General features: G+C 52.8%; 3 protein-coding genes across 4 annotated transcripts in view; 2 read left to right on the top strand and 1 right to left on the bottom strand.

Moving 5' to 3' along the window:
- CFAP77 (cilia and flagella associated protein 77) overlaps positions 1 to 47,942 on the bottom strand; it is a 93,147-nt gene extending 45,205 nt beyond the window's left edge. The window contains exon 1 of the mRNA XM_008152499.3: positions 47,678 to 47,942. Coding sequence (XP_008150721.1) covers positions 47,678 to 47,866 — 189 coding nt within the window. The 5' untranslated portion in view covers positions 47,867 to 47,942. The remainder of the gene's footprint in view (positions 1 to 47,677) is intronic.
- A 2,773-nt stretch (positions 47,943 to 50,715) lies between these two features.
- On the top strand, positions 50,716 to 69,136 carry TTF1 (transcription termination factor 1). The gene is made up of 11 exons (XM_028127234.2): positions 50,716 to 50,745; positions 52,722 to 53,665; positions 55,484 to 55,707; positions 57,557 to 57,742; positions 58,620 to 58,698; positions 59,347 to 59,477; positions 59,599 to 59,833; positions 61,551 to 61,640; positions 61,732 to 61,797; positions 65,643 to 65,728; positions 66,584 to 69,136. Exons 2-11 carry the CDS (start codon positions 52,740 to 52,742, stop codon positions 66,760 to 66,762), a joined length of 2,202 nt encoding a protein of 733 aa, XP_027983035.2. The 5' UTR covers positions 50,716 to 50,745; positions 52,722 to 52,739; the 3' UTR covers positions 66,763 to 69,136.
- Positions 69,137 to 76,551: 7,415 nt separating this feature from the next.
- Positions 76,552 to 134,928, top strand: SETX (senataxin). 2 transcript variants are annotated; one of them, XM_054726912.1, is made up of 29 exons: positions 76,552 to 76,622; positions 76,903 to 77,011; positions 78,295 to 78,394; positions 86,328 to 86,407; positions 86,519 to 86,708; positions 88,550 to 88,763; positions 91,043 to 91,152; positions 92,387 to 92,606; positions 93,379 to 93,498; positions 96,043 to 96,214; positions 96,336 to 96,423; positions 98,871 to 103,010; positions 106,167 to 106,266; positions 111,291 to 111,464; positions 115,053 to 115,285; positions 116,098 to 116,265; positions 116,807 to 116,957; positions 121,327 to 121,428; positions 121,628 to 121,743; positions 123,650 to 123,721; positions 124,844 to 124,993; positions 125,785 to 125,892; positions 126,097 to 126,186; positions 128,180 to 128,367; positions 128,877 to 128,969; positions 130,459 to 130,620; positions 131,498 to 131,596; positions 132,543 to 132,630; positions 133,922 to 134,928. In XM_054726912.1, the coding sequence occupies exons 4-29, from the start codon at positions 86,397 to 86,399 to the stop codon at positions 134,600 to 134,602; spliced, it is 8,040 nt and encodes a 2,679-aa protein (XP_054582887.1). In that variant the 5' UTR covers positions 76,552 to 76,622; positions 76,903 to 77,011; positions 78,295 to 78,394; positions 86,328 to 86,396; the 3' UTR covers positions 134,603 to 134,928. The 2 variants fall into 2 exon arrangements, with proteins under 2 accessions (XP_054582887.1, XP_054582888.1); XM_054726913.1 differs by lacking the exon at positions 126,097 to 126,186.
- The last annotated feature ends 5,625 nt before the right edge of the window (positions 134,929 to 140,553 follow it).

Here is a 140,553-nt window from a genome sequence, read left to right as displayed (position 1 = left end):
GCAGAAACCAGTGCCCCTGTCTGCGAATGCGCACAGCACCGTGATACGTGACGGTCACGCCCCGGAAACAGCCCTAAACGCCGTCCCAGGCGGGGAAACCGTTGTGACGTATTTATCCCATAGAGTGCCCCATAGCAGTGGTTCCCAATTGGGGTGATTGCACCCCCTCCCCCCGAGGACATCCAATCGTGTCCGGACACATTTGGGGCTGGGAGGGACTACTCCCCTCCAGCTGGGGCGGGGCCAGGGCGGCTGCTAAACCCCTCACGGCCCACGAGACAGCCCCACCCAGTGCGTGCTCTGGCCCTGATGCCCAGAGAGCCGCGGCTGAGCAACACACACCACGGAGAGAGAGGGCACAGCTGTACACAACCCCGGGCCCGCACACGCAGTGCCAGGGAGAGAAGCCCTCGCGCGAGGCGGCGCTGCTCCGTGCCCCCTGAGGTTCAAGTGCAGCATGGCTCTCTGGGAGGAGCCGGGGGGAGGGGGGGGACAGGGACAGTGGGTCCCCTGGGGCGGGGACAGTGGCTGAAGCCGCTCCAGGAGGCTGAGGGGCGCTGGCCTGTGGCTTCCTGACCCCTGGTGGGTGCCCTTCGCACCCGTTCACCCGGGACGGCGGTCACACGTCCGACGGGCAATGGCCGAACCGGAGACCCAGCTTCAGACAAGGGCTGCCTGCGCACAATGACAGACAAACGAGCTCGGCTCCCAGAGGGTTCTCCGGGCTGTGGTTCTGAGCCGGGGGGCGGGGCCCCCCCTGGAAGTCCCTGAGAATGGAAGGATTTCCTCTCCTCTGACCTTTCTGACCTTTCCAGACCGGGGTGTCGCCGGGTAGACAGAAGAGATGCCCCGAGAAATTGGCAAGAAGCAGGCTCAGCCGCTGGCGAGGTCTGCTCCTTGGTGGGTGGGCGGGGGGTTAAGGAGATCGCTGCGGCTTCAGAAAACATCGTGGGGTTCCACTGGGCGCTCGGACACCACAGCTCAGTGCTCCCCCACCGCAGCCCCTCACAACAGCTCTCGGAGGGAGCACGCTGCCCCCCAGGACGGATGGGGACACAGAGGCTCCGAGAGGTCGCAGACCAATGCACTTCAACCCCCGCTTCTCCTGTTGGTGGCACCTCAGGCAGACCCTCCAGGCCTTTGGAGAGGCACAGCTCAGCGCGGTGGGCTGTGAGATGTGGAGGCTACAAGCGCGGGGCCCACGGGCCGGCCCTTGTCATGGGGTGTGAGCCTCCAGAGCTGCATGTGGAGGGAAGTCCCGGCTTTGGGTCCGACCACCCGCCCTCCCCCGCAGCTTCCACACTGCCTCCCTCCGAGCTTCCTCTGTCATGGGCTTGGCTGGGATGCAGCCCTGGGTGACAGCTGTCCCCATCAGCAGACAGCTTCATTAAGCCTCATTAAGATGTCATCCCTCCGCCTGGCTTCCCGGCTCTCCGCTCTAATTAAAACCATCTCTGTCCGTGTCCCGGGGGGCCTGGGATTCTCTGGGCTCCTTCTGCACGGAAGCTGCCTCCGATCCCCGACGGGAAGGCCGGGCCCGGGAGGACCAGGCCCGGACATCCGCGCCGGGAACCAGGACCCGTCCCGGAAGTCCCCTCGGAGCAGCTGGTGGCCAGCGTGACCAGCGTGGGGACCACGGGGGCTGCCTCGTCTGCCGTCACCCGCGGCTCCGGAAGGCGGGCCCCTGGCCCTGGAGCCTCGCCAAGGCCCATTTTCCTGGGACAACTTCAAAGCAGGTGACCAGGCCTTGCGACTCGAGTCTAATTCTTTTCCACTCACTGTGCTGTAATAAATGCTAACCAGGCCCCGCGTGCCACCCAAGAGGCAGGAATGGGCCACGCCAGGCGGCTTTGTTCCTGATGCCTGGGCTGGGTCCCCGCTGGACGGACAGGCCGGGGCAGCTCCGAAGCCAGGGCTTTCTGGGGGGTGGGGGGCGCTCCATGCCTGCGTTCTGGACCCGCCTCCAGGCAGGAACCTCACTTCCTGGCAGCTCCTTAACCCCCAGCGCAGCGTCCAAAGGAAAGGAGTGCTGTTCCGCAGTGGAGAAGCTCCGCTCTCCCCCGCTTCCCATTCAGGGTGGTCACGTGGGGCCCAGTTACGCGGCAGTTATTAAATATCTGTGTGCCCCCCCCACCCCCCCGCACACGTACGCACACACTGCCGTGGCGCGGAGGGTAGTTCATTATTGCACAACAACGTAAGATCCTCGAATGAGAAGCACAATATAAATGCAAATTGTGGTCATGATTAGCATAGAGGGTATTTATTTATCTCCATAACGAGAGCCGCCGATAAACAACCCTGCGAGACAAGGTGCGGGATGCTCCACGGGGCGCCCGGCAGGGAACACACGGAATGCCACTAAAGCCACACGCGAGGAGACCGCACCCACGTGCGATCCAATAAAACAATGTCAAGTGAAAAAAGCCCGGCAGGATTTAGATTTGACAGAGACGACGGCGGCGGCCACGTGAGAAAATCCACCAAACACACCCTGGAAGGAAACACACAAGCTGCCTGTGAGGGCATGAGGTTGGAGATGGCGGCCTTTAGGGGGCGGGATTTCACTCATACTTTAAAAAGGCAAAAGGCAGTTAGGCCGTAGCTTCTGTGCCATGTATACACGCCAAGGGTCAGAGTTCAGGGTCTCCCTCCCTGTGGGTATAACTGCTGTGAATTTATAACAGGGCCGAGTGGGCGAACCCAGGCCGAGCGGGAGGATGGGGAGCCAGCATGTTACTGTCACACAGGACTGAGTCCCAGTTCTGCCACCTTCCATGTGACCGTGGGCAAGTCGCTTAATTTTTAAAAAAATATTTTTTTATTGACTTCAGAGAGGAAGGGAGAGGGAGAGAGAGATAGAAACATCAATGATGAGAGTCATGGATCGGCTGCCTCCTGCACGCCCCACCCTGGGGATCGAGCCCGCAACCCGGGCCTGTGCCCTGACCGGGAACCGAACCGTGACCTCCTGGTTCACAGGTCAGCGCCACACCCGCCTAGCAAGTCACTTCATTTGTCTCGTCCCGGTTCGGGCTGGAGACCTCCGTGGCCCCGCGGAGCATTCGTGGCACCGGCCCGGGTGCGTGTCGCTCGGTAGACGGGTTGCTGCTCTTGCGTCGCTGTTGGCGTGGCCTGGGCAGCCCTGCCACTCAGGCCGGGGGGAGCGGCGTGGGGACAGCCGGGCCACTCCACTGGGCCTCACCGGCCTCGGGGTGCTGGCCGCGGCGGCTCCTCTGTCCTCTGCGCAGCTCCCTCGCTGCCGCCTGCGGGGCTGTGGCTGATGTATGGCCTCGCCGCGGGAGGCGGTCACGGTGCCGGCCCGCGTTCCCTCCCCTCCCCCTCGACAGCTTGAAGCCAGGTCCTTCATTTGCATTTACATGATCTCGCTGTGCAGCTTATGAGATCGAGAGATTTATTTGCTACTTAGCTTGATGTTTGATTACACCCGGCGAAGGCGGCGGCCCGGAGCGCGGACGCATCGCTCTGAGCCGGGGCCTCTGGGGGCCGGTAACTCAGCCGCGGGTTTAGGGGGATGAGGGGGACGCGCTGCGTTTTGAAAAAGGCAAACGTGAGAGGCTGGAGGGAACAGTCACCAAGATTTGGATTGAAGCAAAACAAAAGCAATAAACCCGCCGGGGGGTCATCCCCGACTGTGAGCCGCCCGGCCACTCGGGAGGAAACCCACTGGCCGGGGACCGAGCGCCCAGACACCCCGGCCCAATCACAAGCCCCTAAGGAGGGGGCTCCTCCAGCACAGGGAGGAGGTGAGGCTCGAACCCCGAATTACCAGCGTGGCTCTCGGGACAACGCTGTGTCTCCAGGTCTAGCTGGGTGGCCTCGACCCAGTTACTCGGCACCCCAAGTTCCTGAGTGATAAAATGTGAAAGCAGCCTCCTCTTAAGTTCCTGGCTGAGATAGTAAAGGAGGAGACTGTGGGAGCAGGGGGAGGGGTACAGGGCGTGGGGGGGTCAGGGGGCCCCAGGCTGGGACTGCATATTTGAGGTCGGGCCCCCTCCCATCTCGTTGCTCTGATGGTCCCTGTGGCGGAGCTGGTGCAGGTGTCCTGTTGGCGGCACCTGGGGTCTCCTGACCTTTTGTGTCGAGGGAAGCCCAAGGGCCAGCGGACCTGATGGCCCCACTCCCATCATGGCCCTCGGCCCCAAGGCCTCACGTCGGGAGGCTGCTGGGAAGGGAGGGAGGGGAGCCCCGGCCTGGGAGTCCGGAGCCTGGGAGCTGGTGTTCAGCCTGGTCTGCCCCGGGGACACCCGTCTGCCTCTGAGCGCCACAATCTCTCGAGGCTCCAGGGCTCGGAGAGGAGCGGGCACCTCCGTGGACGGACAGGAGAGGCTCCGGGGGAGAAGTCCCATCCCGACCGGCCGGCGAGCCTAGGACACTCTTATGCCCACACCTGCGTGGGGTCCACGGCTTTAAGGGAAAAGAGAACCACTCGACCAGGCCTCTCGGAGGGCTGTGAACCCCGTCTGACCCTCCTCCCCGGGTGACCTCTGAGTCTCAGCTCCTCGCTGTGTGAAACGGACAGCCATCCCCGCGTCCCCACTCAGGATGAAAAGACGAGGTTTCAAGGCGACATGAGGCCAGGCGCCGGGGGTGCGGGGCACGCAGCGGGCGGGTGTGCGGCTGGGGCGGCTCTTCCTTTCCCGTCCTCTCCGGGCCGCTCGCGTGGGGAGAGGGAGGAACTCCTTTGAGCCCACCCTGGTGTGGGGTCCACCGGAAAGGAGGAAGTTTCTGGACCGCCGAGAAACAAACAGGATGCGGGGTCTCCTCCACCGCGTGGGGCTGACCGGTGAGAAGGGAGCGTTGGGTCAGTTCAGCTGCCCGGGTCCGTGCCGGTGGGCAGAGAGGCAGCAGGGGGAAGGCCAGAAGAATAAAATGAAACCAAGAGGGAAGAGAGGAGGAAGAGGAAAGCTCAGGATGATCTGTGTACGTCTCCGAGCGCGCCGAGATCAGAGGCGCGCGCGCGTTTCAAGTTCTGACAGCGGCGGCCCGGGCGGCGGGCCCTCTGTTTACGCATCCGTGTTCCTCACGGGCTCATTGAAAACCGGCGCGTGTAACGGGGAAGGAAATGTTCGGCGCTTTTCCCCCTGATAAACCCTTGTTCCTTCCGAGAACAGATGAAAACGCCAGCCCCAGCGACTCCGGGTTTGATGTATATTTCATGACATCTCATTGATTGTAAGTTTTATTTCCATGTCAGTAAGAGCGGCATTGTAATAAACGAGGAGGAGTTTAACACGAAACGGCAGCTGACCTATTAGCGCCGGGCAGCGGAGCCGGGACGCGGCCACGCAGGGAAGCCTGCTAATAAGGACGCCGTGGATTTCAGCACGGGGCCGGGCGACGGGCGGCGGCGGTGGGCAGTGGTGGGCGGCCGGCGGCGGCCCTCTCTGCGGCCTGCAGGGTTGTTTCCGGTTGCTTCTGTGCTGCTGCGTTATAGGGAAGGGTGTGAGGGCCTCTGCTTGGTGCCCTGGGGCAGAAGAGATGCATATAACCAAGTCGCGGCTGGAGGAGTGTAGGGAGCGAGTTTGAGGATTTGGGGATCGAGCCCACAACCCAGGCCTGTGCCCCGACTGGGAGTTGAACTGTGACCTCCTGGTTCGTAGGTCGATGCTCAACCACTGAGCCACACCGGCCCAGCGTGCCAGTATAGTCTGAGGGGTATGCAAAGCAGACAGGCCCTGAATGGCTGAAAGCCTGCTTCCTCGGGCTGTGTTTGAGAGCAATTGCATGTGTGACGATCTGAGTCTGGTCTGGTGGACTTTTGAGCTAACAGGTCTCAGCCAGATCCAGCCTGTCCACCAGGGCCTCCCTGGACACTGGGCACTGCCCACTGGGTCTGTGTCCACGACTGAGCCCTGGACCGGCCCGGGCCCGTGGCTGGGAGGAGGGAGAGAGCGATGAAAGAGAAGGTCTCAGCGCCCCAGAGGATGGTCCAGCACGAGGCAGCTGAGCGATGCGCGGAGGAGGAGGAGGAGGAGGAGGGGGGGGAGGGGAAGGGAGAGAGGGAGGAGGAGGAGGAGGAGGAGGGTGGGGGAGGGGAAGGGAGAGAGGGAGAGGGAGGAGGAGGGGGGAAGAGGAGGAGGAGGAGGAGGAGGAAGAGGAGGAGGAGGAGGAAGAGAAGGAGAAGGAGGAAGAGGAGGAGGAGGAGGAGGGGGGGAGAGGGGGGGGAGAGGAAGGGAGAGAGGGAGGAGAAGGAGGGGGGAAGAGGGGAAGGGAGAAAGGGAGGAGGAGGAGGAAGAGGGGGGAGGAGGAGGAGGAGGAGGAGGAGGAGGAGGAGAGCTGAGCTATAAATGATTTGAGGGGCGGCTTCTCAGATGCAGTCGGCTGCCTGACTCAGGTACAGATTTCAAACAGGCGGCGTAATTGCTACACGTGAGATCTGTTTGTACTGAGCTTTGAGCCTGGGAAATTACCAAGCTCCGTGCCGCTCCTACAATTAATCATTGAAGGCTTCGGAGTGAGCATGCCCATTACCGCGACGGACCCGGCGATGGGCAGGAGCCGGCGTGTAAAGCGGCAGCTTTTATGAAAGTGTTCCTCTCCCCTGCCCCGCATCAGGAATGCGCGTCACCCTCGCCCGCTCGCACACTGGTGCGGACCAGCCGGTAATTACCAAACTGGAAACGGGCAGCGTCTCCTAATGAGTGACAAGCTGCCGCGCGGAAATCTAATTTGGTCTAATTAAGCAGCCTTTTGTGAGGATTTGTCTTCAGATGGAGAGGGAGCCGAGGAGATCTAAATGCAAATGAACGCCTGGTTCTGGTTTAAAGGGCGAGGCTGAGCCGGGCGTCTTCGGGCCCAGCCCTCTCTCTATCCACAGGAGTCTCTCCTGGTCACCTCAGGCCACCGCCCCGGGCCCCACCCGCCCCCAGGCCCCACCCACCTCTGAGCAGCCCCACCTTTTGGTCCCTGACCTCTCAGACCGTGGCAGATAGGACCCCCGGGTCTGCACAGCTGTCCGTGAAAAAGCCGGTGGGTCTTGCTTATGGAAGGGACCTGCTCCAGGTCTCTGAGGTGCACTCTGAAGTCTGAGAGGGGAGAGCACCCCGATGCCATCGGTGCTGACGGCAGGTGGGGGATCGCCCTACCCCTCGACCTGTGCGGTACGCCAGGTGCCCAGCTGAGGTCCCCTGGGTGCTGTCTGCCCTTTTGTGTCTGTGTCTGTTTGTTTTTTAAATATGTTTTTCTTGAGGAAGGGAGAGGGAAAGAGAGAGAAACATCAATGATGAGAGATAAACACCAATCAGCTGCCGCCCGCACGCCCCCTACTGGGGATCGAACCCGACACCTGAGTATGTGCCCTGACCGGGAATTGAACCCTGACCTCCTGGTTCATAGGTCGAGGCTCAACCACAGAGCCAAGCTGTTAGGAGCTGGATGTTTGTGTCTCCCAAACATCAGGACCCTCAGTGCTATGGAGTTAGGAGGCGGAGCCTTCGCGAGGCGATGAGGCCGGGAGGGGGGGGGCCCTCATGAGTGGGGTCAGTGCCCTTATGAGAAGCAGCCAGGGAATTCGCTTGTCCTTTTCGTGGTGAGGAGAAGCCAGCCCTCTGTAAGCCAGGAAGAGGGCACCCGCCCCCCAAACCCCCGAGAAATGAGAGGGCGGCTGTCAGCACCCTCCTGACGCGGTGGCAACACAAGACCCGTGAGCTTTTCAGCTCAAAGGTGATTCGATGCAAAGAAAGCTGCCAGCGGCCGTTCCTCTGCTCCTGGACGACCCCCTTGCCCGCCAGCTCCCCGGGGTTCTCCCTGGCCCCGGCCCTAGAGCCTGCCACGCACTGAGGAAGCTCAGCCCACAGAGGCCTCCTCCCGCCCCGCGCCCCCTGGGCGGGGAGACTGGAACCAGCCTGGGGTCCCGGACGCCCCCACGGCAGACCAGCCTTCGGAGGGAGCCCCGTGGTGGCTGGGGCATAAGCACGGGATCTGAACACGTGCTCTGACCCGACTGGCGGCGCCCCTCCGTGCACGCTCTCGGGGTGGGCTCTCCCAGGCTCCTTTCCAGAAAACCAGAAAAGTCCGGTTCCAGGGGGTCGGGAGCCAACTGCAGGGTTGGCGGGGGTGGGGGGGGGGGGGGGTCTAACATTTGCTTGAAAGCTCGGGATGCAGCCCTTCCCTCAGAGACCCAGGCCCCGTCCACGCGACGGCAGCTGGCACGGGGCTTCTTGCGGGAGTCTTACGGGGTCTCGTCCCAAATGATGCGCCTCCTTAATGTAAAACCGTCTCAGCAGGACACAGCGTCTCTGCTCTCCTCCACCCAGAGCTCCCCCGAGAAATCAAATGTAATCCTCTCTAAGAAGCTTTAAATAATTTTGAGCTTTCTTATCGACTTATTAAAATGCAGCTTAAAAGGCGCCTTCAATGCAATCCTTTTACAAGGGTCAGGGATATAAAAATGGAAGAAATATGATTAGTAGATCAGTTGGAAAGACAAGCAGTCAGACCCCATGTTGACTATTGCGGAGAGAACTTCCGGTGGCATCTCCGATGCCCCCAGCCGCCTGCCCCGGGGCAGCGGCCATCCTCCCCGCCTTCGCCCGTCTCCCTGCAGCCCTCTCATCAGCAACGCCTGGTCCCTGCCGGTTCTCTCGCCACAGCCCTCCCGTGTCCCCCGGCGGCCTCGTCGCCAGCCTCCCTCTGGTCCTGAGGACCCGCTTTCTTAGAAACCCCTTCGCTAAGAGCTTCCGAGGGCTTCGAGATCCGGAGTGGCCTTTGACCCATGGCGGCGTGAGCGGCAGCGTCCTGATGCCCGGGAAGACACGTTTATCCCAATCATGGGGGTCCTGCTTTTTCCTGGGGGAGGGGGCCAGCCACAGCCAGACCTGCTCGTGTTTGTGCTCACGAGGGAGTGAAGTGAATGAGTGAAGTGAATGAGTGAAGTGAATGAGGGAATGCCCAGCTGCCCTAAGCAGGGCCTGCGCTCTGCCTGCCTCCGGGGCCTCTGCCTCCTGCTGCAGGGCTGCCCACGCTGGGCACGGGCTCCAAGGGGCCTGCGGAGATCGTGTTTATGTTTTATTTCTCGGTCCATCCTCACCCGAGGATACTTCCCATGGATTGTTAGAGAGAGTGGGAGGGAGAGAGAGAGACGGAGGAACGTCCATGTAAGGGGGACACATGGATTGGTTGACTCCTGCACACACACCCGGACCAGGGCCGGGGAACCTGCAACCGAGGTGCACGCCCTTGACCAGAATCGAACCCGGGACCCTTCAGTCCGTGAGCCGGTACTCTAACCACTGAGCCAAACCAGCGAGGGCCCCGCAGTGATGTTTTCATTCTTTTTCCCGAGAAGAAAAATACAAACACATCCACTGGCAAGACAGCGTGGTAACGGCAAACGGAGGCGTGAGTTCTGTGCCGTGTGGCCCTGTGTCCACAGTCACCGTTCCCCGTGTGGCCCTGTGTCCACCCGTCACCATTCCCCGTGTGGCCCTGTGTCCACCCGTCACCATTCCCCGTGTGGCCCTGTGTCCCCCCGTCACCATTCACCCGTGTGGCCGTTTGTCCACCGTCACCATTCACCCGTGTGGCCCTGTGTCCCCCCGTCACCGTTCCCCGTGTGGCCGTTTGTCCACTCGTCACCATTCACCCGGCACTCGAGGCCTGGGGCTCGCTTGGGCAATGGCCCGAATTCCTTTCTCAAGAAGGAATAAGCGTCCAGGTTTGGGGGCCCTGCTGCCCAGGAGGCAGCCCACACGCTGGCAGAAAGATGCTGAGATGGAAGGAAACGGGGCTCCACCCCCTCCCGCCACCAGCGCCACCGCCAGCTGCAGAGAAAGGCTCACTCACACGCTGCCGGCACGTCCCCCGCCTCCCCCCGCCCCCCCCGGGCTCCAGTCCCAGCTGCCCCCTCGCAGCTGAGGGACCTGGGCAGGGCGCATCCTTGCTGAGCCCTCGCCCTGCTCTGTAGCGTGGGGGTGACAAGAGCCCCCGGCCTCCCAGCGCTGTGGTAATACGGGGCGAGATGCTGGCGAAGGCCCTGGGGGCAGGCCTGGCCCTCTGTGAGCGCTCACCGAAGAGCAGCTGTTACCACTGTCATCGCTGCACGGGAGAGGCCTTTGCAATGCCCACTTTTATGCCCTGGCTGGTGTGGCTCAGTGGATAGAGCGTCGGCCTGTGGCTGAAGGGTCCCCGGTTCAATTCCGGTCAAGGGCACATGCCCGGGTTGCGGCTTGCTCCCAGCAGGAGGCGTGCAGGAGGCAGCCGATCCATGATTCTCGTCACTGATGTTTCTGTCTCTCCCTCCATCTCCCTCCCTGACATCAACAAATCATATATTTATGTATGTGTATGTATGTATGTAAAAGAAATGCCCGCTTTTGCCGAAACCGGTTTGGCTCAGTGGATAGAGCATCGGCCTGCGGACTAAAGAGTCCCAGGTTCAATTCCGGTCAAGGGCATGTACCTTGGTTGCGGGCACATCCCCAGTAGGGGGTGTGCAAGAGGCAGCTGATCGATGTTTCTAACTCTCTATCCCTCTCTCTTTCTCTCTGTAAAAAATCAATGAAATATACTTTTAAAAAAAGAAAGAAAGAAATGCCCGCTTTTAAAACACGATGGAGGAACCAGTGTGTGGAGCAGCCAGAACCAGTGTCAGCTCCCTGGCCTCCATATTTCCTTGTGATTTCAGGGGTCACCATTGGGGGACACGGGTCCCGGATACCAGGAACTGTGCTATTTTGGCAACTTCTTTCGAGTCTATGATTATTTCAAAATTAAAAGTTAAAAAAAACACACACAAAAAACAGAGCCTGCAAAACACACCTCATAGAGAGAATGCCGCCGCCAGTGAAGGGCCGTGGACCTGGCAGATGCGTCTCATTTTCTGGGAAGCGCGGAGGAGCCGGCGTGTCCCCCCAGACACCCCCCCCCCCCGCCCGTTCAGCTGCGTGGTATTTTCCTTCATTATGCTGGCGCCTCCGAAGTAAACCTCTCTAATTTCCTACACCACCGCTATTTATTTAAATGCTAACTCGCATTATGAAGTGATAATCCACACGCGCAGGAGATGATTTATGAAGCATTTAAATTAAGAGGAGCAGCTAATTGGGAGCATGTGTCTTGTAAGCCTTGCTAACACCAGAAAACTACAGATTAGGGGAACGGGAAGGTGTTTTTATCTTGCTTTCATCTTCTTTGGGGAGGCACTTGGGGAACGGTCCCTGTGATCCCACATGCCGGCCCCTCGGCCCCTCTCGGGCTGGGGTCTGTGCCGCTTACAGAGCCCTCCTATCCGGCAAGCTGTCCGTCCCCCTCCCCTTTTTCTGACAAGGGAGCATCTTTTTGTTTTCTTAGAAAGCTGCTCGGCTTGATTACAAAGACGCAAGTGGTAAAGATTGTTACTATTCAGATATTTACGCCTTATTGGAGAAAGAGAGGAAATTCGGGGCAGAGGAAATAAAAAAGGTTGCCTCTAATAATTACTTTGGACCTGCCCTTTTGAAAAGATGGCCTGGGTTTTTATAGGTAGGTTGAGGATTGGCTTGAACACATGGGTGCTGTGTGTATGTGCAGGCTTGTCACAAGTATGCATGTGTGTTTGCTCACCCATTCTTTCTCTTTTTTTAAAAAAATATCTTTATTGATTTCAGAGAGAAGAGAGAGGGAGAGATAGAAACATCACTGATGAGAGAGAAGCATTGATTGGCTGCCTCCTACACACCCCACACTGGGGATCGAGCCCACAACGCAGGCATGGCCCCCTGACCAGAATCGAACCCAGACCCTTCGGTCCGCAGGCCGACGCTCTACCCACTGAGCCAAACTGGCTAGGGCGGGTCACCTGTTCTTGTGGAGGATTTCAGTGAGCACCTGCTACGCGAAAGGCACTGGGATGGAGCAGTGAGCAAGAGACACCACAGCGTCTGGTCATGTGACACGTTCTAATCAGAAAGGCCAACATGACAGGACGATACATTGATTATTTCGGTGTCAGTCAGAGAGAGCAGGCCGCTCCTGGGGAGTGGGTCAGGGGGCTGTAGCCTGGTCTCTCCCAGAGGGGGAGAGGGATTGAGTTGAAAGCTACAGGGTGAGGAATTGCTGGGTGAGAATGAGCTGGGCAAGGGGCAGAGGCTGGAGTGAGAGGCCTGGGCCCCTGTGTGCCACGCCCCGGGGAGGGACCACGCAGGGCTGTGGCCGCGGAAGGGCCCCCCTCAGCGGGCCTGAGGCAGCAGGGAGCCTGCAGGCGTGGCAGCAGGAGGGGAAGGGTGACCGCACCGCGTGCGCCTTGGCTGAGTGACCCTCCGCCCAAGCTCTTGACCCACAGAGCTTCCAAACCGGTGTCCCGGTTGGGGGACACGTGGCTGTGACAAGTGTCAGCGGTTCGTTTGGATCAAAGAATTGAGGTTGTCGCTCCCGGGCCCTTCGCTGGGCACGTCCGCGGGTGTGGCGAGGGAGAGGCCCCGGGGCCGGGGAGCCGATACGCTGCTCTTTTCTTATTGAGCTGATTGGGGTGACACTGGTCACCACGATCACACAGGTTCCGTGGGTGGGTTCCGGGTATAGATCTACGGCACCGTGTGCCCACCACGCACGGTCAGGTCTTCTGTCCCCTCCTATCAGGACCCTTCTCCCCCGACTCCCCTCCCTCTGGCGGCCACCACGCTGCTGTTTGTGTTCGTGAGGTTCAGTTTTATGTCCCCCACGGGTGACCTCAGACGGTTCAGTTTTATGTCCCCCACGAGTGACCTCAGACGGTTCAGTTTTATATCCCCCACCAGTGACCTCAGACGGTTCAGTTTTATATCCCACACGGGTGACCTCAGACGGTTCAGTTTTATGTCCCCCACGGGTGACCTCAGACGGTTCAGTTTTATATCCCCCACCAGTGACCTCAGACGGTTCAGTTTTATGTCCCACACCGGTGACCTCAGACGGTTCCTGGCTTTGCCGTCGGACGTGTCACTGAGCACCATGTGCCCATGGTCCGTCCACGTTGCTGCCGATGGACGACATAGTGCCACTACGTTTCCTAAAAGGGAACAGCAGCGGGTCGGGCTGTGGGCCCGGCGTCCCCGTGCCTCCCCAGCCGCCTCTCGCCAGGACCTCATGTCGGCACGTGGCGCGTGCAGCCAGGGGGCAGCGCGACGTCCGGGACCCGCGTGGGGCTTGCCGTGGTCCTGGCCCCGCCTACGAGTTCCAGGACCTGCTTTCCTCCAGGGGCCAGGTCCCTGCACAAGTCACGCAATCAGACCTGCGTCAAGACAAAGCAGACGGCCTCCTTCCCCGTCCGCCCACCGAGGCCACCCGTGCGGACACCTGGGTGTGTCCTTCTCTGCCTTCCCCGTTGGCATGTGCACGCATGTGCACGCATGTCAACATTTATACAAACATCAGGGTTTTCCCTACACAAGTGGGACCTGCAACCCTCCAGAGATCCAGGGCCTGTGTCTTGGCCTAACTTCTGCCTTTTCGTGGCTGAATAATATTCCACAGTGTGAATACAGCTCCCCCCACAAGACCCATGACCGGTCAGGATGTTTCTTTTGTTTAGTTTTTGGTGTTTCTCTTTATCAAAGAAGGCAGCAACAAGCATCCTTGAATGGATAGCCATGCCTAGTAGACTTCTGTGGGAGAGATCCCCCAAAGCGTGAACTTGATTTTTTTAAATGGAGGCAGCTTTCCACCAAAGCTCAGCTCCCACCCCGAGTCCAGGGGTGGCGTTTCCAGGTCAGTTACACGGCCCCCGTCCGTCCTTTCTCTCAAGCTGAGCTGTTCAGTCCCACAGCCACTCCCCCACATGTGGCCCCTTGAGACGTGGCCGGCCCCAACCAAGTGCGCTGTGAGTGTAAAACACACCCCGGGTGCCAGAGACATGGTCCACTACAGGACCGTAACATCGCTCGTGGATAGTTTTCATACTGGTTACGTGAAGAAGCGATGAGATTTTGAATCTATTGGGTTAAAGAACATATGATTAATATTAATTTCACCTGTTTCTTTTTATTTCTTTAATGCGGATCCCAGAACATTTTAAACCGCATCGGTGGGTGGTGCAGGTTCTCACGGGCCAGCGCTGCTCCAGACCCTCACGCTCCGCAGCCACGTGGCCTCCGGAGAGCGGCTTCGGAGACAGGTGCGTCCGAGCTGAAAGCCCAGCTCTGCCTTCCCCTGCTTATTAACTCTCCACGCCTCAGTTTCCTCATCTGTAAAATGGGCCATTGAGAAGGTTCATGGGTAAATGTCTGCAGAGGCTGAGCCTGGGGCGTGGCTGGGACGCACAATGAATGGCCCCTGCCCCATCCACAGTCCACCGCCCCTTCTTGCCGGGAGCAAGCTCCGCGGAGGCCGTAGGTGCCAGGCCTGGGTCTTTTCCGAGCTCCCGAGCCAGGCCTGGCACCTACGGGTGCCCAGGCGGCCCAGCAGAGGGCCAGATCGCCGATGGGGGGCGGTAAGAGAAGACCAAAGAGGCGTGTGGCTGCATATCCCCGGAGAAGACGGCTGAGTTTCCAGGCCGTGGGGTGGCGGACGGCGCTCTCGGGCCATTCGTGGCCACCCTCCTGGAGGGCGATGTTCAGCGCCTCTGACGCTGGAAAATGTGAGTGCCCTCTGGCCCAGCGACGCCCCGACAGGTTCATCCTCCGGAAGTACTAGTACATGTACGAACACGCTCCTGCCGTGCGGTGTGACGGCGTTGAAACCCTGGCGAGGAGCCGGTGGGGAGGGCCGGTGGGGGACGGGGTGGGGGGGGGAGGCTGCCTCTTTATGGCCCATCCACGGACAGAGTGAGCTGTGCCTCTGAAGCAGGAGGATGTGTTGTAATATCTGCTGCTTCGAAAACACGTCCCCATCAGAACAGTGAGGTCAGTGAGCGAAGGAAACCATCAGTGAGGAAGCGATGCAGACGGAAGGGGAGGAAGTGTGCGTGCACGTCAGTGTTTTCCGGGGTGACTTACAGGGGATGCCCACAGCGGTCGATTGCCCCAGGAACCCAGGAACCCGGCAGGGGCCCCTCCCTCTGTCCCAGGGGAGCCCCCTCCCCTGCTGCCTTTCTGCTGCTCCAAAAGGGAGCTTTGTAAACAAGGCCGCAGGCAAGCGGACGCCCCTGGGACGGGCGGCTGTGGGGGCAGTGACGGATCGCCCCCTCTGGGCTTCTCCTCTCCCCGCAAGCGGAGGGGAGGAGAGGAGACGTTCACTGAACGGGTGTCAGTGCGAGGACCGGAGCCCTCCCGGCTCTCCCCGATTTCTGCTCCTCGACATTTACACATTTACGGAGGAAGCTGGAGAGAGCCCGGGGGCGTTTAAAAATGCTTCCTGCTGCCTCAGGGACGCGGCTCCGGAGCAGGAGTGGGGACACGGCTCCGCGGCTCACGCAGGCCGGGCCGGCCCGCGCAGGGAGCCGCTCTTTAACAAAGCAGCGCCTGCACCCCGGTAATTGCCTTGTTACGGCCACAGGGCCATCGCTCACCGGCTCCCGGGAGAGCGGGGGGCAGTCTGCCTTTGCTAGACCGATATCCCCGTGACAGCCCCTGCCGTCTTCCCAGGGTGGGCCCCGCAGAAGGAACCCGCGTCGCTCTTCGCTGAGTGGTCGTGAAGACATGATTAAAGCTCTAGATTTATAGCTTCTTCGGCCTCCAGGCCACGCTGCTCCGGCTGCCGGGCCGAGGGAGGGAGCAGGGGACCGGGCCGCCCGGAGCCGGAGGGAAGGCTCCTGGGGCAGAGGCAGGTGCCCCTGGGAGGGGTCGTGGGGTGGACCCCGTCCTGCATTAGGGAGAGAGACGAGCAAAGGTGCCCCTGGGACCCGGGCACACCCGCGGGCACACAGCTCCTCCAACGTGTGGGTGGTCTCACCCGGAGCAGCTGGCCCTCTGCTGGCGCCCGATGGCGGGAGCCGTCTGCAAACACCCGCCGTGTGCAGTCACGTTAGAAGTGCGCGTGGCCTGGGCACCCGAGAGACGCCTACGGTCCGATGAAGGTCCCGCGGAGACAGAGCGTGTGTCGGCCATCGCTGCCGCTGGGGGGGGGGGGGTGTTACTGCTAATCCTCACCGAGGGTATGTTCCCCAGTGATCTTTAGAGGGAGAGGAAGGCAGGGAGGGGGCAGGGAGAGAAACATGGATGTGGATTGGTGGCCTCCCTCACATGCCCGGGGATCGAGCCTGCAACCGAGGTCCGTGCTCCTGACCGGCATCGAACCCGAGGGCCGATGCTCTAACCACTGAGGGAAACTGGCTAGGCCCACACTCCTGTTTAAAGGCCGGACCTTCAGTCAGCACTCGTTATGTGCCAGGCACTGGCTGAGAGCCCTATGTCAGCAATGTTCATGCTTTTTTTAAAGTGAATTTTTAGTGAGGTAAAAATTACATAAAACGGACAGTTTTCGAGTGTAAAGTTCAGTGGCATTTATTACAGACTTGATGTTGCACAACCACTACCTCTGTCTGGTTCCAACACATTTTCATGCCCCCCAACCACCCCCCAAGAAAACGGATGCCAATTAGCAGCCCCTCACCTCCCAGCCCTAGGTCGCCACAATCTATTTTCAGTTCCTGTGGGTTTACCTATTCCAGCCATGCCATACAACCCTATATAATCCCATACAATCCTATACAATCCTATACAACCCTATACAATCCTATACAATCCCATACAATCCTACATAATAGAAGCGTAATGTGCTAAGCGTCCAACCCATTGGTCCACTGTTCGGTCCACCACTTGACCAGTTGCTATGATGCACACTAACCACCAGGGGGCAGATGCTCCAACCAGTACATTACCTTGCTGCTGGGGTCTGGCCGATTGGGACTGGGCGAGGTGGCCTTGATCAGCCCCAATCGCTGGCCAGGCCAAGGGACCCCACCCGTACACGAATTCGTGCACCGGGCCTCTAGTTTTATACAAATGGAATCATACAACACAGGGCCTTTGGTGTCTGGCTCCTTTCACTCAGCATATGTTTTGAAGTCCATCCACAATGTAGGATCTATAAAGACCTCATTATGTTTATGGCTGTATAATATTCCCTTCACCTGGAGATGCCACATTTTGTGTCTCCATTCACCTGCTGATGGATGTTCATACATTTTTGAGGTGAGGTGGACGCTATTGTCATGTCTACTCTACAGAGGAGGTGGTGGGGGCTTTGGGAAGGCAAGGCCCTTACCCGAGTCCCCCCCAACTCATAAAGTGGGGAGCCAGGGTGTGGCCACTGCCCAGTCACTGCCCCCGTCACTCCGGCCTGTGACCTGACCTGTGAACAGGAACAAGCATTTTCTTCTGCTGAGTAAAGATCATTGTTGGAATCGACACTTTGCCGTCACAGGCCTGACCAGTGGACAGGCACGCCGTGACAGGAAGACCAGCCTGATTGGAGGGAGGTCCCGGTGAGGCGCCTGGGCTGAGCCGTCCACGCCCCTGCCAGGGAGACCCGGGGGTGGGGGGTGGGGGGGAGGCCTGCTGTTGAGGAAGAAGTCCAAGTCCCTGGGGATGTCCCTGCAGCTGCAAACAGGGCTTGTGGGGGATGCAGGCCCCAAGGCCCCGGCCGGTGCCCACACAGCCCGGCCTGGGTCACATCCTCTTCATGTCCTGACTTGAGGCCTGGCAGGACTCCCCTGCTGCCGCCTGGACCTCACGCAGGGCGGGCGAGGCCGCTCGGAGGGGAGGAAACCCACACCTGGAGCCCAGCGCTTCGCGGCTCTGAGCTACCGAGAAAATGGGCCATGGACGCAGGAGGGCGGGGGGCCATGGACGCAGGAGGGCGGGGGGCCATGGACGCAGGAGGGCGGGGGGCCATGGACGCAGGAGGGTGGGGGGCCATGGACGCAGGAGGGCGGGGGGCCATGGACGCAGGAGGGCGGGGGGCCGTGGACGCAGGAGGGCGGGGGGCCTTGCACAGCGGCCTCGGCCTCGGGCTGCGAGACTCCTCACTTGCTGGGGATGGGGCCCAGGACCGGGCTGATGCGCAGAGAGGGCTGTGCAGGGGCCAGTGTTATCGGCGGTGGGATCCTGGGAACCCGCTCTTCTTTCCGCCCTGTGCGTTTCCTGCCTTTGCGTTTCGCTTGCCTCCCTCTCGCTTCCCTGCGAGCCAGCAGGAGCCTGTGCGACTGTGGGGGAGGCTTGAAATATGGCGAGGACGCGTGCGGAGGCTCCCCGCGGCCCTGCCCGACGGCGCGGCGCAGACATAAAAAGCAAACACCATCACTAACGGCCCGAGCCCAGCCACACGCCGGCCTCTCCCTGCCGGGCCGTTAGCGCGACGCGTGTCTCCGGGCCCTAAGCACCATCCTTCCCGCGCCGCATTACGGTGATTTATCAACCCCGCGTGCGGGAGACGAACAGATCAAGGCGAGAGAGGGAGGCGCAGCTGGGGGAGGCACTGAAGCAGGAAACAAAAACCGCGAGTGAGGAACTGCGCGGTGACAGGACGGAGCCATTCCTCGCCGCACGGGTATCAGAGGAAAATAATAGCCAAGCCTCGATCTTCATCCTTCCCTTTCCTTTATCAGCGCGGCCTCCTGCCGGCCGCCGGGGCTGGGAGCCGAGTGCGGGCATGCCTGGGGAGGGGCCGCCCGGGATGGCGCCAGGCAGAGGGCTCGGCCCGGGGGTGCTTGACCCTCAACCCCTCCTCGCCCCCCCACCTTCACAGCGGGGCCTCCTGGGGTGGCGTGGTCTCCGCAGGACCTTTCACCGCCTCAGCCAGCTCGCGGCCTCTCCCATCACCTGCCAGGTGGCTGTTGCCCAACCTGAATGGGCGTTTGACCTGCTGTTTTCAGTGACGAGCAGAGGAAGACGACCCAGGCTCGAGGCCCGGGGTGCCTGGCGGGGCCACGGTGAAGGAGGGAGGCCGGGCCCCTGCGACCAGTCCATCGACGTGAATGCGGACACCGCTCAGGGGCCAGGGCTCCGTGCGCCTGGAGGGTCCACGCCACAGTCGCTGGCTCACCGTTTAGAGTTGGGGGAACACATTTCCTGGCGCTCAGGAACGGAACCGAGGTGCCCTAGGGCGTGTCAGGATCGGGGAGCTGGCCACGGATGGGGGTCCGGCCAGGCTGCCTAGAGGAGGCGCCCTTTGAAATGGGTCTTGCAGGAACTACTGTGGATGGGGTCCCTCCTCTGCCATCCGCTCCGAGCAGCCTTCCCTGCCCCCACCCAGCTTTTTGTCACAAAAAGAAGCAAGCAGTGCTATTTTTTAGTTTCTCATTTGTTGTCTGTATTTCCCGCTTTAGGATGTAACAAGGGAGGGACACTTTCTCTGTCTCACCCACCAGTTTCCCCAGAGCCCAGGACGGTGCCTGACACCTAGCAGGCGCTTCATAAGAAGGCAGTGAATGAATGAATGAATGAATGAATGAACGCCAGGCACAGCCCTCACACTTTCTCACGCAAGCCCCACAGCTATGCTGCCGGGTACGTGTGGTTACCCCCATTTCACAGGTGGCAAACCAAGAGCAGTTAGGGAACTTGCTCACGATCCCACGGCTAGGAGGCCACCACACTCCCGGGCCTCCCCAAACCCTAAAGTTAGGAGTGACCGCTTTTGGTCGGCAGCTGTGTCCTGGTGGGGGCTGAGTGGAGAGAGATCGGGGGTGTTTGTTTTTGAGGGTGAGAGCCCCACGCACAGCAAAGCGCTCATGGGCTCTGCGGCAGGGACAGACATCGCCGGCAACACCCACGGCTAACGGGCCTGAGGGGAGTGGGGTCCCGTCGCAGGAGGCTGCCGAGGCCTGCTCCCGCCGCGGCCCGGAGCTGTGCCTCGCTGGGGTGCCACCAGCTGACCGACGGGCTCACAAGCCAGCCCAGCAGCACAGCATCTGTAGGGGCTGTTGCAACCAGGGGGAGGGCGGGGAGGTGGCATTCGTGTGGAGTGTCATGACATCCCGTGTCCTTGCACCGGGAGGTCCTGGGATGCGAGTGATCAAACATCCCGACTTAAGGGGCTTTTAAAGAAGGGCCTTGGCGTGCGGCGTAGGTGGGGGAGTTGGCTCCAGTCCGGGGACTGAGGTCAGCAGGCGTCCCTGGGTGCCTGGGGTACGCGGCCCGTCCACCCCAGGGAGGCCCGCCAGACGGCTGCCCGGCCGCGCCCTCCGATGGCAAACGCCGATTGGCTCTCCCGAGAAGCCTTCGCTCTCGAACAGGGTCCCTCGCGGTTCTAGTCAGTGGCCGTGGTATCAGACTCACGCCGTTGGTGACAGGGGGGTGGGGGGCTCCCCAGAACACACCTCCACCGCGCATGAGTGAAGACACGCTTCCAGCCCCGGGGACACCCCAACGCTTCCCGTGGGAAAAGAAGCGTCGTCCCACCTTGTTCGCGTCGGGGGCGGGGGCGGGGGGGGGGGGAGGAAAACCGAAGTTTCCCCCGAAAAGCTGCAGGGAGCCGGCCGACTGGCCGGGTGCTGAGTGTGTCGGGAAGCCGGCAGGCTCCTGGGACCCAAAGCCGCGCTGCGTCTGCCGCCCGATCTGCTCGTTAAACAGACGCCTTCCCAGCCTCCTGAAAACGGGAGGTTATCACTGCAGCACGGAGGGACTCCTGCCCCGGAGAGGCGACTAGAGGCTGCAGTGATAACTGGGAAACAGGCAAAAAAACCCAGAATGCTTTCTCTGCACAATGGGAGTTTACTGCTTACAAAACAGTGCCGCCGCTCCTCAAATTGGATAGGAAAAAATGAACCCCGATAAATTACGATGCCCCTAAATTCCAAAGAACGTGCATCAATTACTGGGGGTGCCAGCACCATCCTCGGGGCAGCTACTGATTAGGACCGTAATTTATGGTTCTGATGCTTCGGTGCAAATACGCAGGCTGATCAAACTCAAATCTGTTACAACTGACGTCCTTTCTCGGGTCAGGACGGGACAGCGTCCGGTGGGAAAAGCCGGTGTCCTCCCAGGCGAGAGGCCGCGGGGACGGCCGGGGAAGCACCCCATGGGCCAGGCTGACTTCGAGCCCGGGACCCAGGCGGTGCTGCCAACACGGGCCACGAGAGGGAGGAGGGGACGTCCGGTGCTCCTGGCTCCCACCCCCACCTGAAGCCCTTTCGATGCAGATGTTTCTGTTATTTCTCAACATCAATTTTTCTAAATGTGTTTTTATTGATTTTCAGAGAGAGAGAGAAACATTAATGATGAGAGGGAATCATTGATCGGCTGCCTCCTGCACGCCCCCTACTGGGGATCAAGCCCACAACCTGGGCGTGTGCCCTGACCGGGAATCAAACCGGTGACCTCCTGGTTCATGGGTTGTCACTCAACCACTGAGCCTCGACGGTCGGGCTGATATTAACCAACATTGAGATGCATTCCTTCTTCAAGAGATACCGATTGTACTGGCTTTTTTTAAAAAAAAAAAAAAAAAAACAAAAAAACAAAACAAAGCTCGAATGGTCGATCTGTAAGGACTTAGGAGTCGCTGGGGGACTCCCTTCGCTCACAGGAGGGAGCTGGGAGTCCCCGGGCGCACAGGAGAGCGCCCAGCTCAGGGTCGTGACCCGGGCCCACATTCATCCTGCCTGGTCGCGGCGAGACTTGGCAAAAGAAAAGCCACTAGTCTGACATGGCGCCACGAAGTGCCGCTCAGACATTTTCTCATGAGGAAAGGAACTGCCTTTAAGGATCAGAGAATTTGAGTCAGAAAGGGCCACAGGGCTACCGGCCGGCCCGGCCCCTCAGGCTCACCAGTGCTCCCTGTGCGGCCGCTGGCTCTCCGGCGCGTTTACTTCCGCACGGGGGCGCCCCTGTGCCCGAGGCGGCCACCCACTGGCAGACGGTCACGGTCCCGGCCACCCACTGGCAGACGGTGGCGGTCTCGGCCACCCACTGGCAGACGGTCGCGGTCTCGGGCACCCACTGGCGGACGGTGGCGGTCCCGGGCACCCACTGGTGGACGGTGGCGGTCCCGGCCACCCCCTGGCAGACGGTGGCGGTCTCGGGCACCTCTTCGTTCCGTCCGGCTGCGTGGCCCCGGAGCTTCCAGCAGGTCGTGGTCCCGAGTCCTAGCCGCCTGGCAGGGACCTGATCGGGGACCCAGTCGGAGGCAGTTGAACAGCGCCTCCCGCTGGAGCAGAGCAGAAACGCCGTCGCTGTGAGCATCATCATCGGATTCGAGCTTGGTCCCTTCTTCTCTTTTGACGGGTCCCCCCATGGCGTCGGGGCTCGCACCGCCTTCCCCTCCTCCATGCCCACTGTGCCCCAGGCGACCGGACCCAGCTCAGGCGCTGTCTGCAGAGGAGGGTGGGACGGTATTTCCTCCACAATGCAGTGCCACTCGGCGGCTGCAGGGCTGCGCTGTGAACAAGCTCCATTTCCCCTGAGGCTCCCAAGAAGGCGGTGGCAACGCTGTTACCAGGTGTGACCTGCAGAAGAGCTCTCTGCCCTGTAGCTCACCCCACCCTGGGCTCTGCCCTGGCCCCTGCCCTGCAGCTCACCCCAACTGGAGGCGGGACACATGCATGGTGACCGCCCTGAAGACAGCAGAGGGAGCCCTGAAATGGGAGAGTGATGGGGACCGATCTGTTTTTGGAGGACCCCTGCAGCTCTCTGTGGGAACAGAGCGGAGGAGGCAGGGCAGGTGGGGAGATGCCAGGTCGGAGGCCATTGCAATTAGCCTGGAGCAAGCAATGATGGCTCTGAACTTGGGGGGCGGCAGGGAGGAAGCGAGAGAGATACGGGGTCTCCGTGAGTGCCGTGCAGTGAGGAGAGCTGCGACGCGGGCGGCACTGGGTGGATGCTGGGGCGACGAGGCCCCTCACTAGTTTGTGTGAGTCCTCGCACACACTCTGGCGCAGGGCAGGGCACAGATTCCATCTCCACGGAACGAGGGGTCACGAAGCGCCACAGGCCTGTGGGCCCCTCGCAGGGGTTAAAACCACCAGCTCCAACACCAGAGTGGGGCAGCCCCCTGTCTACATCCATGATCCCAACCCAACTCCTGACCGGCCGTGGTGGCCAGTGGCCGAGAATAGGAAGGGAGGTCGGGGCGAGGAACCCGCTCTGCGTGGCCGCGGCGGAGGCTACACGACCGCAGTTACCGGAAGTCACCAAACCGCAGGCCTGAAACGGGGGACCGTGTTGTATGCCGCGGCTCCTTCATACACAATGAGGGAGAAGACACGTCAAACCAGCCGCCGACGCCCCTCCGCTGCCCCGTCCTTGTCCTGTCCCCGGGGTCGCACTTTCCCGCGACCCTGGCGTGACGTTGGGTCAGGCGGTCTACCTCCCATTGGCCAGGAGCAGGCCCTGGGCTCCCTCCCTCAGCTCTGCTCCCTGCGCCTCGTCACCAGGAGACCCCGTTCCAAGACCTCTGCCAAGTGCTGACAGACACGTCCTCATGGGAGCCGCGCAGCAGCCCCCGGGGGGTTACCATCCGCCTTCTACAGAAAACGGAGGCTCCGGGAGGCTGAATAAATCCCTGCCAACGCCAGGCAGCTGGAGCGCTGGGGCTGGCTTCAAAGCCAGGTCTGTCTGTCTGTCTGTCTGTCTGTCTGAGTCTAGGCTGTGCCTTAAACACGCAACACCGCCCCGTGCCATGTGTGAGAGGGCGGGCACCGTGGGAGTGAGGTTCTATGGAATCTCATGGAACAAGAGTCATTCCATTTCTCTGCTCCATCTTCCCAGGGTCACGCAAGCAAGCTTTTGTGATGTTCACATAATATCCACCGTGTGTGTGTGTGTGTGTGTGTGTGTTCTTGATCCACGAAAACCTGAGCTCTGTTCCTTTCCTCATTTCCGAATTAAACCAAAGGCTAAACGAGCCCTCCGCCCAGGAGACCAGCGCTGCCTGCAGGCCGCCAGCACCTCGGGCCTGTCATCTAATTAAGCCGCAGCCCACGCAAAGCACGTAACAGTGTCACCGCTCGGCCGTGGCCCCTCCCCGCGGGTGGAAACCCGACCCGCTCCCGGGTCTCTCCCTCCGCAGCCGCCTTTGAACTTGGGTGGCTTCATTAAGAATATTCTAGGGCCGGGGCTGAAGGGAGGGAGCAGGTTGGCCCTTTAATCACCCCCGTTCTGGAGTGTTCCACCTTCGAGCGGCTGGAACCGGCCTTTCAGGGCGTGCGGGGGTTTGTGGTCCCCGAGTTCGCAGCAGCTCAGAGGGCGGTGAGGGTGGAGCCGCGAGGGAGGGCGCGCTGATCTGCGTGGGCCCGAGCCACGTCCGCACCTTGCTTTGCCGGGGGATGGCGGGAGAGGCCACGCTCCGGGTAGCGGGAGCGAGGACCACGTCCACGCGGGGAGCGGAGACAGAGCCCGCGTGCCGGTACTCAGGGGCCTGGTTTTTGTTGTTGTGTTGTTTTTTTTGGTTAATCCTCACCTGAGAGTAGCTTTCCCATTGATTTTTAGAGCGTGGACGAGAGGAAGGAGGGGGAGAGAGAGGAGAGAATCACATTGATTGGCTGTCTCCCATATGTGCCTGGACCAGGACCGGAGATCAAACCTGCAACTTAGGTCCGTGCCCTTGACCAGGAACCGAACCCTCAACCCTTACGCTCGCAGGCAGCCCCCCTAACCACTGAGCCAAACCGGCCAGGGCTCGCCGGGGCCTGTTCTCAATTGTTGGCTGGGCTTGAAATGGAACCGGAATTAGAATAATATGGCTTTTCCCCCTTGGGAGGCGTCCCCTGAAACAGAACATGACCACTGTCTGATCCCCCCAAAGAGGGGGAGCTAATGGACAGGGAGGCGTGCCCTCCGCCCTCCCGCGCCTGGTGTCACTCAGAAGCTGACTTTAAGGAGAAACACAAAGGCAGGAGCAGCCGAGTGTGGGCCCTGGAGTCAGGCTCCGGGTGGGTCTGGGACAGCCGCCCAGCCCTGAGCCTCCACGTCGATGCTCTGCTCAGCGCTCTCCGGGGCGGAGCCCTCCGCAAACCCCAGGTGACCTCGATTGCTGGTCCCGCCTCTAACTGCGAGATGAGAACGCGTTGGGCACGCAAACGCGGCCTCTGCGGACGCACGTGGACAGCCTCCGGCACGAGTTCACGGGGCCGAGCCCACGGTGGCGATGTGGGTGAGAGGAGGCCCAGCTCACACTGGGCTTTCCTGCCCGAGTCTCCTACTTAGAATCCAGCCTGCAGCGCAGAGGGCACGGGACGCGCATGAACCAGAGGCGGGGAGTGTGCGTTCATTCTGAAACCCAGGTGAGCACCTCCCGCCACCCCACCCTCTGCTGCTCCTCCCGAACGTTCAGGGAAGGCATTGACTGCTCTGACACATCCTCCTGTCCTCACCCCGTCTCTGGATGTCACCCCACAACAGCATTCAGTTCCGCCTCCTGCGCGATCAGCACGTCGGCACCACGTGGTGCTGTGGGTGTGGCCCAGGGCGGCCACCAAAGGGCAGGTCCCCAGCCCCCTCCCCAGCCCCCTTCCGTGTCACACTCTGCAGACAGCGCCCGGGATGGGACGGGGTAGGGGGAGGCGCACGGGAGGGTTCTGTCCCGCCGCCTTGGAGCCGGCGTTTCTAGGTGGAGCGGGAAGTAGGACCACCCAGGCCCAGCAGACTCGGAGGCCCAGGCAGAGGGCGGCACCTCGGCTCAAGGTCAGAGTGCAGTCCTCTCTGGGGCTGCTCGCGCTGCCTCTTTAATTCCTAGGTTTTAAGGAGGCTCGGCTCCACCTGTTCTCCACAGTGCGGGGCCTGCAGGTCAAGTTCACCTGCGCGCACGGGGCCTGGGAGCAACCTAGACCTTGAGGAAGCCCCCAGCACCGTCACGCAGAGGACAGGAAACCTGAACGGCCCTTCCTGGTCACAGGACTGTGCCGGCCGCAGACCTCCTCGCTGTGGGCTGCGATCAGGCGGTGGAGTGGCCCCAGGCCCCCACCCGGTCCCAAGGCCCTCCCCCAGAGGATGCGCAGGGAACACCGGAGCGAGAGGAACAAGACTAAACGGACGCTCTTCTCAGCTTTGTTGTTTAAGCGTCAGTACATGTTCTTAGCAGCAGCATCACAACAGCCAAAGGCAAGGCAGCCCACCTGCCCGTCGACGGACGGATAATCCAACGTGGCCCAGCCTCCCAATGGGGTGTTGTTCAGCCATAAGGAGGATGACCTTCCCACACGTGCTGCATCTCGAGGACATGGTGCTGAGTGAGCTGAGCCAGGCGCAAAGGCACGAGTCCTGCGGGTCCCACTTCCACGCGGTACTCGCACAACCAGGCCACAGGCGGGAGGCGGGAGGAACGGCGGTGCCGAGCAGGGGGTGGGACAGCCGCGGGGACAGAGTCTCGCTTCGGGAAGAGGAAACCGTCAGCAGCGTGAGGGTACTTCATGCCACTGACTGCGCTGGAAAATGGTTAGGCTCGGCGGCCTGGCTCAGGGGTTGAGCGTTGACCTATGAACCAGGAGGTCATAGTTCGATGCCCCGTCAGGGCACAGGCCCGAGTTGTGGGCTCGATCTCCAATGCGGGGCGTGTGGGAGGCAGCCGATCCATGATTCTCTCTCATCATTGATGTTTCTCTCTCTCCCTCCTCTCTGAAATCAATAAAATACTTTTTTAAATGGTGAGATGGCAAGTTTTCTTACATGTATTTCACCAAGATTTAAAATACTTTTTAAAAGACGAACAAAACGGCGACCTGCACGAGTCCGTGCTTTCCTAGCAGCAACAAATGATCGCAGCTCCCAGTGGATCCAGACACCTCAGCGTTTCAGCAGCCCCCGACCCAGAGGGCAGCCAGCCCGCAGGACTCGGACCCCCGCACCCCAAACCTGCGCCCGGGAGCCTCCATCCGGGAGGATGTGCGGAGCGCGTGCGGCTTCTTCATTTCGCCTCGTCCCTCCTCCCTGGCACATCTCCAGGCCACAGTCAGGCGGTTCTCAAAGGAGAGAGAGCACCTCCGGCCCACGCGACAGGCTGTGGATCGGCAGCTCCGGCCCGGCGTGGCGTTGGTCCCCCGGCAGCGCGGTCCCCCGACAGCGCGGTCCCCCGACAGCGAGGCTGCAGATGCTCCCGTCTCCTGGGCCGGGACGCTGCCCCAGCGCCTCCTCCTCACAGACGCCTCCTTCGCGTGTCTGCGTGGGCCCGGCCTGTCATTCTCAAGCTGACTCCCCCCGAGCTGCGAGGCCCCTCTCTGTGGGAAAGGGGAGGGGGTGCCTTCAGAAGCCAGGGAGGGGCGGGGGGGAGCCCTTCGCCTGGTGGCTGCTCAGCTCTCACTGGGGACTCCAGGCTTCCGACCGGCCGGCACTGTCGCCCACGCAGAGCCTGGCTCGCGGCTGCTGCACGAACTCGGGGGCCGATGGACTGAAATGGGGAAATGCCTAGAACTGCCGCTGACTTCATGCCAGGCTGCGGGGGCAAAACCCACGCTTTGCGGACCCTCGTGGGTGATTCTCCGGCGCTCACGGCTCCCACTCACGTGTGCCCAGGAGTCCCGTCGTCCAGGGGACGCTCCGGCGTGAAGCTCACAGACTAAGTGACGACGACGGACATCGTGATAATGTAATCGTCCCAAAGAGCACGTTCCCCAGGGCAGACAGGCCAGTTTCCAGGGAGGGAGCCCTTTCAAACGGGCATCAGCGTTCGGCGGCGAATGAAACGTGCTCAGCAGGAGAAGCCAGACACGGCAGATCCCGTCCTGTCGGTCCCCACAGACGCTGTGCGGAGCGGGCAGCGGGGCGGGGGGCGGGCAGCGGGCTGGCCAGAGGGTCTTCCGTGGCCCGGGGTTCTCCTGGCCGATGGAAGCGTTAGGAACCGGAGCGGTGGAGGCGGTGACTACTGGGGACACACCGAACGCCCCCGGACTGTACACTTGAACTGGTGCGTGGTATGTTACACGGGCTTCGCCTGCTGGCCATGGGGCGGTGCAGAGGGACGCAGCACGACCAGAACACGGGGGTGTTTCTCTCACTCGGACAGTGTTGCCAGTTACGGTCCCACTGAGATGCGAATGCCATTCTGTCCAGGTGAGGAAGGTTCTGGAATCTACCTGTAGAGGGCCGCCTGGGAGGCACCTGGGCGTTTCCTTAATTATCATCAGCCAAACTCAGGGCTTAAGCCGAGTCACGCCCTGGGAACATGCTTCCCCAATGAGGCTGGACATGTCAATCAGTTCTGACTTCATAGCAGCCCAGGTGTCAGCAGGGGCGGGTCTAGATATGTAAATCCAGTAATGCTGGGGCCTAGTTAAGAAGGCAAATAAGCTCCTTTGATCCTAAGTTTTGGTGTTACTTCCTGGATTTTGGGGATATAAAATAAACCTGCTGGGTGGCTCAGGGTCGACATCGTCATGCAGCCTCTCCATCAGAGAGGAAAGATGGCGTCCCACCCAGCCCCAGCTTCATGAATCTATTTTTGCGTCTTGTTTTCTTTATTTCTATTATTTCTCAATCCCTGGCCGCCTCCACTTAGAACCGGTTCGTTCATCTCTCTTTCCGTGCTGGACACGGAAAAGGGAGATCCCCGCCATGTTTGGCCCCCGCCGCTTCAGGCCCCCGCACTACCCACACCGGTGGTCCTTTGTTCCACACTGGCTTCCCTGCTGCCTTGCAAGCTCTCCGGAGAGAGCGGAGGCCTTTTCTGCCTTATTCCTGGGTTCCTGTCCCTAAGTTGGCTCCTGGCACAGAGCAAATGCCAGACCAACGTGTGCCGAATAAATGCATGACGGGCAGCCGAGTGCCCCTGGGCCTGGCGGAGTGTGGGGGGTGCTCTGGCCGTCTCTCCTCAACCTGGAGCGAGCACACAGGCGCCTGGGACCTCGTGGAAGATTCTGGGGGCAGGTCTGGGGGGGGCACTGGGTTCTGCATTCGCAGCCGGGGCTCAGGGACCGGGCGCTGTGGTCTGTCGCCCTCGCTGAGAGGAGCGCGTCCAGGCAGCCGGGCCCCAAGCCCCGCCACCGGCGTGGGTCTGGGTGTCAGACCCCAGGTCGTCTGTCTCCCCGGATCTCACCGCGTCGGGAGCCGGAGCACCCGCTGGTCCCCCTGGGGAGGAGGATGAAGGCGACCGGCAACGTTTTCCCATGATTCCCAGGGAAGCTGTCATTTCAAAGCAAACACGTCCACTCGGATGCGCAGCCCTCAGTGCCGGACGCGTTCTCCTGTGCGGTGGGGAGGCGGGGGCGGGGGGAGGGGGCGTCTGCGGCCCCCAAAGAAGCACGCGGCTCCCTCTGCCTTTGTGTTTCCGAGCATGTAAACTCGGTTCGAATCACAGCTAATGAACGGTCACCTTGTACTTCCAAAGTAAACACACGCCGCCTTTCCGAGGAATCGCAGCCGCGCATGAAAGGCTGTCAGCCTCGCTACCGTCTCCCTGCACCTCGCTCCGCGGATACACACCTTGTCACTCAGAGTGGCGTGCGGAGCTCCTGAAATACCTCCTGTCCGCGTAAATAATGAGCAGGTTGTCTGAGGAGAGCCGGCCCAGCCCTCCCTCCTCCCAAAGGAGCGATGCCAATGGCAGGGTCACGGGGTGAGTCTCCACGCGTCACTTTGAAAACAAAGGCCGGAGGTCCCACAAAGCCTGGTGCTCCGTGCTTAGGATGCAGAGGGGTCACGGGGGGGGAAGGTGGTGGTTAGGGGCAAGGAGAGAAGGGTGACAGTGATGAAAACAGGGGTCTGTGCCAGCTTCAAATCATGGCGGCTGGACTGTCACTCAGCAGTTATTTTGGGAGCACACGCAGGCGGCATCAGCAGCGCCACACGGGGAGAGATGTGCGGAGGGAGTGCGGCCCCGACGCAGACGGTGCGTAGACCAGGGAGCCCGCAGCCTGCGGGGCCCAAGCCCTCGTCAACAACCACCCCACCTCCCGCCACCTGTGGGATCTTAGTCCCATCGCCACGTGGGGTCTCAGGTTCCTTGACCCTCAAATGACAGTGATGACAGCCTGGCAGGGTGGTAGCAGATGAGACGATAAATGCGAAGGCACTGTGTACACCCTCGCATGTGCTCTCCATGCCAATCATGATTGTCGGTCGCGGGTCGATGGGAACCCAGGCGTGGCTCTGGCATCCGCCCGACTGAGGTTGGATCTTGGTTCCACCATCCACTAGCAGGGTGACTTCAGGCAAGTTGCTCTACCTCTCTGAGCCTCGCTTTCCTCATCTGTGAAATGAGGGTAACAATGGTACCAACGCTTGTGCTGTTGTGAGAATTTCATCTGAGAATCCATGTTTAAACTAGTGCTACACCATGGAGGGGACTCAGGGAATGTGAGCTGCCATTATTATTATTATTATTATTATTATTATTATTATTGCTGTTGTTGCTGACGATCATAGTGACATTTCTCATTGAATGATGTTGATGATGGTGATGATGTTGATAATGACGATATGAATAGTGATGACAGTGATGATGGTGATGATGATGATGGTGATGATGGTGATGGTGATTATCCTCATAACAGGAATTTGAAAAGAGGGGTGGGGGCCCTAGCCGGTTTGGCTCAGTGGATAGAGCATCGGCCTGTGGACTGAAGGGTCCCAGGTTCCATTCCAGTCAAGGGCATATGCCCGGGTTGCGGGCTCAATCCCAGTAGGAGGCGTGCAGGAGGCAGCCGATCAATGATTCTCTCTCATCATTGATGCTTCTATCTCTCCCTCTTTCTTCCTCTCTGAAATCAATAATGTGTGTGTGTGTGTGTGTGTGTGTGTGTGTGTGTGTGTAAAAACAGTTCTTAAAAAAAAAAAAGGAAAATAGGGGTGAGGGAAGTCACCTAGAATATCCACCACCCCCACCCCCCCATATATAACTATTACCAGTTTTCGCTTTTCAGAGTTCCCGCCAGGCCCTGTTCATGGACAAAAATACTTTTTGCAAAACTGTAACCAAACCAGAGCACTCCCCGCCGCCACATACACACACACACACACACACACACACACACACACACACACTGATCATTATTTTGTCATGAACATTTCCTCGTTGCTGGAACTCTTCATAATTCTCTCCTACAGCACTGAGGCCTCCCACTCGAAATGGTGGAGGCGACATGGTCGTGACCAAGGTCTTCTAAAAGCCGAATTCTCTTCTAAATGCTCTTTATCACGGTCACGCTGCATGTGTCTTCACGCCGTGAAGAAAGAGGCGGGGCACAAATCCTCTCTCGAAGCAAGAGTGGGACATGCTCGCTCCATCGACCTGGATCCACTGACCAATACAACGTTCTCTGACCCAACTTTAAGTAGGTGGAAGGGTGGCCCCCAAAAGATATGCCCCAAGGACCTGAGTGTGATCTCACTTGGACAACCAGTCTCTGCGGACGTAGTAAGTGAAAGGACCTTGAGATGAGAGCATCCTGGTTAAACGCATGCGCCCTACCTCCAAAGGGAAGTGTCCTTCTAGGGAAGAGAAGGAGAGTACAGAGGTAGAGGAGAAGGCCACGTGCCCACAGGCAGGATCGCAGCGACTCCGTCCCAAGCCGAGGAGCGCCTGGAGCGCCAGGAGCCGGACGACGCGGGGACGGTCCCAGGGCTCCCGCAGCATCTTGGTTTCGGCCTCCTGGTCTCCAGAGCTAATAGTCGTCTGCTGCTTCGAGCCGTCCAGTTGTGGTGGTTGTCATGGCAGCCACAGGAGACGAACGCACCTACCAAGTCCACAACCAGGCCGGCCGCTCTCCGCTGCCCGAGTCTCCCTGGGGGTGAGCATCTGCTGCTGACGGATGGTGAGCCCCAGACGCACCCTCTGGGTACCGTGACCTCAGGCTCGCCGGCATTAAAGGCCCACGCGGCAAAGTCCACGCCAGGCTGAACCCTCTCTCTCTCTCTCTCACTGGTCTGGTGGGCAGTGGTGCTGATGAAGTCGCTAGCTGACATCACCAAGCATGAAAGGGTTAGAAATGAAGCGGCCCTTGGGGTGCCCTCCTGGTCTTGAAGGGTCAGGTCACGCAGGCTCCATGAGGTGCCCTATTAACTGAATTCTCGTCATCTCGGCGGAACCAGACGCTGCCAGGATCGCCGTGAAGGCCGTTGGAGCGCAGTGACCTTGTCTGACTCAACACCCCTCGGGGACTGGCCACCGCCCCGGAGGCCGAGGCGTCCATAGCAACCTGGCCTCCTCCACTTTTATCTTTTGTTTGCTTCAAAGCGAACACAAGCCACCCCTCCTCCTAGACTCTTGTCATCACCCACAGCTGGGGAGAAGAGTTCGGGTCCGCGCGCCGTGCCGCGCAGCGAAGGATCGATCGGGGAAATGGGTTTCCGGCAAATTTCTGCAATCTCTCTCTCTCTCTCTCTCTCTCTCCCTCCCTCTCTCCCCCTCCCCCCTCTCTGAACCCGAGATGGAAGTGACCGCGTTAAGTAAATAAATAAGGAAGGGGGCGATCTCGCTGACGTTTTCATTAGCCCGCTCTTTCTGTCTCTGAGCCTCCGGGGAGAGGAGGGCTGTTTTGATCAGCAGGGTTGGAAGCCTGCCCGGTTGCCTGCACCCCGCTGTTCCCAGGATTACCCTGTCGGCGTGCAAACACAATACAAATCCCCACAGCCCACGGCACCACCTCAGGAGGCGGCCCAGAAGGGACCCACCGGCCCAGGGTACGCGTCCTGGACCAATGTCTTCCTCTCCGCAGGCAAGTATGACTCGCACGCTCTCCTGGGCTGCCAGGGGCTCAGCACCCCCCTCAGCAGAGCTCCTTCTAGCTCTTCTAGGGGCTCCCTCTTTCCCTGGGCGCCTGGCGCAATGGCTGCGCTCCGTGGGGGCGCACCTCCCAAGTCCCCCCTTTGATTTCCTTGTTAAATGCTCAAGCCAACAGGCCGACCGAACACCACCCGCGCCCCCAGCAGTGTCCTCCATGGGGCTCTGCGGCGCTTGGGGCCGGAGCATGTGCTGCTGATACAGACCTCTTCCCACTGGCACGGAGTTCCCTCAGACATAGCTCCCCAGGCCACAAGGCAGGGGCGTCGGTGCCGCCCACTGTGCACGCGGCGATGCCTTCGTCCTGGAGAACAGGCCGTCGATAACCTTAAAACGCAGTGTCTTGCCGAAACCGGTTTGGCTCAGTGGATAGAGCGTCGGCCTGCGGACTCAATGGTCCCAGGTTCGATTCCGGGTTGCGGGCACATCCCCAGTAGGGGGTGTGCAAGAGGCAGCTGATTGATGTTTCTCTCTCATCGATGTTTCTAACTCTCTATCCCTCTCTCTTCCTCTCTGTAAAAAATCAATAAAATATAATAATAAAAAAAAACAAACGCAGTGTCTTAACCTTGAACTGGAAGACAAATCGGGGCGTTCCTAGAAACGCCCGGCTGACTGTTCACGAGGAAGCTCGGTCAGCCGCTTCTTTGCTCACTCGATCAGCAAACTTTTACTGAGCACCTACTTTATGCCAAGAGCTATGGGCACTGGGGATAAGACGTGAAGGAGACCTGGTTCCTGCCCACACGGAACCCACACACAGACAGTGGAATGTGCGTGCTAACAGTGGGGACGGGCCTCCCGTGGCTCCCAGGACTCTCGGCTAAAGGTCAGACTCCACAACCGGCCTCCAACAGGCCCTGCATGATCCCGCCCAGTAGACACAGCCCTGCCTCTCCGCACTCTCTCCCCACCACATCCAACCACGCCAGCCCTCCTCAGTGCCAGGGGTCACCGCACTCTCTCCCGCCCAGGCTCTTCGCACATGCTCTGCCAGGAGCCCGAAGTGCCCTGTCCCTCTCCTCCACCCCACCTCCCATTCCTTTCCTGGTTAGTTCAAATCCCAGCTCAATGTTCATTTTCTCCAAGAAATCTCCCCTGACCCCCACTCCTAGCCACGTGAAATCTCCCAATTAACTGCACCATGAGCTGCTCTTTCTTCACTCTTACTACATCTGCAATCCTACGTTTACTTGGGATTCTTCCATTCCTGCTCATCTGCCCAATTAGACTGTAGGGTTCCACAAGGGCAGGGATCATGTCCGATTTTGCTCACCAACATCTAGTCCAGGGCCTGGCACATAAGTGGAAATTCAGTCAATACTAAAGCATTTGTTGACTAAAACAACAGATGGATGGAGGGAGGGAGGGAGGGATGGATGGATGGATGGATGGAGAGATGAGTAGATGGATGGATGGAGGGATGGCAGGAGGGAGGATAGATGGATAGATGGTGGGTGGATGGATGGGTGGAAGAACGGAAGGAAGGATGGATGGAGGGATAGATGGAGAGAGGATGGATGGATACATAGATGGTAGATGGATGGATGGATGGATGGATGGATAAATAACTCTGCAGGAAAGGAAAAGAAGTATGGTGTAAGATATGACCTCAAGGAGTATCTTACAGATGGCTATGCTTAAGGTTTAAAGATGAATGACAAGACGAAAGTACCATAGATAGCACATGGCTGTTTATTCATGAGTGGTCCACGAGCTCTAAATGCCATCTCCATGACCCCATCAAGGGAGTGGCCTCAAGTTCAAAATGACGAGTGCCACTCTAGGGGTCACCTTGTTATCCTTACCACAACTCATGGACCAGGGACCAGGACCCAAGCCCAAAGCAGTCCACATGTTGAAGTCCTAACCCCAGGGACCTCATAAGGTGACCTGATTTGGCCACAGGGTCATTGCAAAGGCAATTCGTTAAGATGAGGTCATAAAGGAGTAAAGTGGGCCCCTAATCCAATATGACCTATGTCCTTAGAAAAAGGGGGAATTCAGACATAGACACACATGTAGGGAGAAGGCCGTGTGAACATGAGACAGCCGTCTACAAGCCCAAGGCAGAGCCCATGACAGGTCCTGCCTCACGGCCTCAGAAGGAGCCGCCGGGCCGGCGCCTTGACCTCCGATTCTGGCCACGCAGGTTGCGGTCATTCCTCACGGCGGTCCTAGCCACAAAGCAGGGCAAATCGCCGGAGCTGAGAAGGAGCAGGGGAGTCGCAATGGGATTCAGGTGGGCCCCACAGGAATTGCTGGTGGGCAGAGGAGACGGTGGGCAGAGGGGACGGTGGGCAGAGGGGACGGTGGGCAGAGGGGACGGTGGGCAGAGGAGACGGTGGGCAGAGGGGACGGTGGGCAGAGGGGACGGTGGGCAGGGGAGACGGTGGGCAGAGGGGACGGTGGGCAGAGGGGACGGTGGGCAGAGGGGACGGTGGGCAGAGGGGACGGTGAGCAGAGGGGACGGTGGGCAGAGGGGACGGTGGGCAGAGGGGACGGTGGCAGAGGGGACGGTGGGCAGGGGAGACGGTGGGCAGAGGGGACGGTGGGCAGAGGGGACGGTGGGCAGAGGGGACGGTGGGCAGAGGGGACGGTGGCAGAGGGGACGGTGGCAGAGGGGACGGTGGGCAGAGGGGACGGTGGGCAGGAAGCCGGAGCGCTCACGTTGGAAAGGGAGCTGTGGCGGGCGGAGGGCATCTCGTCTCGTCTCAGGGAGGAAAAGTCTTCCCCCGCGGCAGAATCAGTGCCCGGGGAGGCCAGGCCTGAGTCGCCCACATCTGGGCCAGGCTGGCACCCGCGTCTTCAGGCGGATACCCCCAGCCTGGAAACAGCTCGCTGCGGGCTCTGGGTGCGGGCACATTTCATCATCGTATCAGGCAGCGCTTCTCTACATTTAGACGAATAGCCGTGTAATGATCACCGCGGCTGGTGGGGCGGTGTCACTGTGAGGAATTATAGTTTGAACCCATCTCCTCTCCTTCCCTCGGCCTCCCTACATCCTTCCCGAGGACGAGCCCAATTAATGGCAGCTCCGCGGCGGGCTGCAGCCGCTGTACTGGGGAGCGGCGCCTAATGGAGTTTTAATTTCCCCACGGTGAGTCAATATTTGCTATAAGGAAGAAAAATGTCACCGTAAACCGCTGCCCCCACATGAATTTGGTAGCACAGAGGGCGAGAGAGTCTCCTTTTTTAGGTAAACAGAGACGGGAAGTGGAGATGGGGGGGCTCACTCTTCACCAATAAGGCTGCTGGTGGTTTTTGCTGCTCCTTCAGACGAGGGTGGTTATTAAACACCTTGCGCTGCAAATGCAGAGAGCTGTCAGACTCGCCCACAGCTTAAAGGGCCTGAAACAGTCATTTCACTCTGGAGGAGGAGCAGTGTTCTCCAGCCCAAAACAACTTGGGCGGGGGGCGGGGAGGGAGGGGGGGCGGCATTAGGCACCCCTGCTGGAAGACCTTGGCTCTCATCCCCCCCAACTAGGGTTGCATGTGGAAACCGAACCCTGCTTTGTAACAAACGCGTTAGACCTCGCTGGACCGCGTGCGCAGGTCAGGTTCAGAGCCCCGCGCTCCCCTAAGAAGCCGTCCCGATGCTGCTGCTCGTTCCGTGGAAAGACGGTTTCTTCCTGCTCAAAACCGGGATGAAACATGTGCCTCGCAACGCGCATTGTACACGGAACTTGTCAACTCCGTTCTCCTGACACAAATAAAAGATAGCACTGGGTGGCGGCGTGTAAAACAGCCCTGACGAGCTAGCAGAGGGAGACAAAGAAATCTGCATATGTTGATTCTCTCTGTTCCAGAAGCGGGGCCGGGGGGGGGGGGGGGGCGGCGGGTACCAGCTCGCGCGTGCCACAGGTACCAGCCCAACAAGTCCCTTTCCTGTCGGTGTTCAATGGATGACGACCCTGTCTCCAATTAGCCGGAACATGACAAAATCTCAACTTTTACGGCCGCCAGAGCTGCCAGGAAGGAGTCCGCCTGAGTGACGAGGCTCTTTGTTCCAAAGTTTAGGGGCCACCGCGTGGCTGCAATTACTCGTTCCAACGCCGTGGGAAGTGATTCCTCGCGGGTTTAAAAATAAACAAGGGAAATGATCGCCCTTTCATTAGATCTGGACTCCGATCTCACAAGTGACTTTTTTTCCCCATTAAAATCGTTGATTGAAGGCCGTTCGCTGTTTATCAGTTCAAAATGACATCCCTGCTCTCCCAGGCGCTGCCGCCGTGCAGCATCACACCCGGTGCCTGGTTAGCAACAAGGAAACACCCTCAGCCGCAGCTTCAGGGGGAGACACACGCCAGCAGGCGCCCGGGCGGCCCCTTCCCGTCCCCGAGGCACCGCGCGCCTTTGTTCTGCGAAGAAAAATTAACCTCAGTCTCAGCTCCGGGTCCCCGGATTGATTATCATAGTCATTTAAATACTGTAATCTCATTTTCAGCATTGGGATAAGGAGGGGGGCCTGGTGGGGGCGCAGAGCGAGGCGGGCGAGAGAAAGCAGGGCGGGGGGAGGAAAGGAGAAAACAGAATAAATTACGGGACAAAGGGAAGCGGCCTTTCTGCTCACAGAGCCCATCTCGATCCTTCCACTTGATTGGAAAAGTTGATGAAGTTTAAATGAAGCAGAATTAGAACCTCAGGCCGCTGAGCATTGGCGGGCAGGGAGAATGTGCCACTCAACAGCCCGGCGCTCGGCGGAAAGCAGGGCCCGGCCTCAACGCCATAATCTTCAATCGCATCTCCCAGCCACACTGACGAGGCAGGGTAATGAGTTGGGCCAGATCAGGCCTGTTGGTTAAAGAAATTAATCCCGCAGCCGCCCGCAGCCGGCTTTGATGCCTGTTGTGTGGGCCCGGCCCAGGCCATCTAAATGCTAACTAACTGTGAGGGGGCCGGACTGTGCTTTTCAGGGCTGGCGCTAATCTGATAACAATTTGCTCTCACTGATTAGGGAGGTGGGGCGGCGTGGGGGCGGGGGGGGGGGGAGGGACCCCTTCCCTTTGAACGGCTGAGGCCACCCTGGTCAGCCTGGGTGGCAGTTTCGCCCCCGGCCATCCTGGCCCCGCCCGCAGACGCACACGTTTTGAAGAACCTAAACTCCGCGCCGTGGGAAACGCAGTGTCCACGCCCCTCTCTTTATGTCTTGTCTCTTCTTAAAACGTACGCGCGGACTCCGTAAGCCGCCCCATGATGCCTTCCCCCAATCAGGCTCCTCCAGTTCCCTCGGACACCCAAGCTCCGGGCACCCAGTGTCTCCCTCGTCTGGCGTTTCTGCATCTGAGAGGACCTCTCTCTCCGCAGGGCTGAGTCCTGCCTGGCCTCCCAGCAGCTCCCGGGGCTTTTCCGGACACTCCGGGCCACGGCCACGGCCACGGCCACGGCCACGGCCGTCCCTCACGCTCCTAACTCTCCGGCATGTCTGACCCCAGCCTGGTCCCATTGTTTCAGCCTTGTGCGGACCACATCTGCACGTGTGGGTGTGCATGGTGCATGTGCATGTGTGGTGCGCGTGGTACATGTGTGTGCATGGTACATGTGTTGTGCATGTGCGTGCATGGTGCCTGTGCATAGGCATATGTGGTTCATGTGCATGTGTGGCGCATGTGCATGTGTGGTGCGTGTGCGCCCAGGTAGGCCGTAGGCTCCGTGAGAACAGCACGTGCACCTCTGAGGAAGTGGGTGCTTTGGAGGGATGGAGATGACCTGGATTCCTCTCTCCCGTCAGGACCAGGGAGGCTCTGGGGCGACAGACAGTGTGGCCAACCCGTCAGGACCGTGACACGCCGCGGCTGCGCACAGGCCTTGTCCTCTGCCATCTCCCCGCTGTGTGACTTTTGAGCGTGTTGCTGAGCCTTTCTGAGCCCAGAACACGGCCCCTGCAGAGCTGAGAGCATGTCTGTGAGAGTCTGGCACTTGGCGGGACTCAGCAAACAGGGCCCTGGCGTCAGAGTTCTTCTGACTTGCACAGCATTTATGGCCTCCCTCGGGCCGTGGGGAGCGGGCCGGAAGCCTGGCTCCTCCCCGCGGCAGCCCGATGACTGAGGACGACTTGTGTAACCTCTCTAAGCCTCAGCTTCTCCATCTGTAAAATGGGAATGACGCTAACCCCGTCTCCCAGGATTGTTGCAAAGACTTCAGGGGGTGATGACCACGAAAGGCCAGGCACACAGGGGCTCCACGAAGGGCAGGCGTGTCAGCTGGCCACAGGGTCCTCAGCCAGCGCTCCCGGGAAGCCCAGCATCCCGGCCCCCCATCCCTGCGACGCTGGGGGAAGTCAGGCCCCCAAGCACCTGCCAGGCGGCCTGGGAGGATCTGCCTCGAGAAAGCAGGCTGCTGACCGAGAGATGGGCCCTCAGACGCCAGACAGATGCTCCCCTCCAGAAGGGGGGAGCCGGAAAGACCCGCTTACACCTCAGCACCTATGCCCACTGGCACCTGCGGAGAGAGCAGCCCCGACAGTTCAGAAAGGGTTGGTTGGGAGGCGGCAGGAAGCCCAGTGCGCCCCGGGGGCCCCGCTCCCCACAAGGAAGCACGCCAGCAGGCTCCCTCTAACGACCTGGTGACAATCAGAGCCTGACAGACTGGGGGCTGGTCTTACTTGCAAAAAGTAAGCAAATCGCAGACACCCTAACCATCACGCACGTCCTTCCATGGGCCCTGGAACATGCGGCCTGGTAGGAAGCCGGAGGCAGTGAGCGCACCCCGCCCAGCAGAGGCGGCCTTGGCGATGGCCAGGTCACACCGCGGTGTCCTGCCGTCGGGCGTGTCCTGTGGGCCCGCTGTCCCGTCAGGGCAGGGAGGGAGGCGCTGGCCCCGGGATCCGCTGTCCATGTCTCTGGTCTCTCAGCTTCAGGCCATCTGAAACCTGGCTCCACCTCTGCCCCACCTCGCCAGCCCCTGCACTCACTCACTCCTGGTCTGTGTCAGTTTTCGGCTCCAGCCACCTGGTCTGAGGCCTGCCGGTGAGCATGGTCCGGCAGACAGCGGTCACCTCATCTGTACTACTTTGCTGTCTGTTCTTATGCCAGTGTCTACAAGATTGTTAGTCCTTTTGACAGCAGAGCCTCCGTCCAGGCTGGCTTCCCCCGTAGCCTCGGTGCCTAGGTCTGTGCGCCCCACCCAGCAGAGGCGGCCTTGGCGATGGCCTGGTCACACCGCGGTGTCCTGCCGTCGGGCGTGTCCCTGTGGGCCTGGAGGTACGCCAAAGGGCCTGCTGACCCCGCAGCGCGTGCACGCATCTCCGCCACGCCCTCACCGCGCTCACAGAATCCTAGCCTCGTCGCTGCCCGCGGAAAACACCTCGCACCCAGGCCAGCGCCGCCCCGGGGGGCCCTCCCTCTCCTGTCCACCCACGGAGCCCACCGGTCCCACAGCCCAGCCGGGCGCTCCTCTCGCTGACGCTCGCCCCTCACGCCCTCTCCTTCCACCTGTGATCACGGTGATTGCTGGTTGACTGAGCCAGGCTGGCTCTGCCTTGACCAGCCCACAGCTCCATGGGGACAAATTCTTAACCCTCTTGCGTTCCCACCGGAACCTTGCACGTTGCGGCGCTCGCTGACCGATGGGCTCCCTCCGCATGCCGACATAAACAAACAAACAAACAGCCAGCCCTCTGCCTTCGTGATCTCTCGGGAGACAGGGGAGGGGGTGCGATCCCACACCCTGGGGACACCAGGACGGAGGTAACGCGGCAGCAGGGCCAGAGCACCGCGTTCGGTGGAAGCGGCCAGCAGTGACCTCTCTAGTTCTCTGCACCGCCGTGTCACGGCCACGAGCCCCCCGCTCCGCCTGGGTTTGGGGAGCCCGTCTCTGTGGGCTCTCTCCGCTGCGCCGATGCGGCTGGGACGCTGTGCTGGTGGCGACGCACGGCCGGCCCCTGGCAGCGAGCGGGCAGCCTGTCACGGACGCCCTCCCCTGGAATCAAAGCGCTCGGAGCCTCCTGCTCCCTCTTCTGGACAAACACAGACGATTCTGATCCGCACAAAGGCATCCGTCCTGCCGCTCTGGCTCATTGGTCTCCCAAATGTGTGTTGTTTGGTTCGCAGAAAAGCTCAGCAGCGCCTCTTGGGCTCATTACGTGCTTCCTCCGATGGTCCCAGGGGGCGGGGGGGCGTCCTCCCCGCGGGGCGCTGCTCATGTGGACCTTTCTGCTCTTGACCCACGTCGGTCAGTCTCTTGACCGAAGCGCCTTGAGATGCTTGTGCCTTTACCTGCGGGGGAATAGCTGTTTTCTTTATGAGGGCACTCATTCGCTTCCCTGGAAAGCTGCCCTTACTGCCACGGCGACTTGTCAGGCTGCGGCGGGGCCCTGGCCACCGGAGTGTAATTCCTGGTGTAACCAAATCGATTCCGTGTTACGTCTCAGATGAGTTCGTGCTGCGGTGAAAGAAGCCCGGCCCTTGGGGTGGTGGCCAGGGAACCCAGGCTTGGACCAGCCAGATCAGACCGCCCTGTGCTCCTTGGCTCCCCGGCGCCTTCCTGGGCCACCCTCCAGGGAGTGCTGGACACGCTCTTTATTTTTTTAAACTACAACGTGGCTGAGGCTGGAGACAGACAAGCCCTACACGAAAGCCAGCAGACTTAGGAAGCCATAACCGAGGGCGAGGAAATGGATTCAAAAGGAGGAGGGTGTAAAATAGCCGTTAAGTGTGTGTGTTGTGGGGGAGGAGGCACAGAAGCAAACAATGGAGAGAGGAGCGATGAAATGGACGTCTCATTTCTACAGTCTGTGCCTGAGCTTTTCAGAGCCCCTGGGCCACGTGAACTAACCGCGAATCCTCCCTGTGCTCGTTTCCGGTCCGGCTTCCTCAGCGTCGCACCACTGACACTGGGGTCGGATGACTCCCTATCTGAGGGGCGTCCTGGGCGTTGAGGACACTGAGCGGCATCCCCGGCTTTACCCACTAGATGCCAGTGGCATCGCCGCGCCCCCCACCCCACCCCCCATTGTGATAAAATCTTCAGATGTGGCAGGTGTTCCCTGGGGAGCAAAACTGCCCCTCAACCGAGGACCACTGGTCTCATTCTAGAAGGATCTATCATAACTCTATCTATAATAATTCCATCATAATCTCTTCCACGAGCTGGAGTCCGTTTCCTCCGTCTCCATCACCTTGGGAAGTAGGCACTCGTGCTTCACAAAGGAGGAAACTGAGGCTCAGAAGTCAGGCCACTTGCCCAGGAACTCTCGGGAGTGCTGGAGAGCGGGGTGTCCGTCTGCCTGTCGCCGGGCGCACCCATCTCCTCCAGGGCACACAGGCGCAGGACACGGGGATGGGGTGGGTGACCGCATTCTTCGAGAGAACACCATGGGGGAAGAGGGAGCACCGGGGTGGGTGGGTGTCATTACAATTTTATTTTGCAAGTGCAGATCGATAGCGTTTACTCAGCGTCAGCGGATGAGAATCAGAAGGCTGTCTGGGGGAACAGACGGGGAAGGAGCCATGGGATCCTGGCCCCGGGAAATACCCAAACTGCCCGCATAGGACGTGCCCTCCGGGGCCTGCGCCCGGGGCCGTCTCAGTCAGTCTCACAGCTCCGTGGCCAGGTGCCAGCTGCTGTCAGCCCGTTTACAGAGGAAACCGAGGCTCACGGTAAGTGACCTCCCGGCGGGCGGCACCGCCAGCAGGTGGCTGAGGCAGCCTCGCCCTCGGGCCCGCCCGCTCCACGCCGCCGCCCACCCTGCGCTGGCCTTTCTCTCTGGCGGGGCTGCGAGTTAGATCTGCCCGGCACCGACGTGCGGCTGTTTGTGGCTGAGGGAAGAAACAGGCGGCCAGGAGCTGGAGGGGAGAGGGGGGGGCGACGCCCTGAGAAGCCTTTGCCGTGGCCCAGGCGGCCAGCCCTGGGCGCGCCCGGAGGATGTGGCTGCGCCCGGAGGGGAGGCTTTGGTTCCGAAAGAAAGCCAGGACCGAGAGGGGAAGTGGCAAGGATAGATGAACCAAAACACAAACCTACCCGCTGGCCGGCCACCCAGGCGGGGCCATCAGGATGGACAGCCACTTTTAACCCCTTCCTCCCCGTTCATTTCTCCTGTTACATCGTAACCGGATGTAAAAGGCGCCAGGCAACCGGCAGTCTCGTCTCTTCAAGGGATGAAGCCGAGTGTAACGTTTTCACGCTTTACTGGAAAGGGCTGGTTCGCTGCCGCCTGCTTTGCGATGGGCTCCAGGCGTCCATGTTCACCAGCGTTGACATTTACGCAGACGTTAGGCTGTTCGTGGGCCTGACGAGGTTCCTAATTTGGGGGCGCATCCAATCCGAACCCACTGGCTCTAAGTAAGTGCTTCCTCGTGGCGATAGCGGTAACGGGCCCGGCGGCGGCACGGAGTCTCGTAAGCTCACTAGAGTTGGGGTGGAACCTGTGGGCTCGGGATCTACAGAAGGTGCACCCCAGGGGCTCAGTGTTCCCAGCACCGTGATCTGCACCCTGCAAGGTCCCCGCCAGGCCTGTCTTCACCAGGCCTCTGAGACCTGCTCAGGGCGTCCGCCCCTCCAATCAACCCTTCTGGCTCAGGCAGCGCCTCTGAAACTCGCAGGGGGTGCACACACACAGGAATAAGAGCTACCATTCCTGCGAGCTTTCTTTAAGGCAGGTGCTGTGTTAAGCACCTATATATGTGCATGCAGTTTACATGGCACAAACTCCATCTCCCCAGCTAAATAGTTAACTCCTTGTGGGCAGGGGCTCAGTTCTGGACTTGGTTCTATGCCCCCAAGGAAACCTGGGAAAGTGCTGGGCGCTCAGTACGCAGTCAGTAAGCATGTCTTAGCTGCCGCCAGGCCCCGAGAAACGAGTAGAAGGCATTTTGGAAGGGGCGCTGAGTGAAATGTGGGCGTCAGATTCGCGGGTCAACATCTGACCGCCTGCTGCACTGTGTACCCAGTCTGGGCTGCCCCGAATTAATTAGTGTGTTGTGGGCCGAAAAGCGCGCGGCTGGGAGTCCGGAGCCAGAATCTCATCCCACCTTGTGACCGGTCAGAGCGGCGCCCGCGAGTCTCTTCCCCTCCCCGGGCCTGCCTCTCCTCAAAAAAAGGAATCCACTAGCTGTCTGCAAGCCCCTCCCATGTGGTTAGATGACTCTATTTTACAAGTGCATGCACTTCCTGTTTGTGACACAAACCCCCACAGAAAACAAAAGCATCAATAAATTATGGAAAAAACCGGCAGCCGTGATCATTTGCACTTTCTGAGGGGGGCTCGATTCCGTCAGTTCCCCTGTACATGGCTGCCTCTCCAGGGCGACAGAAGATTCCAGGCTGTCAGGGAGCAAACCAAGCCGTCTCTCCCAGAACTGGATTGACAGGCGTCGCTGAGCTGCGGGGCGCATGCGCGCTGCCAGGCTCCGCGCGATTGAAGGCGGCGGGCGTCTGTTGAGTCGCAGAACTCTGGGGAGGGGAGAGGCAAGCTCGGTTCTTCTTCTATTTAATTTTATTCTTCCCGGAAAGTCGCCTCTGCAGGAGAACTGGCTAACAGCACGTCACTTTCGACACCAGAGCAGAAGCTCTAACGGGAAATAATTCCATGTTTTGGGGACCACATGAAACACCCGCTCGGTTAAGTCAGTTCTGCTAATCACCTGGCTGGCTTGGTTTTAAACGAGGCAGAGCCTTGTCGAGCGTTTGGAGATGCAATGCGGGTGTGGGCGTCTGAGTTTCTCACTTTTCGCCTGGTTACTGGGCATCTTGCAGGCCTGTTCTTTTTTTTTTTTAATCCTCACCTGAGAATATTTTCCCACTGATTTTTAGAGAGAGTGGAAAAGGGACGGAAAGACAGAGAGAAATATTGATGTGAGAGAGACACATTGATCGGCTGCCTCCTGCATGCGCCCTGACCAGGGCTCGGGATAGGGAGGGGGCTGCAACTGAGGTACGTGCCCTTGACCGGAATCAATCCCGTAGGCCCACGCTCTATCCACTGGGCAAACCCGGCCGAGGCCTGCAGGCCTGTTCTTGACAGACTGGCGTGCATCGTCCTGGTACACTCCGAGCCTGTGGAACAGCCCCGCTGGTTTGATCAGGTGGCGTGCGTGTGAGATGAAAAGCGAGCCTGGTCCTGTTCACCGGAGAACACAGCCCGAGCAGCGGCCCCGGAGGGTGGAGCGAGGGCCGATGCTAAGGGGCTATGTCCTTCCCTATAGACGCGGCCCTCAGTTCAGACTTAGAACCTAAATACGCTCACAACCTGCGTGCCACCCTGAGGAGCCACCAGCCAGGCCCCAAAAGAAACGTGAGCAACCGATTTTTAAAAAAAATATATTTTATTGTTGCCGAAACCGGTTTGTCTCAGTGGATAGAGCGTCGGCCTGCGGACTGAAAGGTCCCAGGTTCGATTCCCGTCAAGGGCATGTACCTTGGTTGCGGGCACATCCCCAGTGGGGGGTGTGCAGGAGGCAGCTGATCGATGTTTCTCTCTCATCGATGTTTCTAACTCTCTGTCCCTCTCTCTTTCTCTCTGTAAAAAATCAATAAAATATATTTAAAAATATATATATATATATATATATATATTTTATTGATTTTTTACAGAGAGGAAGGGAGAGGGATAGAGAGTTAGAAACACCGATGAGAGAGAAACGTCGATCAGCAGCCTCCTGCACACCCCCCACTGGGGATGTGCCCGCAACCAAGGTACATGCCCTTGACCGGAATCGAACCCGGGACCTTCCAGTCCTCAGGCCGACGCTCTATCCACTGAGCCAAACCGGGTAAGGCCTGATTTTTTTTTTTTTTTTTAAGATTTCTAAAAGGCTCCACAATCTTGAGTACCTTCAATCTTCTTTTCTTGAAAGTCAAAACCCCAAAGTTTGTTTGTAATTTAAATTTTTATATAGGAAGCTGTTTGGAGTGGTGATCCTGCTGAGCCGGAAGCCGGAGCGCCGCGGTGCCATCTGCAAGAGGGGCTGCAAAAGGCGGCGGCCAGGGCTCCTTCCCCCTCTCAGGCTCCCAGCGCACGTGGGCCCGGCTGGGGTGCAAAGGCCCGAGGCGGCGTTTAGCGCTGAAGCGTGGACATGTCAGAACTGCGGCAGGAAGTACCCACAGCCCATCAGGAACTGGGGGAGGAAGGAGAAGGGAAGGCCCGCTGGCCCCGGGGCCCTGGAGGGGAGGAGCCAGGTGCAGTGCGAGGGCACACAGCCCCCCTTCACAGGGACGCAGCCACCGCCCGCCAGGGCAGTCCTGCGCTCATCTCCTCATCTTACGCCCTGAAGACAAGCCCCTGGCCCTCAGTCAGACATCTGCAATCCCCAACCTAAACGCAGGTGCACAGAGCGAGGTGGAATCTGTCCTGGGAGCCGGGCGGCTAGCGCCACCCAGAGGCCAAATGCTGACCTCAAAGTGGAGTGAGGCAAGCACAAGGAGAAAAGGAAGGAAATGTGATTTCCATACCTATGCAGGGTGGGCAGAAGTAGGTTTACAGTTGTGAGTCCATGAAACAGTTTATCCTTGTGTGATTTATTAATTATTGTATTATTTTCCATAGGAACAGCTATAGTCCTAGTTTTGCCCACCCCTATATTATATTATGTATGTATTCTGTATATGTACACATGTATGTGTAGATGTGTACACAATGTATGTATATGTCTAATGTGTGTATGTATATACTAGAGGCCCAGTGCACAAATTCGTGCACGGGTGGGGTCCCTCGGTCTGGCCGGTGATCAGGGCCGATTGGGGCCATCTCACCCAGTCCCAACCCATCAGGGTCAATTGGGCCTGGCTGGCAGGGGGAGGGGTGAGAGGGGGAGAGAGGAACCGTGGGAGGTTGGCTGTGGGAGTGCACTGACCACCAGAGGACAGCTCCTGTGTTGAGCATCTGCCTCCTGGTGGTTAGTGCGTGTCATAGTGACTGTTGACCGGTCGTTCGGTTGACTGGTCTTAATGGTCGCTGAGGCTTTTACATATATAGATGTGTGTAAATGGGCATCACACATGACTGAGTCACCATGGAGAACAGTAACTCCAACATGCCAGTTCATATGCAGGTAAGAACACCCCAGAGTGATGCCCGGGTAAAAGCGATGACCTAACACTAAAGTGGCTGATCCGAGTTGGGGGACTTGATCCCAGAATGGTGAACCCCATCTGTCTGGCCCATCTGTCCGCTCAGAGTGGCCCTGTCACCCTGAAATAAGCGAGGGTCTTGTTCTACTTTGGCGTGTGAGGGAAGGGGCCCAGGGTGACAAGCTGCTTCCCGGGGTGGGGAGCCAGGCACACAGCGAGGGGAGGCAAGAGAGAGTCCATGCATCCCACGAACCAAGTAACTCAGCGAGTTCTAGCGCGATGTTTAGAAACCCCAGGCTCCCTGGACCCCCAAACAAGACCACCCACAAACGCCTCCAGTCTAGGCTCCAAGCAGGCCTGGGGCTCAGGTAAATACTCGTTACTGAATCCACGGTTACCGCGGCGCCGTTCACCTCCCGCCGCTGGAGCTGCGCATTTTTGAAGGCACACTGCCCTCCAGCGGCGCAAGGTGGACCTGCCACGGGCCGCTGCCCAAAGCCAAGCCTCCATTGGACTTGCCTGGGGCCCGGGAAAGCGTGGGGTGTGGGCTGACCACCAGCCCAGAAACGAGACTAAACGAGGGAAGTGCCGAGCAGGGGGCGGCGATCCAGGTAGAAACCTCGGTCCCCCACTCCCGGCAGTCGGCCGCCCGGGGCCCGGACTCGCACTGTTTCTTAGTGTCGCACCTCCGATCAGAGTTCGATGGAGGGAAATGACCGTGAGAAGCGGGGCTCCCAGGAGGCACAGAGCGCCCACTGCGCGGCAGCGGCCGGTGTGCAGGGGCGGGTAGGGGGGGGGGGACATTGGGTGTGTGAGACCTGTCACCCCGTGGGCTCCCGGGCAGGCTCCCGGGTAATAGCAGCGGCCAGCATGGCGGGCTCGCCGCGTGGCAGGGGGCTGTGCCAGGGGTCCCGCGGGGTTCACCCTGTTCAGTCTTCCCAATCGCTCCCTTTAATGAGTGCCCTTATCACCCCACTTTGAGGATGAGAGCTGAGGCTCAGAGAGGATGCCGCCTGTGACCGCAGGGGGGTCCAGGTCTGTGGGGACCGGAGCGGGAGCCCCCAGCGCCGCGCTGGGACCCGGGCCGTGGGGCCAGGGCTGGACGCGGGCACCCCCGGACGAACGGGCGCTCAGCGAGGGGCGAGCTCGAAAGGGCTCTCACCTTGACGATGAGCGGGTTCTGAAACATGGAATCCCGCACGACCCCCAGCCTCTCGTTCTCCATGCCCGGCCGGATGTCGGCCACGGTCAGGGGCCGCCGCGGGGGCGGGCAGATCTGGCTGACGGAGCGGCGCACCGGCTGCTTCGTCCATCGCAGGGGGTCCGGGCGGGAGCTCTTGGCCTCTGGCATCCTGGGGGTCGCGGGGAGTCGACCCGGGGCTGGACCCGGTGCGCTTCCCAGCTTGGGGCCCCGCGCGGAGCTCCGAGGAGCCCACCACTTGGACCCCACCACTTGGACCGCGGGGTGGGCCCCAGACTCCGGGCTCCCTCCGGAGCGGGGTGCACCTCCCTCGGCAGCCTCCTCGTCCCAAGGAGACCTAACGGCCCACATAGGTCCCTCTGGTTCCTCACGGCATCTTCCGGGTGCCGCGCCGCGGATCCGGGAAGGAGAGAAAGTCAAGACCACCCCTTAGGGAAGATGGAATGGCCTGTCTCCATGACGACGGGACGCCAACGGTTCCATGTGGACCTTGTTTGTTTCAGGAAACTATTGGCTGCCATCAAAGCGGACGTTTTCAGATTTTTTCTTAAATAGACGTGAGAAAACTCCAAGAGTAATCCCTGGTGTTAAAAAGTGACAGGCTCGCCCTAGCTGGTTTGACTCAGTGGGTAGAGCGTCCGCATGAGGACTGTAAGGTCCCAGGTTGGATTCCAGCCAAGGGCACATGCCTGCGTTGCGGGTTTGATTCACAGTAGGGGGCGTGCAGGAGGCAGCCAATCAATGATTCTCTCTCATCATTGATGTTTCTACCTCTCTATCCCTCTCCCTTCCTCTCTGAAATCAATCAATCAATCAATCAATCAATAATTTTTTTTAAAAAAAGTGACAGGCTCGAGAGGGCCATTTAGTTTTCCAAGTCAAAGACACCCTCTCACCACACACACACACACACACACACTGCTGAATTATTTTGAAAATATCTGAAGATAGTATTATATTTGACCCCAAACACTTCAGCATGTATCTGCCAAGAACAGAGATTCTCATACATAACTATAATGTCATTATCACGACTTTAATGCAATACTATAATGGTGCCTCATATGCAAAGTGGGATCTGCACTTTCTACTAGCTGCCCAAGTGATTGGTGCAGTGTTTTTGGGACCACCCACCTGGTCTAGTCTGTCCTCTAGTTCCAACCTTTAGTGGGTTTATTCCCCCACCATTATCATCGGTAACTGCTCAACTACCCACAAGGCTCAGGGTAAGGAGTTCACCACGGAGCAAGCTTCACAACCACGGACCTGCACTTCACGGCTTACATGCCAACCGTGGGCTGTTGTAATGTACCCCGAGAGTAAATACTCAGGACGCAAGACCAAATTAATGAGTCATTTAATCAATAAGCTGGCAACCTGAGAGGGAGTAATGTCTCCAACTCTCCCAGTCCCGAAATGGTGGCAATATCAGGCTTATACAGGCAGGTATCACAAAGGTATTGATTACATCTTTAGGTTTGGAATGAGGAACCTGGTTTGCAAAAAGCAGTTACAGAAGCTAAATTGAGCAAGTTAGTTATCTACAAAGATTAATTATAGTTTCGGGTCTTGGGACCACTGAGTCAACGGAAACACATTATCTGGAGCCACTGAGGCAAATCAGAGTAACTGTGCTGTCCTGGTCTCCAGGTACAGAAGAATGTGTCTCGAATGACCAGTAAGATCACAATCAATGGGATATTCAAACCACAAACAATGGAGTATTCAATCGAATGGGATAACCTACGTAAGTTCAAAAATCAAAGTAACTTTTCTATTATTTTAGCAAGCAAATAAGTACAGAAGCCAAAACAGCAGGGTTAAAGTTAAACTGCAGTTTCTACCCGAGATGATTGCTACCAGACTTCAGGACAACACCAACATTATTTCCAGAGCGGACCAGACAGCTTCCATGCTCCTCCAGGGCCGGCAGCAGCCTGGGGCGGTGACATGTGTGTGGGCGTGATGTGTGCTGGGTTTCTCCGGACTGCTTCACTTCCGGACTCTCACAGAAACGCAGGCTGTGCATGTTCCCATCAAAGCCACTGGGCAGCTCACACAGGGGCGGTCAGGCGGTGCCGTGAGGCAGGAGTGGAGCTGTGGAGGAGCCACGTAAGTCCTCTTGGACAAGTTACATTAAAGCCCTAGTTTCTCACCCGCAAGGCGAGGCCAGGGATACCTCACAAAGATAACTACAACACAGGATTAACGAGAAAACAGGTGCCAACGTGGTTATGTTCCCTGTGCACTAAGGCCAACAACGTGAGCGGTGTGTGCGTCCTGGTCTTAACTGGATGGTCTGGTTAAAGCGTCCCTTTTAATGCCGGCTCAGTTCCTTCGGGACTCAGTTGAAATGGGAGGCCTGGAATAGGTCTGCAAGGCTCTTTCTGCCTCCTCTAAGCTCGACCTGCGTCAGGCCCTGCACCAGCCAGCCCCTGCCCACTCTCCCCTCCACTCGCTGGGGCCCAGCTGCCCCGCCTCCATTCAGCTCCTCCTTTGTATTTGCCTCCAGCCTGGAGCCATCTCCCACCCAGGCCTGTGCTCGCCCTGTGCATTCAGAACTCTCAGAACTCGGCTCAAATGTCCTCCAAGAGCCTCCCCTGCCCTCTCGGTAGCACGCAGTGTCCGCGGCGCTCCATCGCGTCACCGCTTCCTTTTCCTCACAGGGACCGGGAAGCGGTCTGGGCCGGTTTGTTCATCTGTCTTCCTCCGGTTAGGACCCTCACCCTCTCCACGCCGGGACAGTGGATGGAGCTGCAGAAATCACTAAATTAATGGGGTGCAGGCATGAACTGCCGCCCATGGGAGAATTCGGCCCCACTTCCTTAGTTTTAGGACCCCGCTCCCTCCTACCCGACCCCAGGGACAAAATGGGCAGAGACCACGCCTCCGTCCCCGTCCGGCTGCCAGCAGGTCAGCTTGGCAGCGGGACGCCTAGCGGGACCGGAAGTGACGCAGCCACTTCCGCTTCCACCGCAGCAGCACTTCCGGGTCGGAAGAAAGGCGGCGGCGGCGCCCTCGGACTGCAGGTAGAAAGCGGGTTTCGTTCCGGGTTTTTGAGACGTATGTGCGGACACCGAGCGGCGGGGGTCGTTGCTCGGGGAGGCGCGCCCGCGGCCGGGCCCCCGGGGTGCGCGTGGCGCCCGTTCCTCCGCGGCCGCTCCCGGCCCCTTCGCGCGGGAACCCGGGGCCTTTGCGCCAAAGGAGGCCGAGTGGGCCCTCGGGCAGCTCCCGCTCCGGCCCGGCACGCCCGTCCCAGGACCCTGCACGGCGGCGGGGGTCGGGGTCGGGCAGCTCGCCGAAGTGGAGATCAACGCGAATCCGTTCGTTCCGGAGGCACCGAGCGCGGGGGCCCAGGCACGGTCCCCGCGGAGCCGAGGGCGCCGGGGAAGCGGCGGGTTGTTGGGCAGCACTGCGTGCCCGGGAGCGGGAGCGGGACCGGGAACGGGAGCGGGAGCGGGAGCGGGGGAAGCGCTGAGAGGCCCTCCCGAGTGACTTTCGGACTTCAGACCCGTCTTAGCTCAGCAGAGAAGGCGGAGGCAGCGCCCTCCTGGGAGAACGAGCTGCCCTTGCAAAGCCCGGAATGGAAGGGAGGCCTCGGTGTGTTCGCACTAAAAGGAGGGGGAGCTGGAGAGGTGGGCGGGGCCGGCCAGATCCTGAAGGTCTGGAAAGTTTTGGGACTTGATCTTAAGAATAACGGGAAACCATAACGTGGTTATAGCTGGAAGTGACTATATATTTAAAAGGTTGTGTTGAATTCAAGCAACCAGAGGGAGAGACTTGGGTATTCACACAAAAGAAAGAAACGGATGGGAAGTAGAAGAATGTTCGGTGACATCATCTGCTCCGGGCATTGTTAGGAAGAGGCCTGAGAGATGGGCCAGGAAGGTGCCTGTGGAATGTAGGACTGAAGGTCCTGGCACTCTTACCCCAGCAAGCTCAGGGAGGAGGAGGGTGGAGGCCACAAAGACGTGGGCTGAGAAGTGGGTGGAAGGCGAGGAAACGGAGAGAGCAGTTTCTCTCAAGAGATGCTGCTGTGAGGGGAGGAAAGGATGGACTTTAGGGGGAGAGGATGGGTGCATCCTTTTGCCTCTCCTTCCAACCCCAATCCTATATTATAAAAGGCTAATAGGCAAATCCACCAAACGGCAGAACTACCGGTCACTATGACGCGCACTGACCACCAGAGGGCAGACGCTCAACACAGGAGCTTCCCCCTGGAGCTCAGCCAGAAGCTGGGCTCATGGCTGGCAAGTGCAGTGGCAGTGGCAGGAGCCTCTCCTGCCTCTGCAGCAACGCTAAGGATGTCTGACTGCCGGGCTTCTGGACTGCGGGAGGGCGCTGGTTGGGCTGAGGGACCCTCCCCTCCCCCCAAGTGCACAAATTTTGTACACCAGGCCTCTAGTTAAGAAGAAATAAAAGATTACAGCCGTAAGAGAAACTGGCTCTGTACTTGTCCCGGATCCCTGAATTTGCCAATTGTAACTCCCTTCCCTGTGTTCACAGTTTTACTGCATATGTATGCATTGAGAAAAGATGCATAAAATCGTTTGTGGATTTTAGACTCAATATACGTGATATAATGTGTATGCTTTTGACCAGGGAAAGCTTTCCTGAGGCAGTGATATTCCAGGTGAGCTCTGAGGATGGAAGGAGGCAGGGGGCTGGGGAGGCAGTGGAGAGTGTTCCAGACACACAGAACCTGGTGCTATCAGACCTGGAGCCAAGAGGAGGATGGTGGCACGTTAGTGGGACCAGGAAGGGGCATGTGTGGCTGAGCATAGAGCTGGAAGGAGAGGCAAAAGGTGACGCTGTGGGGAGCAGGGCCTGGCCGTGGGAGCAGGCAGGGTCGGGTACCGTGAGCCTCCTGAGCATGTAGAATAGCATGCGATGGATAGTCATGATTGCAGCTTGTCACTTGCTGTACAATTTCACTTTCTGTGGTTGTGTTTTTCTCCTGAGGCTGATGTTTAAGGTGCTTTGCAAATAAGCCATTGTTGTCAAGTTTCCTTCTAGGAGTAAAATGGAAGGCGAATGGGGCGGCTTGGACATCCACACTCCGGTGTTTGACAAGAAGAAGAAAAAGTACTCTGTAGAGAAGGACAGACATCGGCTCCATGCCCATGAGCGTTTCAGAGATGCCCCCCCGGCGAGCGAACACTCTCACAAAACGAAGAGGGGGCAGAAGAGGAAGGACCACCGGCATCTCGCCCCTGCTCCTTTGAAAACCTCAGAGCTCCGTGAGGAGGCTGCAGAGGCCCCTTCTCCGGCCAGAAAGAGGAAAGAGAAGAGTGCTTTGAGGGTACAGGACGGAACGGGCGTGTGTGTCATGGTGGATAAAGAAAACATCGAGAACGTGCCGAAGAATTTCAGAAGGGATGTTGACATCGTTTATATTGACACGAGCAGGGAACAGGAGGCACCCAGAGAGCCCGAAGGGGACGCATCGCCTGCGGTTACTAAGCGACGGGAAGAGCCGCACAATCAAGCCCGGGAGAAAAAGAAAAAGAAGCGGCGGCGGGAAGCTGCGCTGGGGGGGCCAGGCCCGGGCGCCAGCGTCCTGCCCCAGCCGGGGTCCCCGCTTTCTGCGGGCCTGGGAGGCCCCGTCACTCAGCTGCCAGGCGCTGCTCATGAAAAGAAGCCTGAGAAAAGAAAGAGGAAGGTTTCACGTCGCCAGGGATGTGAGAGTCCCGAGACCGCGGACTCCAAGGGGTCACAGGTGCTCCATGGCACGGGGACTGTGGAAGGCCGGAGGGAGCCCTGCAGATTAAAGAAAAGGGCTAAGAAAAGGAGGCGAAGGTCTCCTGTTGAAAGTGCTCCCTCAGGGCTCCCCACCAGCTTTGAGGACCCGCTGCCTGACTCACTGGAAGGTAGCGCTTCCTCGATTGAGGAAAGTGCGACACCCCGGCCCCGAGAGGAGGAACACCAGGCGTGTTCGGGAGTGCCGAGGTAACGCGGCCGCTGTGCCTTCTGAGGGTGCCCCTCCTCGGTCTGGGTCTGGGTCTGGGCCTCTGTTAGCACGTCCACATGAATGGCAGGGCCCCCAGAGGTAGGACACGTGCCGTTCAGCCATGTGACTCGCAGGCAGCTTCCTTTCTTCACGTGTAACGGCAGTTAGATTAGCTTTGCACTGAGAACTCTTCCAGCCTGGAATTCTGTAACTAACAGGCATTGACGACCCCTGGTCACCTGTGTCTCTTTGCATGGAGGTAGAAGAAAGGAAGAGATGACCTATAATGTTACCGAGCAGGGAAACACTTGAATTAGGGCCTAAGAAAAGAAATGTTAATACTAGATATATCATTATCACTAGAGGCTCAATGCACGAAATTCGTGCAAGAGCAGGCCTTCCCTCCCCCGGCTACCAGCACCGGCTTCCCTCTGGCACCCGGGACCTATGCTTCCCTCACAGCCCTCGCTTCGTCCAGAAGGATGTTGGGTCTAATTAGCATATTACGCTTTTATTATTATAGATTTGAGGATAGTGTCAAATGAATAAAAGCAGGGATTTTTTTTTTAACCACTTTAATGCTCAGTTTCTGGGACTTGGGACAGATTCCCCGAAGCCCCAATTTTTACTCAGTGGCTTTCTTACATTTGCTACGTTGTCCTGGCTTAACATAGTTCCACCGCAGTGACATGGGAGAGGCCCCCCTCGGGTGGTGCTGATAACAGTTGTGGCCATGCTCACGTCATCCTCTGAGCCATCTTACCCGGGATATTTTCAGAACGCTGATAATGAGGCAGGAATGCTCTAGGACTATGGTTCTTTCTCTTTTTTAAAAATATATTTTTATTGCTTTTAGAGAGAGGAAGGGAGAGGGACAGAGAGTTAGAAACATTGATGCGAAACATCAACCTGCCTCCTGCACGCCCCCTACTGGGGATTGAACCAGCAACCCGGGCCTGTGACCTGACTGGGAATCAAACCAGTTACCTCTTGGTTCATGGGTGGACGCTCAACCACCGAGCCACACCAGCTGGACTAGGACTGTGGTTCTTAACTTTCATTGGGCCGTGTGCCCCTGAAAACGGCCCTTTCCTTAGACAAGTGCACAACACTTTTTCCAGTTTCCTGTCTGAGCAGTTAGTTGATACAGTTGAACATATGAAAAGGAGATTTGAACATCTGGCAGAGAGTTTGGGGATGAATTAGCTAGTGAACGATACATAGAAAACCAGGCAAAGGGGAAATGTGGCCATTACTGACCACAGCAAAAAATAACTGTAACCATGGAAACCCTAGATCATTTAATAACCATTATTATAAAACGTAACATTGCAAGGGTTGGGGAGAGGCATCTTGGGTGTCCATGCGGGAAGAAGAGGACCTAGCCTGTTAGGAAGTAAATAAACAATAATTGAGAAATAGGAATGTAAGAAGTAATCTCTGGTGGAAACGGCTTAGGGTGCCACGTCTGCCTTGTAGGCACCTCTGAGTTAGCAGTTACCCCCAAGAGTCCAGACATCCCCCACTGAACCACCTCTTGTCGAAGTGAGTCACTTCAGGAAAAGACTTTAAAAACTACTAGAGCCCAGCGGGTGTGGCTCAGCAGTTGAGCATCAACCCAGGAATCAAGAGGTTGCTGGTTCGTGCTAGTCAGGGCACTTGCCTGCGGGCAGCAGATGAATGATGCTCCCCTCTCATCAGTGTTTCTGTCTCTCTATACCTCTCCTTTTTCTCTATAAAAATCAATAAAAGCATTTAAAAAACAAAGTAAAAGCTAAGTGATGTCTCAATGCTAATCAGTCCAATTTCCCTCTTAGGTTAGGACCTCCCGATGAAGAAAGCAATTTGGATTCGACCCGAGATTCCGAGGCGCAGTATCTGTCCGAAGACTCGAGAGACGCGGACGATGCGGATGTGGACCTGGCCTCCGCCGTGAGGCAGCTCCGGGAGTTCATCCCCGGCATCGGGGCGAGGGCCGCCACCACGATTAAGCGCATGTACCGGGATGACTTGGGACGGTTCCAGGAGTTCAAGGCGCAGGGTGAGCGGTGTGGCACTCAGTGCTGCTGAACGCCCAGAAGCACCACTAGCCCGGCTTCTGTGAGCGGTTCAGATTTACAGAGTCACCGTGGCCGTCCTCCAGCTACGGCGGCTGTATCTCCATCCAGAATTGCTTTTTAAATTGAATTTGTCAGGGTTACCTTGATAAATAAAATTATATAGGTTTCCGGTGTACTTGATAGTACATCATCCACCCAGAATTGTCTGACTGTGAAATGAAACCAGTGAAGTGCACAGGTCTCCCCTTTGCCCAGCTGGCCAGGGAGGCGAGGAGGACTGGGCTGCAGGGACCAGCTCACCCACAGACGAGGTCAATCCTGAAGGAAGGGGAGGAGGAGGAGCCGAATTGGTTGTGGCCTGGGAAGGATATGGAAGTGAAGCAAACACTAACTCATCAGCTTCCACAGCTCTCATTTCTGTCCCTGAGATTCTGACTTGAGGATGAGCTGGGGGAGTGGGCTGGTGCCAGACAAGCCCAGCTTGGTCTCCTCCTTGATCTCACTGTGTCACAAGCGCCTCCCAGGAAGCCGCCTGAATTTAAGAAGAAGCTGCAGATGTAAGGCCAGTGCTAAAATGAGCAGTGTTTACCCAGAGCTGCTGTGCGGCCAGTACCACTGGTCAGTGAGAAAGAAGGGGGGCCTTATGGACACAATCACGTGGATAAATTAAGCGAGAAAAACGTAATTTATAGAGCAGTGTCTATAGAATGATCCCATTTTATTTGTATACTAGAGGCCCGATGCATGAAATGTGTGCAAGAGTTGGCCTGCCTTCTCCCGGCTGCCGGCACCGGCTTCCCTCTGGCACCCGGGACCCGGGCTTCCCTCCGGCACCCGGGACCCGGGCTTCCCTCACAGCCCTGGCTTCATCCAGAAAGTCGTCCAGAAGGACGTCTAGTCTAATTAGCATATTACGCTTTTATTATAGACTAGTAGCCCATTTGCAGGAAGAATCCTGCAAGTGGCCGCATGCACTGCCACTGCCACCGCTGTTGCGGCCGCCGCACCTGCACCCACGCACCGCTGCCACCCCACTCCGCCCCGCCGGGCTTTCCCTCTGGCAGCCACCTTGCTTTCCACTTTTCCTCCCTCTTCCTTCTAAGTTGTCTTCAGTCTTCACTCCTCCCTCCCTCAGTGTATGCAAATTAACCGTCATCTTTGTTGGATAATTTGCATACTCGCCCTGATTGGCTGGTTGGCGTGGTTTTGGCAGGTGGGTGTGGCTTGGGCGTAGCAAAGGTGTGGTCATTTTACATATTACTATTTTATTAGGTAGGATTCTGTGCTGAGATGTTTAAGTATTTTATGAAATATTTTAAAAATAAGTCTAAGAATAGAAATACACTGTATAACGCAGTTAACGTGTAATGAAGCTGAGAGCTGCAGTAATTAGGAGGAGGAGAATGTCGGGTCATATGTCCCTCCCTGGTACATGTGCATAGAGAACCACTGGGTCACGGCTGCCGCAAGGGCCAAGGGGCAGGGGAGAGTGAAGGGGGTGTTTTCTGAACTTTCATTTCTTACTCTGAATTTTTAATGAACATATGTGCACTTTCTAACATAAAAAAAGAACTACTTTAATAGGCAGTTGATGAGTCAGGAAGGCCCCTTGGAGTGGGATGACCAGGGAGACCTCGGGAGCAGAGGGTGGCTTGAGCTGAATCAGAAGGAAAGCGGGTTCCGCAGCGGGACCGGAGGCCCAGCTCCCGCGCACCAGCCGGGTGAGGACGGGTGGCGGGCCCCTGCATTGTCCTTGCTGAGGAGCACCTGCGAGGTTTGCTCTTCCTCATTATTGACAACATACACTTTTTCTCCCTCCTCAAACCCTAGGTGTCGCCATTAAATTTGGCAAGTTTTCTGCGAAGGAAAATCAGCAGTTAGAGAAAAACGTGCAAGAATTTCTGTCCCTGACAGGAATCGAGAACGCGGACAAGCTGCTGTACACGGACAGGTACCCGGAGGAGAAAGCCGCCATCACCAACTTAAAGAGGAAGTACGCGTTTCGGTTGCACATCGGTGAGTTCAGGTGTTCGCTCTGCCCGCCCTCGGCCTCCCACCGCGTGCGGTGACCCCGTGAGCACTCAGCCAGCGCCGACCCTGGTGCTGTCAGCGCTGCCGGAGGGACCCATGTCTTGTTGGCAGCCTGTCTGGGGTCAGGAATGTGCTCGTGCCTCCTGGGCACAGGGCTTCGCAGATTGTAGGAAGAATGAGCTGGTCAACCTCTAGCTTCCCTGTTGGGTAGTAATTATGGTTTTGGTTTCTCTTCCTGTTCTTCGCGGCATATGTTTTGCATTTACTGCACCAGCACCTCCCGGAAGCAGCAGGGTCTCCTGAGCATTTGAAGTGTAGCCGTGTGTGCTGTCCACGTAGCCGGGACCCTCCTGGAGGCGACGCTTGGAAATCAAGGCCGTGAAACCATAAGCATTGACCTGAAAACCTCTCTCAAACTTAAGGGAGCTAATTTCCGAGGATTTTGCTGGGGTGTGCCCAGGAACGCGGCCGAGCGAGCCCTGTGCAGGGCAGTTTCATGCTCAGGGAGCGAGGCAGGCTGACTCGTTTGGAGAGTTCTTACAGAGAGCTGTTGGCATGTCCCCCACAGCCTCCCTCGATAAGTCACATTATGTTAGCATTGCTTTGCCTTATGACGGTCTCTTCCGGGAATTGGGGAGACCAGAGCTGGAGCCACGTACAAAGTGTCCAGTTTTCAGAGGTCTCCAAGGCAACGGGGGATTGTGTACATCCGCTTCCCAAGACAGCTTCCCGCAGGCCCCGGCATCCCAGCCTTGCCCAGGTCCTGGATAGTTAATGGTGAAGGGGCTGCTCTGGGCCCCTTTACCCCCGTGACCACCTCCTGCCACACCGTGAGCCCGCTGACCGTCTTTCTCTGACTTAGGGAAGGGCATCGCCCGGCCCTGGAAACTCGTGTACTACCGAGCCAAGAAGATGTTTGACGTCAATAATTACAAAGGCAGGTAAGACAGCGTCAGCGGCTGGACACACAACGTCTCTGGTCTTTGCTGACACACCAGGTCAGGAGTCAGGTCAGCAGACTGTGTGAAAGCAGGCGTGCCCCTGTGGTCAGGTGATGTCTTCATTTCCATTTTCAACTCGAACCTGTGTGGTCTCCCCTCTATATCTTCTGCTTTTTCTTTCTTTTAAAAAAAATATATTTTTATTGATTTCAGAGAGGAAGGGAGAAGGAGAGAGAGATAGAAACATCAGTGATGAGAATCATTGATCGGCTGCCTCCTGCACGCCACCTACTGGGAATTGAGCCCACAATGCCCTGACCGGGGATCGGACCATGACCTCCTGGTTCATAGGTCGATGCTCAACCACTGAGCCACACAGGCCGGGCCTCTGCTTTTTCTTTACACTCATTCCCACACTCGCTGTGCTCTGCCTCCCTGCTGCTCTGGAAGTCTGCTCTGCTAACTGTAAGTTCCTCGTGAGCCCCGACGTTCCCGCTCAGTGCAGTGCTCCCTGAGCACATGGCCCAGGTCTTGGGTCGCAGTAAATATCGGAAGGTGGAGGTTAATGTTACGTTACGTGAATTTCGCCTAACTACAGAATACATTTTAAAATGAAAAAGAAATTGTGACATGTTCCCTTTGTCGTAGGTACAGCAAAGGGGATATGGAGAAGTTAAAGATATACCATTCCCTCCATGGCAACGACTGGAAGAAGATTGGGGATTTGGTGGCTCGAAGCAGCCTCTCCGTCGCCCTCAAGTTCTCCCAGATCAGCAGTGGTGAGCGTGGGCTCGTGCCTGCCTGGGGGGCTCGCCGGGTGAGCGGAGGAGCCAGTGCGCAGGGCTGTTGGCGGCCTGTCTCTCAGAGAGCCGTTGACTTGTTTTTTATATTTATTGATAGAAAGAAACCATGGTGCTTGGAGTAAGACGGAAACCCAGAGACTAATCAGAGCCGTTGAAGAAGTGATTCTAAAGACAATGTCTCCCCAGGACTTAGAGGAGGTAGATTCTAGATTCCAAGAGAATCCCGAAGGCTGCCTGTCCGTTGTTCGGGAAAAACTCTACAAGGGCATATCTTGGGTAGAAGTCGAAGCTAAAGTCGGAACCAGAAATTGGATGCAGTGTAAAAGTAAGTGGTAAGTTTTAAGGCTTCTTATGCAAATTTCAACAAGACATGCTCTCTCTCCTCCCCCTCCCCCGCTCCACACACACACACACACACACACACACACACACACACGCACACTTCCCGGAGGCGGGTGGATGGTGAGGTTATAAGAACACGTGGAGGCACCAGGTGGAAAGCCTTCCGTGTCGAGAATCGCTGTCCCTTGGCTGCTTCGGCTCCCTCAGCGCCGGCATCTGGTCCAAGGCGGCGCTTGAGCAGCCCGATTCACTGTCCGTCTTCCTCACAAGGCACTGAGGCTGCTTAATGCTGAATACTGACTTCTGATGTCTTCAGTCTGTCCCTTTCTAAGTCCTGAGTAACAAGGTGGTTTTGTTGGTAGCATTAAAAGATAAATAAGGAGGCAGGAGGAGTGAGGGGGTCAGAGGGGAGACAAGGGGACAGCTGTAATACTTTCAACAATAAAGATACATTTAACAAAGAGCTAAACAAGCATAGTGCTTCGAAAAAACTAAAACCGACATTCAGAAGAGACCAGCGAACACTGGTCATAGAGCTCCGCCTTTTACATCGTGCGGTCCACCTGCCTTCACCCCGAGGGACCACTCCCCACCTCAGCTCTTCTTCGCCCCATCATCACCCAGGAGAGCCTCACCGGGTTGCTCTGTGCGCCCTACCTCGTGCAGCTTTCCCCGCCCCGAGGGTCTCTGAGCCCGCCCTCCGGTGGGGGCCTGGCGGCTCAGGACCCGCACCGGGCGGCTCAGGCGTCCTGTCAGATGAGAAGGAAACCCCGAGCTGGCGTGTTTTATGCTAAAAGTAAACTCTTAGGTTATACTGTGTACTGCTATGCACCTTACCTTCCGTTGCAGTTATTTTAACAGGACTACGCTCAGGGAAATACACTCCAAAGAGCAGATAATGTTGTGGGGAGAGAGTGTAAAATGGGGAACCAGAGCCCTTCCCCCCCTGCAGTTTAGATTGAGAAAGGATGGGGGACGAGCCTCCATTGGAGGGTTGACGATCGGTGTTAAACAAGGGCACCGCCTTCAGAATCACCGTGATTAAATGACGTGCAAGACTTGCTTTGCTTCTCAGTCTGAAGGAAAAAGCACTTGTAGCCTAAACGTACGTTTACTTCATGTAACAGTGACATGACCTCAAGTGACACATTTCAAACCAGTGTACGTGGATGGCTGTTAGAACACCGGTACCATTACCACATCTCTCCCTTAGCAAGGAGGTGAATGGAATGGCTGCTGATATGTCCATCGGATGGTGACAAAGCGTGCTGTGCAAGACAAGGACTTTTTAAATATTTCACAGTGGGTTGCGCCTCTCATTAGGAACTTCACCCTTTCCTTCAGCCGTTGGCTTTGGGCCTTGGAGGAACCATCAGGTCATTCATCACTTTGCTAAATTTGTCTCGGTTGGTTTTCCAGCGGCTGCTCACAGTAGAAGAGCAATGTCGGTCTGTTTATGAGCAACTAAACCAAAGCGAGTGCCACAGCACCCTCTAGCAGCTGCTGAAAGGCCTGCTTCCCCCTTTTTAACTTGTTTATTATGGCAATTTTCTAACACACGGTGGATGGTGGCAGATGTGGGCAGGGAGGAGTTGCAGGAGTTGGAAAGTGGTGCTGAGGAGGGGGTTTAGATGAGAAGAAGACAGGGAACTTGAACAGAAACTGCACCTCTGATAGTGAACTATACTGCTCTTTCTGTGCATGCAGGACAGAAATTCTCACCAAGAGGATGACGAATGGCCAGGATGTGTACCGAGGGGTGAACGCCCTCCAGGCCAAAATCAACCTGATTGAGAGGTACGGCCCGGGAGCAGCGCTGCCCTTACCACTGCCCTGGCCCTGAGAACGGCAGTGAGCTTGAAAACTGAATATTTATGTTTTCTCATAGGTTGTATGAAATAAATGTGGAAGATGCTAATGAAATAGACTGGGAAGATCTTGCTGGTACCATAGGGTAAGACCATCCTATATAATAAAAGGGTAATATGCAAATTGACCAAATGGCAGAACGACCGGTCGCTATGACGTGCACTGACCACCAGGGCACAGACGCGCAACGCAGGAGCTGCCCCCTGGTGGTCAGTGTGCTCCCACAGGGGGAGCGCCGTTCAGCCAGAAGCCCTGAGCTGGGCCCATGGCTGGCGAGCGCAGCTGCGGTGGCAGGAGCCTCTCCCGCCTCCACAGCAGCGCTAAGGTTGGCCGACTGCCAGCTTAGGCCTGCTCCCTGGACATCCCCTGAAGGCTCCAAGACTGTGAGAGGGCGCAGGCTGGGCTGAGGGACCTGTACGAATTTCGTACACTGGGCCTCTAGTCTGTTTAATATTAAGCTACTTAAAAGATAAGAGGTGACTTTTAAGAAATGACTATCAGATTTTAATAGTCATGCTGCATGTGGACTTTACCTACAAGTTGTTTTATGTGTATATGTATTTAGACCCCCACTCCGCCCCCACCAAAGACACCAGAGGGGAGTGAATGAAATATGTACCAAGTCCCTCCGAGCAAAGCAAATTGTGAGAGAGGTGGGGTGCAGGTGTTGTGGGCTTTGGAAGTGGGTGTTGAGGGATTGTGTGGCCTTTCGTTTGGAAGGTGGAGAGGAGCAAGGCCCGGCAGCCCGGCTGACTTTTAGGAGCGTGGCTGTGGGTGGGAAATTGCCGTCGATCAGGAAGGGTTTAAACAGGTTCGGTGGATAGTTTCTTACACCTTGGGATGTGGCCAAAGAATAATCCACCTTTTTTAAGCTGGGAGAACGGGAATCCCTGAGTGACAGGCCCTGCTCGAGTCACAGAGACATGCCCCTGGTTCCAAACGCTCTCCTTTGCTAGCTGTCCTGAGGGGGCACACCTTCAGTACCGGGTCCTCAGAGGGGATGGTGTCAGGTGCTTAGAAGGAAGGGGACCCTGCCTTGCACCCACCAACTTCCATCCTGAGGACTATATCCACAAAGCCCGCCCTTCATGTTATCAAACCACTTTTGTTTGTTGTTATTAATCTTCACCCAAGGATATATTTTTCCCTTGATTTCTAGAGAGAGTGGAAGGGAGAGGGAGAGACAGAGAGAAACATAGATTGGTTGCCTCCTGCATACACCCCCACCAGGACCCAGGAAGCTGCCCACAAAGTACATGTCCTTGACCAGAATCGAACCTGGGACCCAATCATCGTTTGCCTTTACATACTTAACAGATAAAATTATCAACCTAACCATCTTAACTGCTAGATTAATTATTGAAACAAATAAGTCACACTTTTATTGTTTAAGAAAAATTGTCCAGGCAGTGAAGTTAGTGGTTTTTCACTTTAGAAACTAAGATTTGGTTGTTTCGGTCTTACTTGCTATAAAGTGCAAGTGTATTTGAGTCACCAAGACATCATCAGCATTGCTTTTTTAGCTTTGCAAAAAAAAAAAAAAAATCAGGGCCCTGTGCCTTCCAGTGGTGACCAGTATGTATCCTAAGCGTAATGGGGAAGAGGTTAGAATTTGGAGTCAAATCACCCAAGTGTCCCCGCTCTGCCCTTTGTTAGCTGTGAGATCTTGGACTTCTCTGCGCCTCAGTTTCCCCATCTCTAAAATAAGGAGGAAGAGTAGTGGCTCCCTGGTAGAGTGGCCGTGAGGCTTGTTGGTTGCTACGTGGGAAGTGCTGAGGGCAGGGCCAAGTCCAAGGTGAGCGACAGCACATGCTCCTGTTATACCAGCTGTACCGGTTAATAATGCGGATTTTTTTCAATAGATGGAGTTACACATATGTTGATATAAATGCGATTTGATATGTATGCTGTTTTGTTGTAATGACAGCAAGCTTCAAAACTTCATCTGTCAAATTTTCTGAAGGTGTTAACATCATAGATATTTTTACGCTTAAAAATGTCAAGTTTTGTGCCAAAAAATGAGCATTTGCGGGAAGTTTTAATTTATTTATTTTGAAGAAAAGTGCTGCTGAAAGTTATCATATACTTTGGGAAGCTTATGGTGAACATGCTCCATCTCAAGATACTTGTGAACGCTGGTTTAAACGCTTTAAAAGTGATGATTTCTATGTAAAAGACAAAGAACGTCCGGGTGCCGGAGCCTGCCGGCATCAGTGGAACAGGACCTGCAAGGGGGGTGAGGATAAGAAATGACAGACAGAGAACAGGATGGGATCGGGAGGATGGAAGCACTTCCTGCTTGCCATCCCGAGTTTATTTTTCTCCACACTTTTATACAGGGTCAGTTACGTTCCATACAATACATCATTCCTATAATGTGGTAAGCATAATTACACCCCTTTGTTTCAGGTTTCCTACTGACCTTTACACAAAGCTCCTTATCTTGGCTAAGATCCCAACGGCTATACCTATACATACACCTCTGAAGTCACCTGAATTCCTTTCCATCAGATAATCTAGCCATGCTTCTTGCTGAAGGATAATTACGCTTATACATTAACTGTGCTTGAAGGTTAACTAAGCTCTAGGGGGCAGAATGTGTGATTACTGAACTATTGTGCTTAAGGGTCTCTAAGCCTAAGGGGGGCAGGATGCATGACTAACCTTGGGAACAGGCAGGCCACTTTGTGAAACCTGCCCTCTCAGGACTTTGTCAACTGAGGTTGCTCCCGACATCCGGGTCAACTGAAAAAGTTTGAAGACCAACAATTACAAGCATTATTGGATAAAGATTCGTGTCAAACTCAAAAACAATTTGCAAAAAGATTAAACGTTGCTCAGCAAACATTTTCTGATCATTTACAAGCAATGGGAAAGATTTTAAAGGAAGGAAAATGGGTGCCACATCAACTGAATGAAAGACAAATGGAAAACCGAAAAGTCATCAGTAAAATGTTGCTTCAGCGGCACGAAAAAAAGTCTTTTTTTGCATCGAATTGTGACTGGCGATGAAAAGTGGATTTATTTTGAGAATCCCAAATGCACAAAATCATGGGTTGATCCAGGTCAACCATCAACATCAACTGCAAGGCCAAATCGCTTCGGAGAGAAGACAATGCTCTGCGTTTGGTGGGATCAGGAAGGTGTGGTGTACTATGAGCTTCTAAAACCAGGTGAAACAGTTAATACTGATCGCTACCGACAACATATAATCAATTTGAACCACTCTTTGATCATGAAATGACCAGAATGGGCCAGAAGACACGGCAAAGTAATTTTGCTTCATGATAATGCACCATCACACACTTCAAAACCAGTTAGAGACACGTTAAAAGATCTTACCTGGGAAGTATGAACCCACCTGCTGTATTCACCAGACCTTGCTCCTTCAGATGACCATGTGTTCCGATCGATGGCACACATACTTTCTGAGCAGCACTTCAAAACATACGAAGAAGTGGAAAATGGGGTCTCTGAATGGTTTGCCTCAAAACAAGTAAAGTTCTATTGGGACGGTATCCACAGATTACCTGAAAGATGGGGGCATGTGTAGCTAGCGATGGACATTACTTTGAATAAAGCACTTTTGATGTTTCTCTTGAAATTATCGTGTTTTCTTTGATTACAAAATCCGCATTATTAACCGGTACACCTGGTATTTTGTCTTCCCAGCTGGTGCCTTAGATTATTCCAATCTAAACAGAACCCATCGTGTACTGCTGGCTTTCTTCCTTCTGTGTGTGTGTTTAACCAGGGATCACAGCTTCCCGTGTGTCTTACTTGTATTACTGCTGTGGCCATGATGACTTCACGTTCAAGGGGAGGAAAGCTCCTCAGGCTCAGGTCCCCCCTCAGTGACTGCTGTTAGTTCTCAGAGCTGAAACGATAGGGTTTAGACTGACGCTAACCTTTCCCCTTTCCTTCCTAAAGTGACGTTCCTCCGTCTTACGTGCAAGCTAAGTTTTATAAGCTGAAAGCCACCTGTGTTCCCTTTTGGCAGAGGAAGACTTTTCCAGGTCAGTATGTGCAGCGTGTGAGTGTGGAGAAGTGTGGTGCCCCGTGCTGGGCGTGCCCCTGGCAGAGACTGCCCTCCGAGAGCCTCAGCTCCGGTTGTAAAATGGAGACAGCTAGCGCCATCATCCCTCCCGACAGGACCTGCAGGGCTGAGTCAGATAGCGACCTGTCGATGTGGTCAGCAGGGTGCTCGGGGCTTCGCGAGCACTCAGTGAACGCTCGAGAGGGCTCCTGGGTTGCCATCACATGCACACACTCACACCGTGTGCACACACACACTCAATCCACATGCGTGCACATACACTTCTAGGAAAAACATAAGATGCCACTTCCTTCTTTGCAGCCATCGGTGGGTGGGTAGGTATGTGATTCCCAGACCCAGGTCATCAGAGTCATGTGAGGAGTTTGTCCAAAGTGTGCATAGCGGCCCATCCAGACATACAGGATGCTCATCGCCAGGCGTTCGGGGCTGGATTTCCCGCACAAGCCTGCAGGGGTGTCTCAAGGGGCCGCCCAGCCCCGTGTCTGGAGAGCACTGGCTCGGGTGCTACTCCGCCCGGGAGTGGGAGGAACCGCGTGCATTCAGCAGACACCATTCCCTGGGTTGAACCCTGGCCTCGTCCCGACTGAGTCCCTGACGTGTCAGGAGCCTGGGTGTCCTCATTTGAGAAACAGATAGCGGGCCTGCCTCCGAGGAGTGTTGAGAGGGTTGAGTGAGCGAATGGAAGCAAACCAGTGAGAACAGGGTCTGGCACATGAGAACAGCACGGAGCAGGCTTGTCAGCAATGCCCTCTGACCCTTGACCTTGGGAAGAGGCTTTGCACAAATCACTTCAAAGTTCAATCTTTCTCTTTAGAGATTATAGACTACCTTTATGAGACGAGTCTGCCTTTGCTCAAAGAGAAGCTGGAGAAGAAGGTGGAGAAAAGAGGCGCGGCGCGCCCTCCCGCGGCGCCCCGGCGTGTCTTCCTGTTCAGGGACATCTTCCACTGCGACGCCGACAGTGAGGAGGAGGACGGAGGCGGGCGGAGTTAGGAGCGGGCGTCCCTCTGCTCTCTGGGTTTGGCTGTATCACATCGAGTGTCAGCAAGCGCTCTCAGTGCCGGCGGCTGGAATAGGCGACTGTGGCCACGGGGAGGCGTGAGGGTGACGACCTCGCTGTGGAACATTGAGAATGACTAGCATTGGCTGATGCGTGTGTTTCCGTGTGAAAAGGAGGAGGAACATGTGAGTTGACTTAACATATCTGTCCGATGGCAAACCAGTGTGGTTTCTGTGGAGCCAGTGTCCCGAGCCCCCAGGGCAGCAGAGGGGCGCGTCCTGTAAACATTCGCTGTGCCGACTCGGCTGTGTGGCAGCGGCAAAGAGACGTCGGCAGCCCAGCGTGCCTGGCCTTGGCTTCTGCTCCTCGCTTGTTTACGTCTGTGTTCTCGGCGGCGAAGTGCAGATGAGCGTTGGAAGGAAGTCGTGGTGTGTGTTCCCGCAGCCTGGTTTCCGTTCTCATGCACATGGCACAGGTGCCCAGCTGGTCTTCCTGGGGGTGCGCTAGTTTAAAGATGTGCATTCTTCATACAGGATGCCCCTCAGAGCCAGCCACTGAGTTCATGTGTCAACTGCAGGGAAAGCCAGCGCTCCCTTCCATTGCTTCCGGAAAACTGGCTTTGCTGGACGTGGAAGGTGCCACGTGCGTGTTGGGCACACTCGTGCCAGCTGGAGTCTCAGGCTAGCCCAGCAGTCGGGAGAGCAAAAGCACTCACGATGTTTAAACAGAGGATTTCATATCGGGGTCCAGGCTACTAAATTGTTAAGCGGGATCGGGGAGCAAACGGGGAGGTCGAATACCCAGCGATGAGCCCCGAGGGGAGGCCGCCGCGGCCTGTGGCCCAGCGCACCCCGTGCTCCTCCCCTAACGGGTGGTCTGGACCCCGGGCAGCTCCATCCCGCCTGCCACTCGGCCTCAGCAGGAATGTGTGTCTCCCAAACAGCGCTCCTGCCTCCCTGCAGGATGTCTCCCGGTGTCTCCATGGGCAGCTGAGCAGGACCCAGCTGGCCAGGCTTCTGGCCGTGTGTGTACAGGACGGAGCACAGGGAGGAGCATGTGGGTGGACAGTGTCCTGTTAGGGGGTGTCGCCGTCCGTGCCAGGATGCAGCCCCTGTGCCCTGGGTGTTCTCATTGATGTCACTTGTGTAACATCATGCTGTGATGGTTCATTCATCTGTAACGCTCCCCCTTTCTCCAAACCTGCCATCGTTGGAGAAGGAAGATGAGCAATGCGGTTTAGGGGTCCTGGGTCTGTCGTATCCCCAGCACCTGTACAGTGTGGTGCAGATGATACACACTCATAAATGCTCAGGAAGCACAAGGGTGTTGCCTTTTTAGAAAGCATTTTGCCCTCAGGCACTCCTCTCTGTCAAGCATACCAGTCTCCATGCTGATGGGAATAGAAAGTGTATGTTCCTTTTGGAGGACAGCCTAGTCAAATATAGCTGATCCCGCCCTAGCTGGTGTGGCTCAGTGGATAGAGCATCGGCCTGGGGACTGAAGGGTCCCAGGTTCGATTCCAGTCGGGAGCACATGCCCGGGTTGTGGACTCAATTCTTAGTAGGGGGCGTGCAGGAGGCAACCAATCAATGATTCTCTCTCATTGATGTTTCTATCTCTCTCTCCCTGTCCCTCCTCTCTGAAATCAATAAAAATATATTTTTTTAAAAAAAGACCTGACTTACAGCAACAATATTTAAATATATATATGTGTATATATACACACACATTATATATAGCTGATCCCTAAGAATGTACCTATTCTGTGATCCTGCCTGCTACTCCCTGGTTGCAAGTCTTGTGGGGACCCTCAGCGTTTAGGACAGTGATGGGCAACCTTTTGAGCTTGGTGTGTCAAACTTTGCCAAAAAACTGAGCATAACTCGGGTAGTGTGTCACTTTGAGGAAAAAACATTATTTCGCAAATGTTTCATCCTCGGCATGCGGCCACCTCAGCGGCTGCGTGTCATCAGAAATGGCTATGCGTGTCAGTGCTGACATGCGTGTCATAGGTTTGCCATCACTGGTTCAGGAAATGCCCCCTTAGGGGAAGGAGGGAGAGCGCCCCTTTTTTAACCTCCTTTCCACTGCAGAGTCCTGGCCTCTGTGTTGCATAACGAAGTCTGTAAGTGAAGATCCATAGCTAAAAAGCATGCTTATGGAAAAGTGTTACATGACCAGGAACTGGGACAAGAACTGAAATAATGCCAAGTCGAGACTGTTGGACAACCATTGGATTTATCCCTTGGTCTTGTTTCTTCTGAGACAGGTTTCTTTTCCTCTCTTTACCGCAGTTCACTTCCTGCATCCTCTCCTCCCGAGTACAGGAAGTACTTGTGCTTCCTCCTCTGCCCTTTCACCCTCTAAGCGGAGTTATTTGTCCCTTGGTCTTGTTTCTTCTGAGACAGGTTTCTTTTCCCCTTTACCGCAGTTCACTTCCTGCATCCTCTCCTCCCGAGTACAGGAAGTACTTGCGCTTCCTCCTCTGCCCTTTCACCCTCTAAGCGGAGTTGTCTGCACAGTGAGCTCGAGATGCAGCTGTGGACAGGCAGACCTGGTGCCTGTTTCCTCCACCTGAAGAGATCATGGAACTGGTGTGCGAGAATGGCTCCTTTATCACATGCAAAATAAACATGCACATGTTCCTAGGAGACCTGGTAAATAACTGTTTATTCCTAGAATGGCATATCCTATATAATAAAAGCATAATATGCAAATTGACTGAACAGCCCAACAATGGAACGACCATAGTATGGTCATCTGGGACCATACTATGACACCCACTGGTACCAGGCCAGCCAAGGTGGGTGCAATGCAATTGGTCGGGGGCCCAGCCATCGCCCCAAGATTGCCCCGCAGAGGGAGGCCCAGGCCACTGGCTGGCGGGGCCATCAATCGGGGCTCCACGATTGCCCCAAAGAGAGAGGCCCAGGCCACCCACTGGCAGACCGAAGCGGGTGGGCAGGGCCTCCCTCTGCAAGGGAAGCCTGGGTCCTGGGTGCTGGCAGCCAGAGGGAAGCCTCTGCCAGCAGCTGGGGGAAGGAAGGCCTACTCTTGTACGAATTTCGTGCATCGGGCCTCTAGTTGTACAATAATGTTAAATGCTGACAGGTTTGATTAACATAAGAGTTTGTATATTTCCTTGACTTTGTAGAAGTAAAAACATAAAGGAAATTGTGTATATATAGAACCATTAAAGTATGTGGGAAGAGTAAGCCCCATGTGGCTGGTTTTTCTCTGGGTGGTGGGTTGTGAGCATAGACCCTTGATGCTGATGCAGAAAATGGGCTGCCAGCTAAGGGATCTGCAACTGAAGGCGAAGCCCAGAGGGAGGTGCGGTTCACTTTAAGGGCTAATCCAGCTGCTCGGCCACCAAGGTGTGGCTTCTCCAGGGTCCATGTCATTGTACCTCCACACGGGCCCTGGCCCCGGGCGCCCCCTGCAGCCTGTGTTCCTGCAGCCCAGACACCCATTCCGAGAAAGAATGGCGCCTCCTGTGGCTCCTAGGTCCTGGGTTTTGTCCCTGATCCTGGGACTGAAGCTTGTGCCCGGCTCTGAGCGCTCACTGCACGGGAAGCAGGGGCTTCTGGAGCTGGGATTTGGCACAGCCTCCCTTGAATGGTGGCGTGAGTTAGTACCCAGTAGAAAGGGTGCCCTCCGCAGAAGAGGTGAATGGACTGAGGAAGCAACCACAGAGGTGATGGTGACTCGTCTACATTCACTGTGCTATGAATTTGACCCAATAAACGTGTGTACTTGGTAAATGATTTTTATAGTGCTCACCTATATCTCCCACGTGCCTCTGGCCATACAAATGTTACCTTTGCCCAACAACCATTTTGCCTCGAAGAATCCAGGATGTGGGAGGAGCGACTGGCGGTGTCGGATGCTGGTGCAGGAGGGAGGAGAGGGCAAGGGAACCATGGCTTTGGTTTGGGATGTGCTGGGAAGAGAATGGACAGAAGAAAAAGCCACTAGAGATACGGGTTTGTTTGTTATCTATGAAACAGACAACCCCCGATTAGAGGGTGAAAGGGCGGAGGAGGAAGCGCAAGTACTTCCTGTACTCGGGAGGAGAAGAGGATGCAGGAAGTCAACTGCGGTAAAGAGGGGAAAAGAAACCTATCTCAGAAGAAACAAGACCAAGGCACAACAATCTTGACTTGGCGTTATTTCAGTTCTTGGCCCAGTTCCTGGTCATGTGACCCTTTCCATAAGCATGCTTTTTAGCTATTGATCTTCATTTACAGACTTCGTTATGCAACACAGAGGCCAGGACTCTGCAGTGGAAAGGAGGTTAAAAAAGGGGCGCTCTCCCTCCCAGAGGACGCCTGTGCCATTCCCCCTGCCCCCAAAACGCTGAGGGTCCCCATGAGACTTGCAACCAGGGAGCAGCAAGCAGTGGCGGCTAGTCCTGGGCTAACCCGCTGAACCTGCCAGCATGTTGATCACGCACAATGAGCTAAGATGCAGCAGTGAGCAGTGAGATTTGGCGCCTGTTTTCTCAAAGGCTGCCCAACCCAACACGTTCTGAGCACCATCTCCAGGTCATCTCCTGAAAGCCACACCACAGTCACAGTTCTTCAGCCTCCACAAGCAACACACCAGCCCACTCCCCGCCTAGCCAGTGGCCAGAGTCCATTGTTACAATCCCTCTCCCTGCACACCCTCCGCTCTCCACCCTCTCTCTGACACTTGTCTGTTCAAGGCCCCAAACCTGGTGAGCCCTTCCCCCTGCCTCCTACCTGCCCCAAAAGCTCTGTATTCCTAGAAGGAAGTCACACAGCTCAGCTGGCTGGCTTCACTTTAATGACTGTAAACCTCAAATGGACACATGACGTTACCAAAGGAGCTGGCTTTAAGTGTCTTGTAGGCTTGCTTTTCTTTCCCTTTTTAACATACATATTTTATTGATTCAGAGAGGAAGGGAGAGGGAGAGAGAGAAAAACATCCATGATGAGGGAGAATCATTGATGGGCTGCCTCATGCATGCCCTACATGGGATCGAGCCTGTAACCGGGGCATGTGCCCTGACTGGAATTGAACTGCGACCTCCTGGTTCATAGGTTGATGCTCAACCACTGAGCCACACCAGCCGGGCTAGGCTTGCTTTTCTTTTCCTGACATCAGCTGTTGTAAACATTCCCCCTCCCACACCCCTCCTCTGCCCTATTCATGACTCAGAACACTAAAGCCATCAGGGATCGATTCCCCTGTCCTCCACCAAGCAGGTAAATGTACCCCCAATACACTTGTTTCTCCCACTACACGCTCATTCCCTCTGCCTGAGCCCTGCAGCCTGGCCCCTGACGTTAGATCAGAGAATTTGATCCTTTGCTGATTCTTCCCCCCAACTTCTAGGTGTTCTTGCCCCCTGGGGCTGCTTTGGGGGCCTCTTCACGTGCTCCGATGCCTTCAAACAAAAAGTCCCTGCTGACGGCTCCCAGGTGGGTGGCTACAGCCAGAGTCGCAGGCTCAGAGGCATCTGCCCACTTGCCATCTGCATTTAGGTGTCTTACGTTTCAAGTCCAACTTGTTACAACATTTTAGTCCCCACACGACTCAAGGCTTTCTCATCTCAGCCGGTACCCCCTTTCTCAAGGCTGCCTCTTCTCCCTGGTACCCCCACATCCAGTCCCTGAGCAAACACCCGCTGGACTCCGTCTGCCTCCACCGCCTCTCCCGGGGCCTCAGGCAGCATCCTGTCTGAATTGCACAGATCCTGCCGGTTACGCATCAGCCCTTCTCCAATCTGGACTCCCCACAGCTGCGACATCACTCCCATTACCGCCCTCTTTGGCAACCTTGACGTGGTTTCCCACTGCATTTGGGGGAATGTTTGGCACAGTGTCTACAAAGATTGCACACAGTCTCCCATCGCTTAGCTTCCCAATCCTCTCTCAGGCCCCTGCTCCCCTCACCCCACACAAAAAATTGTTCTTGCCCCGGCTGGTTTGACTGAGTGGATAGAGCGTCGGCCTGCAGATTGAAGGGTCCTGAGTTTGATTCCGGTCAAGGGCACATGCCTGGGTTGTGGGCTCGATCCCCAGTAGGGGGCGTACAGGAGGCAGCCAATCAATGATTCTATCTTATCCTTGATGTTTCTATCTCTCTCTCCTCTCCCTCTCTGAAATCAATAAAAATATAGATATTTTTTTAAAAAACAACTTTTTCTTATTTTATTTTGTATTGGTTTCAGGTGTACAGCATCATGGTTAGACAATCATATACTTTACAAAGTGTTCCCCCTCCCCCATATTTCTAGGACCCACCTGGCAGCATGCACAGTTATTACAATATTATTGACTATATTTCTGATGCTTTAATTTCTTCCCTGTGACTACTGTAACTGCCAATCTGTACTTCTTAACCTCTTCACCTTTTCACCCACCCCCTCCTTCTCTCCTTCCCCTTTGGCAACCACCAGCCTCTGTGTCTATGAGTTTGTTTCAGTATAAAAAACTTTTTAAGGGGAAAAAAAGGAAACCCATCAGTATAATCCACTATGTTAACAAAGAATAAAAACTATTTGCATTTGATGAATTCCAAATCCATCCCATAAAAACTGAGAGCCACTTCCCCAGCCTGAGAAAGAGTACCTGGAAAACCTGCAAACTTCCTTTTAAAAGTGAAACTTTGAGATTGAGGAGCACTTCTCAGCATTACTGTCAGTGCAGTCAAGCAAGAAATGAAAGTAGACCCACATGGCCCTGGCTGGTGTGGCTCCGTGGATAGAGCATCGGCCTGCGGACTGAAGGGTCCCGGGTTCAATTCCCGGTCAAGGGCATGTACCTTGGTTGCGGGCACATCCCCAGTAGGGGGCGTGCAGGAGGCAGCTGATCGATGTTTCTCTCTCATCGATGTTTCTAGCTCTCTATCCCTCTCTCTTCCTCTCTGTAAAAATCAATAAAATATATTAAAAAAAAAAAATGAAAGTAGACCCACATGGACTGGAAATGAAGACCTAAAACTGCCCTAGTCACGGATGGTTTGATTGTGAATGGAGGAAACCCAAAAGATCTATAGTGAATGCATTGCAGTTGAGTGAAGTTGCTAGAGACCAGATCAATATACAAAAATCAATCCCATGTCTATATCAGTGGCAAACAGAATTTAAAAAAAAATTTAATCCTCACCTGAGAATATGTTTTTATTGATTTTGAGAGAGAGTGAGAAACATTGATTGGTTGCCTCCCATACCAGTCCTGACTGGGGATTGAACCTGAAAGGTACGTATTCTGACCAGAAATCGAACCCACCACCTTTCGTTGCACAGGGCGGACGATGCTCCAACGGAGCCACCCACCGGCCAGGGCCAGAATTAAAAATTTTAAACAAATCTATATTAAAATTCCATGCTGATGTAAATTACTACAAATTTAGTGGCTTAAAACCACACGCAATTATTGCCTTGCAGTCCTGTAGGTCAGGAGTCCGGTGAGTCCTTTTAGAAGAGAGTCACATAAAAGATATACTAATTCCCAATAAGCACATGACTAGATGTTCCACAGCATTCGCTGTCGAGGAAATACACACGAGGTACACGTTTAATCCACGGGGATGCCCGCAATGTAAACCATTCACAACGGGAAGTGTTGACAAGGCTGCCGGGGATTTCAGATGCCAGAAGCCCTTTGGGAAACGGCAAGTCCTCGGGATGTGAGACACACGCCTCCCGGAATGCGGAAATTCCGCTCCTGGCTACGAATCCAAGTGAATGGAAATGCACATCCATTAAAAGATGCGGCCAGTCATGTTCGGAACAGCTCGTTCTTCTGAGGAGCAGAAAACGTGAAACCACCAGCAGCCACCAGGTGAGTAAAATCAACTACAAATCGTGGGGTTACTCCTTCCCGACATCCCACTCCGCAGTAACAGTGCTTGGCGGACACAGGCGGCAGCTGTGGGCCTCCCGCCTTCCCGTCGGACAAAGGAAGGAGCATCCAGAGGGCGGGGGTGCGTGGGTGTATTTTATCGGGCATAATTGTATTTTATTGGGCAAATTATAGAATGTGGACTCTGAAGCCAAAGTGAGGATGGATGATGATGAAATCAATAGAAAGTATAACAAAAACCTCAGCAATGCATTAGAAGGGAACCATTTCAAATGGGGAAAGAAATGGTTGATAATCCAAGTTAACGATGAGGAGTGATCAAACGGGGAAAAGGACTGGAATTTTGACATGAAATCCGGACATATAACACGCACAGCATGGATCTAAACATGACAACCTGGTAATAAGGTGTCATGATTCGAACGGTTGAGGTTTGGCCACAACGCCAGAAGCTGTATGTGCTCTGACATCTTCCAGCTCAGATGTGGGGAAGAGATCGAATTTTTCTTTAATTTGGCAACCCTAAAAATGTATATGACATGGCCGAACAAAATCATTAATGTGGAAGAAGCTTTTATAAACTCAATAAAATTTTATCAGCCTTGCTGGAGAAAAGAATTATCATTGTGTTTCCTGTAAAAAATGATCTTCAACCTTATTGTTGAGGTAGATGAAGCCAAAATATGTAACTTTTATAGAGTTGTGTTTGCAGCATATATATATATATATATATATATATATATATATATATATATATATATAGTGTGTGTGTGTGTGTGTGTGTGTGTGTGTGTTTGGGGGGGGTCTGGATTTTTAAAATATTTGTGGAAGGTTTTTTAATTTAAAAAGTGTAATTGGTGCCATTCATTCCAGATAAATACTGATTTTATTTCCAATTTTGCACTCAGACATTTTATTGCAGTCGTTTTAAGCACATCCTCAAATCGTTTAAGCTTCGGGCTCGACAACTCCTGACTGTACCTTGCGTCAATCCTGGGACATGATGTGGAGCGTAAAAAGCGACTTTCAGGAAAATGCATTCCGTTAAAAAGCACGTGAAGCTTAACGTATCACTTGCAGCGTCGACACCGATGTGAAGTTAGGAGGCCCGGGGGCTCAGGGGCAAGACGAAAGGCTGCCCTCCGTGGGCCCGGGCACTCTTCGCCCTCATGGGCGCTTTCCTTAGAAAAACCAAAAATCGTATTTTATGACCGACTGTTATAAACACAGGCACGTTACTAAACATGAAGACGTTCGACCTAACATTCGGCTGTGTTCCTGGATTTGCATGTCTCCAGGGAAGGCCCTCTGGCAGCACTCAGGGTGGTACTGCTGCCCACCCTGGCCAGCAGCTGGGCGCTCCGTAACCTCCTCTCATCCGCTGCCACGAACGCTGCCAGGACGCGCGTGGAAACGCTCACCTAGGGAATCAGAGGTTCAGGAGGCTCTTCTCTTGCCACCTCATCTTTTAATGTTTATTGTCGATAGCCATCCAGGTGTGTTTTTTTTCAGAGCCTTACATAGACATACCGTCTAAAAGGGATGCGTTGCATGTACAACTCAGAATGCCTTCTCGTTGGAAGCAATTTCCTAACGCTCTCATTTGAACACGTCCACGGAATACGGGCCCCCCTCTTCCCCGGAGTGGAAACACCTAGAAGCGGGGAGGTTAACGGTTTTCGCCTCGTGCTCTCAGGTCCAGGGCCAGCCTGGCAAACCAGCATAACGGTCACCACATTAGCATAACGGTCATCAGATTAGCATAACGGTCACCACATTAGCATAACGGTGGTCAGATTAGCATATCGGTCACCACATTAGCATAACGGTCGTCAGATTGGCATAACGGTCACCACATTAGCATAACGGTCCTCCTCTCAGCCACGCCCCCTCACTGGAACCTTTCCTCCCTGTTCTCAGCTGCCCGCTCCTCAGTCTTCGGTTGAGGTTCGCCTGGGTAAGACCGTCGCCCAACCTGCCTGAGGAGCCCATCGCGGCCCCTTTCCTTCGCAGCGCTGGTCAGTATTGGTAACTATTTGTCCTTCTGCCTCGTTAGAGTCAAGGCCGGCGGCGGTTCCTCAGCAGCCATCCCAGTAGCAGGTGTTAAAAAACACGCGGGAGGCTTTCCGGTTGTGGTTGTCCTGTGGTGCTCGTGTTGTTTCTCTGCGGTCCTTGAACGCACCCTTCCTCTGAAATACAAAGTATCCGCGCTCCCCCGAATTGGCAGTCCTGAATGCATCCTTTTTCTGTAATCCCAAGTACAGCTGTTCCTCCAACGGCATGTCGATTGCATATTAGGTCTTTAACGGAACTGTAAAGAAGGGGGACAATTCCTTCGCGGCCCGCGGCTCTCCCTCCGGCAGCACCTGAGGCGTCGGGAACGGAAAAGGACGGCGGGAAGCAGAAGGTAGGCGCCGGGTCCACGGGGCCCTGGGGAGGCGCGCCGCGTCCTCCCTCCGGGCGAGGAAGTCGTGGGCAGGGCCGCGTGCCCTCCTCGGCCGCTAGCTCCGCCCCCACCGCGCGGGCGCTCCCGATTGGTCTGCCCCGCATCCCGGAAGTGACGCCGGCGCTAGGTATCTGTGTCGCCGGGCCAAGCACGGCGCGTCCCTCCCCACGCCCCGCCCCTCGCGCACCAAAACAAAGTGGCGGCGGGGGCGGGGCTTGCGGCCGGCGGGCGGCGCGCGGGGGCCGGACCTTCGCTCGCCGCGCCGGTGGGTTGGGTTGGGTGGCGGGGTGCAGCCGACACTTCCGCCCTCGCCAGCCTGTGGAGCGGCGGCATGGAGGTGGGCTAGCGGCCGAGGCGAGGCCAGGCGGGGTGAGGAGAGCGGCGGCTCGGGGTCGCACACGTGGGCCCGTGCGCGGCCGGTGTGCGCGGGGCCGGGTGGGATAACCGTCGCGGCGCGTGGGGTCCGGGCGGGCTGGCGGGCGGGGGGAGGGGCGGCGCGAGCGCGGTGGCCGGAGGAGGGTCGCGGCGCTGCTGGCGGGAGCACCCACGTGGTGTCTGGTGGATAGTCCCCTGCTGTCTCCTGCACCCCGGGGTCCCGGGCGCTGGGACCCCCTTCTCCTCCCTTTCCCGCGTCTACAGTGCGGAATCGTCCGGGCTTTGCGTAGTGTCCTCCGGGGTGCAAGGGGGGAGGGTCTAGCTGCAGAAAGCCTGGGTCCTCTGGACGCCCCTGCTTTTCTCCTGCTCCGCAGACTGTCCCGTCGGAGAGAGTGCTTCTCCCTAGTGGTTCCTGCTCCACCTGTTCTTCAATTGGCAGCAAAGGAGCTTTGCCTGCCCACCCCACTTCACGTGGAAAGGTTGGCATGGTCCAGAGGGAACCAGGCAAAGAACCCTTGGGTTAGAAGGAACAGTTTGACGTTTAAAGTGAGAGATGAGTTAGTGACTGACGATCCCCCGGGCTGATCATACCTGCGTTTGCTCATCTGGGGAACTTTTGACAGACGGCCCAGCTGCTGTGAGTGGGGCCAGTCCCAGGGAAATGAGTCCCCCGCCCCGCCCCCGTGGAGGCAGAATCGCAGTTGCATCATTTCTACAGTATTTGTGTGCCCACAGGCAAGGTGTCTAATCTGTGAGCGTGAGCTTTTTCATCAAACGGAACTTCTGGATCCACTTCATAGGACTGATGTGAAACTCAAATAAGATAGTGTAAACTGCTTAACAGCTTTTTACTTTTTCTTTTATTTCAGAAATGTTCTTTTGAGACCCGAGTCTGGGTATATATGAAAGAAAATCCTCACCCAGGAATCTCGACGGAGAGGCTCCCATCTCTGTAAGCCATTAGCCCAGGTACTTACTTTTTAAGAAGTTTTTTCAGTCACCTAATATGTGCCAAAAGGAAAAGTGATTAAACAGAAGAGGTCCTTGCCCTGCAGATTCAGAATTGCTGAGAATAACAGCTCAGCCCAGCGTGGAAGTGAAGTGATAGACACATACAGAGTCCTGAGATGATGGAGAAGAAGGGGGAGTATGGGTCAGACAAGCCCCAGATATGACGACACTCAGGGATGGGTTGGTTGCACATGGATAGTTCTCAGATCTGGCTTTCTGTCAAAAATCACTGATGGAATTCTTTGAAAAAATTTCATCTGAATTTTATCAGTAGTATCATCTGCCCCCCCCCCCCCCACACACACACACCTTTTTTTTAGTTTCTTTGGTGAGTTTGATGTACTTTCAGGGTTAAGAACCAGGGAAGAGTGTGAAGGGTGGGTGCTCAAGGCAGATGGATGAGCTTCATAAAGGCAGGGAACGCCAAACACCAGGAAGCATTTTCGGGAGAGCAGGTGAGGGTTTGGCATGGCAGGAGGTGATGCTGCAGCCAGATGAGGCAGGGCCTTGTGTCTGAGCTCAGAAGTTTGAGGTTGATCCCAAGACTTTCAAAGTCCCGCTGCTTTCTTGCCCTTTGGCAGCATTTGGAGGAAGAATTGGTGGTGGATCAAAACAAGAGACAGACGAATCCCATTTAGGCTTCTTCTGTAATCCAGACAGGTAATGAGAATGTGTTCAAGTCAGGCGCTGGCAGTCTCACGGAGAGTAAAGGTCAGATGTACCTGAGGAGGTGGACTCTTTGGAACTCAGAGAGATGGGGGCTAAGGGAGAGGACAGGGTAATTCCCAGGTTAGTGGTTTGAAAACTAAAGGATGGTGATGCCAGGAATATAGAAAATACTGTATTTAAGGGAAGGACTTTATTCTTGTTCTGTTTACTTTGAGGTGCCTGGCAGGTGAGTAGAGATCACTGTGCAGTTGGATATTGACTATATCTTTGTGGACTTCTAGGCTAGGCTAGCATTTATTGAGTAGCTGAACTATAGTTAAGCATCGCATTAAGAGTTTTACGTACATTCTCAGTCTTTGGGAAACTTCAAAATAGGAGTAGTTGAAGCTGTGGTTTGAGTTAGGTCACCCAGAAGGAGGATACTCAATGAGGTTCGAGTCCTGAGGGCACCCCTGGAAACGGAAGCTTACAGAGGCAGAAGGAGGAGGAGATTGTGAAGGAGACTCAGAACTGAAAGGAGAATCGTGTTGTCTTAGCTAAGGAATCCATGGCCAGTATTTTCTTTTGCACATTTAAGAATTTAATCTGCATAAGTAACATTTTATTGTCCACATTCTTTTTTTAAATTTAATTTTTAAAAATTGAATTTATTGGGATGATATGTGTTAAAACTATACAGGTCTTGCCAAAACCGGTTTGGCTCAGTGGATAGAGCGTCGGCCTGCGGACTGAAAGGTCCCAGGTTCGATTCCAGTCAAGGGCATGTACCTTGGTTGCGGGCACATCCCCAGTAGGGGGCGTGCAGGAGGCAGCTGATCGATGTTCCTCTCTGATCGATGTTTCTAGCTCTCTATCCCTCTCCTTTCCTCTCTAAAAAATCAATAAAATATATTAAAAAAAAACACACAAAAAAAACTATACAGGTCTCAAGTGTACAACTCAGTAACACAGCATCTGCATCATGGGTTCACCCAAAGGAAGTCCCTTTCCCTCCCCATTCATCCCACTTTGCCTGCTTCCCACCCCGTGGCCAGCATTTGCATATGCTTTCGAGGAGTCAGGAACCTACCTGATTTGGGAAAACAGATTGTGAAGGGCTTCTGTCTGTGGAAACACTTAGTCAGAGGAAGGGTAGGAACCAGAGGGCCGAGGAGCTGAAGAAATGAATCTAGATGATTTTCCCCAGTAAGTTTAGGTGGGAAAGAGAAGAAAGTGGTTGTTATTTGAAGATTCTGGCTAGCTGATAGGAGAAATGATATCCCCAGAGTAAATCTCTGGAAAGTTACAGCTACGCCTCTGGTGAAGCGTCCTGTGTGATCGACACATCACTGTACCAGGTAGACAGCATGACATCAGCTCTTTTTGATGCTTGGGGTGTGTTTTTTTGTCCTACAGCTTGATTCTGTGGTTCAGTAATGGTTCCAAGCAGTTAAAAAATACCATGAAATTAACACAACTGACTTTCAGAACTGAGTTGGGCAGAAACTTCACAGGATTCATGATCTACCGAGGGAAATGACCCTGTGTCCTATTCGGAATTTGCAGGGCTTCCTGTCAGGACAGTGATGATTCACATTTGGGGCCATGATTACACACATGGCCAGCTGAGAGGAAGCACAGAGGCATGTTTCTTGTTGACATGCCCTGCTGCACCATTCTCTGTGTATTGTAGATCCCATGGTGCTTATCTGTTACATGGGAGTAACGCCCGTGTACTTGGAGAAAAGGCCTGCTTTTGAGTGGAAGTAGCCTAGCTCTCCGAGTGAGGGAAATAAAGAGCAGGCTCCGTCATTTTCTTAATGGAAGGGTTGTCTTACTGACTGCTCTGTTAACATGTTATGACAGAGTTATTGTTTTACTTCAGTCCCTTAATTTTTTCCAAGTTTCAGTTTTCCCTGTCAAGTCATGCTCAAAATAATGGATTGTTTGAGAGCCCTCTTAAGTTTCACTTTCTATTCTTGAATATGAATTCACTCTGCATGTTGAATTAGATCACCAGAAAAATAGCTTCTGCAGATTTTCAACTTCCTGGTGCTGTGATGGCCTTTCAGATACAAGAAACTCTGCTTTAAATAAAATGATTTTAAATTCTGCAGAAACGAATGATATTCAGTGTTACTTGGTGTCCCTAGTTTGCAGCCCCCTGGACAAGGTGTGGGCACTAATCAAATGTAAGGGATTAGAATCAGTGCCAGGAAAGGGGCGGGACTCTCCAGCTGAGCTAGCATACTTTCTCTGTTTTTCAAATGAGGCCTGTACCTCATCGTGCTATCTTTTTGCTCAGCTTTTCAGGAAGCTCCTAGTTTAGGACTTAGTGAAATTAAATTTCTTTTACATAAGTTTGGATTGCTATCTCTTTTTAAATCTTTTTAAATGTCCTTTTTTATATGTCGTACTTAAATATTAAAAGCTGCCCTAAATTATTTTTAGGAGCATGAAGAAAGTACACAATTAATACTTAATAAATTCAAAAAATTCCTAAGGCAAATACATGTATTTGATTATAAGTACACATTTATGTATAAATCTTTAATCATGGATGTAAGAAGGAAGTAAGGAATTTTTCTAAAAAGTGAATTTATTTTCAAGAACTGGCTCCCAGCAGCATGGTTCAGTGGTTGAGGGTCGACCTATGAACCATGGTTTGATTTCCCATCAAGGCACATGCCTGGGGTTTCAGGCTCGATCCCCAGTGGGGGGTGTGCAGGAGGCAGCCTATCAATGATTCTCATTATTGATGTTTCTCTCTCCCTCTCCCTTCCTCTCTGAGATAAATATCTATATAAACCTATATATCTATATCTATATATCTATATCTATATCTATACCTTGTATTAGAGGCCCATTGCACAAATTCATGCACCACTGGGGTCCCTTGGACTGGCCTGCCGGATCAGGCTGAAACCGGCTCTCTGACATCCCCTGAGGGGTCCCAGATTGCGAGAGGGAACAGGCCAGGCCGAGGAACCCCACAGGTGCACAGTCCGGGCCGGGGAGAGACATGGGAGGTTGGCTAGTTGGGGAGGGACTGCAGAAGGGCTCCACGGCTCCAGGGTGTGTATAGCCCATCTAACTCAGTCCCAATTGGCCAGACCCCAGCAGCAAACTAACCTGCCAATCAGAGCATCTGCCCCCTGATGGTCAGTGCACGTCATAGCGAGCAGTTGAGTAGCCTTAGCATATCATTTGCATATTACGCTTTGATTTGTAGAATGGACGACCAGACACTTAGCATATTAGCCGTTTATTATATACTAGAGACCCAGTGCATGATTAAATCATGCACGTGTAGAGTCCCCTACACGCTTTCGCTTTTCGCGGTGGAGCTGGGTGCCTGTCCGCTGGTGCACCAGGCCTTTCAGAAGCCTCCGGCTCAGCGGAGGCTTCTGAAAGGCCTGGTGCCGGAGCAGACAGGCACCCAGCTCCCCCACTTTTGATGGTCCACAGCCGCTGAGGGGGGCTACCCTGTTGTTGAGAGACGCAGGGGGTGGGACTTCCGCCCCCTGTGCCTCTCAACGGCTGCTGAGGGGGGCTGCCGCAGACACCTGGCTACCCTGCCATTGAGAGGCGCAGCCGGGTGTCCGCGGTAGGCCCCCTCAGCGGTCACGGATCTGGCCGTTGAGAGGCGCAGGGGGCGGGAGTCCCGCCCCCTGTGCCTCTCAAGGGCAGGGTAGCCCCCCTCAGTGGCAGCGGATCCGTGCCTCTCAATGGCCGGATAGGCCACCCCGAGTCCCGCCCCCCAGCCTCCCGCCGCCCAGTCGTGGGCGTAGCGGAGTGATGGTAATTTACATGTTACTCTATTATTAGATAGGATGATATTTTAAGAACTGGCATTATGCCACAAAAGCCTCAGCAGTAAGATATAATTTCTGTCAAGATGTCATCTGGCCCTAATTGGTTTGGCTCAGTGGATAGAGCGTTGGCCTGCAGACTCAAGGGTCCCAGGTTCAATTCCAGTCAAGGGCATGTACCTTGGTTGCGGGCACATCCACAGTAGGGAGTGTGCAGGAGGCAGCTGATTGATGTTTCTCTCTCATTGATGTTTCTAATTCTCTATCCCTCTCCCTTCCTCTCTGTAAAAAATCAATAAAATATATTTAAAAAAAAAAAAAAAAGATGTCATCTGGCTCTGGCTGGTTTTTCCCAGTAGTTAGAGCATCATATCCATGGTTCTCTTTCTCTTTCTCTTTCCCCTCCCTCCCTCTCCCTTCCCTCCCTCCCTCCCTCTCTCCTTCTCTCACTCCCTCCTTCCCTTTTTCCCTCCCTCCCTACTCTCTAAAAATCAATGGAAAAAAATATCCGCGGCTGAGGATTAATCACAACAAAATTATGTCATTTGAATTTTAGGGTAATATGCATTCAAAACTGCCAAGTTTCTTTACCCAAGTATTCAGTTCATGTTTCTTAACCTTTTTTTCCCCCTTCTCTCCCTTCCTGAAAGGGAAAACTTGAGACATTTCTTTCCTATGCATTTCCCATGAATTTTAATACTAGCAATGTAGTATATATCTGTGCACTGTATGTATATGTGTGCTTTATACATAAAAAGAATAGGACTGACCGATTTCATCTCCTCGAGGATGACACCACCCCTGATGAGAATGCATGGGTTAGGTCCATCTAGTTTATGAAGTGAACTTAGTTGGGCTTATAACTTTTTTTCCCCATTAGGTTGATATTTTACATTCACTAGATACTTAAGGTCAAGTTTCTTAAGATGAGGTTTGTTGGATAATTTCCTGGCCAATTCCCAGTCAGTCATTAGTTTCATATAAAAACACTTTGCTTCCCTTTGGGTGTGGTTTTCTTCTTGATTCAGACTGGCCGTTAGCTGTTGAGGTAGTACTTTGGGTCAGTCTGATGTTCTGCTCAGGCAGAGACTGGGGCATCATGGGTTTTGGAGAAGCATGTATCAGAGTTGAAGTTGCTTCCTCCTCATACTATAGCGGTTTATAAACATGTCTGACATGGTGATGTTAACCTTGATCCTTTGGTTAAGATTGTGTTTGCCAGGTGTCTCCACTCTAAAATTACTGTTTTTCCCTTTTCATACTCTCTTCTTTGGAGGTAATTCACTCAAGATGGGTGGGATTAAGTGCCACCTCCTGGAATGGGGAGTATCAATATATTATTTGGAATTCTTCTGTAAGGAAGATTTGTCCCTTGTCCCTTCTCCCATATTTGTTTCTTCACTCATTTACAGCAGTGTGGATTCATGTGTATTTACTTTATACTGTGGGTTATAACCCAATATGATATTTATTTTCTTGTTCAAAATGTTTGAGCTTTGGCCATTGACAGCTCTTTCAGGTTGGCTCCCGTGTCCCTTTGCACGTCCTTTTGTGTTTTGAGCACTTTCTCTTTCTGGGAATGCAGGATGCTCCAGGCTCACCTGTGCTTTCCCTGCCCCAGCCCCTCCCTCCCTGCTACCCTCCCTTCCTTGTTTATTTTAATGCAAACATTTGCTTTTTAAAAATATATTTTATTGATTTTTTTTTTTAACAGAGGAAGGGAGAGGGTTAGAGAGTTAGAAACGTCAGTCAGCTGCCTCCTGCACACCCCCCACTGGTGCCCGCAACCGAGGTGCATCCCTTGACCGGAATCGAACCTGGGCCAAACTGGTTAGGGCGCAAACACTTGCTTTTTATTTAACCACAATACCCTGCTATTGCTATGAGCATTATGTTGTTTTTATATGCATTTAGTTAAGGGTCAAAATATAGATCTTAGCTTATTTTTATTACACCCCATTAGAATGGGAGATCTCTCTGGATTTTGGCTTTTATCCTGTTTGCTAATCTCAGTTTCATGTCATCTGCGGTTCTGATAAACCTACCTCATAGGTCTTTATTCATTTCCTTGACACATTTGGTTCTTGGGATTTCCTGGTACGGTCTTGCTACTTTACTCTCCTTGAGACTGCTAGGATTTGGAAAAGTATTTAATTTTAACCTTTTCACTTGATCTTGAGTGGTAGAGGCTCTGATGATACTATAAAAACTAAAAGTTGGAGACAGTCAAAACCGAAGTATCAATATCAGTAGCAATAGATTAACATTTGCAGCTGTTACAGTGCATTGATGAGCAGTGAATTATGGCCAGCAATGCACTGTGGCCAATTCATGTGCATCTATACTTTGTAAACAAGAGAAAACCCTTCTCTGGGGGAGATGTTGGTATGGATTAATACTTACGGATTTTCATGTTTCCAGAGATTTCTGGAACATGGCTTTTGGAATGTAAAGGTTTCTTGAGCTTTTGACTCTGCTTCATTACTTGAGGAGAACATGCAAAATCCATGCTTTGGACACAGAGAGAGTTCTCTGTCTGAATATGTTTCCTTCAATACTAGTGGTCCAGTGCACGAATTCATGCACATTGAAAGGAAATTAATTAGAAGAATATTTTAATATCACTATTCGCATTTTCTCTATAATAGAAGTGTCAACCAAATCCATGATCAACAATGACAGATTGAAATACACACATGCAATTGGCGCCAGTGAGAGCTTTATATGTATTGCGCATGTGCGAGTCAACTTAGCCTTTTATAGATAGAGAATAAACTTGCTTAATTAGACCTGCTTTCTGATTTAACTAAACGTTTTCCAGCCCAGTGAAGCACCCCAACTTCTCTTTCAGGTAATTGTCAGCAACACAGCAATAAATATCAACACGAAGCAGATTATTATTGTAGATTACTCAGGGAGAAGAAAGGGTAAAATATTTAACTGCAGCCGTGTTTGACTATATTCTGTGCAGTGAGAAAGCCTGAAGTCATTTTCAAGGTCCACCATTTCTTTTCAATTGGGTCAAGTTTCTAAGCTTTCTAAATCTCCATTTTCCAGGCTAATGAAAAGAAAATAGGATTCCACTGAGTCTCCTATCTACCTACTCCAGGACTTCTGTGAGGCTCAAATGAGATGAGGCATGAGAAAACGCTTCACAGACATTTGGTTAAAGTATGAATTGTTTGCACCTGGCTATAAAGCAAGTCCTGTTCCTGGGCTGAAGAAACTGCAAGGAAGCTAGTTGCTAGGGAGAGGAAGCCCGGTGTTGTTACGTGACATTATTACCCAGACTGTCAGACATTTAGCATATTAGCCTTTTATATATGTAGATGACATAGTTTTGTGCCTTTTTTATAGCACAACTGTATTGCCTTATGATGTTTACAACTAACAAAGTGCTTTAATTTTATTATATTTTTCATGTGTCAAAGAAGGTTTTGAGGAGTGGGCTCAGATTTGAGTTAGTCCATTATTGACAGCTGGCCAGCAGGTGGTTCTCAATGTGGTTGAGGTACGTTCTCAGTTGAGGGTGATGGTTGTTTGAGGAAGTGTACCCATTCTTCACACAGAACAGGCCTAAAGTGTTGTTTTGTTTATCTTTAGTCTTTGTTTTGTTTCCTAGATCCAGGAACAGAATGAGCACATGTTGCTGGTGTACGCCAGGTGGCGTTTCCGCCATTGAGTTCCTACAGCGCTATGCATCCAGGACCCAGTCCAGTGAATTCCAGACAGCAGATGATGACCTCTGCTACTGCTTAGAGTGTGTGACCGAGTACCACAGAGCAAGGGACGAACTGCCATTCTTGCATGAGGTAAGTTACATTACAGGGGAATGTTGTTTGGAGCTTGATAACTAGGAAGAGAACAAATTTGAACTCTTTAGAAGCATTCAGGGAACTGATAATTTAAACTTTAAAGGCTGATATATACCTCTAGTACCTAATTCATTCCCTGCTATATAGTAGGTGCTGAATCAGTGGCCATTAACTGATGGAATTGAATTGAAACCTAAAAGAATTGTATGACCTCTCACTTTTAGTCATCCTGTATAATAATCCTATATAATAAAAGGCTAATATGCAAATTGACCAAACAGCGGAACGACTGGTTGCTATGACACACACTGACCACCAGGGGGCAGACGCTCAAAGCAGGAGCTGCCCCCTGGTGGTCAGTGCACTTCCACAGGGGGAGCGCCGCTCAGCCAGAAGCTGGGCTCATGGCTGGTGAGTACAGCGGCGGTGGCGGGAGCCTCTCCTGTCTCTGTGGCAGTGCTAAGGATGTCCGGGGAACGGGCCTAAGCCGTCAGTCGGACATCCCCTGAAGACTCCCGGACTGTGAGAGGGCACAGGCTGGGCTGAGGGACCCACCCCCCAAACCCCTGAGTACCTGAATTTCATGCACTGGGTCTCTAGTTTTGATAAAAAGCAATTTTATGAAATAAAGTGATATATGGGGAGAGGGTTGGTTCATGTCAGTATATCAATATATTTGACAGTATTATAAATTCATGTGTCTGAATGGCTTGGGCTATGTTTTTATTGATTTTTTTTCTCTTTTCATTTTTAAATGGGTAAATGGTATAAACCTCTGAGCACAAGCATATTTTCTAGTCATAGTAAGCCAAAGTAACACATATCATTTAAAAAGGTAGCTTTGAATATTTGGTTTATTACATTTATGTGATGAAAAATAGAACACTGCCCTGGCTTGTGTGGGTCAGTTGGTTGAGTATTGTCCCATGCACCCAGAGGGCACAGGTTCAATTCCTGGTCAGGGCATATGCCCAGATGGCAGGCTCGAGCCCCAGTAGGGGGCAATTGATGTTTCTCTCTCTCCCTCTCTTTCTAAAATAACCAGTAAAAACATATTTTAAAAAATAAGTTCAATTCCTGGTTGGGGCATGTGCCAGAATTGTGGACTTGATCCCCAGTGTGGGGCATGCAGGAGGCAGCTGATCAATGATTCTCTCATCATTGATGTTTCTGTCTCTCTGTCTTCCTTCCTCTCTGAAATCAATAAAAATATATTTTAAAAAATGACAGTGAAGTAATAACAAAAAATAATATTTGTAAGCAAACGTTGGTTAGAAGCATTTTAAAATTAACAGTGTATTAATTTTCACATATGACATATGGACTGGAAATTTTATCTGTTAAATCTAAAGTCTTTTAAATCGAGGTCCGCAAAATTGAGGGTTTACTGTGCTCATTCATGTATCATAAATGTGGCCGTGGTTCGTGACTATTTTCTTCAAATAAATCTAATATGTGATGTCTACTTTATTTTTTTACATTAAATACCAAACACAGATTTGACTTCCTTTTTTCTTTACATATTTATTGATTTCAGAGAAGATGGGAGAGAGAGAGAGATAGAAACATCAGTGATGAGAGAGAATCATTGCTTGGCTGCCTCCTACTGGGGATTGAGCCTGCAACCCTGGCATGTGCCTTTGGCTGGAATTGAACTTGGGACCCTTCAGTCCACAGGCTGACGCTCTATCCATTGACCCAAACCAGCTAGGGCTGTGATGTCTCCTTTAAAATTCTGCATCTTTATGCTTAGGAAAAGGCTTTTAGAAAAATCATGACATCCAGTATATTTTGATGATAAGATATAAAGCACACTGCCCATTTTTCTTTTTCTGTAGGTTTTATGGGAATTAGAAACCTTACGTCTCGTAAATCACTTCGAAAAATCTATGAAAGGAGAAATCGATGATGATGATGATGAATTATATATCATAGACAACAATGGAGATGCACAACCATTTGACTTTACTGGCCAAGACTTTGAAAATAAGCTCCGAGTTCCTCTTCTCGAAATCCTGAAATACCCTTATCTGCTTTTACATGAGCATGTTAGTGAGTATCTTGGGTGTTCCACGGGCTCTATCAGTTTTATTATTTCAAGGATTATAATAATTTAGGTTTATTTATATGAAAATCTGTTTGTTAAACATATAATTAGGATATTTAATGTTTTTCCCAACATTTTATTACCAAAGTTTCCAAACATAAAGTAAATTATGTAGTAAACAACATGTACACAACACATAGATTCCACAGTAGCGAACATCTTACTGTATTTGCTTTATTACATGTTTTATTCATCTCTTCATTCAGTTCATTTTCATTCTTGTGTTTTTCTCAACCTTGGCACGATTGACTTTTTTGTTTAAATTTCTTTATTGAAGACTTTTTTTTTTAAATATGTTTTTATTGATTTCAGAGATGAATGGAGAGGGGGAGAGAGAAACAGCAAGATGAGAGAGAATCATTGATCAGCTGCCTTCTGCATTCTCCACACTGGGGATGGAGCCTGCAACCCTGGCATGTTCTCTGACCAGGAATTGAGCTGTGACAACCACTGAGCCATGCCAGCCGGCCGGCACCATTAACATTTTCGGCTGGATTGTTCTTCGTTGTGGGGACTGTCCTGTACACTGTAGGCTGTGTACCAGCATCTCTGGCCTCCCATCTGCTAGATGCTATAGTACCCCACTCTCCCCGACCCCAGTTGTGAAAACCAAAAATATCTCCAGAAAGTGCTCAGATGCCCCTTGGAAGTTGAGGGCAGGGCTGTGGAGAGGCAGAATCGTGCCTGTCTGGGAACCACTGGGCTGCAGTGGTTTTCAGTAATCACTATGGCATTGTATGTAATGGCTGCCTAGATTTTGGTCGTTTATGTTTGCATTTCTTAATATGAATCTCTTAAAAGTAAAAGACATTTTCCTGCTCTATCATATCTAACAAAATAACACATTTAATATCTATCCATATTTACATTTTTCCAGCAGTCACAAAATATGGTTTTTGGCTGGTTTGTTTAAATAGAGTCCAGTCAGGGATCATACATTACACTTGGTTCTCCTTTCTTAGATCTCTTTTAATCCAAAAGAGTCTGTTCATGCCCACATGCCCACACACCTTTTTGTTGGTGTGGCTCTTTTCATCCCCTTCAGTGACTTGTTGAGACTGGAGTTGCCCTATAGAATATGCACATTATGGATCTTTCTCATTGCTTTCTTGTGATGTTTTTTAACTTATGTCAGTAAACTGGAAAGTTGATCTAAAGATTTGGTTAAATCTAAATACATTAGAAATAGATTTTTAAATTCCAACAAGTCATTTTTAGAATATTTATTAAAGAATACTACATCCAGGAAAATATGTAAGCTTGATATTTTTTCACCACCAAACACAGCTTTTGTGGCCACCACTCAGCTAAAGAAACAATGTCTGTGCCCCAGAGCTCCCCTCATGCTTTTCAAGCCTTTATCCCTCTTCCCAAGCCAGCCACTGCTACTGCCAATATTATTTGAAGCTTAAACTAAAGTTGCTTCATCTGATAGAGTGAGTGTATGAGTGTATTTTGAAAGAGTAATGAAGACATTTCCATAAAGCAACAGGAGTTAAAACAGTGCTCACATAGTGGAGCAGTGAAGTGTCCAGACATTAACCAGGTGTATTTGAGGAATTTAGTGTCTTATGATGGTAGCATTTCAAACCAGTGGAGAAAATGGATTTTTTGATAAATAAGAGCAGGACATCATGCCCAGTGGTCGGCAAACTCATTAGTCAACAGAGCCAAATATCAACAGGACAACGATTGAAATTTCTTTGGAGAGCCAAATTTTTTAAACTTAAACTGTATAGGTAGGTACATTGTTATTAACTTAATTAGGGTCCTCCTAAGCTGGCCTTTGCTAAAAACTCAAGGGGCCAAAGAGCTGCATGTGGCTCGCAAGCCGCAGTTTGCCGGCCACTGACATAGCCAATGGGGGTGAGAGGGAGGGAAGCTGACTTTCCTTATTGTTCCAGTACCAGATAAAGTCCACATGAGTCAAAATGTAAAATTCTAATGGAATTGGACCTATAACCATACTTCTAAAAGGGTACCATATGGAGATAATGATGCCAGGAGTAAAAAATAAAAAAATGTATGTACTAGTAAAGTTAGAATAATTCCTAGGAACCATACTGGGATCAGTTATTCTTTCAGATAGGTACATAGTGTTCCTACATTTACAAGGGACAGGTTTTCATTTACTTACAAAACAACCGAAGGGCCCAGATTTAGGTACTCTGGATAAGTTGATAAAATGTGTGTCTTATGTGTACTGCCTTATTTTTCTATTTAGACGAGTTATGTGTTGAAGCACTTTGTCGGATGGAACAAGCAAATTGCTCCTTTCAGGTTTTTGAGAAACAGCCCGGAATCTATTTGTTTTTGGTCCATCCCAACGAAATGGTGAGTATGAGTGTGAGACGACGGAAGGTCATCGGTATTTTTGCTCGTGTGGATAGCTGCATTGGAGGTTTCGATGCGTATTTTGTTTAAAATGTTTGTCAGAATACTTCTGACAGGTGCTGCTTCAGCTCAGAAGACAACGGTCAAGGGGCCAATTTGCATATTAGCCTTTTTATATAGGATTTTATTTTTTAATTTTAATTTTTTTAAAAAGATTGATTTCAGAGAAGAAGGGGCGGGGGGAGAGAGAGAGAGAGAGAGAGAGAGAGAGAGAGAGAGAGAGAGAGAGAGAGACACACAAACATCAATGATGAGAGAGAACCATTGATCGGCTGCCTCCTGCATGCCCCCTATTGGGGATGTGCCCTTGACCAGAATCAAACCCAAGTCCCTTCAGTACACAGGCTGACGCTCTATCCACTGAACCAAACCAGCTAGGGCTCCATTGATTTTTTTACAGAGTGGAAGGGAGTGGGAGAGACATAGAGAATCTTCTATGTGAGAGAGTAACATCGATTGGTTGCCTCCCACACTTGCCCAAACTGGAGCCGGGGGTCGAGCCTGCAACCCAGGTATGTGCCCTTGACCAAAATTGAGCCCATGACCCTTCGGATCATGGGCTGATGCTCTAACCACTGAGAAACTGACTATGGCTCTGTGTTTAAAAACATTTTTTAAAAATATATTTTTAATGATTTCAAAGAGGAAGGGAGAGAGAGAGAGAAACATCAATGATGAGAGAGAATCACTGATCAGCTGCCTTCTGCATGCCCCCCCTGGGAGTCAAGCCCATGATAGGGCATGTGCCCTTGTCTGGAATTGAACCTGGGACCCTTCAGTCTGCAGGTGACACTGTCCACTGAGCCAAACCAGCCAGGGCTCTTGTGTCTTTAAAAAAAAATTATTTTTGTCTTTGTCTTTTTTTTTTTAATTGATTTGAGAGAGAGGGAAGGGAGAAGGAAAGGGAGGGAGGGAGGAAGAAGGAATATCTTTTTGTTGTCCCACTTATTTATGCATTCGTGGTTGATTCTTGTATGCACCTGACCAGGGATTGAACGCGTAACCGTGGCCTGTCTGATGACTCTAACCAGCTGAGCTACATGGCCAGGACCTAGTATTTTGTGTCTTTTAAAATCTATAGGGAACCCTATTATCTTAAGTAGGTTTTTGGTGGAAACAATGGTTTGGAAACAATGGTTTGTTGAATGAAGTGACGAATGTGTTGTGCTTATAGGTTCGTCGTTGGGCTATCCTGACTGCAAAAGGCTTGGGAAAAGTGGACAGAGACGATTATTATGACTTACAAGAGGTTTTGACTTGCCTTTTTAAAGTCATTGAGTTGGGGCTTTTAGAAAATACAGACATTTATACTACTTCTGTCCTTGAGAAGGGTAAACTGATCATCCTGCCCCCACACATGTATGACACGTCCAACTACAAGAACTATTGGTTAGGTAAGTATTGTCACTACACAAATAGCCTTAGTATTTCCCTGTAGTTCTTAGGAGTATCCTGCAAAAGAAGTGATCTCTTTGGATAATCTTTTCAAAGTTGCTAAATGCAGGATTTCATAGTTTCCAATTCTTTTGTCATTAAATTGACATAACTCTACATCTTGTTTTTAAATATTTATCCTAGAAACAATCTGTATAAGATTTACATTTTCAAGTATAGCAAATAGATATTTTATTTGAAACAATATTAGATATAAAAAATATTGATAAAGTAGTTGACTTCGATAGGGTTTGATCTAGTTTAAGAAAAGGTTTAATGCCTCTTTTTCCATCTGTAAAATATTTCCTGATAGGAAGAGATACTAGCTTTGGTTTTCAACAAGTTCTAAACTGACTCAAAGTAGTTACACCCTACTTTATTGAATTGAAGTCTTGCAGTCATGGGTTCTATTTGGCAGTGGTTGGTACTTGAAATATGATGATCTTAAAAATGAAGCCATCTTAGACATGATGAAATAAAGGTTGTGTGGTAGTCATCTTAGGAATTGTTTTCTAACCAAATTCATACCATGTTCCCATTTTATTCTCAAATTAGTCTGAAGTCCTTTTACTTAGGAATAGATGTCTGTGAAGACATCAGAGTTAAATGTTAGAGAAACTTGATTCTGCTTGCTTCGTCTTTCTGCCTTGGTATTCTTTGCCACCTGAACGAGAGGAAGCATGAGGGTGGTGCTACTTAATCCATTAAAGAAACCCGTCAACAATCTTCCAGGTATTTGCATGCTGCTGACCATTCTCGAGGAGCAAGCCATGGATTCACTGTTGTTGGGCTCAGACAAACAGAATGATTTCATGCAGTCAATACTTCACACCATGAAGAAGCAGACAGAAGGTAAGACGCTTGATTCCTTAAGTGCTTTTGAATGCTCTGATGATGACGCACTTTTAAAATACTGGTGTCATGAAAGAATTGTGTATATAGTGTGGAGGAAAGAAACGTTTTATGGTTTAGGTCACAGATGCAGAATCCTAAATTGGAAGGGACCTTTAGAGTATAATTCAACACCTTTCATAAAAGAAGAGATGGAAGCCCAGGGAAGTCACTTACTTTACATGGTGAAACCCCGGTTAGTGGTAGAGTTAAGAGTAGAGTCTGTAGGAGGTAAGTTTCTAATGGCAACGTAGTGAAAATTGTACAGAAAGTCTCCCTGTCCCACTGTCGTCCTTTTTTCCTGGTTCTTCATTCCATTTTAGTTCTCTGTTGTTTCACTGTCCAGCATGGTGACTGCTGCCAGAGGTGGCTGTTGAAATGACAGTGAAAGTAAAAGGTTAGTTCTTCAGGCCCCTCATTGTATTTCAGGTGCTTAGCCGCACGTGCCTGGTGGCTACGGTACTGAGCAGTCGGTACAGCTACAGAGCATGTGCCGCACCACAGGACCTGCGCCGGCAGCGCTGCTCAGAGAATCCAGGAAATCGGTCTGAACCGGGTAGTCATGTTTACCATCAGACCAGCTTTCTTTCGCTCGTGGTTGTATCAAGGGAGGATTTGTGCTGAAGTGTTTCTCATCTTGTCTCCTTTATGAACGACTGAATCTGAAATAAAGACCAAGCAGCCAGACCCTACAGAAACATTGTGAATATAATTTTCCCACTTTGACTTCCCTTTAGGCAACTTCAGTGTGGATATAAACTCATTTGTGGGAGATTCTAAAATATGTAAATGTTATTCTTTTTTGCTAGATTATTCCTAATTAAGGTTTTTACGAGTTTGTTTGCCGGCATTTACTACATAAGTTGTGCATTTCTTTCTGAATGCCTTGCACACATAATTTTGTTCTCTCTGTTAATCCTGCTCCCCTAACCTTCAGAATGCCACACCTCTGAAACCTTTTTTGTCTTCACCTAACTGATGACATTTTTCCTTAATTTGACAGTTACGAGACATTGTCAGCTGTAGTAGAGCATAAGGAAGTATATGAGTCCTAGCCCGTTTGGCTCAGTGGATAGAGTGTCAGCCTGCGGACTGAAAGGTCCCAGATTCGATTCCGGTCAAGGGTACATGCCCAGGTTGCGGGCTCCATTCCCTAGCGTGCAAGAGGCAGCCAATCAATGATTCTCTCCCATCATTGATCTTCCTATCTCTCCCTCTACCTTCCTCTCTGAAATCAATAAAAATATGTTTAAAAAAAAAAAGGACATGATATGGTCTACATGACTGACTCTGATGAAAAACTAGACTCCAAGCGTCCTGAGGGCAGCATTCTGGTTCTTGTTGGGGAAAAAGCCAGCTATTTGTTTGTGCTGTAGCTAGGGAGTGATTGTGGGAGGGTGACAGATAAAGCTGGAGAAGAGCAGTAGAGGAAGGCTTGACTGAGGACTTTGAATTTCCTTAGAAGACATTAAGGAGCAATTGGAGGTCTTTGAGTGGGGCAGTATCTTGCCACTGCATGTCTGATAGAGAAGAGGGAAAGGACTAGAGCAGTGGTTGGCAAACTGCGGCTCGCAAGCCACATGCGGCTCTTTGGCCCCTTGAGTGTGGCTCTTCCACGAAATACCACGTGTGGGCGCACACGTACAGTGCGATTGAAACTTCGTGGCCCATGCGCAGAAGTCAGTTTTCGGCTCTCAAAAGAAATTTCAATTGTTGTACTGTTGATATTTGGCTCTGTTGACTAATGAGTTTGCCAACCACTGGACTAGAGGTTAGAGCTTGTCAGTCATGGGAATTCCTGCCACTGGAGGGAAGTAGATTCCAACAAGCCATGCTGCAGTTGGGTGGATAAAGGCTGTGCGGCTCTGCTTACCCGTTAGCCTTGGTGAATCCTAGGCTTTGCTTACATCTGGAAATACCAAGTTTTTCTTTCCTCTACTTCTCTTCTGTGATTCATTGAAGGAAGGGAGTTCTGGGAGAAGGTGAGTTGGGTAGAAAAGATGGCTTCAGGTGTGGCAAATGGTGGGAAAGTATATCATTTTGTTCTCCATTTAAAACTTTTCACAGAGGCATAGAGTATTGCTTGGAAAGAATTAAAAACAATTTAAAAATTTGCCAGCTTTTTTTGTTGTTGTTAATCCTCACTGGAGGATATTTTTTCCATTTTAGAAAGAGAGGAAAGAAACAAAGCACATTGATGTGAGAGACCCACATCAATTGGTTGCCTCCTGCACGCAGCCCAACAGGAGTAGGGAACCTGCAACTCAGGTACATGCCCTTGACCAGAATCGAACCCAGGACCCTCAACCCTATGGTTCTCGGGCCGATGCTCTAATCACTGAGCTATGCTGGACAGGGCTTGCCAGCTTTTTAAAACCTGAAATTGGCAGTGCTTTGCTTTCAATTACTTGCTGCTTTGTTTTAAGATAAACATGCTTAATTCTTAGTATATTTTAGTATCTTTTCTAATTGCTTTGTAATTTGGCAATAACTCTTGTATTTCAGATGATAGTGAAGATCCTTTCTGGCCAGCATTGCACTGTTTCATGGTCATTTTGGATCGCCTGGGATCTAAGGTCTGGGGTCAACTTATTGATCCTATTGAGGCCTTTCAGACCATTATCGACAATGCAAGCTACAATAGAGAGATCCAGAATATACGAAACAGCTCTGTGAGGTTAGTTCCATAATGTGTCAGGATCTCAAAGTTATCTGTAAGGAACTCTGTTGTATCTTAACAATAGGTGTTTTCTTTCCCCCTTCATTTATGTAATTTCTACTTTTTCTTAATATTTAAGGGCCAAGTCAGAACCAGAGTCGTGTCTGGATGATATGGTGACTTGCAGCCAGATTGTGTACAATTTTAACCCAGAAAAGACCAAAAAGGTATAAAATATTTTGAGCATTTAGATGACATTCTATAACCTTTGCATTGTAAGACCATGTTTTACATAATTAGTTGACTTGCTGATTTTATGACATGTAGCTAATCCCGAATTGGTTGCTGCATAAAGGCTTTATGGTTGAACCAGATGTATTGTGCACAGGAGAAATAATGGGCTTTACTGCTGGGGCTGACCAGCAGACCCTGAGCAATGGATGAATGATTACTCTGACACACGTTTCTGTGAAATAGAGGACTAAGGGACTGCTTGGCTAGCAAAACCAAATAGCAAAGAGACACAAAACAACAATCAACAGAGAAACTCCTATATACGATATTTACAGGCACGCATAACCCACAGACCAGACTTAATAAATTAGAATCCCTTTTGTAAATGGGCTGTTAGCTCCATTTTCTTTGGTACTTTTCCTTATCTCCTTAAAAATATTAAAGGAGAGTGGCTCATGAATCCTATTACATTGTTGGTCTTGCATAAGTGGGCAAGCCAAAAGCTCTCCTAACATGGCTTGCCTGACACAGGATCCCATAACCGAGGATCTAGTTGATGAACTCTCCTACAATGGTGGTGGAGTATTGGGAAATATGTCCTCTAGCGGTGGGGCTTTAGATACTACAGGCTCTACTTCAGGAGGAGGGAGTGGTGGTAGTTGCTCCTGGCATTTTGTAGGCTTCTGATCTTCCATATGGAGTAGGCATAGTGCAGCTCAAACAAGAACCCACATCTTTTCTATATAATAAAAGCCTAATATGCAAATTGACTGAATGGTGGAACAACTGGTTGCTATGATGCACACTGACCACCAGGGGGCAGATGCTCAATGCAGGAGCTGCCCCCTGGTGGTCAGTGTGCTCCGGAGCACCGCTCAGCCAGAAGCTGGGCTCATGGCTGGCAAGTGCAGTGGTGGTGGGAGCCTCTCCCGTCTCCATGGCAGTGTTAAGGAGCAGTGAGCTGAGTGGTAAGGAACAGCGAGCCGGCAGGTGGACATCCCCTAGGGCAGTGATGGGCAACCTTTTGAGCTTGGTATGTTAAACTTCGCCAAAAAACTGAGCATAACTCGGGTAGTGTGTCACTTTGAGGAAAAAACATTATTTAGCAAATGTTTCATCCTCAGGAGCAGCAAATGTTTCATCCTCAGGAGCAGCAAATGTTTCATCCTCGGCATGTGGCCGCCTCAGCGGCCACATGTCATCAGAAATGGCTACGCGTGTCAGTGCTGACACGCGTGTCATAGGTTCGCCATCACTGCCCTAGGGGTTCTGGACTGCGAGAGGGCACAGGCTGGGCTGAGGGGATCCCCGCCCTCCAGTGCACGAATTTTGTGCACTGGGCCTCTAGTAGTTAATGATGACAAGGGCACTCATTTTCTCTGGGCCTGATTTCTCTTTAAATTTCTGCCTGCTTGTTCCCAGAGATTAAGGTCTAATGTTCCAGGACCAGGGAACCAAGGATTATAAATTATAACAGTCTGCCACAGGCCCTTTAATTGTTCTTCTGTAACCAAGGCCCCATTTGCTTTCAATAACTGTTTAAGTACTCTTATATATTGCTGTTGCTCAGCTGACAGCTGCTGCCCCTTTGTGAAACCTTAGCTGAGAAACAATCCCCTTGAACTTGAAAATCCCCAGCAGGCTCCAATTACTGCACAGTTATTTTTGTTTTGGAGGTTTCTGCCATGTCTCCTTGCATTCCTCACAGAGGGCACCACTTGCTGGGGCTGACCAGCAGACCCTGAGCAGTGGATGAATGATTACTCCGACACGCAATTGCTCTGAAAGAGGTGACTAAGGGACTGCCTGGCTATAGGAACCAGACAGCCCCATTGGCCTGTCTCCTTAGGCTGTTATTGCAACAGCAGCTTGAACTAAAATTAACTTTCAGCTACTATCAGTAGGGTAAGCATCCTTGAGGAAGACACATGTGTCTGTAGTGTCCTTTAAACAAGGACGTCTAAAGACTAAGCATAAAGATCCTACTAAACACCGGGGCTCACATGGACACACACTTGTTTGGAAAGATCAAGGCAGGGTGCTTGCCCCCAGCTCCCCTTGGGGGTTCTGGCCTTTTGGAGTTTCAGACTTTCCAACTAAGTCCCGTGCTTCCCACAAGCTACAATGTGCACACTTCGGAAAATTAATTTTTAAGTGCAGTTAGTAAGGGTAGAAAGTTTCTGGGTATGGGGGAGATAAGTGACATGACTGAAATCAGAACCAGCTAATGGAAAGAGGGTCAGAGTACATGGAAGTGCTGTAAGTTTACCATTACATGAAACCTGCACCTCAAAATTGAACTGTATTTTCAATTTCTTGGGGTTATGTGTAAACCAAAATCAGAAAATTGAGCCATGTGTTTTTTTGTTTACAACTTGTGTGCTAACCTTGTCATGAATAGTGCTTGTTTGTCTGAATGTCAGTATTTCTTTCATTTTAGGATTCAGGGTGGAGATCAGCCATTTGCCCAGATTATTGTCCTAACATGTATGAAGAAATGGAAACATTAGCCAGCGTGCTTCAGTCAGATATTGGTCAAGACATGCGTCTTCACAACAGCACATTTCTGTGGTTCATCCCTTTTGTTCAATCCCTCATGGATCTTAATGATTTGGGTATGGCTTACATAGTAGAGGTCATTCACCATCTGTACTCCCAAGTCAAAGATGTTCTCAACCAAACAGCTGTGATGTGTGACAAAGTCACTGAATTTTTTCTACTAATTTTGGTTTCGGTGATTGAACTACATAGAAGTAAAAAATGTTTGCATTTGCTGTGGGTTAGCTCCCAGCAGTGGGTAGACGCCATTGTGAAGTGTGCCAAGCTTCCCACTACTGCATTTGCACGAAATTCTGAGAAGTCATCTGCCAATGGCTCCAAAGGAGCAGTAATGATAACGTCTCTGTCACTGCATTCAGTGCCATCTAACTCTGTACAACTCGCTTGTGTGCAGCTGATTAGAAGTCTCCTTAAAGAAGGTTATCAGCTTGGGCAGCAGACTCTTTGTAAGCGATTCTGGGATAAGCTCAACTTATTCCTGCGAGGAAATTTATCTCTAGGTTGGCAGTTGACTAGTCAGGAAACGCAAGAATTACAAACTTGTTTAAAGCAAATTATTAGAAACATAAGACTCAAAATGCCTCAATATACTGCTTTGGCAGAGCTGGCTCCTCCATGTAAAACCTCTCTTGCCTCTAATGGTAAAGAAGAAAGTGAACAAATAGGGAAGGCGTGTGAAAAAGACATCCCCTGTCTGGAAAGTTGCAGCCCAACATGTTCTAAAGAAGCAATGAAAGCTGATGTATGTCAAGAGCAAGGGAGTAGTATAGTAAGCAAAGCAAGTAACACTATAGAAGAAGAAGGTAATAAGCAAAATTACATAAAAGATTTGAAACTAGAAGACCATCTCTCAGCTGAGTCACACTTAAAGCAGAGTAGTAAAAACCTTTCCACTGAAAGAACCCAAGATCAAGTTAAAAGACACACAAAGAAGCAGAAGTCTGTAAAAAATAATTCCTACTGTACACCACAGAACTGTACTTCAAGAAATGATCCAGAAGAGGGATGTGACAGAGGAGTAACTATGTCAGCACATTTGTTGACTGATTCTAACACTGATTCTCTGGAAAAGGCACCCACATCAAAAGAGGATTTCTCCCTAAAGAATGATGTTGTTGGCAAAACCTCAAAAGCAAAAACTAAGGCACAGAAAAGTGACATTTGTGCTAAGTTATCCCATGTAATAAAGAAGCAAAACAGGAAAAGTGCCTTGGTCAAAAATACTGTGGACTTAGAGGGAGACGTGACTGTCTCCGACCGTGAGAATTTCTGTTCAAGGACAGATACTGCAGGTCAGAAAGGCGATGGCTGCAGACAGAACTTTTCTTTAGACCCTAATGATAGTCTGGATCATAAAAATGAAAGACAGAAATCTCATAACAGTTTATTGCTGAAAGAGTTGAAGAAGGAAAAGTTAGATGTTCCTTCTGCCCATGAAAACGATTGTCAAATACAGGAATGTCATGTTGATAATAAAGATTTTAACTCATTTACTTTCATGCCTAAAACATCTCCCTGTAAAGATCCTGTGACTTTACTTGGATCAAAAGATAAGGAGATTAATAAGAGCACTGATCGGGTTTCTTCTGACCTGAGAGAACAGGCCCCTAGCAGTCCTCAGTGTGACACCTTAACAGATTCTCAGATAGACAGAGACCTCCACAAATTATCTTTAATAGCTCAAGCCAGTGTCAATAATTTTCCATCAGATTCAACTCAAAAAAGCTCATCCCAATTACAGAGAAAAGTAAAAGATAAAAGAAGTTTCAGAGCCAACCACAATCATGTCAGGGAAACCTGCAGGGGACAAGTTATTATCATTTCAGATGATGATGATGATGAACAAATTCCAGATTTTGAGAAACACACTAAACAAGAGAAAATGTGCATTGAGAAAGAATGGCCAGGGCAGGGTACTTCAATAGCTAATATAAATGTGGACATGAAGCCAACAAAGGAAGAAAAGACAGAGGACTTTGAGGACTCTGGTTCTCAGGTTTTTGAGTTTGAAAGCCAACAGAAAGTGTTTTCAGTTTGGCAAGATCAGAAACCACACAATAGGAATTCAGTTCAAGAGGATGAAAAAAATTCATGTTTGACTTATATAGCAGATATCACAAATGATTGGGGTTATGATACAGATTACCCTATGTCTGAAGAAGTTACCAAAAATGAAGCAGATGGCACTGAGCATGCAAAACCACAAAATGGTAGTTCTGTTGAGGAAGTTTGTGAAATTCAAGTAAAAAAACCCAAGAGAAAACAATTAAAAAAAACAATGGCTGAAGATTCTTTAAGGCCTTCATCTTCTGTCAGAAATAAGGACCAATCTGATACTCTTAATGAGAGAGATCTAACTGGAAATGACACTGAAATTGCAGACATAAGGACATCGCCCGGTCCAGGTGTTGAGAAAGCCACTCCGGTTTCCCTGAAGAAGTCATCTCCAAAGCATCGAACTCACTCCAAAGTGGATCGGAGAGCCTCAGTTTCTAAAACACCTAAGAAAACACATTCAGATACCAAAAAAGGGCAGAATAAAGGTTCAAATTACATAAGTTGCAGGAGCACTCCTGCTATCGTGCTACCAAAAAAACCTCGCCAGCGTCCTGAACCAACCTCAGTGGCTGAGAAGCTTGGTCTGAAAAAGGCTCCTCGTCGGGCAGCTGAGTTGTCTCAGCGATCTTTAGACGGTATAGATAAATTACGCAACCATGGCAAAATTGTTGGAGAAATTGGTACCCCCAAAAAGACTAAACTAATTTCTCCTCAGAGTCTTCCTGCGAATGATAAGAAACTGCTCGTGAGTCAAGATCTTCAGTTTCAAAGGCAGAGGAGAGACAAATCTCATCGAAACAGACAAGGACTTTATGACAGTGCAGACACGACAAGAGCTGGACCACATGGGGCCCAGAATTCTGACAGTGTTATACCAGATATAGGTAGGTCAGATGACAGTAACAAAGGAGGAACTGAGGTCATGGCAAACAGTAGTGGAAATCAGTCAATAAAATGTGTGTCTCCTGAACAAGGACCTGGGAAAGAAAAATATGTTTCTCAGGTGGCTGGTGATGCTTGTCTTTTGAGCCCTTGTAGTTCTCCCGTGTTAAATGGAAGAATACCAACCAGTGAAATTACGGTCTGTACTCCGGAGCACCCTTTAGGTGGTGGCAACCTGACTGGACATCATTTAGAGGTGCCAACTTGGAAAAGGGGACAGCTTGACTCCGACAGTGATATGGAAGGAGATGATATCTTTTTAACACAACATGATCCCGAAGATATGGACTTATGTTCACAAGTGCAGAATGATGATGATGGACTCATTGAAGAAGTCCATTGGAAAAGCGTTCAAGTAGAGGATTCTGTAAATCGGCCTCAGTCAGAATCTTTGAGTATCACAAGATGTAAGTACAAAGATTGTGTGGAAACTGTGAAAAGCCAGGGTGAATACTGCTCAAAACACTCTGAAGCTAAAGCAGCAGATGACGATGTCTTTCGTAAACCTGCCCTGCCTCTTTCTGCGTCTAAACCTTTGAGACCTTCCACTACGAAGATTTTTAGCTCAAGCAGTACTTCACGACTTGCTAATTTTTCCAAGTCTTTGGAAAGTGCCCCGGCACCTCCAGGCCTAAGAAATAAGTCAAATGGAGGACAGCCTGCTTCAAAAGTACCACAGCCTGCCTCTCCAAAGCCAAGGGCAGAACCAAAGAGTATATACAATATTCATTCTCCAACTCCAAATAATTCCAGCAGGCAAGCTTTCAAACTCCCGTTTGCTGAAAGCAGACCTTTTTCTTCTTCTCCGGTCAACATGCTCTTATCATCACAGTCCATCTCTGACACCTTTGTCAAAGAGGTCTTGAAATGGAAGTATGAGATGTTTGTGAAGTTTGACCAATGTGGGCCCCCAACAAGTCTTTGTCAGGCCATCTCAAGACCCGTGCCTGTCAGATTTCAAGATTGTGGAGATTACTTCGATGTTTTCTTCCCTTTGTTGCTACTGAATGCCTTTGAAACAGTAAGTATGGATTTTAACTGTTCCATTCAGGCTTTGAAGTTGCTTCTTTTCTTGACCCTGCTAAGCAATGGAGTGCAGTTAAAACAGCTGGCCTCGGGGTGGCTGCTGCTTCTAGGTTTCACTTGAAGCAGACATCTGTGCCAGGTACTGCTTGAGATGCTGGCGGCCCAGCGATGACGTTTCCTTTGCCTCTGCCCTCTGGAGCTACAGGCACAATTCAGCTAGCCCTGGAGGACACATTTGTCAGGGCAAAGAGGCGATAGTCTAACATCTGCTTTTTAAAAAAAATACGTTTTTGTTGATTTTTAGAGAAAGAGGAATCCTAAAATATAAAAACCCTGGGTCATAACAACCAGTAACGACCAAGGCTTGATCAACTGGAAGTCAGTCCTGTAGTCAGCACTAAGTTGCCATGGGGCTGCTGAGGGGGCTGCGAATTAGAGCCAGAGAGAGGCCTGAAGAGAGAAGCAGGGACTGATCCATTGCCTCTGTGGCAGCTTTTGATCAGCACTTACCTCTCTCTTTCTCTCCTAGTCTGGGCAGCAGCTGTGCCTCCATTTCTCTCCAGGTCTCCACCAGGGCTGCTGATCAGCCCGCCTTTCTGATCAGGCCCCGTTGATAGGCCCAAAGACGTTGACTGGCATAGTAACCGACCAATCAGAACCAAATCTGGGTCAACTGTGAGGAGCCAATGGCTGCCTAGGAGGCAGAGCTTTTGACGCTGACTGACATAGAAACTGACCAGTCAGAACCAAATCTGGGTCAACTGTGAGGAGCCAATGGTTGCCAAGGAAGCAGAGCTTTTGATGCTGACTGACAAAGAAACTGACCAATCAGAACCAAATTAGCGGAGGAAGGAAGTTGGGGGCAAGATCAGGCAGGCAGAGGCAGTTGGGGAGGAAATCAGGCCGGCAGGGGAGAGCAGTTGGTGAGATCAGGCCAGCAAAGGAGGGCAGTTAGGCGAAATCAGGCCAGCAAGGGAGGGCAGTTAGGGGCGATCAGGCAGGCGGGCGGAGGGGTTAGGGGCAATCAGGCAGGTAGGCAGAGGCAGTTAGGGGCAATCAGGCAGGCAGGCAGATGAGTGGTTAGGAGCCAGCGGTCCCAGATTGCGAGAGGGATATCTGGCTGCCGTTTTAGGCCCGATCCCAAGGGGTCCCCGATTAGAGAGGGTGCAGGCTGGGCTGAGGGAACCCCTCCCCTCCATGCATGAATTTCGTGCACTGGGCCACTAGTAGAGAATAATGTCTGTCAGCCTCCTCCTATACACCCCCTACAGGGGATTGAGCCTGCAATCCAGACATGTGCCCTGACTGGGAATCAAACCGGTGACCTCTTGGTTCATAGGTCGATGTTCAACCACTGAGCAACACTGGCTGAGTTGGGGTTTTTTTTGTGTTGTTTTTTTAAGTAATGGAGGCCTTTACTCACATTCTCTTGAAGAGGTGGCAAAGGATAAATTACACTGAGCAACAAAAAAACAGTAAATTCTACATTTCTCTTAGCACATTTGTCTTTCCAGTTTCTTACTCACTATAGCAGCTGCTCTCTCCCTTCAGCTCCTCCCTCCCCTCCCCAGCACATCCAGCCTGGTTCTCTCTCCCTCACTCCCTGACGAGGACTGCCTAATGAAATGCCCAATTCCCAGTTAGGTTTGAACCTCAGGAAAACAACTGATGGTTCTCTTGGTGTTAGCACCCAAGAGCAAATTAGCAGAGGAAGGAAGGCATGTGAGTTGCTGGCCTAGGCATGTGAGTTTTTGTTTGTTTGTTTGACATTTATTCTCCTTGTTCTCTGAGCTCCCTGGATCTGGGATTTGGTGTCCGACATTAATTTGGGGAAACTCTCAGTCCTTATTGCTTCAAATATTCTCCGTTCCTTCCTCTTCTGGGTTCCCCTTACATGTCTGGTGCACTTTCGCGGTTGTCTGACAATTCTTGGACATGCTGTTCTTTTTTCCCTTTGTCTTTGAGCTGTGATCGTTTCTGTGGCTATAACCTCGAGCTCAGACAGTCTTTCCTCAGCCAAGTCTGCAATGAGCCCGTCACAGGCCTTCTTGTTCTTCATTTCTGCTCCAGTGCTTTGGATCGCTAGCATTTCTCTTTGATTATTCTTATCATGTATATCTCTGCTTACATTACTCACCTATTCTTTCATGGTCTACTTTTTCCAGGAAACTCTTAGCATATTAACTACAATTTTTAAAATTCTTTGGTTTGATAGTTCCAACACCCCTGCCATATCTGACTGGTTCTGATGCTTATTCTTCAAATGGTGTGTTTTTCTTTTGTGCATGCCTTGCAGTTTTTGTGGAAAGGTGGACATGCTATTCTGGTGACAGGAGCCGCAGTCACTAGGCCTTCGGTAACGTGGGGCGTGTCGGGGGGAGCCAGTGTCTGTAGTCCCGGGGTCGCCCCGCCTCTGGACTGAACCTGTGCACGTTGGCAGTCCCTCACCTCCTAGGTGGACACGGAGGCCAGAGCGGCTGAGTTGGCTGTTTCTCTCCCCCCACATGTCTGAGGTTCTCACTCTGCCCAGCAGTTAGGCCCCGGCAGAGTATCCCCCACAGCAGGCCTTGTGAAGAAGATCTGAGTGGAATGCTCTGGTGGGTGTCAGAATGGACCCTCTTCCGCTCCGGCTGCTGGAAGCATCGGGACTTTCTCCAGTGTGCACTGAGCCCCTTGTCGCGCTCCCAGGGTAAAGCTCACCATGGGCCCCTCCTGGGTCCCGCTGCGGCCTAGAGTTTTTAACATGAGAGTTGTCCATGCCAAGCCTCCAGCAGCTTGTCAGTGAAAGCTCAGGTGTTCCTACCTGACGGGTTTTCACTCTCGGGGTCTGCTCTGTGAGTGTGGGGGTCTGGATCCACCTGCCTGTCCCCAGTGTGTGGGCAGCAACCTCACTTCTCTGTTGAATGGAAGAGGAGTTGTTGATGCTTCGCTTTGTTCAGTTTTTTCCTTTGTTCGGAGGGAGCGGCAACTTCTAAGATCCTTAGTGCTGATCAGGAAACTGGAATCCCCAATTAATTGTTAGTGTTTCTGTCACCTGGGATTCTAGGTTGTGGATTTTGCTGTGGTTTGGGGAAATTTTGCTGTTTAGCATTGGCTTTCCAGAATGTTTGTTTTCTTCATTTGCTTTTTTTTTTTTTTTGGCTTTGTATAGATAGCACAGGAATGGATCAACTCTCCAAACAAAGGAAAATTCTATGAGTTGAAGTTAAGAAAATTTCCTGCAGAATATAAAAAATACTGGGAGTTTGTGGGTAAGTTCTTTCTTAAGTAACTTGGAGCATATCATATAATAATTGGACATTTCTACTTGAGGAAGTATCACTGATTTTTCTGGGGCATAGGTTTCTTAAGATGAATTTGTAACCTCTTACAAAGAATATGTTTAAAGTCTTAATGAGGATAATTACTGGGACGTTTATGAATAGAACATTTATGGTTTTAATCATTCTGTAAATAGAATACCCCAGGCAAAGTGTTCATGGAAGCTAGGCATGGGAGAGAGGGTGAGTGAAGGGGTGAGATGGGGTGAGGGGTGGGTTGTAATAATAGTTTTATAGATTCTGAGTAAATATTCCTGCTGTCTATCTTTTCATGATCAGTATAAAACATAATTGCATTTATGTATCAGTTATAAATAAGCCACCTATTCAGAACTCTGAAATGAGAGCATGTTGGTGAGGCACAGAGGGTGTGACTTCTCCGACACTCCTGGGGGAGAATCCCGCCCAGCAGGCATGGCGTTATCTGGCCAAGCTGAGCTTAGGTACCAGAGACCCTGAGACTCCACAGTCCACTTCTGGACACACGCCACGGAAACGCCCTCACAAAAACACTGAGGGACACATGAGTGATCACAGTAGCATTATGAAATGCTCCTCCAAATCCATCCTCCTTCATAGATTCACCTAAGAAAAAAGCACGTGTGTCTGTTTTGGAGGCCAGGTACTAAATGCTGATTATAGATGTAGGTGCTGTGAGCCAGCGGTGAAAAAGACATCCCTCACCATTCTGGTGGCTTTATACAGAGTGAGGTAAAGGTAGGTTTGCAATGGTGAGTACCGAAAGTTTATTCTTGTGTTATTTATTAATTACTACATTATTTTTCATACAATCAACTGTAAGCTTACTTTTGCCCCACTCTGTATACAGCAGGCGTCCTCAAACTACGGCCCGCAGGCCACATGCGGGTGTTTTTGCCGTTTTGTTTTTTTACTTCAAAATAAGATATGTGCAGTGTGCATAGGAATTTGTTCATAGTTTTTTTTAAACTATAGTCCGGCCCTCCAATGGTCTGAGGGACAGTGAACTGGCCCCCTGTTTAAAAAGTTTGAGGACCCCTGGTATACACTATCTGATCGTAAGATTATAGATGCTGGGTATGTAGATGTTAAAAAACACACCATAAAATTCCTGCCTTCATGAAGCTTACATTTGGCTTACTTTCATTTACTATATTGTAGATGTCTTTTCAGAGTTATTAAACAGTGATAGCATGTTTAGTGCTTGGAGTTATGCCATTGGAAGCATATTCCTAGTTCCATTAAACCGGTCATTGCTAGTTAGATGTGCACATTGTTTCCAGTTTTCCCCTAATATAAACACTGAATGGATCTTTGTGCGGGTCAAACAGGATGCAGCACATTTTGACACTTTGACTCATGTTGCCTTTGCTCCTGAAAGGAATATCACTTTCACTTACATTATTGGGTGTAAGAATATATCTCCCGCGTTTGCTGATTTAAACTCTTGCAGTTTTATATATGAAAACGGATCTCATTTGAGGTGGTGGTTTTGCCCCCAGATCTTCCCTGATCATTTGTGCTATTGGGGGTCGGGGGGCAGGGATAATGGTGTGTGCCCTTTGTGCTTTTTTCCTTTAGGGAGGTTTTCTTTTTCATTTGGATGCTTTGTTGTAAATATTTAAATCACTAATTTATATGGCATTCATCTGTACAGTTCATTTTTAAAATTTAAAAGAATCTACAGAAATGATTTTTTTAAATTTCTTTATTGTTGAAAGTATTATATATGTCTCCAGAATATTTTTTTCAGTCAGCACTTGTTTTCAAACTGACTGTTTGGTCCAGGCACTGCTGCTAATGTGAAGCATGGAATCATAAACATCAAGAATCATTTCGTTCGGTGTTTGTGTGCCCTCAATTTGTCGACTGTTGCTAGTTTTTATGTATCCCCATAAAAAAAAAGTCTAGTGGCACTTGAAGATAAATTTTCTTTTCTTTCTTTTTTTTTTTTTAGACAGTAATTTTTTTATATATATATATTTTTTATTGATTTTTTACAGAGAGGAAGGGAGAAGGATAGAGAGTTAGAAACATCGATCAGCTGCCTCCTGCACACTCCCTACTGGGTATGTGCCCGCAAGCAAGGTACATGCCCTCGACCGGAATCAAACCTGGGACTCGAGTCCGTAGGTTGATGCTTTATCCACTGAGCCAAACCGGTTAGGGCTTAGGATAAATTTTCTTTGTTCAAAGCTTAGTCTGGCTTCACCCATTTTTCAAATTAATTAAACGCGGAAGGAGTGGAGATTGAGTTATCAGCTATTGAAGTGTACACACACATTAGTGGGACAGCCTGTGTGTGATTGAATGACTGCATCACATTGTCACTGTTGGTAGACATTTTTTCCAGCAGCTTTCCAAGACCATCCCCAGGTTCAATGATTTGCTGAGAGGATCAGCATATGGTCATGCTTGTGGCTATGACTTAATTATGGCAAAGGATGCAAAGCAAAATCAGCAAAGGGAAAGAGAACGTGGGGTGAAGACGAGGAAACTGGGAGCACGCTTCCCGAGTTCTCTGCCGATGGAGTCACGCAGGACACTCTTTGCCCAACCCCAGTCCTGCCGGCTCAGGTGCAATCTTACCACAGGGCAGCTCATTGGCATTCAGTGCCCACAGCACCCTCTGCCCAGCCTGCATTCCTGACTTCCGGAAGGAAAGCGGGTGTTTGGCATAAACCATATTCTTTCTGCACACAGTTTAGGCACGGTGAGCGTTCTCATCAGCAAATGAAGAGAACTGTTTGAAATACAGGTTCCCAGATGCCAGGGGCCCACCGTGTGAACAGGCCTCCCAGAGGGCTGCAGCCTCGGCCTGCTGGGTTACTTCACACACAGCATTTCATGTGTGATGTTACTGTGGTCACTCAGGGTTACTGTGAGGGCGTTTCCGTGGCGTGTGTCCAGAAGTGGACTGCAGAGTCTCAGGGTCTCTGATACCTAAGCTCAGCTTGGCCAGCTAACGCCATGCCTGCTGGGTGGGATTCTCCCCCAGGAGTGTCGGCGAAGTCACACCCTCTGTGCCTCACCAACACGTCTGTGTTGCTTGCCGTGTTAGTTTCACCATTACCGTGTGTGTATTGATGGCCTGTTGGCTCTATTTTGTAATAGCCTTTGTACTAGTCCGTGGGGCCCTCTCATAGGGTTAGCAGGTGCCTCAGTAACCTCTTGGGGGAAGTGCCTTTTGCAGGCTCCTTTCCAGCTTACTTTATTTCTGTTGTCTCTTTCTTACTGGTCTGTAAGGGGTTCTTCATATAATCTGATGCAAGCCGTTCTGCCACTTGGGCTTGCATTTTGACTCTCAGTGATGTCCTAAAAGTTCTTAGTTTTCTTTGTAAGAATTTATTTGTAACATAACAAATGCATTGTGTGTGTGTGTGTGTGTGTGTGTGTGTGTGTGTGTTTCGTGCCTGTGCCTGCTGCAGGTCATAAAGATACTACCTGAACACCTAGAAGAGGTCAGGTCAGCTAACTCCCGGGTGCAGAGCTCTCCCGGCCCTGTGTGTGGATTGCCCTAGATTAAGCTTTCCATGTTAAAAGGCGTGGGGCCTGGTTTCAGGGACTGAGTTTTTCTGAAGGACCGAGGGCACGTGAAGCTGGGCTGCCCACGGGAAGGCAGGTTTACTTCTGCTTCACCCTCGGGTGTGGTCCTTCATGGTCCCACCCTGCAGCGGGAGGGCCACCAGGATCCAGCTCTGGGCAGGCCCTGGACTCCGGCTGTTGTCTTTTTAAAAAACTTTATGTGTTTTAAGAGGATGTCTGTTAAAGCTGGGGACGGTGAAACCAAGGAAGGAATTAGGGCAGAAGCAGCAGCAGGAGAGCCTGGGGGAGGAGGGGGGCGGGGAGACTCTGCTTTGGCTCCCGAGAAATGTTACAGCAAAGAAGTGAGCCAAGACAGGGCTGCTGTCAGCCACTGGGTAGGCAGAGAGAAAGGGGGACACAGAGTAGACACAGGTTCGGGGGTAGCTCAGGATGAGCGGCTGTTCTGCCTAGATGCAAGTCTCGTGGGACCCTTAGGACTTCGGGAGAAAAGATAAAGATACACACGGGGGAGGAAAGGCGCGGGTGTGCTCCAGCGAGCGAGGTCGTCCCGGGTCAGCCCGGCTGCCACTCCCTGAACAGCTCAGAGTTTCTAGGGAAATGCGGGCTGGCCCCTCTGGATCTCAGCAGAGGAATTCTTCATTGTGTGTGTTCTCTGATGACTTCAGACAGATACTTCTTCTGTGCTGCGTTTTGAAAAGCATTTTGGTTTAGTGGTTCAGTCTGCCTCATGCCGGGACCTCATGCTTGAGTTCAGTGTGTTGTTGCTGGATTTGGCGAGTGGCACTGAGCATGTTTATCCTGGTGCTTGCGCTGTCTTCCCAGCCCATTTCCTTTCAGCTGTTCTTTCCCGTTTGAAACGCCACCAGTGGGCTCAGCATTCTGAGTGTGCTTGGATCTGCTTCGGGGTTTCCCCGGGGGTTTGAAAGTGGGGAACAAAAGAGAACATTTCTTGATTAAAAACTAAAATAAACTTCAAGGGAAGTAAATGTTTCAGCTACTGCTGAATGTTAAATGTTACGTTTTCATCTGTTTGGGCTTTTTAGCAGTTTGTAAGAACCGTGATGGTACTGTGCAATCGGTATTTGTAGACTGCCGATCTGAAGTGTGGGAATCGCTGGTGCTGCCTACGCACTGGCACTTGGCACGGGCTTTGGCTCCTGGGATTTGCCCTTAAAATAATCGGTTAGGGAATCGGGGCGGATTCCCTCGGGGCACGCCCTGGCCTTCCTGTCCTCCCGCTTCCCAGGCACGAGGTTACCTTTGCCGTTCCCTCTCCGGAGCTCCCGGGGCCCTTCGGCTTCTGCAGCTTTCTCTGTGGCCAGCTGGCTCTCTTCCACTACCTCCGTGACTTTCTGAATAAAATTCCTCTTGTAATTTGAAAATTAAAACAATTCTATTAAGGTAAAGGCTGACTTCTTCTTGTCCTATAGTTTTTCTTGAGGAATATGAACTGTCTAAACAGCTTCATCCGAAGGAGAATGACTTGGTGTTTTTGGTTCCTGAGAGACTGAAAGGCGAGAAGAGAGATATGGAGCGGAATTCCATCCCAGCCTCCCGTGACTATCACTGTGCTTATGTCCAGAAATTCCGCCGCACGCCAGTCAGTAAGTACCTGATGAGACATTGCGGAGACGCCCCAGCTGTAAGCTCACCCTGGTTTCCCCCAAGTCGCCTTTCCCAGCCGTGTGTTTGCTCTACATTTGACCTTTGAACAACAGGTTTGAACTGCATGAGTCCATTTATGCGCGGATTTTTTTTAGATACTATAACTGTATTTTCCTTATGGTTTTCATAATACGTTATGTTTTTCCAGCTTACTTTAAGAATACAGTATAAATACATGTAACATTCAACATACGTACTAATCAACTGTGTTATAGGTAAGGTTTCTGGTCAACAGTAGGCTATTAATAGTTAAGTTTTTGGGAGTCAAAAGTTACACCTGGGTTTTTGACTGCAAAGAGGGGGTTGGGCACGTCTAAGCCCTGTGTTGTTCAAGGGTCAATTATACATTCACTAGAGGCCCAGTGAACGAAATTCGTGCTCGGCGGGGGTGGGGGTGTCCCTCAGGCCAGCCTGCACCCTCTCCAATCTGGGACCCCTTGAGGGATGTCTGACTGCCCGTTTAGGCCAGATCCTGGTGGGATTGGGCCTAAACGGGCAGTCGGACATCCCTCTCACAATCCAGGACTGCTGGCTCCCAACTGCTCGCCTGCCTGCCTTCCTGATTACCCCAACTGCTTCTGCCTGCAAGCCTGATCACCCCCTAACCACTCCCCCGCCAGCCTGATTGATGCCTAACTGCTCCCCTGCCAGCATGTTTGCCCCTAACTGCCCTCCCCTTCAGGCCTGGTCACCCTAACTGCCCTCCCCTGTAGGCCTGGTTCCCCCCCAACTGCTCTCCCCTGCAGGCCTGGGTCCCACCCAACTGCCCTTCCCTGCAGGCCCGGTCACCCCCAACTTCCCTCCTCTGCCAGCCTGGTCACCCCTAACTGCCCTCCCCTGCAGGCTTGATTGCCCACAACTGCCCTCCCTTGCAGGCCTGGTCCCTCCCAACTGCCCTCCCCTGCTGGCCTGATTGCCCACAATTGCCCTCCCTTGCAGGCCTGGTCCCTTCCAACTGCCCTCCCCTGCTGGCCTGATTGCCCACAATTGCCCTCCCTTGTAGGCCTGGTCCCTTCCAACTGCCCTCCCCTGCTGGCCATCTTGTGTCCACATGGGGGCAGGATCTTTGACCACATGGGGGCAGCTATCTTGTGTGTTGGAGTGATGGTCAATCTGCATATTACTCTTTTATTAGATAGGATTGGACCTCTAGGTTGATGACTTGCCATTCAGAGTCCTCTTTTATTTTTTCTAGACTCATCTGGAAAAGGTCCAGTATTTATTGCTCTAGACTTATAATTTAAAAGCTTCCTTTTGAAATGTCCTCTCCTTTTGGTATATTTCTTCATCTGCATTGTATTTGTTATGAAACAGACAATCTGTAAGTCACCTGTTATATCTTACATCACATTTCAACCTTGGCTTTGTGGCTCGTTATGAATGTGAAGACTAAACATATGACTAAATGTGAGGCAACGTGAGGGGTTTACTGTTTACATCACCCCATCCAATGGGTTGTAGGGACTTCTTTCCCTAGGTTAGTATTACAAAAAAGCTAGCTTGAATTTAATGAGCACCTACTGTGTGCCTTATCCTTCCTGTCACATTTATCATCCTCCCAAGCCCTGCAAAGCAGTAAGAAGTATTTGTTCCCACCCGTCAGGAAGTGAGGGTTCAGGCATGTTAAGTACTGCAGCCAAGGTCATGCTCAGCATTAAATGTAAGTCCAGACTTGCAGCCTCCTTTTGTTTGGCTGCAAAGTGCCTGTCCTCTATTGTAGGCCAGGCTGCCTTTCTGACATTGATGCTTTCTTAGTCCCAGGGAGGAGACATGATTTTTTTATTCTTTGCCTTTTGCATCACATTTTAAAAACAGCGACTAGTTCCTTCAAGTTCAGCATCAGGCTGCGTTGTAGCTGGCCGTGCTTACTGTCAGTGCGACCAGAGCGCAGTCTTGGTGTAGGATGCATTTAGAGAGCAGTAACGGGACACAGGCGTGCATCTGACGCTTGCAAATGATTACATTTGTCAAATGCGTATTTCTAAAGTAATCTCTTTCCCTGAACTCCTCATGTAGCCAACCATCAGACATCTCTACATTTCAAACCTCGTCCAACATCTGCTATTCCTTTACTAGGCTGAGCCTCTTCATCTTACACTCCCCACCTAATCCATCAGCAAATCCTATCAAGTCTTCCTTTGCAATGTACCCCGAACCCAGGCCCCAACTCTGCTACTGCACCTGGTCCACCCTGCCATTAACTTGTCCCCGGATGACTGCAGGAGCCTCCTGAGTGGCCCTTCTGCAAGTCCTTAAGTATCGCCTGATCAGGAAGACCTTCCCTGACTCCTGTCTGCCGCGATCCCTCCCTCACCCCCGGCAAGCCCTCAGCCCCTTGCTGCTCTCTTCAGAGCACTGCTTAGCACCGCCTGATGTGTTTCTCGGTTGTCTGCCTCTCTGCTGAGAAAAGAAGCCTCTTGAGGAGAGGAACATTGCCGGCTCTAAGGAGGCCTTTAAGAAGTAGTTATTGAGTGAGTTATTTATATAGCACGTCATACAAAACCATCCTATCTCATAAAGAGGGAATATGCTAATTGACCATCAGTCCATCACAAAGATGGCTGCACCCACAGCTGAGGCCAAGTTCCCATAAGGAGCCTTAACAAGCAATCAGCAGGGACCTGAGGCTACACCCTCCCCCGCCCCCATGGGGTTTGACAGGGGACCTCAGGTCGTGTCCCCCCACCCGGCAGGGCTTGACAGGGGACCTCAAGGTGCGCTTCCTGTCCTGGTGCTGGGCTAGGGGACCTCAAGCTGCTCCCCCCCCCCGCCCCAGCACCAGGCTGGGGGAACCTCAGGCAACGCCCCCCAATAGGTGGGGCTTGACAAGGGATTTCAGGCTGCGCCCCCTACCCCAGCACCAGGCCAGGGGACCTCAGGCCGCACCCCCGACCCCAGCACTAGCCCAGGGACTTCAGGCCGCACCCCCCACCCCAGCACCGGGCCAGGGGACCTGAGGCTGCGCCCCCCTGTCGGTGGGGCTTGACGGGGGACCAGAGGCTGTGCCCCTCCCGCCTGGCAGGGCTTGACGGGGGACCTCAAGGCACGCCCCCCGCCCTGGTCTGGACTGGGGGATTTGAGGCCACGCCCCTCATCCTGGTGCCAGGCCAAGGGACCTGAGGCTACATCCCCTGCCAGGAGGGGCTTGACAGTGGTGGGACTGGCCAGGTCTTGATCCAGCCCAATTGGGGGGGGGGGTCCCCGCCCGGGTCTGGATCTCACACGATTTTGAGGCGCATGTGGGTGGGCAGGGACTTGACTCTGGGTCCCATGGTGCGCCCCAGACTCTGACAGGAGGAAGGTTTTCATATACATTTTACTAATTTTCTTTCATCTCTGACACTTCTATTATAGAGAAAGGGCAAATAGCAATATTAAATTATTTCCTCTAATCCCCTTTTAATGTGCACGAATTTCATGCACCGGGCAACTAGTATGTTATAAAATACCCAGTTCTGATTAGCCTTTTTAACTGGACATTGTTACTTACTGGTAACTGAAATTGCTTTTTCTCTTTCTTGATCTAGTGCATAATGGGAAGTATGAGTGTTCCCTTTCTATCCAGACGCAGGATAACTTCCCAGTCAAATTAAATGAAACCGTGAGATGTGTTGTAATCAGTTCTCTGGTAACTACACAAAGGAAGTTGAAAGCAATGTCTTTGTTGAATAGTCGAAACCAACTGGCCAGAGCTATTCTGAATCCAAACCCCATGGACTTCTGTACAAAAGATCTACTAACTACAACATCTGAGAGAATTGTGAGTGATGACTGTATGATCACAGGGAAAGTTTCATGTCAGGATGTGAAAGCATCGTGTCATGGGTATCTGCTGCCTATTCCTTTGTCAACAACAGAACACACACTTTGTGCACAAGGATGTCGTTTAGCGCTTAGTCGCCTTTGGTGTTGCAGAGTGTGTGTGAGTGGGTCAGCTTGCCTCCTCAGGAGGAAGGTGTGGTACTGGAAAGAATTGGAAGTGTGCTTGAAGAGCAACATTAAAACGTTAGGTGAGCATTCTGCCTTGATGTCATTAGGTGATTACAGTTCCGGCGTAGGAGAATTGAGTGTTGCAAGTACACATATCTCTTTGGAAGAGCTTTATATAAACTCCAGGAAGTTAACACAGAGAAAGGCAAAAGGAACGTAATATTTTTACCCCCTGCAGTGTGCTCGGGCTTTCACATGCGCCATCTCAATCAGTTCTCACCCTTTAAGGAGCCCCAGATCTACAAAGTTGGGGGCTAAGAGAGGTTAAGAGTTTTAAGAGCCCTAGCTTGTGTGTAAAACTGAGGTTTAGACTCAGCTCTGCATCCACTGTATCACTTGTTTTCCTGTCTAAGGAGAGAGTTGACCAAAATGGGAAGAACCAAAGAAGAAATAGCAGAGAAGTATAGACCAGCTGATTGTCATCATCATCTTAAGAATCCCAATAAAAACGCACTGTGTTCATTGCTGGGCCAAAGCCTACAGACACAGTCCCTTCCTTTCCACTAGTGCAAGTGGTTTTAGATTAAGGGGGGGGCCCTTTGGGGTCTTGCCCTGTCCTTCTCACTCCGGTCTTTTGTGCAGACGGCCTTCTTAAAAGATTTCAACGAAGACCAGAAGAAAGCGATAGAAACCGCGTATGCCATGGTGAAGCACTCCCCGGCAGTTGCCAAGATCTGTCTGATTCATGGGCCACCTGGAACAGGGAAATCAAGAACCATCGTTGGCCTCCTGTACCGCCTGCTGACCGAGGTAGAGACGCCGGGGTCTGTGCTGTGGCTGAGGGCGTGCCGCCGCTGCCCTTGAATTAACCGACGTGTGCCTTTTCATGTCAGTGTGCCTTGGTTACCGTGTGGAACTTTATCAGTGCGGGGGGCGGGGTAGGGGGAGGCGGGTGGGGGGGCGGGTAGCAGAGGGAGAGAGGTTCTGAGAAATAAAAAGGGCAGAAAATGCTGTCTTGGGTGAAACTAATCTAAGGGCCAGAGGGTGGTCTTCTGGTTTCATCATAGGTCACATCTGCCAGGCAGCGTCTTGAGGGTCTTCCTGGCTACATTTTAGTCGGATTGAATACTGAGTAGAATAAGTGAATAGTGAGGTAAGGCGCGAGGAGGTTGGGAGGAGATTGTGTGCCTGAGTGATGTTAATATCAGTGTGAGCTGTAGCTGCTCTTAGATATGTGAACTGCCTGTGAGGGGAACTCCACACACGCGTGGAGGTGGAGGAAAGGATGCACGACACATCGGGCTCATCGCTGTTTTGTTTGTTCGGTGCATGTGGCGAATTGCGGAACCAGAAGAGGGGGCAGCTGGATGAAAACTCCAACGCCAAGATCAAGCAGAACCGCGTGCTTGTGTGTGCGCCTTCCAACGGAGCTGTGGACGAGCTGATGAAAAAAATCATCCTCGAATTCAAAGAAAGGTGTAAAGATAAGAAGAACCCTCTGGGTATGAAACTGCGGGGCTGTTCATTCGTGTTTTGTTTTGTTTTTAGTGTTGAGTGTGGGCAGCTGTGAACGATAAAGAGCAAGCCCTTTCGGGTGGTAACCTGTCCATGGCCTGGGCCCCTCTGTCCTTAGTGATTCTTGCAGCAAATATTGTACGCGTTTCCTGGGTGCCAGGCACTGTGCTGAGTGCTGAGGTTTCAGCAGTGAAGCCTCCGGAAGACAGTCCAGGAGGAAGAGGATGGAGGTGTGGGCAGGGAGAGGACCAGCTGTCAGCTCTCTAGAAGGAGGAAATGTGGGCGCTGCCTGGCCCCTTCAGACGCCCCTTGACTCAGTCATGTGAGGGCTCGGAGGCTTCCGGAGGAAGTGGTGCCTGCGGTGAAACCTGACGAGCGCGTAGGAGGTGGCCAGGGCAGGTGTGTGAGGGGAGGGGAAGTCAGCAGAATTCCTATCGGTAAAAAGGCCCAGAGGTGAGAGTTCACACCCAGCTCGGTCAGTACAGCCGGAACGGGGTCGGTACAGCCGGAACGGGGCCAGTACAGCTGGAACGGGATCAGTACAGCCGGAACAGGGTCAGTACAGCCGGAACGGGGTCGGTACAGCCGGAACAGGGTCAGTACAGCCGGAACGGGGTCAGTACAGCTGGAATGGGGTCAGTACAGCCGGAACGGGATCAGTACAGCCGGAACAGGGTCAGTACAGCTGGAATGGGGTCAGTACAGCCGGAACGGGATCAGTACAGCCGGAACGGGGCCAGTACAGCCGGAACGGGGCCAGTACAGCCGGAACGGGATCAGTATAGCCGGAACGGGGTCAGTACAGCCGGAACGGGGCCAGTACAGCCGGAACGGGGTCAGTACAGCCGGAACGGGGCCAGTACAGCCGGAACGTGATCAGTACAGCCGGAACGGGGTCAGTATAGCCGGAACGGGGCCAGTACAGCCGGAACGGGGCCAGTACAGCCGGAACGGGGTCAGTACAGCCGGAACGGGGCCAGTACAGCCGGAACGGGGCCAGTACAGCCGGAACGGGGTCAGTACAGCCGGAACGGGGCCAGTACAGCCGGAACAGGGTCAGTACAGCCGGAACGGGGTCAGTACAAGCTGGAACGGGGTCGGTACAGCCGGAACAGGGTCGGTACAGCCGGAACGGGGTCGGTACAAGTTGGAACGGGGTCAGTACAGCCGGAACGGGGCCAGTACAGCCGGAACGGGGTCAGTACAAGCTGGAACAGGGTCAGTACAGCCAGAACGGGGTCGGTACAGCCGGAACGGGGTCAGTACAGCTGGAATGGAGTACACTCCCCAAGGGTGAGGGTGACTCCTTCGCTGTGGTGTCCCAGTGCCTAGAACAGTGCCTGGCTGGGCTGAGTAGATACTTAGTGCCTGGAGAGCTGGAGCAGTGCTCACTGTGCCAGTGATTCTCGGGGCTGAGGATTAAATAACTGTCTCCGTGTTGGAGGAGGAGAAACTGAGGAGCGAAGCGCAGGGCTGTAGTGCCCCAGGGTCACGTTAGCACTTGTAGTTGCTGTTGGTGAAGAGAGCAGCGCAGAAGAGGGAGGACGCCTGAGTGCAGATGTCAGATAGCGCCTGCCTGCCCGACCCGCATTCCCACGGCACTCACCTTGAGTGGTGGTTAGGGTTAGACTTTCCCAAGCTCATATGTCCTCTCTTTCCTGACCAAATTTTCTCTTTCTTGAGGTTTCCCGCCAGGACCTTTTATCAGTTAGGATTAGATTTGGCTGCAAATAAGAGCAACTCCAAATACAGTGGCTTAAGTGTGATAGAAGTTTCTTTCTTCCTTGGGAAGTCAGAGGTCGGCAGCTCAGGACGTGCTGGTGTTGAGTCTCAGAGACCTGGGCTCCTCTGTCCTGCTGCTCCACTGTGTGTGGCCTCCTTGCTTAGTGCACCTCATGGTCATACCCTGAGTGGCCAGATTATGATGATCTCTGAACGCATAATCATCAGACACTCAGTGTATCTGTATCTCTGATGGGCACCAAAAGTGTTCTAGACTTTTGCTGGAGATCAACCACCTGTTTGCCCTGAGCTTTCTATCAGCCAGTGCAAAGGGGAACACTGATCAGGTGCACGATTTATAGTATCTTTGATATCAAATAAATGAGGTACTCAAGAGAGCACGCTGAGTGGCCAGATTAGTATGCGCTCAGAGGTCATCATAATCTGGCCGCTCAGTGTAGATGGCTGCTCCAGCTCCAGCTCCAGCAATCGCATGCAGCAGCACGTGTCCCGGGGGAAAGACGAGGAGGGGACAGAGGCACATCCCAGCCTTGTTTTCAGGGAGTTCCTGCACACCCAGTGGCTCCTCTGCCGCTTCCTTTTGGCCAGAGCCACTCACATGGCTGCCCCAGCTCCCAGAGCCTGGGCGTGCCGTGCCGTCTTTATTGGGAGGGCTCACACCGGGTGTTTTTTTGTTTTTTTTTGTATTGCCTACAAATGGACCTCATTGGCTATAAAACTTACATACACTGTTAGCTTGCCACTTTCCCAGCCACGATATGTTTGTGAGGTTCCTGATTTTGTGGATATCACTGTCTATCAACACAGTCACTCATCTCACCTGCTGCGGGGTATTTCATTGTAGGGGTGCACGGTGTATTCATTATCTGTTGATAGACATTTAGGTTCTCTTCCATTTTTTGTTATTTCATACTTTATTGCAGTGAACATTCCCATACCACATACTTTATTGTGGGTGTTTCTCCAGCACAGGTAGAGAAGTGTTTCCTGCAGCCGGTGTTGCTCAGTGCTTGAGCCCCATGAGCCAGGAGGTCACGGTTCAGTTCCCGGTCAGGGCACATGCCTGGTTGCAGGCCCGATCCCCAGTAGGGGGCGTGCAGGAGACGGCCAACCGATGATTCTCTCTCATCAGTGATGTTTCTGTCTCCCTCTCCCTTCTCTGAAATCAGTAAAAAAAATTTAATATAAAATAAAATTAATGTCTTTAATTGTTACAAGTCTACTCAAATTTTCCAGATTTGAGTGAGTTTTGCTAATTCACATTTTTAAGAAAAATTTCACTTCATTTATGTTTTCAAATATATTGGCATAAAGTTGTTCTTTGTACTCTTATTTTTTACATCTCAGCTCTATTTCTGAGGGTCACCTTTGTCATTCCCTGTATTGTCTATTTAGTCTCTAAATTCACCCATGGCACAGGCCTGATTGGAAAGTCCCAGAAGAGAAACTTCCCAGCTGAGCCAGGATAAGACAGGTTCACCCTTCTCGTCCTCCCAGTGGCTTTCTGTCGGGCTTTCAATCCAAGCCCGCCTAGAGGACAGAATTCTGTATCTGATTGGAATGATAGTTTTGCCAGTGTGGTTGTTTGTCACACTCTGTGGAGCTAAAGATTTTCATCTGCATTTTATTGAATGTAAATGCACCTGAGCACGGAGACAGCGAGCAGCCCTCACCCTCGCCCTCACCCTCACCCTCACCCTCACCCTCCGGGCAGCCACAGCAGCTCAGGGCTTTCAACTCTGCTTTTCAGCTTTCTCTCTGTTTTGGGACCTAGAATCTGTCCTGCCTTCTTCTTTCTTTCTTTCTTCTTCTTTTTTTAAAATATATTTTGTTGATTGTTTACAGAGAGGAAGGGAGAGGGATAGAGAGCTAGAAACATCGATGAGAGAGAAACACTGATCAGCTGCCTCTTGCACGCCTCCTACTGGGGATGTGCCCGAAACCAAGGTACATGCCCTTGACCGGAATCGAACCTGGGACCTTTCAGTCCGCAGGCCGATGCTCTATCCACTGAGCCACACCAGTTAGGGCTGTCCTGCCTTCTTATGAACTCACCTGCAACTTGAAGAATGTTTGTAATCTATGGGGCCTCTATCTCTAGGTGTTTCTAGTGGAGTAGAAAGTGAGGGGGAGCAGTGTTTCAAAGCTTTGTTCTGTAGATTCTGCAGATGAGGGTTGATGCTCAAATAAGATTGTTTAGAAATTCGCACGTGTAATGATAGAGAAGAGTCTATATTTTTTAAACATCCTGTGGTTAAGAAATGTTTTTTATCTTTAACTCACCATTTTCCAAATATATTCTACCATGGAATGTTCTAAAAAACATAATTTGAGAAACATTAGTATAATAGAATCTCAACTTTGCAATGTAATATGTTTTACAACCTCGCCAGCTTTCATTAAGTAGAAATGGTAAGTACTTATCTTATAGGGTTGTTACGAAGACTGTCTAAAACAATGTGTAGGGAGCTCCAGGGGAGTTGCAGGTATCCAGTTCATTAGTTCACATTAGCTCCCTTCTCTGATGAATGTATTTGCTTAGAAATACACATGATAATGGACAGGGGTTGGCAGTGTCCTCATTAATCTCTGAAGTGTGATTCTTATCAACAGGAAACTGTGGAGATATCAATTTAGTACGTCTGGGTCCAGAAAGGTCTATTAACAGTGAGGTCCTAAAATTCAGCTTGGACAACCAAGTGAACCACAGAATGAGTAAGTACTGAGTACGGCTCATACCAGCGTTCGCGCTGTTCCCTTTTGGACAGTGGACAGTGGCTGGGGCATTTAAGATACGGGGAGACCTTAGAGGTAGTGTGGCTTTGACAACTAGTTTTCTTCTTGTTATGCATATGTGTGTGTGAGAGTGGGCATACAAGTCTTCACCTTTTTTTTTTTTTTTTTTTTTTTTAAGAAAAAGACTTACCTTCTTACGCTCAGGAGATGCATAGAAGAAAGGAACATCTAGACCATCAACTAGATGAACTTTCCCGCCAGCGTGCTTTAAGCCGATATGGAAGAGGAATCCAGGTAGCTAAACATTTCTTGCTGAATGGTTTTTAATATATCATAGGTACACAAACTAGTTGATAAGTATTTGATGCCATTTTCATTGTGGAATAGCATAATTTGTTGATAAAAATTTAGAGAAAAGTGGTATGCCTTACAAAAAAGTTAAACTTTTTTTGAAAAGGACAAGGTAGTAAACGGTCTGGATTTTGCAGGTCTCTGTTTCGACTTCTCAGCTCTGCTGTGGTAGCACAGAAACAGCAGGAGATATGCCATCCTAAACAAAGGGGTGTGGCTATGTTCCAATAAAACTTTATTTACAAAAACAGATGGCGAGTTGAATTTGGTCCATAGGCTGTAGTTTGCTGTTGCCTGCCTTATGCTTAAATTGCACTAAATTCATTAGGTATCTTTCGATTACAAGTTAAATTTAATCCAAGTTAAGTTAGACAAGTCCTGGCTGGGTAGCTGAGTTGGTTAGAGTGACGTCCAGATATGCTAAGGTTGCAGGTTCAATCCCTGGTCAGGGCACATACAAGAATCCAGCCAATGAGTGCATAAGTAAGTGGAACAACACACACATCGATGTTTCTCTCTCTCAAATCAGTAAATAATTTTTTTTTAATATAGAAAAAAGTGAAGTTAGACAAAAACGGAATTCCCTGGCACCTAGACCTGGGACGTCTAGGAGTGATTAACTTCAGCAAGTGATGCCATTTCTCCCCCTGGATCTGCTTGTCTGTGAGTCAGCATTTCTTCTCCCGGAGAAGACTGAGTGCCAGCATCTCGGGGCTCCTGCCCAGCTGAAAAAGCCCCTCAGCCCTGGGTGTGCAGGCAGGTCTGCTCCCTGTGCTAACCCTACCAGACCTGAGGCCCTGAACCTAACTGTCCCCTCAAACCACACAAAGTCAGCTCGGACACATGGGGCAGACATTTGCAATGGCTAACCATGAGGTTTGACCACGATTGGTTGGTTATTTTTCGTTTGTGACGCATTTTTTTTCACGTACTAGGCAAAGTACCGAAAATTAGGTACAGCGGTATAGCGGCAGATTCGGAAATTACCGAAAAATCCGTACAGCAGTCTGATAGGGTTAAGGGAAAGGGCGCCATGGTTGACCAGGCCTGCATTACTGCCTGCCGCTGTGGCCAGAGGCGGTGGAGGTGTGATTGATAGCCTCATTTGAACTACCCGGAAACGGGTGAAGGAATGACAACCCAAGGGTTGGGATGCTCCGAAGTAGCACAGGCCATGTACTGGCCCCAGCGGAATGTACGTGGGGTGAAAATGATCAGATTGCCTGCTGCTAAGAGGAGCCTGGGAGCTGGTGGTGAGAGGCCAGCAGCAGACCAGGAGAGCAGTAGATCCCTCACAGGCCCTGGAGGAAAGACACAGCGCATCCTGAGGGGCCACAGGAGGTCACGGCAGAGTGCAGACAGGGAGGCAGGACCTGGGCCACGTGCCTTTATCAGGGCCTGTGAGTTGGAGTGCTTTGCGGCTCCCAGGCTGAGGCTGGATCGGTCAGTTCAGACTCCCCGGGGGTGTTATGTAAAGGGTGGTCAAGGCAAACAGGCCCTGGGGGCAGGGAGACTGGATCACAAGGATGTTGGAGAAGTCTGTCCGGAGCTTACAGGTGCAGTGACGGGGCTCCTGCTTCGGCATGGGCTTGTATGAAGGGCAGTGTCAGTTGAAGGCGTGCAGGCTGCTTGGCCAAACAATGGGTGCGGGGGCAGCGATAGCACCGAGTCGCTCAGCCAAAGTCTGGATCCGCAGTGATGCAGAGCGTCAGGCCCTCGCTGCAGAGAGAGAACAAACTGGCGAAGAAGCTTGTGGTCAGTGTGGGCTCCGCTTTGAAGAGAGGCAGTCCGCCGGGAAGCGTTTGAAATGCTTACTTCACTTTAAAGACGGCCTTCTACTTTTTTCCAGAGGCACGAATTAGATGAAAAAATTGCCCAAGTTTCAAAAGAAAGGCAGGAACTTGCGTCTAAAATTAAAGAGGTAAGTAGTTTATTTACAGCATTTTCCTGTTTTTTTTCTTTTCTTTTTTTCATTATGACATAGTTGAGATAACCTCTGGGCTTTTATCAATTGCATTTAAAATTTTTTCCATTTTGAGAAATTTCAAACAAATACAAAAGTGGAGGTGGTGTAATTACATGTATATTTACATTTGTTTCTTTAGCCTAATAATGAGTTCTTATCACCACTGAGATTTCTAAGAAAGAAGTGATTATAGAATATCTTTCCTTTCTAGGTCTGGGTAAGTATTAATAAAACCTCTTGTCGGGGACTCTTCTCCACTCCCCCCGAACTGCAGCCTCAGCTGGTCGCTGTAGCCAGATGCAGAGAGAATAGAAAGGAGTTTGTGGTGGGTCCCTATTAAGAAGAAAGAAAACCACGCGTGTCTGAGCCCAGCGAGTGACTGGAGCTCCGTGTTGCCTGTCAAATAGCACAGGGCTCCCGTGGGCCAGGGAGAGGGCGGGATATCCACCAGCGAGGCTGGCCGTGTTTCTGAGATTTCTCTCTTGAATGTATCGCCAGCCTTCTCTGTGTGGCTAAATAAATACAGTTGAATTCAATGCCTATTTCCATTAGCAATTTGTGTGTGTTTTTTTAATTAAAAATTAGGTGGAACCTTTTCAGTAAAATTTTAAACGGAGCCAAACTCAACTTTTCCCAAATGGAAGGATGAGGCTCAGGTTTGCAGGGAGCAAGGTTCCTGCTGCTCGTCACTGCTCTGTGGCTGGGGCTGCTGTTTCCTCACCGGCTGAGAGCAGTGGGTGACGGCGCTCAGCCCCAGAGCCCTGGGGCCCACCGGCGCCGCCCCGGCCCGAGCTCACGTGGGCCTGGGTCGTGTTGGGGTCAGAGGAAAGGCTGAGTGACTGCTGAGAACGCTGGTTTGTGCCGTGCGGGGTCACTCACACTGCCTTCTTCCGCCACAGTCCCCTTGTGTCTTGGATCTGAAGTTTCCGCTGCTTTTCTAGATTGTGGTTCTCCCTCACATGTACTAAATGTCATTCTGCCACATAACAGAGATGGGTGCTTTGTAGTAAAGTTGGCCTGCCGTAGCCTAGAATCCACGTACGACTGACTGGTAACGAGCCTTTGTTGTTGTCTCAGGTTCAAGGGCGCCCACAGAAAACCCAGAGCATCATCATCCTGGAGTCCCACATCATCTGCTGCACCCTGAGCACGAGCGGCGGGTTGCTGCTCGAGTCCGCTTTCCGGGGGCAAGGAGGCGTCCCCTTCAGCTGTGTCATCGTTGATGAGGTCAGTGAGCGGCGGCGTGCGGCGTGGACTAGTGCTGTGCCGCGTCGTAGACGAACAAGGGCTGCTGAGCTGTCGACACAGCGGACTGCGCGTCCGAGTGCACCTGCCGTGACGTAGCCCTGCGCGGGGAAACGTGCTGCGCCGCCGGGCTCGCCCAGTGGTGGGGTTGGACTCGCAAAGGCCTCACACTGCCCCACAGACCCTCCCGGGCCTGACTGAGCTGCTAGGAACGGCCAGGCTGCCTTTTGCAGCATTTTAACTGGAGCTTTGGACAGCTCTGAGCCACAGTATTTCCCTCGTCCATTCACTGAGCATTTGTTAGGTGCCCACTGTTGGCCAGGTGTAGAGCCAGAAGACAAAGGGGATGGAAATGAGAGACAGGGAATCGGTCCAGGAGGCCCGGGTCCCCAGTCCCCAGTGGGAACGTGCAGGCGGGCGCGATGAGGCGGCAGCCAGTGGAAGCCAGGCCTGCTGAGGACCAGGAGGAAGGCGGCGGGGAGGGCGGAGCGGGTCACAGACTTGCAGCTCCAGCAGGAACAGAGGACTCAACACCGGGGCAGTCCGTGGCCTGCTGGCTCGTGGCTGGCTCCCAGGTGTCTGTGGCACCTGAATGGTGGCTGACTTCAGAATCCGTGTGGTCTTTATTGAGTGTTTTTGTTTTGTTGTTTTGGTATTCGGTGCAGGAGAAAGTGTGGCTCTTTTCTGAGTGGTGAAAGCTTTTGTGTAGGTAAACTGCACGTGGCTCGATGAAAAGGTAATTGAGCTGGTTTCTCCCGCACTTTGCTACTCAGGCCGGGCAGGCTTGTGAAGTGGAAACCCTTACCCCCCTCATCCACCGCTGCAACAAGCTAATCCTCGTCGGAGACCCGAAGCAGCTCCCCCCCACCGTCATCTCCTTGGTGAGTCCCCCTGTTCCCACCACTTGAAAGTGGAAGTGCCTTTTGGTGGAGGGGGGAGGGGCAGGAAGGTCTTTGTTGGATCATCATCTCTTATTTGCAAGGAAAGGTGTTGGAAAGGCTGGGAAAAGAGAACCACCGTTTGAGTCTTCACGTATCTGACAATGTCCCTGTGTTGGTAATTGTGCTTGTGTTTGTGTGTGACAGGAGCCGCATCAGAGACAAGAGGCTAGAGAGAACCTACTCCATGTGCGCTGGGCTTTTCCTTTGCAACAGGCAGAGTGCAGCTGTGTTAAGGGCCGTATCTGATTTATTCTAATATATGCACACCAAAACCAACTAACTGCAAGGAAAAGAACCCCCCCTCCTGCTTTACATTTACACACGTGCAGACCTGAGGGAACTTACAAAGACACATGGGGGTACACTTGCAGCTTTAGCGTTCTGAATCCTGTAGGCCAAGAAAGGGCCTGTGGCCCTCACACCCGCGGGAAGGGAAGGTGACGGGAGGGCCACTGGCTCTGTGTGGGCGACAGGCACCAGCATCGCAACCCCCACACCCCGCCTTGCGTGCTGGCTCCCAGAGGGGCGCGCCATGCAGGACTTAGTGGGTGTTTGGACCCTGATTGTGAAATTTAAATCACATATTTCAAAGTTGTGCGGGTTCAGTTTGTTGAAGAGCTGCAGCATATAATGAAAAGGGGTGTTGATGGGCCTCAATTTGACTGCTTTGGTGATGGATGAAGAATAAAAATGAGAAAAATCCATTTGGGCTTTTTTTTTAATTGCAAAAATAATACAGGCTTATTGAGGAAAGTTCAGAAAATAAGTACGAAGTTCATTTCCTCCACCTCTTTCCAAGGATAGTACCTGAACAGTTAAGGGAGCATTTTAACAGATTCACTGGATTTGTGTGCTCACTGATGCACCTTGTTCAGTCTTGACCTACGGAGAGCCGCCCTGAGCACCCTTCCTTGTCAGAAGATGCACATGGATGCTGTGTTCTGGGTGGGCTCAGCTGTTTTCTGGAAATAGGTGTGTGGCTTCATATAAGTCCTTTTTTTCCCCCAGAGAGAATATTTAAAATGAGGTTTCAGCTAATTTGAATAAATAAACTTTTGGGGATGTAAATGGAATTGTGAAATGATTACTAATATTTATTTAGTTATGAAATCCTACTTAAATTTACCTATACAAATAACCTGTTAATTAGAAGTACTGTCTTTCTCCGCTCTCCCAGTTTGGGAAGCAGGTGTATTCAGGCTTTGCACGTACAGCTCCAATGCCCATGTCCGCGCCACCGCTCCGGAGGAGTGCCCCTGAGTGTGGTTTTCAGAGCACATTTCTGCTTCTAGGTTATTTGACAAAATGCTTTTCAAATCTTGGTCTGATGCCCGCATTGAAAAGTATATCCCAAGGTTCAACCACGATAACATGACAGCAGTTTGCCTGTGAGGTGACTGCTTTTCAGACTGTAGGTTGGAGTCCCTGAGTGGGTGTGTGAAATCCATCACCTCAGTCAGTCAGTTGTCTGTTTCCTTCGCCAGTGTAAGTTCTGTGAGGCTGGATCCGGGCGGCGGAGACGGCTGCGTGTATGTGGGAGGATGGTCCAAGCAGTCAATCTTTAAAAGGGCTTGTTTACAGTGACAAGGAATCTTTCTGTTTGTTGAGGGCATAACAGAAATAATGGTTAAACCTGTGTTACATTATTTGCTTCTTTCATCACTGAGTCAGGTGACCTCTCTTAGCATCAGACTAGCTCAGTGTGGTCATTCACAGGATCATGTCCTGTCCTGGCAGAGTGAGGGTTTCTACATGAGGAGATCCTCAGCTTGCCTGGCCAACCTCCATGGCTTCTCAAGGTCAGGGTCAGAAACATCTTTCTTGCTCTGGCCGGTTTGGCTCAGTGGCTAGAGCATTGGCATGTGAACTGAAGGGTGGCGGGTTTGATTCCGGTCAAGGGCACGTACCTCGGTTGCAAGCTTAATCCCCTGCCCTGGTCAGGTCATGTGCAGGAGGCAACCAATCGATGTCTCTCTCCCACATCGATGTTTCTCTCTCTCTGGCTCTCTCCTCCCTTCCACTCTCTCTAAAAATCAGTGGAAAAAATATCCTCGGTTGAGGATTAACAAAAAAAAAACAAAGAAAAAAACTCACACAAAAACACACCTTTCTCTGACTGGTTGTTGGTAATGGCCCGAACCTTGGCGTGTGCCTCTTAGAGCTCAGGGACGTGCTAAGGGGACAGCACGCGGAGCCTCCCAGGTGACAGCTCAGTCTCCCCTTGCAGAGGGCGCAGGAGTACGGCTACGAGCAGTCCATGATGGCCCGCTTCTGCAAGCTGCTGGAGGAGAACGTGCAGCACCACGTGAGCGGCCGGCTGCCGGTGCTCCAGCTGACCGTGCAGTACAGGATGCACCCCGACATCTGTCTCTTCCCCTCCAACTACATCTACAACAAGAGCCTGAAGACCAACAGGTGGGCCCGCTCCCGCCCGAGCCCGTTCGGTTCGTAGGGTTAGAAGACGAGCTGGCTACTGTGTTCTTGTCCCGGGTCAGGAATTCCTCTAATTACAGAGTCGTAGATAGGCAGGAAAGGGGGGACCCCGAGGTTTTACTACCCAGAAACAGTTACTGCTGCCGTCTTGGTATGTCTTCTGGTCTGTGGACTAGTCACATCTTTTTAATTTTTTTAACCAAAAAAATCATACTATATCCTGCATAGAATTAAATGGCTTGCTTTTTTTACTTCGTGTGTCATGAGTAACTTTCCAGTTGTAATTGTTAGGTTTTAATTACACAGCTTATTCTCTCTAGCTCTAGAATAGAAATCAGATGCATTGTGTACCTTTCACAGAAGCACATTGCAGTTGAAGAAGATCCTTCTTGTGCCCTCATTTCCCAGCCTCCTCTGCACGGAAAACGGTAGTGATAAGTAAAACCTTCCTGTAACGTGACTGTGCTCCGCACGGGGCTGCTTTCTCGTAGGGGGACTGAGAGCATTCGGTGTTTATCAAAGTGGCCGTTTCAGCCCTACCTCGTGTTCGATGTCAGAGACGGCTCAGAACGACGGGAAAATGAGTATGTTCTCCCCTTATTCACTCCCAAGGGAGCTCCCAGAATTGTCGCAGCATTTTTGTTCATATTTATACTTAAAACACTGTCCAATGTTGTGCACGATTAGTTTTATTTAGCCAGGTTGTGATAGCTTCTCCTTTTTAAAAATAAATTGCCAGTGTCTTTCTCTGTATATTTCAGCCTTTTAATTTTAAGTGTATAACAGGGATCGGGTTACCTCACATGTGGTGGGCGCTTGACTAGATCCGTGCCACGGCCATAGCTCTGAGGGTTACTGTGGTCTGACAGGAAGGCAGGCACCGCCAGGTCGTCACCGAGGCCGTTAGTTGTGCCGTTGGCTCACGTGGTGAAGGGTCAGTGTAGGTGCAGCTGGCCGAGGGGCGGGCAGCGGCTGCACAGGCTTGACATGACCGGATTGTTCCGGTGATCTGGGCGTGACAGCAGGAGGAGGGTGGGCGCTGAGGAGGAGAGGCCGGGAGGGCCTGGGCTGTCTGTCCGCCCAGGGCCAGCACCACCTGTACATGCTGAGGTGGAGGACAGGCAAGGCCACCTGTGTCCTGAGCCGCAGCGCAGCCATGTCCTGGCTGAGGCCCGGGGAGTAGTCAGCAGAGGTGGAGTCAGACACACAGAGAAGCGGCGGCCAGGGCTTCGTGCCGGAGGGATTGAGGAAGGAGCAGAGGGCTGAGGGCTGAGCCCGTGAGCATTTGGGGGATGGGAGGTCGCAAGAGGAATGTAGACCTGAGAGGTGACCGAGCAGAATAAAGGTTTCAGGATGGAAGAGACAGCTCGCTAGCGGGTTGTCTGTGTAGTGAGTGTTGAAGTTCGGGCGGTGGGTATTTAAGGCTTTTAAAGTGACACAGGCCAGGCAGCCTCAGGAACAGGTGCAGGTGCAGTGTCCCCGGGGCCCTGCGTGTCGCCTCTGGTGTGGGCAGTGAGTTGGAAGTGCAGGGTGAGGCCAGCAGGGAGGACAGTGCGGACTGGGCCGCTGCAGGACCCCGTGGCGTTCCTCTCCGGGACGCGCCACTCCAATCCGTGTGGGTGGCATCGCTCAGCCCCGGGTGCCTGATTGGCGGGGCCAGTGGTGGGGCCTCAGGGGAGGGTGAGCGGGGCACTGTCCTCAGCGTTGGAGGACAGCGATCTGGAGTAGTAGCTCTTCCGTTACACTCTGGTTCCTCCTGCTCCTGGTCCCGTTCCAGCAGATGTTTGAGAAATGGCTGCCTCCGCCTCCGCCTCCGCGGACTTCAGACTCTCGGCCTCTCACAGCTTTGCTTCCCGGCCGTTGGTTTTGTGTGGCTCAGACGGCAGGGCTGAGGGTCAGGGTCGGCCTCGGAGTCCCTGCTGCCTGGGTGCTGACCCTGCCGCCCCCGTGCAGTCGTGGCAGCCACGTGGCACTTCAGTGAGCGGCTGGGCTGCTGTCCGGTTGTTGTGGTTGTTTTGTTGGTTTGTTTGGCTGCTGTTCGTTCTGATGTGCTCTTTCCTCCACCTTCTTTAGCTCCTATGTGAATGTTCAAGAGATCAAAGTGGTGATAGAACTGGTTAAACTTCTCAAAGATAAAAGGGACGTGCGTTGCCGCACCATCGGCATAATAACCCACTACAAGGCTCAGAAGATGATGATTCAGAAGGAGCTGGACAAAGAATTTGAAGAGAAAGGGTGAGGCATCCTCATCTCTACAGATCTCTCCATTCTTCCGTTTGCTTAAAGGAGGGGCCGGAAGGAAAGGAAACGTGTGGGGGTGGCAGTCGGTCCGGCACAGGACACTGGTCGGGGCGGGCGCGCTGGCAGCCCTGTGGACAGAGCCTCCTGCCATCGGGCCGGTCGTCAGGGGAGACCTGATGGCGGAGCTGACCGCGGCTCTCGGCCTTTCCCTTCCGTTCCGGGCCGGCCGGTCCGAGTTGTAACTGACGGTGCAGGAGGTCACGTTGGCGTGTTTCTGTCTCCTTTTCACCTCAGCAGTAAAATTAAAGACTAAATGTTGGAAATCTACTAACTCAAAAGCGCCTTACCCTAGAAGCACACAAACTGCTGAGAGTGACTCTGGAAAGAGTAAAGAGATGGAGCTAGTGATCCAATATTTTCCAACAAAGAACTCGGGGCAGGGCTGTAAATGGAGAAATAAACGTAGGTCCGCTATACAGGCAGATGTGCAGTCATAAGAGGAAGGACGCGCTGGCCCGCTCCGGCGCAGGTGAGGCCACGCGCTCGCATTCCACTGGCAGGAAATGTCAGTGTTGAAGTCGAGAGAGGGACAGCAGGGTCGTGTGCCAGGGCCTGTGGGGGAGGGGAAACCCAGACAGGATCTCTCTCTGGGGTGACGGCCATGTTGTGAAATTAGCGATGATGGCTGCACACCACAGTGAAGGGGCTTCAAAACCGTTGAGGATCGTCTGCTTTAAACTGTGAGTTCTGTATTACGTGAGGCACACTTCCCTAAGGACAGTCCCATGCAAAGGTTTCTGAACAGCAGTGCTCTGTGGATGTGTCTGGTTAATAACTCTCTTCTCAGTGAACACTTCTCTTCCGCAAACAGGCTGGCAGAAGTAGATACTGTGGATGCATTCCAGGGCCGCCAGAAAGACTGTGTTATAGTTACCTGTGTCAGGGCAAACGCCATGCAAGGCTCCATTGGGTGAGTAGCTGTCGTGCTGTCGTTTTTAAGTTGGGAAATTGCTCCCCTGTTGCATTTGCTTCTCTGATACCTTGTATAGTAATTAAGCCACGATGGTGTGGAGCTGTTCCTTATTTAACAAGAGTGAAATAAGTCGTTGGGTCAATGAGTTCTGCAGGGGCTTGCTCTCCCTGGGCTGTGTCGTAGCGTGGATTTTCCTCCTCGCTCTGTGTTTCCTGCTTCGGCCGAGCTTGTTAACCTTGACTGCGGCCCGTGGACTTCCAGAGATGCCGGCACTGTGGTGGTGTCAGAAAGCTCCCCTGGGTCTCGGGCTCTGAGATTTTCCTCTTCTCATAAATAGCAGATGGAATTTGCAGATTGTAAATGTTTCCTTGTTCTTAAGGAAAATAGCACCTTAATTTCTCTCCGCCCTGCCTGGAGGTAGTCTGCATACACACATGGAGGAGGCCGGTTAGCTCCGGGCCGTTTTGTAAATGGTCTCTTCTCTCCCAGCTCACCTGACATCTCAGCTTCAGCGTGTAGCGAGCAGTTCTGTTATTTCCCAGGTCTTTCCGGCCTGTTGTCAGGTTTGTCCGGTGTTTGTGTGCTTCTGCCCTAGTTCCACTGTATCTTCGTAATCTCAAGTACACTTTACTTAAGAATAATTGATCCAGTCTCATCTGTTTAGGATGTCTTTAAGGCTTAAAAATCACTGTTAAAATTTGCAGCATCTCATTTAAGTCAAGATCGGAAAATGGACAGATGCCCCCTTTGAGGGCTGCACGGGGTGTTTTGTTCCCTCTTTTTAAGGGGGGTTGCTTCTGTGCCAGGGCCGTGTGTTGGAGGACAAGTGAGAAAGGACTGTGACTTTAAAAGTCAGAGCCCACGAAAAACTAAACTCCTCCTGTCTCCCTCCTGCTGTGCTGAGTCCTCCATAGAAAGAAGTAACTGTTTTCTGATCACCTAGATTCCTGGCGAGTCTGCAGAGGTTGAACGTCGCCATTACACGAGCCAAGTACAGCCTCTTCATCCTTGGGCATCTGAGGACCCTGATGGTAGGTACATTCTTGGTGACCAGAGAACTCCAGGTCTGTCTGGCGTTACTGACAGTGGGTTGGTCGATGGTTAGTTCTGATTCTCCATCAGCATGGAAGTGGCTTCGGGGACACATGGCGGCATGAAAGAATGAGCCTCTTTCCGGAGTTGTGTGTCCCCAGCAGCTTCTCCCTGGAGCTTTATACATGGAGGCCCCTCACCTGCCCCAGCCGGAGGCCCAGGTGTCAAGTGTCCTCTGGAGATGACCTTTAAAAAGTGTACCTGCATCATAGGGTGGGGGGGGATGTGTGACTCTCAATCGTGACATGTGGCTGCTGCCGGCCCAGCCGGACACCACAGCGAGGGCGTGGGGGGCGCAGAGCTGCTGCGGCCCGGACAGTGGCGCTGGGGCTCCCGCATGCCGGCTCCAGAAGTGGCGGCCAGCAGGTTTGGTGGACAAATGTCAGCCTCCCTTGGTGAGAGCAGCATCAGCTAAAGCTCGGTTTGCTCCTAGTCTCAGGGGGGGTGACTTTCGGTTTTCCTAATTTTCTCTAACAAAGTTCTCTTAGGCCAGATTTCCCCATTTTGGTTAGTACCACCAGAGGGCGCTCAAATATAGGGTCTTTCTCATTGAACTCTTGACCAGTCTTCAACCACTGTGTTGTACCCCTTAAAAGAATTTTTTAAAGCTGTGTACCTCCTATTCTTGAGCTTAAGTGTTGCTAAAGGCAGGACATTCAATCTTGAATGAAGGGGGTTTGCCCTTTGGGGTGTGGGAGGCCCCCGAGAACTTGGTGGAAGCTCCGGTGCTTGGAGCAGTGGCAGGCACTCAGAAGTTGGGCCTTTCTGAAGCCAGGCCTTCAGTTCCAGGTGGCAGTACCTCGCGCGAGGCTGGCAGGGCCAGACCCGTGGCCGGGCACTTCCTGGGATGACCGCGGAAGTGCTCGGTCCGCCGTGCCCAGCACACTGATGGCTGTCAGGGTGCCTCTGAGCCTGTGGAAGGTGCCGGTGCTCCTGCAGTCCTCCTGTGTTTGGTTTTCATCAGTCGACATGTAAATAGCTCCTTGGGGCTGCCGTCCAGAGTGCAGCACGGCCGCAGGGGGCTGGGTTCTGGCCGACACGGTGGCCTCTCGGGCGTGGGGCTGTGTGCCGGCTTCTTTTCCTTTCAGCCTCGTCTAGCCAGTAGCGGAGGCTGGAGAACCTGTTCGCGAAGGTCTGCTTCTTTGCTCATAAACGAAGCTGGGCCTGCTGCTTGCCAAGTGTGTGCGTGCTCGTTGGGTCTGACTGTTTCTCCCTTCTCTTGGTTTCAAGGACAATCAGCACTGGAACCACCTGATTCAGGACGCGCAGAGGCGTGGCGCCATCATCAAGACCTGCGACAAGAACTATAAGCAGGATGTCATCAAGACCCTGAAGCTCAAGTCGGTGCTGCAGCGGAGTCTGACCTACCCTCCCCCTACAGCCCCCGAGGGCTCCAGCCCCCAGGGCAGCAGCCTGATGAGGACGTGGCAGGATGACGGCTCGAACCAGGCATCCCTGGACGCTAGGGAGGCTGCTGGAAAGGACCCTGACCGGCCTCCTTTTAAGGACCAGCCTCGGGACCCACGCCTGTTCAGGAGGATGGACGCCCCAGGGAACTGCCTACGGAACCCAGAGCCCTGGGGCCCCCAGCACCCTGGAGCAGCCTCCGCCTCCGGAGAGCCCAGCTGCCCTGCGACTCCCCAGGCTCTGGGCCACGCCTTGGAGCCGTGCACGGCCACAGGGAGCAGCCACAGGCCTCACGTGCCATGTGACCCTCCTGCCGCCAGCGTTGACTCCACCAATAAAAGTGACCAGAAAGGCGGTCACGGCCACCAGAGAGAGAGCAGGGCTTTCAGTGACAGGGACCAGGAGCTGCTCAGCCCTGGGAGCCATCACCCCAAGAGGAGCTCCAGCTGGGACGATGGGCGAACCCAAGAGGAGGACAGCGGTTCGAAGAAGAGGAAGCTTTAGTAAGCCGGGCGTGCGCCGTCAGCCGCAAGCAAACTACAGGCGGCTACGAGGACTGTCAGCTACAACTGTTTGTTCTCGAAGGAGTTTGGGTGCTATTGGGGGACATGGGAAGTGTCACTGAACCCTGAGCCTGTTGCTCATCTTCAGTGCTTTTTGTCAGCTGCCAAAACTCCAGAGGGCGCATGTGTTAGTATAATGCCCTGAAGTGCAGCTTACAACGTTGACCTCTTGTTCTTCTATAAAGAGTTAGGTCAGACCGGAGCGAGTATTGTAAAAGTTGAAATGTATATTTGTATAGCAAATAGCAAAACCCTTTTAAGATTTAATCTAGTAGACCACTCTTCTTCCCCTGCTTACAGAGTGAGTCCTTTCACCAGAACAGACTATGTGACAGGAGAAGAGGAGCAGGAGAGGCGGCTGAGCCACTCTGGCAGCAGGTGTGCAACAGGCGGGCCTGGGGCAGGCGGGCGCTGCTGGCCAGTGTGTCCGGTTCTGTTTACAAAGTGAGGGCAGGGCGCTGGGAAGCAGAGTTCTGTTCGGTCAGGTTCTGATGGGTCAGGTTCTGATGGACGTTTCTAGACGAGGCCCCTTGGCACGGATAGGACGAGGGGAATTCAGCTACCTTTGAATAGGCACACAGCTCTCCAGCAAAAATTCTTCTCCTTCCTGAAATAGAAGACTGTGCCATGAAATTAGCCTTGAATGAGCATTCAGACAGCGCAGCGTGGTGTGAGCTCCCCGTAACGGTGAGTTCCCAGTTCAGGGCTGGGCCAGGGCTAGGCTAGTGCTGGGCAGCTCTACGGACCTCTCAGCCGCTTGTGAGAGCTGGCAGGTTGCCAGAGGCCCAGCTGAGTGACCAGTTTAGGTAGAGCCTGGAAAGCTCCATGGTATACATCGGTGGTGGTGGTGGGGGGGATTCTGGTCCCAGCAGCGTGGGAACCACAAGCGCAGGCCAGGGATAATGCAGGGTGTCCCAAAGAAATGTACACACTCAGCAGCTGCTGGATGGGTGTTTCCTTCTTTTCGGGTGTCACCCACTGGACTGTTTACCCAAAGTGTGTGTGCACTCAGTGTGGGACACCCTGAATTTTAGGCAGGAATGAGACTCCCTTTCACAGAGGCTAGAAGAGGGCGTGAGAACTTGGGGTTGAGAACCAGGAAGAGCGGGACGTTTCCCGTGGTCTTTGGGGGTGCGAGCGCCGGGGGGGAGGAGCCGCTTCTGTGGCGGGGGAGCGTGCAGTGGGGAGTCAGAGACGGAGAAGGAGGGTGCCGCTCCCGAGTCCACTTTCCCGAATGCGTACAGACTACAGACAGGAGCGCGCACGTTAGTGGCAGCTGACCGTGGCTGCAGGGGCGGGGCGGTAGGAGAGCCAGCCTGAGGTGAGCGCCGTTGGAAGTTTCCGGGCCTCTGCTTTAAGCAGAAAGGGCTCTGTCAGCCAGAAGCTGCTGCATAGCCTCCTGTGAGACCCTCAGAAAGCAGGTGTGGCTGCCACAGGTTTAAACAGTCTACTTGTTCATTGCCGGGTCCTCGCTGGCCCGGACAGCCCCGCCCTGGGAGCGCATGTTCCCTGGGCTGGGAGCGGGCCGGGCCGCAGGAGAAGGCGCAGGGAGGGGCAGGGCCGGGGAAGAAATCAGCGTTACTTTCAGTTTCCTCTCCTCTCCTGGGAAAATGCTCCCTCAGCAGATCCTCGGAGAGTGACAACAGTTCAGAGTCTAACGCTCTGCGAGCCAGTGAAGGAGGCAGACCAAGTTGGGGAGGGTTGTCACCCTCAGCTCAGCAGGCGGATGCAGGGACAGGTGTCCCCGAGGCGTGCTTTGCTGCCATGCCCAACAGTGTTATTTCCAGTGAAGTTCGAGGCCTGTTCTCACGCGTGTGGCTCCCCTGGTCTGATGATGCGTGCTGTAGTCGGAGGCCCGCATAATCCTTTCCAAGGGTAGCCTGTGCCCTGCAGCTCTCCCGCAGGGCACAGTGGTACCTGACCTTGCCTTTGGAACGCTTGGTGGCTCAGTTGGTAAAGCATTTGCATAGAGCGTTCCACGTGTGCGTGTGGCCTCCTCGCCGTGGCTGTCCGGGCGGTGCGTGGCAGCTGAGCGCACGCGCGGAGAGGCTGCCTGCTCCGTCCAGGCCAGGGCGTCGCAGGAGGTGCCCGCTTTCAGCCCAGTTGTCCGTCATGAATGTACCCTGTTGGCCTTCTTGTCCGTGTGACCTGCCTGGGTTCCCTGTGCACAGCTTATTTAGTTACATGTCTTCTGTATCAGCAGGAGAATTGTGATAAATACATGTGAATAATCTGTAAATGAGTTTTATAACCAAAATGTACCTAAACTATTTTCTGAAGTGAGTTGTGCACATTATATTTTTTGCTGGAGCTTTGACTTTTTCTATGCTCTGAATTCCCAGCTGGGATTTGGCAAACGTTAGGCCTGTCATCCTTGTTAAAACCTTCGTTTTAAAACAGCAGAATTAAAAAGTGGAAACACAACTGGAGCGGGTTAGGAGTTCTCTGTTACTCAGCCGGCCCGCCGGGCTGCCGTCCGCATTGTTTTATGCCAAGTGACGCGGCGGGATTTGTTTTAGTCAAGCGTCTCCTCCAGCCCCCTCCACTCCGGCTTCCCACTCTCTCTGGAATCCTGTTTGCAAGGCAGTGAGGTGCGCGGTGGTCCCGCAGGAATGCATGCTCCCGCTAGGTGCGATTGGGGACGAGGGGACAAGTGCACAGGCTCTGAGAGGAGCCCCAGGGCCCCCCGATGCCAGGTCGGGGCCCTTGCTGATGGGCACAGGAGTGGACCCAGTTTTATGAGAGCGGGAACTTCGGGGAGTGGAGTCAGACTTCGTCTGTTGGAAGGAACGTGCCCTCGGCCCGGAGTCACTGTCCCGGGTGAGCGGGCAGACAGCCGAGCACAGCTCCCCAGGGGGCGGGTCACGTGTCTGGGAGTTCCCGCACAGTAAACGCACAGTAAACGCGTCAGTGAGGTGCGCGCCATCGAGGACGAGGCGTCTGAGGACTTGTCACAGCTGAAGCGGCGGTCTTACAGGCCCTCCAGACAGCTCAGGCGCAGTCCCCCCCCCCCCACCCACCGCATGGTATCGCCCCGCATTCGTTGTTTGTGGAATAAACAGTTCAGGGAGGAAGCGAAAACAGCCCAGCTTAAATAGAACGTCCGTGTTGTGTGGCGCTAAGGGCGGTTTCTGTGCACGTGGGGTTTCTGAAGGACCCGTTACTGTCATCTCCTGCACAGGACATTGGCCAAGACAGAGGGCATACATGGTGCCGTGGCGGCGGGTGGTGGGACTGGGCCTGGGGCGGCTGCAGGCTGTGCACACGGCCGCCCGTTCCAGAATCATTAGACCAGTGCTCAGCCCACGGGCACGTCTGGTGTCACCGGGAGCTTTGAAGCCTCCGCTCCTGGGCTCTAGCCCGGAGTTTCTGATTCAGTGAGTCCGCAGCCAGTGAATTAAGGTTAGCGAGTCGGGGCTAAACGGGTGACCTGGGCCTGTGTGTGTCCAGGTGATTCTCGGGCCACTGACCGGCGCGCACTCCGCAGCTCTTACCGCTCTGGTGAGATAAAGCCTCTGGTAGAGCGTGTGCAAGGCCAATGGGAAGTGAAAGGCCGACCATGAAGTCAGCAAACTCGACACCCAGCGTGGGAACTGGCCGCTACTATGGGAGCCGCCACTCCACGCCCCCCCCCCCCCCGGTTGAATGGGGTAGAGCCTGGCTCCTGCACCCACGGGTGGGAGCGGAAGTGGACAGCAGCTGGCACCGTTGACAGCAGGGGCCAGCAGTGTTGTGAGCACCACCTGTGTCCACTTGTTTAATCCTCGTCGCCCTGTGATACAGGTAATGTTTTTATGCCCCCATTTCACTGATGAGACTGAGGCACAGAGACTGAATCACTTGCCCTCAGTCACCCAGGTGGTCAGACTCCAGAGTAGATGCCCTTCACCACCATCCCTTCTGCTTTGGGGACCACCTACCCTTTCAGGGGAAAATGTGGGCAACGGGTCAGCCGTGAACTGTGGCACCAGGAACACAGCAGTGGAGACTTGGGGGGGCCTGGCCAGATCCCCTCACACCCGGGTGCGCATGGCCTGGCAGTGGGAGATCTGTGCTGGGAGCCGGAGTCCCGTGGCCAGCAGGGCCAGGGCTCTGGGTGGAGGAGGGGGCAGAAAACCCGAGGATGGAGTGCAGCCCGCCTTTTATTGTAAAAGATGGCCTTTGATGTCAGGAGAACTTGCTAAATGGTATAAAGTGGGCTGAGGAAGGGTGTGTATACGACAAGCTTATCGTTAAAAAAAAAATAGAGGGGGGAGGGGGTATCTGTGTAACCCAGTGTTACAAGCTTGGGCTTCTGTGCCGATACTGGATTTGCATCTGGACTCTGCCTCTGTTGGGCTGTGTGACCTTGGGCAACTTGCCTTCCCTCTCTGTGCTGGATTGTGATTGTTTCTTCATGCCCTTCCTCTGGTTGGGGAAAGACAGTCCACCTCCCTTGATGGAGTGGGGAATGCTGGACATGTAGGGGTGGGCACAGGGCGCAGGCAGGGTTGCCAGCTGGAGGCAGGCCTGGAGACAAGGGTGGTGATCAGGCAGCATCTGGGCCAGAGAGACAGCAGCGGGGGCTCTCCGGCCACTGGGCAGGATGCGGAGTGTTGCTGTGGCTTCCCAGGGCCTCCCCATGCCTCTAGCTTCCCTGATGTGTGTGTGGGCACCTGAGTCCCACACGGGATCTCCTTTCTGCCCCAGTCACCGGGAGTGGCCTTTGGGTGTGGTGCCCCAGCTCCTGGCCAGGACACGGGAGCCCCAGGGTTCTCGGCCCACAGGGCTATGTGCACGGAGCCTACTCTCAGCTCCGGCCAGCAGCCCTCCGCACAGAGCCGCGCAGGGGGCTCGGCAAGTGTGGGGCGGTGGTCTGCGCGGGTGTGCTTTAGGAGAAGCACTAGAGACATGCATCAGAAGTAGTAACAGTTATTAGCTCTGGATGGAGGATCGGGTGATTTTCACTTAAAAATGATCATCTCGCCTCTTTCTAACTTCCCTACGGCCGTGATTTGTGTTTTAAAAAGGAAAAATTAGCAAGGAAAGCTTTTCTTCCAGGCCTTGTCCCTTAACTCTTCTGGCCCGAGTTGTGCTGGGAGTCCCAGGGGCCTGGGAGCGGGGGAGGTTAGCCCAGCCCAAAGCCGAAGTGCTGGGACCAGGACGGGTGCAGGCATGGGGTGGGCCCCCCTCATCCCTGCCGCTCCGACCTGGCCGGCAACAGCTCCCGGGGCGCCCATAAACCGCCTCAACTGGACGGCCGTGGCAGGAGGCAGGAACTGCAGACGCAGCAGTCTGCTTATTTGGGGGGTGGGGGGAGGGCGAGGCTGCCCTGAGGAGCCGGAGGGAAGGCATTTCCCCTGACAGCAAAGCCCTTCCGATGAAGCCGGCTCTCCAGGGCCCTCACTGCAGCAGGGAGGGCGGGGAGGGGCAGGAGCAGTTGGGTCCAGCCCTGGGGGGCGGGGCGGGGGCACTGGTCTGGGTTAGACTCTGGGCTCTGGAGTCAGGCAGTCCTGAGTCAACTCCTGCCCCTGCTTCTTACCAAGTGGGACTTCAGGTGAGTTTGGTCCCCTCTCCTAGCCTCCACTTCACCTTCTGTAAAATGGGTATGATGTTCCTTCTGCCTCGATCAGCGGTTCTAAACCGGGGGCAGGTTTGCTCCCAGTTTTCAACTCCTCTTGGTTATCAGATGGGGAGGAGCAACTGCTGGCAGCCAGTGCTCGAGGCCCGGACGCTGCAAACATCCTGAGGCACCAGACAGGCCTCCCCATGTGCAGCTCTGGAAACACCCAGGCGCCCTCCCTAGCAACGGGCCTCCGCTGATGGGCCTCGTCCTTCAGCACTTCCCCTCCCAACCCCTGCACTGCCCCCGTCCCCTTGGCCATCCCTCCTGTGCCCCCCCCCCCCCCCCCC

The sequence above is a fragment of the Eptesicus fuscus genome, chromosome 15 (assembly GCF_027574615.1).
Source record: "Eptesicus fuscus isolate TK198812 chromosome 15, DD_ASM_mEF_20220401, whole genome shotgun sequence".
In the NCBI taxonomy this organism is placed as follows: Eukaryota; Metazoa; Chordata; class Mammalia; order Chiroptera; family Vespertilionidae; genus Eptesicus; species Eptesicus fuscus.
Note: the sequence above shows the minus strand (reverse complement) of the source record. Positions and strands in the feature narration are given on the sequence as shown.

What these genes read in the sequence shown, in the direction of transcription:
- TTF1 (XM_028127234.2), top strand. Translation starts at nt 52,740, where the DNA reads ATGGAAGGCGAATGGGGCGGCTTGGACATCCACACTCCGGTGTTTGAC. An exon ending in AAAATCAACCTGATTGAGAG is followed by an intron (nt 61,641 to 61,731) that starts GTACGGCCCGGG and finishes GTTTTCTCATAG; the next exon opens with GTTGTATGAAATAAATGTGG. An exon ending in GATCTTGCTGGTACCATAGG is followed by an intron (nt 61,798 to 65,642) that starts GTAAGACCATCC and finishes TCCTTCCTAAAG; the next exon opens with TGACGTTCCTCCGTCTTACG.
- SETX (XM_054726912.1), top strand. An exon ending in CATGAAGAAGCAGACAGAAG is followed by an intron (nt 93,499 to 96,042) that starts GTAAGACGCTTG and finishes CTTGTATTTCAG; the next exon opens with ATGATAGTGAAGATCCTTTC. An exon ending in TACTGAATGCCTTTGAAACA is followed by an intron (nt 103,011 to 106,166) that starts GTAAGTATGGAT and finishes GGCTTTGTATAG; the next exon opens with ATAGCACAGGAATGGATCAA.